The sequence below is a fragment of the Pimephales promelas genome, chromosome 24 (genome assembly GCF_988280905.1).
Source record: "Pimephales promelas chromosome 24, fPimPro1.hap1.1, whole genome shotgun sequence".
Classification (NCBI taxonomy): Eukaryota; Metazoa; Chordata; class Actinopteri; order Cypriniformes; family Leuciscidae; genus Pimephales; species Pimephales promelas.
The window spans coordinates 25,967,493-26,111,671 of NC_142792.1; the positions used below are offsets into that span (position 1 = coordinate 25,967,493).

Sequence of the window (144,179 nt, forward strand, 5' to 3'; positions counted from 1 at the left end):
GAAAGTCTGTTACAGGGCTATGTGTCTGATTTAAACTGTGTCATTTCTACAGTTGATTCTTATTTTATTTTTTTTTTATGCTCTGAGGTTGAAGTGTGCAAATATAATTACAACTATTTTGCTTCCTTCATTGTCGTCATAATGTGAAAGTGTTGACGGTTGTTGACCTTTGTTGAGAACTGCATAATTTACTGTTTAACCGTATTTACTGCATACCAAGCTGATCTAATATTGCCTACATTGAATACAATGGCCACACATGGTATGACAGATATGACTGACCTGACTTTCCCTTTTGAGTCTGTGCCTAGGAGTAGAGCACCAAAGCCAACTGTTTGCCTGGAAACACAGGTTGACTACGGCATATCACCCCCAGACAAACGCTACTGAAAGGGTGAACCGTACCTTGAAGACGGCAATTCGTGCATATGTGGGGGACAAACACACTTCATGGGACAGATACATACCTCAAATATGTTTCGCTCTTCGTACTGCACCCCATGAGAGTACAGGCCTGTCACCGTCAATGATGTTGTATGGCCGTGAACTTGAAACTCCAATTGATTTGATCACACAGCCAAATGTTGAGGGAATTGATGACCCGGATGTAACATACCCGGAGGTTTTGAGAGCTTCTTTACAGGACGCTCATGATCACGCCAGAGTAGCTCTAGAGGAAGGTCATAAACGTAGGAAACGATACTATGACCAGAAACGACGTTCAGTTTCTTATGTTGTGGATGATCTGGTTAGAGTGAAAACACACCCAAAGTCTAATGCAGCAGAAAACTTCACAGCCAAGCTGGCTCCAATATACTCGGGTCCATACAGAATCTCAAAAGTACTGTCTGACGTTAACTACAGGCTGGAAAAAGTCGATACTGGTGAGGATGTTGGGGTGTTTCATGTTGTGAACCTTCAGCCTTTTCACTCGTGGGATACTGCTTCGTCCAAACAAAAACTCCCTGATAATTGTGACAATGGACAATCATGGGACGAGGATGCCTTTGTTCAAAATGGGCCTGGAGAATCTGACGACACTGCCTTAAGTGTTGCTGGAGTCTGGTTGACTGAACTGCCCCATGACGTTTCCTCAGAAGCCTTACCTGAACAGACACTTGACGGTGCTGTTTTTACAGACACAGAGAACTCCGATATGAGACGTGACTTTAACACTCACAGATTTGACACAAATGACCCATTCCAGGGTACTGACCGTTATAACTTGAGACCGAGACAGAACCCCAGAATTACTTCTGACTGGTCAGTTAATAGGTGGACTAACCCATATCATACAGGCAAGATTGAATTTAAGTAAGGGGAGATGAAACAAGGATTTTGTTTGTCACTTGTTGTTTATTGACAAATGTTCAAGGTTTGATGTTTAAAAAAAAAAAAAGAAAAGAAACAATGTATTCCATATGTGGGTGTTGCGCACAGTTGTTCTGTTTTGTCAAACTTAAGTGCAACTTACGGATTTTGTGTTACTGTATTGGTTGTGCTTTATTTTTGTTTTTCTCACCCTGTAACAGCTTTTCAACTGTGGCATGTATGTATGGTTGTTAAGTGAAACAGTAAGGTTTCCTGGTTGTGTACGGCTGTGGTCAGCCTTTATTTGACAGGGGGGAATCTGTAACAAGTAGAATAAGGTACTGCGCCTTTAAAATAGTATGTACTCTGTGACTTCCGCTCTCATTGTGGTCAGTCGACATGTGAAGCGCGAGCTGTGAGCGCATGTATGCGTGTAAGCCGTTTCTACTGCTTTTATTTTCTTTTTGGTAACGCAGTTGTTGTTAGCGGTGTGAGTTGCGAGATGCCCATATGAGCGTGAGACGACGTTGATAATAAACCACGGTGGAATATCAGCTACGTCTTGAGTCTTTGCTTAACGTTACACCTGTCTACAACCGTTTAGGTGAGCTATCCGGTTCATTCTAAGTAAAAGCGTTACAACTTCCTGTTTCAGTTTGTAACTCCCACTCATTCTCCGCCCACCCCGGACTACTAATCATCCTCCCCTGCCTTCATCACCTGTCTTCACTTCCCATTCCAATCACCTGCAATATAAAAGACTCACTCACTCAGTCCTTCACTGTCTGGTCTCGTCTTCACTACAACTACAGACTCCATGCTCGCTGAGTATTCCACGCCATCACTTACCTGCTAAGAAGCCGTTCCTCCAGTCAGCTCCCGTTTCCAGTTCCTCTCCGGTCTCCTCGTTTCCAGCCAGCTCTCCAACTCCATCCGACCCTGCTAAGAGATAAGAGACTCCTCATCCGACTGTTCCGCTTCCATTGAGTGATCTGCATCTTCATTACTCACCTGCCTGTGATCATTGACTATCCATTTTAATAAACTCCGTTTATACTTACCCGTCTGTGTCCTTCTGGTTTGTGACACATATAGCATTATTAGCACCTCAGCTCCACCCACGTCACGCCTCTTTTCCCATTTTATTTTATTGGGATGTGACGAGAGGTGAAGCGCTGCAAAGATGGCGGCGGTCAGCCCACTTCAGGGTTCAAAAAAGCTCTTCAGAAACCTACAGGTGACGTCACAGATACTATGTCCATAAGGAACGAAGGAACGCAATCTCGGCTACTAGCCTTTTCTGGGCTCGCGCCCATTGATCGTCTCATTTTACACCCACATTTCAGTCCTGAATTAGTAGTGATATTGGTAGTATCACTACTAATTTACCGTTCATCTGTCATAATGGCGAACATATCGGATGTGTGACTAACGTTACCTCTGAGTGCAGGTGAGGACACAGTCGAGCTGTTTTTCGGTACGATTGGAGCTGGAATTCATGGAGAAGCAGATCCGTGGTCTGCTGGAGAAGCAAGCCAAGCTGCGAGATCGGCGATCAGCACTTGAAACATCATGTGCTGATGAACTGAAACTGCGCTAATTAAAAAATTACAAATGATTTACTTTTAGCTTCTGACCAAGGTTGTATCTCAATACTAGTTCTGCTTGATCTTTGCGCTGCGTTCGACACTATAGATCATAAAATACTCTTGGATTGACTACAAAACTACACTGGTGTTCAGGGACAGGCATTAAGCTACAGGAAATCACAATATATCTAAATATGTTTAGATCTTCACAGTGAAATGTAAAACTTCAGAAATCTCTGGGCAAACAATGAGTGACGTACACTCGCAAGAGATCACTTCCGGCACACCCGTGCCTTCAGATCAGTTGGATGTGGCCGTGATTACAAGAGGTAAAAACGACATAAATACTGTTCGTTTCCTCACGCAAACCGTTTCGTGTCTTAGGCCATCAATGTGTACTTACATTTACAAGTCATTAAATCATGTTTAATTTGGACTTCTGTTTGCATGCTCTTTTAGGAGATCCCCATAGACTTCCATTATATGATTGACAAACAACAACGGTTTGATCTAAAAATAGCAAAATTGAAAATACTGTGGAAACAAAGACACCTACATCTTTGATGCCCTTGAGGTAAGCTAAAACATATCAAAAATGTATTTCAAAGTGAAGTATCCCTTTTAACGCACCGGTGGGGCTTGACAGGCTTATTCAAACAGGTTGGCATGTATGGTTGGGTTGCAGAGAGATTGTGAGATTGTGGTTAGGTCTCAGCAGCAGGAGGGATGTAGTGGTCAGTAAGCTGGGCTGAGTTGAGTGGGGGATGGAGGGGGATGACTCTGGGATGCCTGAGTCCCTGTCTTCAAGTTTTTAAGATCTACTCCTGTGTAATGGAAATCATTATGAACAGCAGCTATGCTAATTATTTCCCATTTGCTTTTCTGAAAAATGGTGTTAGTCAGCTCCAGTTTGTATCCAGGAGACTTCTGAGCATGAACAGTCTAAGACCTCTCATGGAGACTTCAGATGCCCCAACACCTGCGATGAGACGACTAAACGCCTATGAAGAGACGACTCAACGCCGGCGATATGTTATGCCATAAATTATTACATGATTAACTAAATTTATTTTTCCATGTACATTTCTGAAATACACTTTTTGTAAAGCTACTTTGAAACAATATGTATTGTGAAAAGCGCAATACATATAAATTTGAATTGAATTGAATTAAGGGGCTCTGTATCTAAATTGAATATAAATTTGCCATTATTAAATCTACAAAAGTGATTCAGTCAAAATTCAGTGATTCAGGCAGCGAGTGAGCTCTGCGTGTATTTAACATTTTTAACTCATTTAAGACTGTGCTTTTGAGTTTACTCAACAACATGGGCGTTTGACAATTTTGTGTTCGCATCGTTCAACGCAAGCGTGAAAAAGAACTCTATGCAGCTCATTTAAAAACTCATACACTCAATTATTAATGACAATATTATTTTAAATTACCCATGGACCATCATCAAGTAAATAGTTGCATCATGAGCATTTTATTCTCTCCATTAAATCACATGTACAATGCCAACAACAAAAATATTTAACCCACAACCACTATTTTGGGCTGTAACACTGACACAGACATCCAATGCGAATCTAGTAACATTCATTGAAGCATTTATTTGTCATTGACATTTGCAATTAAATTTTATATCATGATGGCAGCAAAGCAGAGTTCATAGTAACTGTGCAGAGAATATTGGATTTTATTGCAAATACACAACTTATCCAGCAGGTGAAAATTAACTCCACTCACTCATCAAATTTTAATGTTTTATAGATTTTAGAACTCTTTTTAAACCTTAAAAAAAATCCCACTGCAAAACAAACGGTGTAAAACAAAAAAAAACAGGTACATGCAGGCAGAGGATACAAACACACGTAAGAAACGAGAATGGACCAGGAGTGAGGGAGAACAAAGGGTTTAAATACACATAGGGGAGATTGGGGACCCAGATAGCAAACTGACATTGAATCAACGTGGAAATATGACATCGAAACAACGTTAATCTGACATTGTTTTGCTCATCGAATTAACGTTGAACCAACGTCAGACGCGTCATTCTTTCAAAACTAACGGAAAATCAACTTGAAATCAACGTTGTTTCAACGTTATGAAAGCAAACCAATTTTCGATTTTCATTTAGCTTCGAAGAATGCCGCGTCTGACGTTGGTTCAACGTTAATTCGATGAGCAAAGTCAACGTTGTTTCAATGTCATGAGAGACGTCGTTTCCACATTGATTCAATGTCAGTTTGCTGTCTGGGGAAACAAGGCAAAGCTGGGGCAATTAACTAAACACAGGTGAATGAAATAAACAGTAACGAGGAGTGGGAAAATGGAAACCGGAATAAATCAAACCACAAAGAACGGGGGAAACACATGACACACATGTAACAACGTGTTTGTAGCACTTGAATAAATGTTTTGCGAGAGATACTTCTTTTCATCTGTGGGTTTATATTTAGTCTCTTCCGAAAGATGAATACAGCACCTCCACCAACCCAAAGGATAAAAATTAACTAAAGAAACTTAAGTACTGAAAGGTAAGAGACATGGTTGTGGAACCAGAGCATAGAAACTTCCATGTCTTGTCTCTCCATTCCTGAGAATATGGCACTGAAAACCAAATCGCGTGTTGAAAAGCTTCCCAACAAGGCCATCACTCTTCAAACTATTGGGTGAAAAAGAGCACATTAGACCACTAGCACAGATGTGCCCAATGTGACATTTATTGTAATCTCTATTAAACACATCATTTCCGAGGTGAATTAAATTATTTTTCAGTTAAAGTTTGTAAAAATAAACTTTTCATAAAGGGTTTACATTTTTTGCAAGATGAGCATTATGATTTTATTTGTATTGGTACTAACCTACAGACAAAGTATTTGACTCCTGGAAACCTCTTCGATTCGTCATACGAGACCATGTTCCCCTGTTCCCCCTCCATCCATTTCCAACCTCTTCCTCCACAGGGATCAACCAGAACCTGCAGATTATTACAGTCATTTCTCAAGAAATAGGAGAGGCGTCATCTCCTAGACTACATTGTCTGTTAACTGTCCCACATGTATTTGTTATCTGTAGTGTTTTAAATGTACAAATAAATGTACTGTACTGAGTTACCTCATAGCTATTGGCCTGATGCGCGTCCCCGTTATATTCATAATTGCAGCGCTGATCCTGCACAAATCCACTGTGCCACCCACTGTCAAGTCCAATGGCTTTGCACACCGCAAGTTGAGTTTTAGAAAGAACAGCATCTGTAAACCACAAGGATTTATGGGTTAATCAAGCCCACTGATTTAAGAAGAGCTTCTAGCTTGAAGATACAAATCTGTTGTCTTAGATTAGCGTATGAGAGTTAAAAGATAATTTCCCCCCCCTAAGATTTAGGTACTGATCAGTTCATTGCAATTCCAGTACATGCGATCAGGTATGGAATGGAACTGTAAGAAGAAGCTCAACCATAAATATCTACAAGTGCTTAAAGATGTAATGAATCGTGATACTGTAAATTGATTTAAAAAGCATGGACAAAACACATTAAAATTTAGAATCAGCCTATCTAATGTGAGTGTATGTAAAGTAAGAGTTTTCATACTGCTGGGCACATCTCTGGTCTGAACCCACTGGAGGACCTGACTCCTGCAGCTGCTGGGTTTAAATTGACACACATCACGACATGTGCCGATGGTGCCAGTGCAGACCTCATTGTCCTTACAAACGCTGTTTTGTGTGCAGTTGTTACACTGGTGTGGTATGAAGGATGGACAAGGCGGCTGTGAGCATTTGTACTCGGATGGTTCAGGGTGTGTGGCGGAGCCCCAGCCAGATGAACATGTGGCCTTGCAGACAGTGGCTCCACCTTCAGATCTGCACTCGACTCGTCCGTTAACCTGCTCCTTGTAGCACACAGGTGAGGCCCTCCACTGTCCTCCAGAGCACACCTCGATCTCAGGGAAGGGCTTGTATGATCCACCACATTTCAGTTTCACCTGCTGCTGGGCTGTGCTGTGGTAGAGCTTCTCACAGTGGCTGTTGAGAAGATCCCCGGCCTTTAGAGGGCCACATCCATTTTTATTGAAGAGTCTCCACTGCTGTGAGACATAGTCCTGAAAAAACTTCTCGAGTGAATTACTGTTCTCTGATTTTCCAGTGACTAGTAGATATTTCGACCAAGCTAAAACCGCTTCCTTTTCAAGAGCAAACATGTAGCGCACAAAATAATCAATCTGATCACTGTAGTATTTTGTGCACTCTACTGGCTCACTAGTCTGACTTTGTAAGTCCTGGACCAGTGACTTACGGAAAATATCCAGAATCCCTTCTCCAAATCCAGTGCCCATCATCATGTGGTGAAAGTTTCTGAGATAAAGTTGAAAAGAGTTTCCCCCTGTGAACTGAGCTCCAACTTCAGAAACATATTGGCGTTGGGTAATTGTATAGTTTTTAAGTTGTGTGTGCAGAGTGCTGATGTTTCGAAACTTCTCAGTCACATTACTGTATTTCACAAAGATTTGTGTCCACTGGATGTCATGTCGAACAGACTCAACTATTTCTTTAGTGAAGTCCTTTAGCTCCTTTATACTGAAATAAATTGTTGGCAGATCAGGGACTGGTTTATAGACCATATAATTGATTTTATCTTCAAGATCTGCATAGTCATTACATGATGGACCGCGGAAAATCTTGTGACACTCGCAGAACACTTGTGTGGTTTCCTGGATGGGTGTGCATTCTTCTCCCTGCTTACAATTCATGTCTGAGCCCAAACAGCAGTATTGAAGCAGATAAAGGACAGCGAGGATCGTCTTCACAGTAGCCATGACAGCTTAAAAATGAAAGCATTAAAAGTATAATTAGAAGCATTGAATATGTGGCCTGGTGTCACTTAATTCACAGTCTGCTTATAAGGTCACACACTGAGTGTTCTTTACTGTTAAAGTTGCACTACAGAAGATTTATTTTATTGAACCAGTACATTAAAAAATCTGTTCTATGACATAAATCATTATGATCATAACTTGTATAACACATTATCATATCTTGTATAACACATTATGTAGCTAGATACTATCTCAGTTAGTGTAATGTTTGCTTCCCTTGCTGAGTCTGCTTCCACTCAGTGTTTTTTTTTTCTTTACATAAATATCTTTTGATTGACTGTGCTGCATCTTTATCCAAGGAGTAATCCAAGGCAAAAACAGCCTAGACTTACTAAAACAATACCAGACATTGAACTGAGGAAACTGAAGACTATAACACAAAGGTAAAAGAGAAATTAAACAAGACTCATGTGTTACTGAGTCTTGCGGTATTAAGGCCATTGCACACTGAGTACAAAATTTTCGTGTGCGTATTTTCGTGTTTGTCAGCCTAAAAATTTGTCACGCACAAAAACCTTGCACACCGAGTCCGATGCGTATTTATTAAACCTTTGCAAAAAAAAAAAAAAAAAAAAGCAAAAATAGCAAATGAATTCGTCGAGCAGTGAGGATGATTTCGTTGCCCTCTCTCTTATTGAACAGAGAAGAATGAGAAAATATTGCGTGGGTCCATCCAATCCTGAAATTGCGCCGAGAGGAAGGAGAGAACCACCTCTTTATCAAGGAGTTGCGAATTTATCCCGAGCGATTAAAAATTTACTTCAGATTGTCAGTGGAACAGTTTGATGCTTTGCTTGCAATTCTGGAGCCACATATTAAAAACAAGACCACCAATTTCCGTGAACGAAACGATTCTGAACAGTGACTGGCAGTATGTCTAAGGGATGGACAGCACACACACACACGAAGCGCTGGGCAGACAGAACAGCTGTATAGGCTGTTATATATTGTGCCAAAATAATACATTAGTTATCGAATTGGCTGATCATTCACACCCTATGCAATCCGAAATTTCAATCTGATTGAAAGGGGAGGTTTATTCCTTTCATAAATCCAATCGAGAGAAGAGGACATAAACACTTGATCGAATTGAAAACCAAAACTGAAAGCAATGCGCATATGTGAAATGATGTGCGGAACGAGCTCCCCCGACCCTGAATTGTCAAAAAACCTCTCAAAATGCTGGCTGTGGATGCGAAAAACACATGCCTCCCAGAAACTGTGATGATTTACTGTCTCGTGTACTATTATGTATAACACTATGGTATGTTTTGATTGGTATGTGTGTGGTTGTACAACCAGCTAACGGTCAATATAACCTCACCTGTATCATGCCTCCTACCTAATTAATCCTAATTTAATGACTCACACTTTGATGTACATCACCTTCTCTTAGAATGCAGTGTGAATTTGTTAAGTCTGTTTGAGCTTGAATGAACAGTCTAAGCATGCTGGGGATAAAGACCATAACTCAAATAAGAGCCACTTTCCCTCTCAGACATCTTTTTCAGGCTTTATTAGAGGGATACTCCACTTTTTTGGAAATTGGCTCATTTTACAACTCCCTCAGGGTTAAATATTTGGGTTTTACCATTTTCGAATCCATTCAGCCGATCTTCTGATATTTAAAAGAATATCAGTAACCAGACAGTTTCTGGTCTCATTGACTTCCATAGTGGGAAAAAAAATATACGATGGAAGTCAATGAGACCAGAAATTCTCTGGTTACTGATATTCTTCTAAATATCAGAAAATCGGCTGAATGGATTCGAAAACGGTAAAAACTCAACTGTTTAGAGTATCCCTTTAAAGACAGTCCACATGTGACCATCCTCTTGGTAGTTTTTCATCCAGCTGAAAACTCTTGTTTCTGGTGATACTGGGGAACCCCCTTTCCCTTCCATGGGGGCCCAGAGGGCTCCCAGCCGGCCTGGATTCCAACCAGATCCGGCCTCATGGAGGGGAGAAAACACTCTCTCACAAAGTAACAAGGGCAATTTCAGGAGTTTGTAACCAGGACTCTAACGAACAATGACTCCTATCACCCAATCTTCTGACTTCCTCACATCTCCTGGGTGCTCGGCGTGGCCTCGACCAAACTAGCCATGTGCTCATGGAGAAAGATAACTTTCAAACAAATTCCACGTGCCACTGCCGGAACCCTCAACGACTTCAATTTTCCACAACTTCAAGAATTGTTCCCACTACAAATGCAAGTATTCAATTCAATGAAAGGTGAAAATGAAATGCTGTTGGTCCTTCTCATCTTCTCCATCGTTAAATCATTCCATCTCTCACTCCTTTTTCCTACACATGTATTTATATATGTTTGTTTAGTTTATTTATGTTCATGATTTAGTTAATAAAACTTGTGGACTTTATGTATTTTGTTCTGATTAACTGATTGCAAACAAAGTCATGTGGACATGGAAGATATCTATTATAATAAATTAGTAATCAAAAGAGTTTGTTGGACGATAATTGATTGCAATATTAATTTAGCCATGTCAAGTTACTGCAATTAACTGACCCAAATATTCAGAATTAAGCATACGTTATTATTGGTTATTTGTATTTCCTATATCTAAGTTCCTTACACCTGGAAACAAATCATGTTCAAATAGGCTATATCGACCATTCTACAGAATTGGTTAGTTAGAGTTAGAAAGTTAGATTTGGAAAGTTTTTTATACATGCAAATTGTATAATATCCAAGGTAAACATTTCAACTGCAGTTCATTCTCATACTGTATTTTCGGAAAGTTTTGGAATATATCCTCTCCCCAAATGTGTCACTAATAAAAAAACAAAACAATAATAATTTATGTAATGAGAAGGCTTATCGCTTGACCTATTAAGAAATTTTTACATCTACCTTGTAAATATTTTTTTTTGCTATTTTATTAAAAAGTGTTCAACACTTTCCTAACCCAACAACAATTACAATTTGAACAATACTTCAAATGTAATATTTCTTTTCTTAAAATATAGCCTACATTTTATCATACATAAGATGACCTAGTCAATTAATCTGATTAAATCTTGTGTGTTTTATCAAGCTTGTGTGGGTGTTCACAAGTTTGCATACATTGCCTCAGATAATTTGCGTTTGAAGAATGCACGCTCTTTGTGGGTCACATTAACAGATAACAATGACTGACATCTCTCTTTTTTATATAGATTACATAAATGGAGAAAAATTTAGTTTTGAATTAGATCATTTAAAATACACACTTAAAGGTCTATAAAGATATATTGCTCATGACTGTGTGAATAGTATTCGCTAAGTTTTGTTTAAGTTTAGAGAGGTGCTCCAGAAAAAAAGTTCCCGGAGACAGAGAGGCAGAAAGCACACCCTGTTTATTTTCTTTATTTTAGAAAAGCACATCTTTTATTTCGATTGTAAGCGGACACATAAAAAAGAGACATTTTTTATTTTTTCATTTTTGTATGACCAAAAATTTGTATTTTAAGTCTATTTTGCTGCTATGTGAAAAAAAATCACCCGAAATGTGCCGGCGCATTTGCCGACCCCAGTGGGTTAATGCACAACAGTTTAGGCAAGTCACAATTCGAGCATGTATCTAGTATCAATCATCCTTTGAAATAACCATATGAATTTTTTTCCCCATATTTCCACATTTATATGATTTTGAAAAACTATTCCATTTGAATCGAATGATTTAATCCAAGTGATTGCATTATATTCACAGATCTAATTTAGACCATTATTCATGGAGTATCGGGCCAATAGCTATGAGGTAACTCAGTACAGTACATTCATTATGATACAAATTCAGACCCTGCAATAAAAAACAACAATCTACATTAAAAAGGCCAACTTCCTTTTGAGCGCAGCTAATGACTGTAATTTTGAAAGTTGTCCGGACTCTTTCTTTTTCACAGTTTTTTCACAGTTCAAAATCTTAAATAATTAACGTAAATAAAAAAGACAGGATTATAAATCACAGTTTCTCTTACATCCCCTTGGAAACTAGGGCTATAACCTTATTTATTAAGGTTGTATGGGTCAAACACAATGCCAGTAACTATGTAGATTTATTTATTACATTTTTTTGTGTTGGAGCCAGTGAAAATTTTGGCAGTGCATGTAAAAATGTGAAACACTGGCTCAAATGGGCCAGTAAAATGTAATCCTTAGCATTAAGCCTTGCAAATACTTAGATGTCAATAAAATGAAATACACTAAAATTTCACAGGATCAGATGTAATAGCATTGACTACCAGATTGCTGCAACACACGTTACTGAAAACCTTAGAGTTAAAAAATTAAATGAATGAATGATGTTGAGATACAAGAGAAAAACAATAACTCACCAGAAAACGCGATCATACAGGTAAATAACCAGACACTAGACTAGAACCAACAGTGGGCTATTTATGCTGAAGCTAATGAATCACATGACATTAAAAAAGGAAGACAAGGTTCATTAAAACATGAATGGACACAATGACCTCTATTGGTCATAAAGAATTCATGCCAATTATACAAATTCAATATCTTGTTTTGTTGTAATTTTCCATTAGAAACTTACTTGTATGTCCTTTAATCTTTTTTTTCTGATGATATGCCTCAGTCTGCTGATTTCTGGGGCAAGATTAGTAGAGATAGAACATTTAATAAAGCTTTAAAATTTGCTCCACCTGGCCTTTCCTAACAATGATTGTGAACAAGCCTTAGCTCTTACAAATACCGAATGAACGTCTCTCTACACCAGACGCTATTGGGGTGACGTGACAAAAGCAAATCTAACACATTATAATGAATAATGCTACTTTATCTACTGGACGCGGCGTGACACGATAAATCCCTGATAGAAAACTTTTGGATGTAGCCTACTCCAGTGATGTTGACACAAAGGAGAAATGGGTTTGCAACATTTCCTTTTGTCCGTATTCAGTGTTGTGGCGTGAAAGGAAAATATGATGAGGCATATCCCGCCCTCAGATTCACCAGTACAACGCTGGGTAATGAAGAGAGACCACAATGCTCAATACAATGCCTCAATATATTAGCTTCTGACAATATGAAGCCCAAAAAGTTAAGAGGCCAAGTAGTTATGTAGTACTTTATTAATTACAATATTTCAAATAAATACTATAGAAATTGCAGCTTTATGCATGGCCTCAAGTATATATTTTAAGTTATTAAATTAATATAAAGGTGTGATTAGTGGCTTAAGTTAAGTTTCAACTAGAGAAACATTTAGTCTGGGACTAACGAATGTTCCCTTCGTTGATATGCTCAAAAATATCCTGCAGTCATGAGGATGTATGAGACTCTATACAGACATAAAAAACACTCAGCCTAGAGCCAAGAGATGTGCATGTGCTGAGGGAACACAACGATGCGGAACGGCATTATCCAGATGTATGACGTCTGCACTTCTACGAAGATGAATTAATCATCGTAGGGGTTGATCGTCTTGGTTCTAACAGAAATAAACAAACTCTGTGCCATCTACTAAACTGTTGGCAATGTAGACTTAAAATATAGGTTTTAGATAAAGCATATTCACAAGCGAATTATTTCTTTAAGCAACATTTGGACATTATTATTACTATTCTAAAACTTTTATTAACATGGTTGGTGTATTTAGCATGTCCTTTAACTCCTTAACATTTTCCTATGAATATAAATATTTACGGATATTCATTTATTACAGTACAATTAGTTTTTGAATCACTACAATTACAATGCATATTGCACTGCTCTGGCAGTGGCGACATTTGGAAAGTAGTCATTTTTTGTTTTGTTGTTAAAAAAAAGCCATTAAAGGGGTCTGAAAAGTCGCTAAATCTACCAACAATGTCATGGCAACACTGGCTGTGCTTATTCCATTCATTTATGTATCATATCGTACAAGGTTTAAATAATTTAAATACACATATCAAAACAGTAGAACATGAGTATAATGTAGTATTTAAATTGATTAACTCCTGATCAGCTCTGATTTCTGAGACACACAGAGAGGCAACAGTAACACGGATATTTGATTTGCTAATTCGCTAATTTGGTAATTCACTTCACACACATGATTGTGTAGTGATTTTATAAGTTTGCATACAATATCGTGCTTTCCGCTGGCTCACCTCTTATACAGCAAACACAAGGAGTGACTGTAGCCACTGGGGTGGTGATGGCACAGTGGATGAGACACATGCCTTTGGTGTGAGAGACCCAAGTTCGAATCCACTGTGAGACACCAATGTGTCCCTGAGCAAGACACTTAACCTCTAGTTGCTCCAGAGGTGTGCGACCTCTGACATATATAGCAATTGTAAGTCGCTTTGGATAAAAGCGTCAGCTAAATGAATAAATGTAAATGTAGCCGCATTTGCATTACAAACTTTTGCAATATGTTCTAAAGGTCGCAAATTCTAAATGCGGCATTTCCATTAACTGATATTATGCTGCTAAACTTTAATTTTTTACTCTCGAGTCATTCCAAACATCATGGCATTGTATATCAGTCACCACACTAGCCATTATTTTAAATGGAAGGAGACGTACTTGAAAGCACACATGAGGTGTTTTTCCCTTGTATCCGCTTCAAGGTCTTAATAAATTGTGGCCTTTCTTTGTTGTTTAGAATCCAGTATTCCTCTAATACTTAAGTCTTTTATGAGTTTAATGAAGAACTCTGTCTCATTTTCTGTCCAAACATACAGCGTTAACTTTAAAGAATGATCGACTTTTACATACTCTAGTTTTGCAAAATATTCCTGCTTTGAAATGCTTGAAAAACTATTTTTTTGCAATTATATAAACTGACATGTTTAGATTGGGAGTAGGGGTGTGACGTATCAGACGTATTTGTATCTGCTGGGGGGGGGGGGTATTTGAGTAAGGCCACGCCCCCTTGTGGGGTTCTGACATTGAGGGGGGGAAGTATTTGAGTAAGGCCACGCCCCCTTGTCGGGTTCTGACGTGTAATGACATAGGGCTAACTCATTGGTCGCACGTCAGAGGCCCCCGTGCCATTGGATGTGCAGTTCCTGCAGCACAGCCTATGAGTGAGCCAGATCCTCAATGTACTAGCTGTGCAGCTGCAAATGCGTTTTACATACAAGCTTCCTTTTCCTCGATTTACTGAAAAGGATGTAAAACGCATTTGCAGCTGCACAGCACATTGAGGGTCTGGCTCACTCATAGGCTGTGCTGCGGCAAGTGCACATCCAATGGCATGCGAACATGGAATAATCTCCCGAAACTCAGCTTCCCGAAAGTTATAAACTGCCTCCGGAACCCATTTAAAGGAGAACTCCGGCGCAAAATGAACCTATGGTCTAAACATCGGTACCTGCTCAACTGTTCTCTGAGACTTGTTTTCATGATAATCGAATGGTAAGAGTTTTATCTCTAAAAACTAAGATAATTGTAGTCCCCCTGTTGGCCCAGTGCTCTGGGCAAGTGCCCACTAGGCCCGTGCGCTAATCCGTGCCTTGTCGTAAAGTAAACCAACTCCAGTTTTTCAGAAATATAACTGTATTGAGAAAGAGAGAGTGCTAAAGCTACTCGGGTCCTTTTATCTTTAAATCTTTAAGTAAATCTTTAAAAAATTTCAAAAAAGATTTACGTGAAAACAAAAATGCCAACAGTCGCTTTTGTCATGTTTTGCGATCTTGCTAGTTTACAGTGATTTATTTTTAATTAGATGTCGGATAAAACTTGCATTTGTTGGTGAAATGATGGGTTTGTGCGACGTTGTTCCAAAGAGGCGTGTTACAGGAGGGTTTTAGTGGCTTGACGGTGGTAATGCTGTATGGTTTCTGTGCTAGAGGCCAGAGGCAATTAGCCCGGCACAAAGCCCTGGCGCGAGTGATTTCATTGGTAAGTCAATGCAAAGAGGCGTTACGCGCGTTCAATATTCCTGCCGCGCGAATGAGGCATAGAGCTCGGTCCGCGAATTGAGCGTCTGGCCCGTTAAGCGCTAATGATTTAGTTAGTGCTTTTTGTGCATTCACGCGTTTGACGCGAATTCCCGCCTGCCACCCGAGTTGAAAAATCTGAATCTGACACAAATATGGCGATGATGATGCCCACGCCGCTGTTCTGCTCTCCAGAGCAAATACAGAGCGATGACTCCCTCGATGAATGCTCGATCAACATAAAAAAGATGGCCGCCAACATGTTTCGAATCTGACGCGCGTAAATTTAGTTTCAAACTTTTGTTTTTAAAGGTTTTATTTTGCTGTTGACGCGCGAATGGAATCAAAGTGTTCAAGCGTATAACTAGACGTGGTAGGCGCGAATTTGACACACTATTCGCGTCTGGTGTGAACGCACAGTTAAAGTCTGATTTATAGAACGGTGTAAATGTTTTAACGGATAAGATATGGGTACCTTCATTTGTTGTGTTATGTATTTGTACTATTTGTTTGTGCTGCCTATCTTGACCAGGACTCCCTGGTATAAGAGATATTTTATCTCAATGGAACTTCCTGGTAAAATAAATGAAATAAAATATAATAAAAAGTACACTTGATCCAGTGCCAAGAGTAAAATCATCAATTTCAGAGTAAGTCAGAATAAATTCAAACCTAACAATTTGTAATTAGGGTAAAAAAAATCATGACAATTACATAATCAATTCAAAGATGATCAATACAAAACATCAAATGCTCGGAAATTAAGAGTAAAAGACATATAACACTGCAATTTCTTTCTAGAATGAGTTTGCAAAATTACTTTTTTAGATATCTTTAGTGCATTTCACGTATCAAATAAAAGTCCTCTTTTCAGTGTGTGTTCTCATGTGGGTATAACGGGTTCCTTTATGTGTGAAGCTCTTTCCACACTGAGGACAGGTGTAAGGTTTCTCTCCAGTGTGAAGTCTCATGTGACTCTTCAGACTTTCTTTTCGTGGGAAGCTCTTCCCACACTGAGGACAGGCGTATGGTTTCTCTCCGGTGTGAACTCTCATGTGATTATTGAGGTTTCCTGTGTTTGTGCAAGTTATTCCACAGTGATGGCAAATAAAAGGCTTTTGTCCAATATGAGTTTTTACATGGCGTTTAAGATGTTTCTGGTCTTTAAACCTCGTCCCACACTGATGACATGCAAAACAGTTCGCTCTTAAGTGAAGCTTCATGTGCTTAGTAAGGGTTTCTTTCCGTGCGAAACATTTTCCGCACTGACCACACGAGAAAGGCTTCTCTCCAGTGTGAACTCTCATGTGAGCCTTAAGATTTCCTTTTAGATTCAAGGCTTTTCCACACAGTTTGCAGATGTACGCACTCTCTCCAGTGTGAATGATCATGTGAGCATAAAGCGTTCCTTTATGTGTGAAACTCTTTCCACACTGATTACATGTGAACGGCTTCTCTCCAGTGTGAATCCTCATGTGGACTTTAAAGTTTCCATGTTGATAAAAACTCTTTCCACACTGTTGGCAGGTGAAAGGCTTCTCTCCAGTGTGAATTCTCATGTGGACTTTAAGGTTTCCTTTTTTTTTGAAAGACTTTCCACACTGTACGCAGATGAACTGACTTGTAGTTCCTGTGTCTTGAGCACTTTTTTCGGAGGAAGTCTTTTCAGTCTCTGAGCATGTTTCTTCAGTTAGGAAATCATGGTATTTCTCATTCAGATCTCGACCCTCCTCTTTCAGTGCTATCAGGTCTAAGGCAAATAGAGACAAATATATGTTAACCAAGCAACAGACATCAAAACATTTAGCCATTTAAAGCATAAAACCCAACAATACATGTAGCTGTAAGCATGGATAAATATAGGAGGACTGTTTAATCAGCCTGGTCTCATTGTTAATACGTAGCTATTTTACGTTTTTGCAAAGATAGAAAACGTACTTTTTAGTACGTTTGGATAGATGCTGAAACGTATAATATAGACGTATCTGCAACATTTAAACGTAACATTATTACGTTTTTACAGCTACAAAACGTAAACTATTTACGTATATTCTATATCATAAAGATATCTGGATAATTTCCCTTTTTACTATTTTATAGATAAATGTAAGATCCCGTAACCCTAATCCCAAACCTAAACATACCCATTTTATACTTAATATAAAAAAGGATAAAACGTAACAGACAGGTGTTGGGAAAGGGCAGTTTTATTAACAATATAGCATTAAAATATATTTGAGCCACCTACTCCTACCCCTAAACCTACCATAACAATTCCTTAAAACTACGTAAAAAACTACAATTATGAAGAAAAACATAACTAACAGACAAGTATAATCACAATAATTTATTTATTGCGAAAATGTCAAAACCGATACCAAAAGCCGTTCACATGATGAAGCGTTGCAGTCGCAGTCTTCTCTCTGGCAGTATTGTAATAGTTTTGTATGAAGTACAGAGCAGAAATTAAATTACTAATGAAAATGTTAATCCGGCTTGGTTCGCGCTTCTCCATTTCAAAATTCAAATGAACTAAACTAACCAACCGTCTACAGTCCTTCATGTCGCAAACTGTGACGAAGCAGGGAAGAGCCAATGAACGTTTGATATCGCTGCCGTAAAAGATGACGTATGGGCGCAATATTTGAATTTGAATTCATCACCAGCGCGGGGTTTGACTTTGACTTGTAACGTTACGGTCGCTGCTGAGAATGGAGATCTGGATAAGAGGCTGAAATCGCTGAATTAGGAGTTGTTTCTTGCAAACAACTATGGATTCTAAAGATTTGGATTACATCAAACTATTAAAATTGATGTCTTTTGTGAATTTTTGTTGTGTTTTATAGGAGAAAACGCTTTATGTGTCTCAAGGTAAATAAACTATTACAAAATGGTTGAACGAGTAACGTTAAAGAATGAATTTTTTAAGGTTTTATAGTGTATTGTTTAACACCATGCAGGCGAAACGAGCAAAATGTTAATATTTATGAGTATTATATCAATAATGCGACTGAAAACTTCATTAATAAGACAGTGGGATGCAATAGAGTCAAAACATAATGCTACGATATTAATATGCATAAATTGTGATACGTACAATACGTTGGTGGATTTGTTCATACGTAAATAAATTACGTTTTTGTGCTGTCAATACGTAAATATTTTACGTTTTAGTACTGTAAATACGTCAGTATTATACGTTTCTGCGCATATAAAACGTAATTATATATACGTATGATAGAACGACACTTTACGTACACATACATACGTATTCTCATGAGATCACGTTGGTTTAATAGTGTTATGTGCTAAACTTTCTTCAGCCAGCTTGTGGCGTTATGACCCTGAATCACAGAAGATGTGATCTTTATCAGACAAAGCACTTAGAAGATCCAAATCTCTTCCTATTTTAGTTTTATGACATTAATTTAAACCCTTGCAATGGCCACACTGTTCGAGATATTGAAGATGCTAAATGTCTTGGCTATTGGTGTGTCTCAATTAGCACTGAAGGGGTGGATCCTGGAATTCGATACTGCTTCAATGTATATCTAATGAGTGATTATAATCAGGCCATTAATTAATATTTTTGCTTCTAAATATCAAATGAGTTGAACGACTTCTCTAGGCTTGTGAGATTTTACTTAATTGATTTTACCTGAGTGCTAACTGAAATGTTTTTTCATGTATTCTCTAATTTCTGTATTTGATATCTGAATGCAGTAACAGCGCTTGCTCATTTAGCCTGGCTTCGAATAATGAAATATGGAGAGATTTTTTGTTTGAGAAAGGTCCTCAACATTTAGAAACATTCTAGCTCACCCTGACGACTATAGGTCACAGCGGTCATTGGAACCAGTAGTTTAAGTGATCATTTCTTAGTTAAAGACTTCACTGTGTTAGATTAAAGTGTAGCTTTTCTTGAAAGAAAGAACGAATTTTATTGATGTTTTGAGAAATTTTTCCTGTTTATAGTTCGAGCTTGGCCAAATCAAACCTTGAAGAAGCTGTGTGTCGGTGTTTGTGTTAGTCTTTGCGCCCAGCAACCTAAATTTGTGTGTGTCCATCTGCATAGAGAGCCTAAGTCCCTCCCCTCCCGGCTCATTTCGGAAAAATATCAAGGAAATGATTCGGATATGAAAAAAATAGTCACACTTAGCTTCCTTCCGGTCAAAAATGACTGACCATAGGAAATGAATGGTAAATACAAGAAAATAGGAAAACTCAGAGAAACTTTTGGTGGTACAAACTACAGATCAGCCACTGTGCAGAAAAAGTGTACAGCAATGAAGGGGTGACTCTCTAAAACATCAAGAGTGCAAAATTAAACTGACAAGACTGCAACAGCAATTTTTTAGAAAATGCAAAATAAAATAAATCAATGAAAAAAAAAAACAATCGCTGAAATGCACACGCACACACAGAGAGAGAAATAAAATAAATGAACTGGTAAGAATGCAACAGCAAATTTTTAGAATATGCTAAATAAAATCAATAAATGAAACAAACACATTTGTTGAAATAAAAGCAATAAATCATGAATAAATTAAAATCCAAATGATATTCTTATCCTCTCACTTACAGACAGACATATAAGCCGCTTTCCGACCGGAGGGACTTTTGCAGTTCCTAGAACCTAACGTTCCTATTTTACCCTTTTTTTCTCGTGTTCCGTCCGGGGATTTTTTTCTTGAGGAGCTGGGGAAAGCAGAGGTATATAACCCCCTTTATGCAAAGGCGACAGAGCATTCCTCGCACACCAGCCTCTGTGAGTTTCCTGAAAAAGGTCCAGGCACAGATGAGGAAGCTGGTGTGTGCACACAACCTCCCCAAAAGAGGAAAAGGTGCCAATTGTGCAGGCCGGAGGATGTGAAAACCAGAAATATCTGCACCCTATTTTGATGTGAAAATAATAATATCATAAAAATCTTAAAAAATTCTAAATAATAATAATAATAAAAATATTATTGAACGAAAATACAATTGATTGGTTTTCCTGGGGGGGAAAAGTTAAATTTTAAGGCTTCTGTCTTTTTTGACCTAAGTGTTGCTGGTGTTTATTGTTTGAATAAAAAAAATATTAAAATGAAAGTTTTTATAGAGTAACTGTTTAATAAAAGCAATAAGCCCCTTTGAAGCCGTGTTTTACAGTGAATTTAGAAGGCTTTCAGGTACTTTGATTCGTGTTGTAGCCAACAACGCCCCTTAGCTGTTTTAAATTCACTGTAAATCAGGACTTCGCGGGACTTATTGCTTTATTATACACAATGTGAACAATCATCTTATGGACATTATGTATTAAAACAAATGCCTGCAGAGGGCGCCAATGCTCTTGTGTTTTACAGCAGATCAAATCTTTGTTTAATATTGGCCAAACAACATTTAATTCAAATGTTTGTATTGTTTAAATTAAATTAAAAAATGCGTCCAAGAACATGTGGACTCAGCACAAGGGATTCAACTTTTTATTTGAAATCATAACAGTTTAACAGCATATTTAGTAACATATTGATATATTCTTCTGTGTTGGTATAGGATTATCAATGATGTATCTTACAAAATTAAACTCACTGGGCATATGTTAATTATTTGATTAACACCCTTGCGAATTCACAATAGCACTATTCGATTTTCTTTGGTTTTTCAACAAAACTCTCATGAAAACACTTTATGACAGCCACTGTGTAAATTATTACATTTCAAAAACGAGATGGAGTAAAAACAATTTTAGAATTAGCCTAGCTGTTAATGTTAAAATTTCTATTTACATGCACCCATGTAGATTATATCCAAAAATATATAGCAATTGAATTAAACATTTTTTACTTGCATTAGTGTTGGTCTGGTCATGTGATCTCATGTCCGACCGCTACATGTGAAATAAACCCACTTTATTTAAGACACTCATATGATATTCTTCAAAAATATCTTTAATTTCTATAGAGCTGCACATTTTAATAAAGATCAAATAAACCAACCCATTTGTGTCTCAGTATCTTCTTGTTTCACACTGAATGTTTCTTCAATCTTCACGTCTTCAGTCTCCTCTTTAATAAATGCCATCTTTATAACAGTGTGTCACGTGAATCTCAGTCGCTTCCTATGTGTTTGTCCTGTTTAAGATATTTAATAGAAAGAAAAATAAGCCCACACTAAATATGTGTGTCTCAATCAGATCAGTAGTTCAGTTAACTGGTGAGAGCGTCAGTCAGAATGAGAGTTAATGGACTTAAATCACTCGATTAGATTAAACACACAAGTGGTTTGTCAAAGTTGTCATTTGTCATGTTTTGTTTTTATTGGATTTACACTGTTATATCCAGCAGATGACGTCAGTGTGTGTCATCAGTTATTTCAATCAAATACTAAATACATCCGTTTCTCTCATCATTATTTACAACTGAACAAATTCGTGTTTACCATTTAATTCACGATATTAGGAGCAAAATAAGAAATTATTTTAATAAATTATTAAATAATTGTACTCAAGTGTAAAGCATTACAATGTTACATTCAGTAATAAATATTTGCCTTTTGATCGCATGCAAAAACTACAAAATACACTGAATGGTTTGCATCTAAATAAACGGTTTAAAACACTAACCTTTCTTCAGCCAAATCACAACAGTTGCAGGAGCGCGGCGCAGCCATATGACGTCACTTCGCCGAACCATAATAAAAGTCCTGTTCACATGCTAAAATGTGCATGAAAATTACATTAAAAAAGAAAGGAAAAACACATATAAATAATAATACACGAAGCAAAAACAATAGGATCCTCTCACCATCAGTGCTCTGGTCCTAATAAAACTTACCAGAAGTATTTAGAGTAATAAAGACATTTAAATACATAATTGTGTTCTGAAAATAACTGCTTATGAAAGTGTTTGTAACACATCTAATATTTGAGATTCTGTCTAAGTCATGAGGTTGGCAATTTATTTTTTAATTATTATTATCAATGGGTTTTTTTTTTCCACAAGCCATTTAGTCATTTTTGTTTGATAAATTTTCTAGTGCCATAGCAAAAACTATTACTGTCAATGTTTGTCTATAAAGTAAACAATTATTAGGGTCACATATTATTCAAAAACAAATGAATGAATCCTAAATATAATTGCAATTGTCTTTCCACATTAGCATGCACAATACAGGTAGCTGTGTAACATCTGAAAATCTGCTTTCACATTGCTTGTAGGGGTAAAGATAAATATCTGACCATTTTGAGCCCTAAACAAACTCAGCCTAATGTCAAAATCACACAAAAATCAGAGAAGGGGTTTTTAAATGACAAATGGAGGTTAATATACAACAGAGACTGACAATTAGAAAGCTATTGGTGTTTCAGTGGGACAGCATCAAAGACTCACGACAAAGCCTTAAACATTAACAATATTACATAAGATCAGTTAATGTAAGGTTTGTTTCATTTTAATGAAATGTAATATTTTGTTAATGTATAGTTGTCCACAAGTCTCCACATCTATGGAACACTTAATAATGTATATTTATAACATTTGTTGCTCAAGACTGGAATTTTGTTTCTGTAAAAGTAAGTAAAAAAGTATTTTTTGTGTGAACTATCCCTTTAAACGTGTACTTCAGTGTGCAATCTTGAAAAATCTTGTAAAATTGTAAATATGATCTAAAACATAAAAACAGTCAGAAATACAACATTTCAACATTTAAAAATACAAGTCAAGTCACCTTGATTTATATAGCGTTATACAATACACATTATTTCAAAGCAGCTTTAAAGTGATAGCAGGAAAATGATTTATTTCAGGCTTCAGTGTTGATTCAGTTGTTAAGATCATCAAATATTAAATTAGTTCATTTCATCGATAAAGCAGCTCTGTAGAAAACAGCGATGTAATTGTCCAGCTTGGATAGTTAAAACAATATTAAAATAGGATATTAACATTTTTCAACAACCTTCTGAACTTAAGTTGAAGATGAGTTGAGATAAATTGAAGATGAGTTGTCTTGTGTGTATGATACTGTGAAAGAAAAAGAGGAAACAATATCTGATGGAAATACAGTATTTATTTATTTTTTTTATCATTTGCTATATTGTATTTTTGGGACTATAACCCTTTTTACATAATCTAAAACGTGCCACGATTTATACTCCAAAGTTATTTATATAATGCATTTAATAAGTAAGCAAAAAGCAAACACTACAAAAGTGTTTTTAAAAGACGTATTTCAAACACATCACCGGCTACAGACAGAAACACTGTAAGATTGAACAGTTCTGAGAAGAATCCACTTCAACAACATGCACACACCAGGTAAGACTGATTATCTAAAATGGCTCTGTCAAAAAATTATTGCTAGCTATCTAGAGTTCAATAATAATTTTCATACATTTGATTCATATCAAACAAAACTAGGGGAAAAAATGGTTTGATATAGAAAAGTAAGCAAGAAAATAAGTAAAGAAATGGTCTATGCACTAAATCGTTAGTGTTTACCTTTTAGACAGAATCTCACGTATTAGATGTGGTTCAAACCCTTTTTTGGTAGTCATTTTCAGCACATAACTAAACATGTATTTTCTATTTCACATAAAATTTAACTCGATGCTGCTGACATGTGTTTTATTATTCATATGAATATGCACATGCGTATCGTCGCTGTCGGGCGGAATCCTCGTATCTCCAAAACCATCATTTTTCAGGAAATAAACAAAACTGCGTATTTTTTGAGTTATTAAACATTGTATCGTTAAAGTTGGTATTATACCTTATATTGCTGTTATATACAGTTGTGTACCAACATTAACACAACATTTCCCCAAAATCATGTTTAATCGGAGATCCGAGGTTTATGACTTGGGAGCAGGGAGATACGAGACTCGCTGTGGAACGACGCAGACTTGCTGCTGCCAGCAGTGTTCATGCAAGTCCGCGGTCGCGTTGAGCCTTTTGACGAGACAAGGTTTTAAGAGCTAATCTAAGCTTATGGTTGTGGTTACATATATCTTCATAAACTCTATTTTAAAAGGTTATGATCTATAAGTGATGCAATACACACAAAAAACGAGCTGACTAGGCTGTCTAATAGGCGGAAATGAGCCTAATCTGCACACAAACTTACCTTTGTGGCTTACGGGCTTCCTTCTGCATCTAAGCATTACAGCTTTCGATTTTTAACAAAACAGGCCTACTCAAATGTATCTAACCTAACTATTTTCACTCGTTATTACCTAAAAAACAGACAGAGACAGAGTTATCCAAAGATAGGCTTACTCGACGCCAGTAGACGTTTTTTTCAGTTTTTTCTCCCATAAAAACAATAGTTGGGCTATTTTACAGTGCCACGAGAGGAAACTTTGAGTCAGTATAATAATAATAAAAACAATAATTTAATGGTGGTATCCAAAACATTCAATTCAAGTATTATATTATACATTTAAAAACTTCAATGCACATTTATAATAAGCCTAGTAAAAAGTAGACATTTAAAATACATCAATAACTAATATCATAGTTTAACAATAAAATAAATATAATATTAATATAAAATAATATTTATAATATAATAAAATCACAGTTAAGGCTTGTGTATTTGTGTTTGTGAGTATGGTTAGCCCTTGTTTGTGTGCATGTATCTGTGAGACCCTGTGTGTGGTTACATTGCCATTATATTGACTGTATTAAAGGAGAACTCCTGCGTAAAATGAACCTGGGGTGTAATAACACATTGGTACCGAGTCGACTTTTCTCTGGGATTTGTTTTCATGATAATCGAGTGTAAAGAGTTTTATCTCTAAAAACTGTTTAGCTTATAATGTTATGTTGGCATATAATAAGTAAAAAGAAATCACTAGTTAATACCACTAACAATGCTCAAGATAGCCCCACACTAACACGGTAGCTTAATGAGGGTCCCTACATACAAACCGAAGCACTGAGAACTTTATAAGTGTACAGACAGTTTAATAATAATACTTTATAAAGACAGTACCATCCTGGAGCCATCTTTGGAAAACGGTCTCGACCAATCGAACCACGAACGCTGTGCTACGAGCTAAACTGTGACTTGGAACTTAGTTCAGCTCACTTAGTGTGGCGTTAGTGGTTCGATTGGTCGAGACTGTTTTCCAAAGATGGCGCCGGGATGCTACTGTCTTTATAAAGTATATTATTATTAAACTGTCTGTACACTTACAAAGTTCTCAGTGCTTCGGTTTGTATGTAGAGACCCTCATTATACTACCGTGTTAGTGTGGGGCTATTTTGAGCATTGTTAGCATTGATTTCTTTTTACTTATTATATGCCAACATATACTAGCTTTATAAGCTAAACAGTTTTTAGAGATAAAACTCGATACCAATGTGTTATTACACCCCAGGATCATTTTGCCAGTTCTCCTTTAATACTGCATCCTATATTAAGCTAGTGAAGTAAATTGTCGTAAAAGCTGTGAAAGTCCTTTGGGATGACTTCCTTCAGGTCTTGAATTTCAGCACTGTGATCTTCAGGCGGCCTGAATAGAGTGGGGGTGACTGTGTGGCTGTCTGAGGTGGAGTTTCGGAGTTGGTGACTTGGATGTGAATGCCAGTAATCAGAGTGGTTGATTTTGAAGTCCATCGTTCCATTGTTGTTGTACCTAATAGCACAAAATATAACACAACAACATAATCACTGTAACACCGTGTCCTAACTACACGCGACGCGATAAAATTCCAGCGACAGCAAGTGTGTCTGTCCACACTAGACGGGACGCGACTGTGAGATGCCACACTCAAAAATCACAGCCACGCAGAACAGCGTGTGCGTGAAAGCACACTGCTGGCCCGCACTCGCATTGGAAATGGGTAAGAAGTTACATAATCAAATCAAGAAATAACATTATTAAAAATCAAAACATTAACAAAACATACTCATTGACTAATTTTGTGATGAAGTACAGTTGTATATGTTTGCATAGAAGTCATTTTGAACGCTATATTATCTGTTTTCAAAATCTGAGGTAAATTATCCGTTATCTTGTGGCACAGTGACCAATTTTTAACTAAAAATAAATAATGTGTACTCATAACCAGTGTAATTTCTTCATTCTGTCAGCCACGACGTCGCAGAAATAGGAACCGTTTCTAAATTAGAAACTTTGCGTGTCGCCGTCGCGTCTGGTTAGGACAAAAACTCTGATTAACATGGAAAAGATACCTTTTATTACGTGACGCGGCGTCGCGTCACATCGCGTGTAGTTAGGACACGGTGTAAGATCTGTAAGCTCTCAGTCTTTTCCTTGGAGGTGCGTCTTCCTCAGCATCTGAGCATGAATGCTGTGCATCCGAGTCCTCATCGCCTGCACCATGGAAAACTTCAAAATACACACACAAACCAAACATGCATGAATGAGTTACATCTTTATAAACTGTCAACAGTAAGGGCTATAGTTGAAGGACCGTATCCAATTTAATGAGAAAATGTAGAAAAGGATCAAACCTACCCGTGTCAAACTGCACCTGCTCTGGAGCCAGCAGTGAGGCCTCCTCTTCCTCCAGACCACCAGAGAAATCTTTTCAAACACATTGTACAATTAGTGTCATTTTTATTTATTTTACATTGTGGTAACACTTTACAATAAGGTCCGTTAGTTAACATTAGTTAACTACATTAGTTAATATGAACTGCACATATACAGCATTTATTGATCTTTGTTAATGTTAATTTCAACATTTACTAATATTTTATTTAAATCTTGTTAACATTAGTTAATGCACCGTGAACTAACATGAACACACAATGAACAGCTATATTTTTATTAACTAACGTTAACAAAGATGAACAAATACAGTAACAAATGTATTGCTCATGGTTAGTTCATGTTAGTTAATACATTAACTAATGTTAACTAATGAACCTTATTGTAAAGTGTTACCTCTATGGTTGTGAAATCCATGTAGAAAAGCAGAAAGCAGAAAAGCAAAATGTAGAAAAGCATCAAACCTACCCGTGTCAAACTGCACCTGCTCTGGAGCCAGGAGTGAGGCCTCCTCTTCCTCCAGACCACCAGATAAATCTTTTCAAACACATCGTACAATTAGTGTGATTGTTTTTATTTATATTGTTGTGAAATACATCTGCATTAAAACTCATTCATTTTGGCATGTGAAATCATGATTATCTCTCAGAAATTCACTCTACCAGCATGCACCACTGTATCCTCCACCACTGTTGCTTCCTCTCTCTCTAACGTTACACTATCTCCATCAGAGCTCTCACTGTCATATTAGGGCCATTGCCTGATCATATGGCACATTGACCATCTGACAGAGCTCCTTTAAGGACACAGACATGGTTGCTGCAAAAAATAAAATAAAGGTCAAATGATCGTTTCACTAAGTTATACGGCATGTTTAAGTATGATAACAAGGCAAGAGGCCAGCTAGCTTGCTTAAAGTGATGAACATGACGGAATGCCGTGACATTGTAAGCTACAATCCTAACATAGCACATTAAATTATTATGTTGTTCCTCAAATGAGTGCCAGAACTAGCGTTAGCAGGGGTCGAGAGATTTTTATTTAAGCCCCACGAAAATCACAGCTGCCTATCTCACCTAGCAGCTAACATGATGACAAAACCAATAACGTGACATAGCGGCTAACTAAGTCAACGACAGGCAATTTTTGCGGTTTAAATTAAATTTCCTCGTCAGAAACAATACCATGGAAGATTTCAATCAACATGATAAGTTAACTTAGCTAACGTACCGTCTAATGCAAAGACATAGCAGAAAGAAAAATCTAGCATCCTCAGAAATCAACATAATTAGACTACATTACACTTGCACTACCATTACTTCGATCGAGATAAAACTGTTATATAATATATAAACTGTTATTATATAATTGATATAACTAAATCATGAATAAGGACATTTACCTCAGAGGACGTGTTGCTCAGCGACTTCCAATCTTGAGGAGAAAAAATGCCGCAAAGCTCCCAGGCAGTGCAGCGGCGCCAAGTGAAGAAGGGGTGGAGTTACGAGGTTTGACACACAGTTGAAGTGTCCAATGGAGTTAAGAGGTTTGCTCACAAGCTATTTTCAACACTTTCGATTGGGTAATAATTTGTAAAAATAACAGACCCACGTGGAGACTGACCAATAACATCGATTTGTGAAAAAATATGAAATTGACCAAATTTGGACATACGAGGTTTCCGCCCGACAGCGACGGTATGTCTTTACACAGTTATTTTAGAACAGGACTTTTATTTTGGAGTTGTGATTTGACGTCATAAGGGTGCGCCGTACTCTTGCTTCTGTTGTGATTCGGCTGAAGAAGATTAGTGTTTGTAAAGTGTTTAATTCAAAGCTATCCATTCAGGTAATTGTATAGTTTTAACAGGAATTGTAAACGTAATGCGTTATTATTCAATGTGACGTTGTGATGCATTATCTAACATCAGTGCATGTTAATTTGTTTGAGTAAAGCTCATCCACACACTCATTAACAGAAAATCGTCTCAAAATCGAGCTTTTTGAAACTCCGAGTCAATTGAATCAAATACTTTTCAAAATGATTCACTGATTCAAAGCGCTCGATTCAGCGAACGTGCAAATAGGATAAATGCAACGGAGAACAACAGTAAACACTAACATTTTTTTTCTTTTTAAAATGTTTGCATATCATTAAATACCATTTTTTAAAACCAAATATTAATCTAATTATGAGATGTTTTATATTTTGTTCTTTTATTCATTTGGTGCTAGTTTTGAGTCTTTTTATAACTTTTAGTCTAATCAAGTGATTTAAGTCCATTAACTCTCACTCTGACTGACTCCAGAACTGAACTACTGAACACACATGCTGATTGAGACACGCACAGAGATTTAGTTTAGAGTGTTTTTCTTTCATCTAATTATTCTCATCCTAAACATACTTTTATAAAGATGGCGTTTATTAAAGTGGAGAGTGAAGACATGAGGACTGAAGAAACAATTCTAGTAAAACATGAAGAAACTGAGGAACAAACAAAGATGGTGTTTATTAAAGAGGAGACTGAAGACATGAAGATTGAAGAAACAATCAAAGTTCAAAGAGTGAAAAAAGAAGATCCCGAGGAACAAACAGGTCAGTGTCATTCTATCATATGCATGCAACAACTATTTTGGTGTATAAATGACACGACAAATTAAATTTGTCGAATAGATTCCTGTTTTCATGAGATCGGGCTGGTTAGACAGACAGAGATGCACATTACCTTTCATTCACATATAAATAAGTCCTATTGATTAGCGAAACAAACCTCAACTAATGGTGACTACTGTTCTTTGGTGATACCAAACTTGGAAAGGTGATCGCTGTTCCTGCAATTCTTCACTCACATGGTGTTTTTCTCTCAGTCTTTCTTTTCGTGACCGGGATAGTCCCGCTTAATTATTTCGTCGATGTAGTAACTTTGATTGACGCGCTTTGACACGAGTGGGAGGCGGGGCCCTACGCAACTTGCGTATAGGGAGGATTGGCTCTGCCCTCATGTCGTTCCAAACCCGCAAGTCCTTTGTTCATCTCAACAAAAATAAAGACATTTTAACAAAATCCGAGAGCTTTCGGTGTGACTTTATCCTGCAACATGTAAAAGGGCATAGAAGCCCACTGAGCAAAATGATGTCCAAAAGACGTCTTTTCAACGTCTTTGTCAAAAAAGTCGGACGTTGAAAAGACGTCCACTGAGGGGCCGGAATGAAAGTTTTTATAACGTCTTTTTTTGACGTGTTCTGGACGTCTGAAAAAGATGTTAATGGATCCTTCGTACAAGGTTAAAAACTAGTTCAAATGTGGCCATTTTCAACATTATTTATGGTCTCATTTAGACAATTTATACTGTTTCTTGACCAAATAAACACTCTCAGGATGCATTAAATTAACTCAAGTTTATTTCAATGTTTACATGTTACATGTTCCTTACATTGTTTAGATGGTGATATTTATTTTATTTTGAGTCACCATTGTGGTGATCAGTGTTTGCTTTAGTTGGGCTCTTGGTCCCAATAATTCGTATTCTAGCTTTTCTTTGGTTGTTGTAACTGTGTGTTTGAATAACACCATTGTTGTGACAGAGAAAGCCAAGAAAATTGACTCTCATCAGCTCCTTGTTGTTGTTGTTGTTGATGATGATGGTGATGATGAAATCAACATAAAGGCATTTAACGTTGTGTTTAGACTTTTGTGTTTGTATCTAGAGTTTATAACCACCAATGTTGTGGAACTGCATTAGTAGCATGAAAGTTGGACAAAAAGCAAATTTACACAATGTTTTGAGAAAATCTACCATAGAGTCACACACAGACATGAAGATTTTGCATATGATTCACAAAAATGGTGACAATAAATAAAAAAATGCTTCATGCTGCAATGCATGATGGGTAGCTTTCATAGTACAAAACATCCTCGATTCCCAGGCTTTTTTGTTTTGGTTGTCACCGTCGTTGAGAATCATATGCAAAATCTTGATATCTTGTGTGTGACTATCTGATTCACTTTCTTAAAACATATTATACACAGTGGTCATTATAAAGTTACTGGTCCAAATAATGCAGTTCTAAAAGGTGAATAATTATTTCAGATATAAAAACAGAAGTTTAGATGTTGTTTAATGCTTGCATTGCGTTTGTCATCATCAACAAGCAGCTGAAGACTTTTATTTTCTTGGCTTTCTCTGCACAATCAATGGTGTTATGCAAACAGTTACAACAGCCAAAGAAAAGCTAAAGTAAGAATAATTGGGACCAAGAGCCCAACTAAAGCAAACACTCATCACCACAATGGTGACTTAAAATGAAACAAATATCAGCATCTAAACCACATCTAAACAATGTAAATAACCATGAGTTTTAATTTAATGCATCCCGAGAGTGTTTATTTGGTCCAGAAACAGTATAAATTGTCTAAATGAGGCCATAAGTTATGTTGAAAACATGTCCACAATGGCCACATTTGAACTAGTTTTTAATCTTATCCGAAGGACCCATTAACGTCTATACCGGACGTCCAGAACACGTCACAAAAAGACGTCATAAAAACTTTCATTCCGGCCCCTCAGTGGACGTCTTTTCAACGTCCGACTTTTGTGACAAAGACGTTTAAAAGACGTCTTTTGGACATCACTTTGCTCAGTGGGAGGCTGTTCTACAAACATTAGAAATGTACAGTTACATCCATCCATTGGGATCTAGATATTTGGAGATTTTTTGCCAGAATTAGAACAAATTACTAGACATCCCATATTTGCTATCCTTAAAACAGTCTGGAATGTTGTGAAGAACTAACAATGTTGTGTTAAAACTGAGTATTATTGACATAACAGTGAAATATAATGACGTTTGTCTCTTTCGGGAAGCATATGAGGAGAAAAGCAGAGAACCTAATACTGAGCCCTGTTGCACACCACACTTTCCTTGTGTTTGATAAGAAGACTCTTCATTTACTCTAGTAGCAGTCAGCTAGATGTGATGGATGTCAACATAATTGTACATGTAACCAAGAGAATGTTTTCGCCAATGTTGGCGAAAGATCTAATGACTAGATGGCAAAAGCAGTTTGTTTATTTCTTTAAAATACATAAACAATCCGGCTTACATCCTAACTTATATTGTTCTCAAATACAGTTTCTCTGCAAAACCGAACATAGTTGAGATGCCAATGTTTTTTTTATATATAATATTTTAGACTTAGATTCCAGGTTTTACTTATTGGTCAAACTGTGGGTTTTAGATAGTGGTTTTGATAACTGGGATGTGTCCCTAAAAGTCAAGTCAAGTCAAGTCACATTTATTTATATAGCGCTTTTCACAATACAGATTGTATCAAAGCAGCTTCACAGTGATAACATGTAAGTAGCATAACACAGATCAACAACATTGCTAAACACTAAATAAATAACCCCAACTGAGCAAGCTCAAAGCAAGCCAAAAGCAAGGCGACAGTGGCAAGGAACCAAACTCCATCAGATTGGATGGAGAAAAAACCTTGGGAGAACCCAGGCTCAGTCGGGGGCCAGTTCTCCTCTGGCTTACATTCATATTGTTTAAATATAAATATTAAATATAAATATTGTTTATGAATCAAACGGCGCCATAACATATCGCAGGTGTTGAGTCGTCTCATCACAGGCGTTGAGTCGTCTCATCACAGGCGTTGGGGCATCCGAAATCCCCGTGAGAGGCTGGACACAAAACTGGACCTGACGAACGCCATTTTTCTCGGGACAAGCGTCCCGAGATAACAGCAGAAAGGCAGATGGGAAATAATTAGCATAGCTGATGTTCATAATAATTTCCGTTATAACTCACAAACTCTCCGTAACCCGAACTCTCCGCAACCCAACCATACGCGCCGACCCGTTTGTCTAAGAGGCTGTCGAGCCCCACTGGTGCGTTAAGCAGTTTCAGTGGCAAACGGTTCCGTATGGCATAACAGAGGACTAGAAGGTAAGCATTATGTGAATGCTTGACTAAAGAGATGCGTCTTTAATCTAGTTTTGAACTGTGTCAGCGAGTCAGAGGTTCGGACCGTATCGGGAAGGCCATTCCAGAGTTTTGGAGCTAAATGCGAGAACGCCCTCCCTCCTTTACTGGACTTCAATATCCTAGGAATGACCAGAAGCCTTGAATTTAGTGATCTTAAGGAACGCGGTGGATTGTAGGGCGAAAGAAGGTCCGTTAAGTACATAGGTGCTAAACCATTTAGGGCTTTATAGGTCAGTAGTAGTATTTTGTAGTTGATGCGGAACTTAATAGGTAACCAGTGTAGAGATGATAAAATCGGTGTTATATGATCATATTTTCTTGACCTAGTAAGAACTCTAGCAGCTGCATTTTGTACTAACTGTAGCTTGTTTATTGAGGATGCAGGACAACCAGCTAATAAAGCATTACAGTAATCTAGTCTCGAGGTCATGAATGCGTGAACTAATTTTTCTGCATCAGAAATAGATAGCATGTTACGTAGCTTAGCAATGTTTCTAAGGTGGAAAAAGGCTGTTCTTGTAACATATGAAATATGATTTTCGAACGACAAGTTGCGGTCTAGTATAACACCCAGGTCTTTTACTGTAGTGGATAAAGTAACAGGACATCCGTCTATATTAAAGTTGTATTGTAAGAGGTTTTGTGAGTAGTTTTTTGGACCAATAAGTAATACCTCCGTTTTATCTGAATTTAATAGCAGGAAATTACGCGTCATCCAGCATTTTATATCTTTGAGACACTCTGTCATTTTAGATGAGTTAGTGTTTTCATCTGGTCGTGATGAAATATATAATTGAGTGTCGTCAGCGTAACAGTGGAAATTAATTCCATGTTTTCTTATAATATTACCAAGTGGCAGCATATATATTGAGAATAGCAGAGGGCCTAAAACTGATCCTTGCGGTACTCCATAGTCTACTGACGTTATCTTTGATTTTTTCCCATTTAAACAGACAAAATGATAACGGTCCGATAAGTACGATCTAAACCAGCTTAATGCCTGTCCCTGAACACCGGTGAAGTTTTGTAGTCGATCCAAGAGTATTTTATGATCTATAGTGTCGAACGCAGCGCTAAGATCAAGTAGGACTAGTATTGAGATACAGCCTTGGTCAGAAGCTAAAAGTAAATCATTTGTAACTTTAACTAGCGCAGTTTCTGTACTATGATGCGGTCTGAATCCTGACTGGAATTTTTCATAGATATAATTTTCTTGCAGGAAAGAGCACAGTTGAGCGGACACTACTTTTTCAAAAGTAAAGAGTAAACAATATTGTGAAGAGGTTCTGAGGTTACAGGTTACAACTCTTTCAGTTGCTTTGTGGCTACAGGATTCTGCATACATGCCTACATGTTTGGTGTGTCTGTTGTTTGGTGCCATTGTTAACTTGTCTATTTTCACCTTAGACCTGACAGCGCTGAAAGAGGAGAGTGGAGTACTGAATGAAACGGAGGAGAAGGACCAGTATAATTTCACAACTGGAGACAACTTGTTTAATTGTTCAAAGGCTAAAACGACTTCCTCACAAAAAAGAGCTAAAAAAACCCAAATTAACTTCACCTGCCAGCTGTGTGGAAGGAGTTTCAAGAAAAAAGGAAACCTGAAAACCCACATGAGAGTTCATAAGGGAGAGAAGCCTTACACCTGCCCTCAGTGTGGAAAAGCTTTTACTCAAACGGGAAGCTTTAACAGGCACATTAGACTTCACAATGGAGAAAAGCCCTTCCCCTGCAAACTCTGTGGGAAGAGTTTCACGACAGATCTAAACCTAAGGTATCACTTGAACAGTCACACTGGAGAGAAGCCTTTCACATGTGATCAGTGTGGAAAGAGTTTGGGACACAAGGTAACCCTTAAACTGCACATGAGGCTTCACTCAAAAAAGACCTGTTTTAAGTGTCATCAGTGTGGGGTGAGATATAAAGACAGTAAACACCTTGAGAATCATGTAATAAGTCACACTGGAGAGAAGCCTTTCATGTGCTATCAGTGTGGGAAGGGTTTTACACTGAAAGGAAACCTGCAGACTCACTTGAGGATTCACACTGGAGAGAAGCCTTTCACTTGTCCTCAGTGTGGGAAGAGCTTCACACTCAATGGAAACCTTCAGACTCACATGAGAATTCACACCGGAGAGAGGCCTTTCACGTGCCATCAGTGTGAAGGGAGTTTCACGTATAAAAGAGACCTGAAGCGTCATTGGAAAAAATGTTGTGGAAACACATCGCAGTGTTCCTCAGCGTAGCAAGATGCTTAGAAAAACGAGTGATTTCAAAGTCATTTGCACGCACAAAGGCAGGGGGCAATTTAATTGGGATTATTGTAATACATTTTTTTTTCACACTTTATATTAGTATTCAATTTTCACTATTCTCATTAAGGCATTAATATAAGTACTAATAAACTAAAAACATCTTAGTTATTGACAGACAATATTCTAGTAAAATGCATGCTAATAAGCAACTAGTTAATGGTGGGAATTGGACCCTAAACTAAAGTGGTACAAAAAATGATTTTGTTATAATCCCAGGGACACACCAAACCGACTTCACGGCAGGGCCGGAGTGGGGCCAATTTTCAGCCCGGGAGTTTCAGGCCCAAGACAGGCCCACTTTTTCCATGGTGGAGGAAATTGAATAAATGAAGCAACAGTTCAGCTCTTACTATTGTGTAGTTTTTATTAATACCATGGTTCAACAATAATGTAAAGGTTAAATAATAATTCACCTGCATGGGTATTTTCCTGCATGGGTATCAAATTGTGGTAATTTACTCCTTTACTACACCCACTTCTGAACAAACAATACATTTTGGTTGATCATGTACCATCATACTGCTCTTTCTTAAAATCACTGAGGGATTTATGGATATCTGCTTTTGTTATCCTGTAAATCAGAATATACTGTCAATAGCCTTAAAAAATATTTTCACCATTTTATTTTTTGGAATAAAATGTTATATAAATCAGGCTATGAATAATATATTTACATATCCCTCAGCAAATGCCTTCATAATATAACTAGGTACAAGACTGGAAAGTTTGGTGTATATAGGTGATACTGAAGTGGAGATTTCGGGCTTGGAGTATGAGAGAAAGGTCATTTTGAGAAAATTGGCTTTGCGCATTTAGAGTAAAACCCCCCTTTTTACTTTCACGCTGATAAAAAGGAAATGACCATATTTGGAGAGAGCTTTCTAACGGTGTGTGTGATGACAGGGTGCAGATTGCGATCGACGAGCAGCGAGATGATTTAGATTGACAAATTTTGATGAATTTATGAGAAATCTACACACAAACAGACAAAAGTGTAGTGGAAAAAAACAATGTTTTTGCCTGCCGTTTCTCGCCTTAATTATTATTTTGCTTGTGAATAGATTGACAACGCTACAACGGTATTTGACAAATAATTACGTTGCAACGTTGCTAATGCTAATCATTACTAGGCCTATCTCTCTTTACCTGTGGAAAATAAATCTGTAAGCTTGGCACATTTGGCAGTATCCTCCTCCAATGCCTTTCTTTTTTTCAACCTGGCTTTTTCAGCCCCTCCTGACCTCTTCCTCCCTCCTCCCTGACGCGTGCAGCAGGGCCTGTGTTGTGCCGAGTTTTGACCCCCCACCAAATTATTGTTTAGGATTAGTTGTGGGGGAGGGGTTGGGATTAGACAAGCAGCTACTGACTTCAACGTGGGCGTAATAATTTGACATGGGGTCGAAATTCAGCTATCACCAGTCCAGTTATCGGGACCGGTACTACCTGAGAAAACGTTCTGAAACAGACGGCTATGGACCCAACCAACTCTATCTTGAAGAGGAGGGGAGAATTCCCTTACATGGTACAACTCATGCATAGGCTGCGTTGCGGTGTTTGAAAGTGAAGCGGCTCACTGGGAATTCTCCTGATTACCCACCCCGTACCTGCTTCACTGTATTAGTGGCAAGTAAAGCTGACTGTGTTTCGGCCAAAAAGCTGCACTTGAACACACCAAAATAACTAAAGGCAGCTGTCATCTAGCAAATGCGTTCTTGTACAGTATATGTATAATCGTCTGAACAGATGATGCTCCTACACACGTCATTTATTTGGATCTGTTTCTTTGGCTTGATCCTGTTTATTTTCTTTTGTCAGTCATGTATATATGAATGCTTATGACCATACTTGACCATTTCATTGATAAAGTTTTAAATATTGAGCGGTTGCAGGGGAGAGTCTAATTTCTAAGGTTGTATCAAAGCGTCCTCGTATATTTTATTCAGTTTAACACCTCAAAACTTGTGTCCTTCAGTGAAATAATAATGTAAAAGAAAAATTGTCATGGGATCACTGAGCTAGAATCAAGGCTTCATCTGTGTTTTTATGGACTGTTGTTCTGAAATGTGTTTGTCCGACCAAATTAGGCGTTTTACCTCGTTAGCTTTGTGGCTATTTTCACACTAGCCGCGTTTCCATTACAGATTTGCGCAAAACTATTGCAAAATTTCAGCGTTTCCATTACAGTTTTGCTAAATATTCCTTTTTCACATTGCCTTAACCACCTCATGCAAGCTTAAAATATACTCTTTTGTGCAATATAGGAGTTTTTACCAAATCTACGAGTTTCCATTGGGCATATTTTCAATTCATCATTTTAATTTCCACAATTTGAAGGGTAATGGAAACGTGGCTACTGTCCATCCATAACTAATTATTTGCATATTGGAATGTGATCTAAATCAGCAATTCCCAAACTGTGGTCCGTGGACCACTAGTGGTCCGTGAGGGTACTGCAGGTGGTCCGTGAAAAGTTAAAATAAAATATAAAATATTTTACCAAGAAATTCCTATTAAAAAAAGTAAAAAGAATATGTACCCTATATTTATATAAAATGTCAATTAAATTGTTAAGCTATTGTGTGATTACTAAAATTGGCTAGTGGCGGTCGGCCATGACGTTCAAGCTCCGTTTCATCAGAACCACAACACTGGATCGGTGGATAGCAACAGGTTAGGCGAGCATTTATTTAGTTGTTTGTTTTTAATATAGGTCTATATTAGACAGATGATACAAACAAGGGAAAGATGTGGAGGGTGACAAAGGAGGATATTACGTTCTATTACGATATTATATATATATAACGAAGCCTGTTGTTCAAATGAACCTGATTATAATATGTAAAATATAATATAATTTTTAATATCATAATATGTGTATTATGAGGTGGTCCCTGAAAATTCTTGATTACAAATAGTGTTCCACACACACAAAAAGTTTGAAAACCCCTGATCTAAATTATTAACGGTCCACGCTGTATCAAAACTCCTCATATCTGATTTGTGTCATGTTAGTGTTTTGGAATATTTTCATTGGTTTCTATTGCAATTATGTTGCATAGATTGGCATACGCCAGTCTCAATGCACGTCTTGATTTTTATAGGCTATTGTAATTTATTGCTCAACCAGCACTTGCAGTAACTCATGCAAGTCTTGTTTCTTTTCTGTAAACATGTATTTCAAGTAGATTTGGGGCTAATGTCACTGCATTTTACTTACAACATGCTTAAAGGACAGACACAAGTATATGTGATGAGTACATGGTAAAGATAAACAGCCACATCTGTCTGGGTGAAAAGTGAAGTTGAATACTTTCTGATTTGACTGGAATTTAATTTGTTTATTTCAGTGCTATGGAGTTTTCCCCTCATGGAGTTATGCAGTCGAATTAAGGTGTATAAAACACCAAAGAGATATGTTTAGTATTATTTGAAATGTCTATCTGTAAATGAGACATTTGTACCAGTCGCACTAAGTAAAACGAAAGGTAATAAGGTTTTTAAGTTCAGATATAACATACACAGAGGGTTAAGCCCTCCTGCTCTCAGAAGCTGTGAACTCAATGCTAATTCCCACTGTTAGCAAATGGTTCCATCCATGTAAATCAACTTCTGCCCCCAGTAAGTCTAGGAGGGTGAACACAGTAAATTTCCACTGTGAACTCATGTTTACATATTAAATAAGGTCTGACTATATAATGAAATGCAACTAGAGGGTTCGTCTTCTCTTTGTTCCAGAACATTTTATATTTTGTATTGATTATCTTTGAACTGATGATAAATTTACCTGAAATAATAAGTTGTTACATTTGATTCTAACTGACTTTGATATTATTTTATTAGAGTTAAAATGGTTTAAGTCAAATATATTTAATGATGCACAGATATCATTAAAAACCTTTTCATATATGGAGTCAGATAAAATAACAAGAGAATACATATGAAAAAAACCTTGCATTGCAAAACCTTGCAAAAGACCTTGCATTAGTTTGCTTGGTTACTGATTGTGATCACACCCATTTCATTTGGTTAATCCCAGAATTCTTGGTTTGGTGTGGTCATTGTTTTACGAGGTTGTGTTTTATTGTTATGACTGTTATCTCATGCGTGTCCCTGCTGGATTTATTACAGAATGTTATGATTGACATGATTACTGCAACCACCCCAACACCTGAATATTGAACTCTTGAACTTTGCATTGCTAGCATCATGAACTACTAATTAATGTAATATTTTCCCCATTCTTTTCATGGTGTCTGATGCAAAAAAAAGAGGAAGGAAATTGTTTAATTAGAAGGAAAAAAACAGGTTATAATGATGACCTTTTTTGTGCTGTAACTTTCTGCAGTGTTATTCTTTGGCTTTTGTTGTTGCATAGCTCAGATGCCCCTTTGTGTAGTATAGTATGCCACAAAAAAAGGAAAACACTGTCACGTGTTTTCCAGTATGCAATTGCTAATTTTGAAAACGAAACCAAATGTTTAACTGCACACTATTTATGGTCAATTAAAGGTCAGTTATAGATGATAACCAGAGAGACACTTAGAGAACATGGACATCCCATAACTCACTCTAGACCAATTAGCCTTAAGGGGCTGGACCTAAAGGTGTCTAAAATAAAAAATGGGTAGAATAGAATGAAGCTACAACATAGAACTCAGATCGAGCTACTGTAAGGTAAGGTAGGGGATATTCAGTCCAGTTATACCAGTTTAAAATATGAAAATATAATACACATTTACAATTTCTTTAAAAATAGGTACATTAAGTTTCTGTGCATTGCAATATGCATCGTGGTGTGTCCGTTTCCCCCCATGTAAATGATGGATGCCGAACAAGAACCATGACTGGGAAGAGACAACGGCAGTCCGGCGATAAGAAGCCCCCCCCAAAAAAGACTCGAGATGAAGTGTCTGCACCACTTTCAGGTAGGCATATTTGCAAAATGGAAATGATTTGCAGAAGTAGAATGAAGTAGCAGTAGACTTGTAGTCAAGACCGCCTAAACTGAGACCAAGACACTACCAAGACCAGAGGGTATCGAGACCAAGACAAGACCAAGACAGACCAAGTTGAGACCAAAAAACAGACTAGTGTTGTTGAAGCTAAGCAATAACTTGTAAGATTTTGTTTTGCATTGCCTGTCTATCTCTGCCGATTTCGAAGTCTCCAAATGAATCCATTCAGCAACTTTTTAAAAACGAAATTATAAGCTTGAGTGCAGGATCCGAAAGGTGGTTGTTTTGTCGCTATGGTTACACACACACACACACACACCGTTGGCGGTGGGCTCAAAGTCATCCCAAAATCTCCTGAATGAAATTAAAACCCATCATCTCACTGATATGTGTTTTACTAAATATTAATACATCAAAAACTACATGATGCGTTTTTTAAATCAAGTGATAAAAGTGCTCATTGCCGCTGCGACGTGGCGTGGATACGGTGTTTTCTCGTGTGGCTTGCGCACACCGCACTGTCTTCACTCGGACGCGCGCTTCAATTCGTTGTGGATATCGTTGTGGATATTGTAGTATTGTATTCCTAAATCCCCCGACCACTATGTCGGTCTGAGACAGCGAGACCTAGACAAGACCGAGAGGTCCGAGACAAGACCAAAGACCGTCAAGGCAGCGACGAGACCGGTCTCGAAACATACATCACTAAGTAGGGGGTTAAGAGATCTGAAAATTGAAAGGTGTTTAACTCTATCAATCATTTTACACACAAGGGTGATCAGATTTCTGAAATGGAAACTAGGGAAATTTACTCAAGTGATCAAAATATTCTTAAAATCTCACTAGTTATCTATGAATTATTATTTTTTTATTATTATAATTTTTTTTTATTTTTTATGTAGCATTGTAGAATACTCTCCTTTTGCAAATAAAGACTATGCTTCTTGCAAATGTAAGCTGGGATCCTAAAATTGAGGAATCGGATACGGAATTCGAAGCTGCCTAAATAAAAACATTTAAATCTACAAATAAATGTTAAAATAAATGAACATTTATTACTAATAGAGCCAGTTTCGTTTGCACCATTCCTGGGTTTTAGGCTCCATGAAAGTGTCTCGCATGTTAGCGGTGTTCATTGCCATGGCATCCTCTTCATGGCTAACCTGCTCTGAGCAGATTATGTTCTGGGATAGAGATCTCAAACTGAAACAAACACATCTCGACACAATAAAGACTCCCTTGATCCAAATTTAAAAAATAAAATAAAAAAATAAACTGAAATAAAATCTCTATGGCAGAATGTATCATTACATTTTTACAACTTATCAATTCTGTATCAATTTGCATATTTACAACTTTGGTATCGACTTGGTACAAAGTACAGGTACTTTTGCCAACAGTAGGTAAAGGCAATTTTAACAGCACACCACATGGCTACGTCATGAAAATACTATTAAAAATTAAACACCTCCATGGAGTTCGCCTTGTTTCATTTCCTCTCCAACAACAAAGCAATTAAACAGGAATTATGTATACAGAAGTGGAAAGTAGGATATTTTGAATAACGTATAAAAACATCTTATCATAGCATCATACCACCAACTTTACAATATTTGGCCCGCTTGAGATGGACTAATTAGAATTTCTCAATCCACTTTAACATTTTACTTCTAGTACACTGCAATTACTTAAAGGTTTAAAATGTGTATCTGTTCAACAACTCCATTTCCAGTGGTCATGGATAAACCAGTCTGCTTGGTTGACACTGGGTCAGATGGGAAGCTGTGTATGCAGGAGTCAGCACTACAGATCCTGACGCAGATCCAGCAGCCAGTGGTGGTGGTGGCCGTGGTGGGTCTCTACCGCACTGGGAAGTCCTACCTGATGAACCGCCTCGCAGGGAAACAAACAGGTTAGAACTGTACAGCCAAAACTGAGGGCATCAAAAAGCTTAGGAGAAATATCATGCAGTTTAAATGAAGGACCTTACTTACCAAAAACCTCCCTCAATGACTTTTGTGCATGGCATTATCAGGGTTTGCATTGGGCAGCACCATTGAGTCCAAGACGAAGGGCATCTGGATGTGGTGTGTGTCTCACCCCACTAAAGCAGGAACCACTCTGGTGCTGCTGGACACGGAAGGACTCGGAGATGTACAAAAGGTGACGAAACATTTCACCCAGTTTTTGTAATTACTACAGTAAATATATAGTATGTTCATTTTTTTAAATTAAATAAATATGTCACAATTTCAGCCTTAATGAGCAATGTTGTAAACCACAGTTTTGAGTCATCTGGTGGTGGTTTCGTAAACTAATCCTATATGACTGGGTTGTATTTAACACTGTGTCTAGCGGAAGTCATACACACGCAAGTAATAGGCATTTTGGTTGAATACCTCCTGTACCTACAACATTTTGAAGATTAGCAACTTATTTCTCAACGAAACGACAGAGAGACCATATTTGTTCATTTATAATTATAAATCATTGTTGGGACCAATTTGGGAAGATTGTTGGTGGTGTTACATTTGCAAATGTACGCTATAAGCAACCCAAAATCACAGCGCTTGCTGAGTTCATGGGCAACACCATTAACTGTGAATTGAGTCGCTTTGAGACACTGAAAACAGTTATGATGAGCTTTTTTTGTGTGTAAATAAACAGTGACGTTTATTGGCCAAACAGAAAAACTTATTGGGCAATGCTGATCATTAAAAATGGCAAAAAAACAACAAACTTTTGGTCGACCCTTGTCCATAACTGTCTTTCTTATTCACAGGGCGACCCAAAGCATGACACCAACATCTTTTGTCTGGCTGTGTTGCTGAGCAGCACTTTGGTCTACAACAGTCGAGGGACGATTGACAACAAGGCTATATTGGAACTGCAGTATCCTTCTGACCATTTATAGTTACCAATATAGACCAGTACAAATAAGTACACTACAGGCCATGGGAGAGGATTTGTGAATGGCAGTGAAGCAACGCAACTGACACTGGTAAGTCATGTTAATGACAACATGGCAAATGTTGTACGTGCAGTTTACAATCATATTACACAGAATGTACTGTCTGAGCGGTCGTGTTCTCAAGTTTACTTTCTATAGTGTTATATTCATTAAATTTTTACCTAAAATTAGGTGATGTAAATAATATGGAGTGCTAAACACTCTCATCTAATGTCTGTTTCATTCATAGTGGAAGTCCACAAGTGAGACTCACAAAGACATAAATCTTATGATCTTCCAGGAAATACCTAACAAATGCAGAAATGCATTGCTGTACAAATGCATCCTGAGATTGCTGCAACTGAATAACACCCAGATAGAGACGGTTTGACTGATGAAACTTGAAGACAAACACGATTTAGATGATATTTGATTTATTTGTGAGATTTATCTTGTTTTCGTGAGAAAAATGTATATTTATAATGCAATAGCCTTTATCACATTACAGTAGGGCTGAAATTGGCAGTTAAAATCCTTTGGTCTTGGTTTAGCTTGTGTGTAAAAGAAGTTCAAGTATTTACAAGCTGTGTTAACTATGCATTTTGTGTCTAAGCAACAAGAAATTTGAAAATTGTATAGCCTCCACGTATGGATATTGCGCTAACTGTGTTGTGTTTAGGAAAAAATGGTCATAGTGATCTTGAAAACTGTAACACCATGATCTTGCAGCTGCATTAATCATTTTGGTTTATCCCCTTTTTTATTTTTACTCAATTCACATTAGCAATGCGAAGAAAATGTTAGGGATGTCCCGATACCACTTTTTCACTTCCGATACCGATACCGATGCCGCACCTTTGGCTTTTGCCGATACCGATATTAGTCCGATATTTTTTTTTCGTGGTCCGATGTGCCGTATACGGCCCACAGGGTGGTTTATAGGTTTAACTTTGTGAAAGACAAAACAAAACAAACACAAAAGTAAACATAATACATATCTTTGGAAAGCTGAGAAACTCGTGATTCGAACGACGCAAACCATTTTAAGATACAATCAACACAGCGGGCACAATCTGTCTCTTTGTCAGACCACCAACAGCCAAAACAAACCAACACAAACTGGAAGAAACTCACCAATTAGCCATCTGTTAGTCCACATTCCAACAAAAATGGTTTGGTTTCACTGTAAAGCGTCCATACAATCCAATTTGAAGAAGTTTTTAGTCCAAAACAATTGTATATATGAATAAACATCCATGGAATGTAAATAGTAGCATTTCGCGTTAGCCGACAGCGCTATCACAACTTCGACGCACTAATGCTACGTTCACACCGGACGCGAATAGGGCGTCAGGCGCGAATGATTTCAATGTTAAGTCAATGCAAGAAAAATTCCTGCGGCGCGAATGAGGCGTGGAGCGCGGCGCGGAAGACGCGAATACGCCTCATTCGCGCGTCAAGTTGGCGCGAATGGCGCGAATTGAACGTTGTGCATTCACGCGTTTGACGCGAATTCGCGTCTGCCGCCCGATTTGAAAAATCTGAACTTTGGCGTGAATTCGCGCCGCGTTAACCAATCAGGAGCCTAGCTGCTTGCTCACGTGGTGAAGTGTCTGGATGCTTCAATAAATTATTTTGTTAATATGACTAAATGCATGGTGGGATTATGCACAACAAAGCAAATGTTTCATCACTTAAAACATTATATCTATATGGAGACATGTTCATTTTGTATTGAATGTTATTCATTCCATATCTAGAAATAGTATTATGTTGTAAAGACAATCAACATATGTGCATAAATTCGTGTCTGGAGTCTGGACGTGAGAGAGAGAAAAAAATCACAGGACAGGTTAATAACTTTTGAAGGCTGGCTCTATTTATTATCAAAACAAAAATAAATGACAGCTAGATTAGATGGATGAGGGGCCGGGCGAGGGTGATCCTCGCTCAGATGCGGGACAACAGGTCATCAAACTGGGCGCGTGACAGGCGGAAGTACCGCTGACAGCGGCCGTCATCCAGCGCAGCTCCTGGAGCGAGCAAACGGTGAAACTCGCCAAACGGTTCGGCTCCGAAGGGTCCGGTGGACACAAATATACGGCGACGATGATCCCCACGCCGCTGTTCTGCTATCCAGAGTAAATACAGAGCGGTAACTCTCTTGATGAATGCTCGGTCGACATAAAAACAATGACCGCCAACGGATTTTGATTCTGACGCGCGTCACGCGCGTAAATTTCGCTTCAAACTTTACGCGCGCCAGTTTCGCTCTTGACACGCGAATTAACACTAGTGGTCAAGCGTCAAACTAGACGCGTCAGGCGCGAATTTGACGCGCGATTCGCGTCCGGTGTGAACGTAGCACAACACTATTGATCCGTCTAACTTCAGTTGAAACGTAAACATTGGAGAAAAAAGAATGTCAGAATGGCCGCTGACCCATGAACTATTGATTGACAGGTCATTTTAGCCAATCGGCGAGTGTTAGGGGTGTCTTCTAAACTCCAACAGCCAACGAGCGTGCCTGGTGAAGATCGGTACCTACCTCTCTTTGAGTGACAGTTTATCTATCCAGTTGCAATAGAGAATGAAATGACGCTATTTTCTGATAGCCAATGAATTTCTGAAAAGACTGAAATGCAGCTTTTGTGGGTGGAATCATCCGATTACATTAGAATCTGTGCGCAAAAGCGAGAGTGATTCTCTGCGCGCGTGTGCGTAAACACAACAATCATCACGTGACAGGCTGCGCCGCTAAACTGGATATCGCTCATATTTTTTTCTCCCCTCCGATCTCCGATCTAGCGTTCTGGGCCGGTATCGGCGCGATACCGATGCCGTGGATCGGATCGGGACATCCCTAGAAAATGTGTGATAACTTAATTACCTTATTCTTGCTGTTATGGTTTAATTTTGTGACCCAATCACTTCCTTTATAGCTAAGCTTGGTATTAGTGAAAAGTAATTAGCACTGTTGTTGTGAATTGGCCTAGTGACATTTAAAATGTTTAAACTATGCATCCTGAGTTTTTGGCACTTTGTGTTCATGCCTAAACAAACGGTCAGATATGTCACTGAACTAACAGAGTGCATTAAGGTCAGATCATCAGATGAGGATACCGACAATTCAAGCGAGTTTGTGAAGTTCTTCCCTAGTTTCATCTGGGCTGTGAGGGATTTCACACTGCAGCTAAAGATCGACGACAAAGACGCAACAGAGAACGAGTACCTTGAGTTTGCTTTGAAACTGAAACATGGCAAGTAAAAAAGGTTCCTCACTATCACAATGAATGTGACTAGCTTTTCAGTCTTAACGGTTTGTTAACAGATCTTTTATATTACTATTTTAAAAATCATAATTTATTGAGATAATATTTATCATTTCATAACATGTGGCTAAATCATTGTGGTAAATTGTTTGGTATTCAAGCTTACTATTTCCTATCTTTCAGCAATATATGTCCAGTCACAATTTAATACAGTAGTTCAGCCAGCTACACTGTACTCATAGAACAGACATGCTCTTCTTATCTTTTCTACAATTGAGAGCAGCTAGAGAATGTGCTCAAATTTTCTAGGAATTTCCAAAAGTGTGATGGAGCACAACTTGCCCAGGGAGTGCATCCAAAACTTCTTCCCTTCCAGGATGTGCATCACTTTCCCCTTTCCAACTGCCCCAGAGAATGTGTCTAATCTGGAGAGCTTAAATCTTGCTGACCTTTCCTCTGAGTTCTTGAAGGTCACAGATCATTTCTGCAAGATTGTCTTTGATGACAGCAATGTGAAGAAGCTGAAAGATGGAATCACAGTCACTGGCAGAGGTGATTAAGAAAAAAAATTTGAAGAGTCTGTATTTACAGATGACAATTGTTTAATAACTTTTCCGTAACTTTTCGTTTGACCTATTTTCATCTTTGAAGTTTTGGGGCATTTGGCAAAAACGTACGTGGACACCATCTCCAGTGGGGCTGTGCCGTGTCTGGAGAATGCTGTGCTCGCCATGGCAAATATTGAGAATGAGGCTGCAGTGAAGGAGGGGCTTCAAGTTTACAAGAGTGGAATGGAGAAGCTGAAAGACTCATTCCCTCTGGAACTGAAGGATGTGTCTTCAGAACACCAACGTCTCAGCAGTATGGCGACACAAACCTTCATGATGCGTTCCTTCAGGGACACTGACGGGGAGTGCCTGAAATCTCTAGAGGTAGACTGAATCTCTTCTCAGATTCCAGGTTCAGTTCATTTAGGATGATGCTGTGAACTGTTGACTCAGTAAACCTAGTGAAAAATATATATATTAAAATATATTTGAAATAGGTTTATTCTATGCTAATTATACTACAATTATATTTACATATTTATGTACTTCATAAAAATACCCTGCACTTTTATTTTTGGTATACTAAACTGTTATACTTTACCCGCTGAGGTCGAGTTTTTTTTCCACATAGCTGCAACATAGACTTAAAATACTGCATCATTAATGGCCATATAAATAAAATCAATACATGATTATAAACTATAGAGGGTCTTCTTTTTTATGTACACTCTTATTAACACCAAAACCTTGTGTTTTTGTAAAATAAATAAAATAAACAGGGTGCGTTTTCAGCTCACTCTGTCTCCGCAAAAAATCTTTCTGAAACGCATCCGAAAAATGAGCTGTAACTCAGTAAATACTTGTCACAGAGACACGAAAGATCTCTCTTTATGAAGCTGGAATTTTCTTCTTTTAAATGAAGTAATTTATATAAAAAGCAACTATTCTCAGTTGATATAATCTGTATGAAAAGAGAGAGATGTCAATCTTTTTCCTTTCACCTAATTATAGCGTATGACGTGTTAATGTGACCATGCCCACTGAGAGTGCGCGCTATTCAAACGCTAATGTTGAGGCAAGCCATGAAAACGCCCACATCAGCTGGGATAAAATATCCAGTTTATCACAAAACCTTTACCTTTTGGGGAGGAGTTATAGATCACATATCAACATGATATGGCATTGTTTCAGAAAAAAAGCTTCTTCTCGGTCTATTTGGACACAATAAATCGAAGAATAATTAGTAGAAATTTGGCAGGAGCACTCGTGTCTGTTTGACGTTTCACCTGAGCTGTACCACAACCGGGTCGAAAAAAAAAAAGTCTCATGTGAGAACTCCGGGGACCGGTCTTGCACGTGTTGTGTCGCGTTGTTTCATTTTCACATCTCACGTGTGTTTGTTGTGAAACGTAGTTTGCGTGCAGCGTGTTTAGAGGGAGTCTGTCGGCAATTTTTCCTATTGTAAAGTCATGCAGTGTGAAACCTTCTGTTGCCGATCAATCGTCCAGTGTGAACACAGCAGTGACTGAATGCTGGCCAAGATAGTCATGCAGTGTGAAAAGAACAGCGACCCGACTACTTCGAAAATCGTGCAGTCTGAACTTGGCATACATTTTTTCTTGTCTGACTCACCTGAATGAAAGGCTCATTATTATGTGGGTCTTTGTCTCTCTCAGGTAAAAATCACCTAATTATACATGATGAGGGCTGGCCTGTTCACGCCCATTCACAAACAAAAAATGTTTTTCACAATATAACCCAATTCACAGTTTTATGTGAATGATTAGGCAGGATGTTTTTCAGATCATTTTGAAGAAAGAACTCTAGGCAACAACATCCATTAGTCAAAAGTTTTGTGGACACATATTTCGTATGTGTTTTGTGGCCTTATTTCAGAAACTTTCATTTTTGTTTTTTTCAATAGCCAATTATACACAATATTCTCTCAAATATACAAACATGTACATATACATGTTGCTCATATATTATGGTAGCCCTGTTTGTGCTAAATATAGTGTAATTTTACCTGTGCCATTAATAGGTTTATAAGCAACTGAAAATAGCACAAATCTCACAGCATGTCAGAACATCTCAAGGACCCCAAAAACACCCTAGACCTCAGAGGGTTAAAGACTTAAAGGACAACTCCGGCAAAAAAAGGAACCTTTGGTCTAATTACACATTGTTACCTATTCAACCATTATCTGAGATTTGTTTTCATGATTGCTGAATGTAAATAGTTTTATCTCTAAAAACAGTGTAGCCTATAACGCTAGTATAACGCTAGTATATAGGGCATAGAGTAATGACAAATAAAAATCGCTTGTTATTACCACTAACAAGGCTCAAAATAGCCCCACAGTAACACGGTAGCATAATAAGGGTCCCTACATTCAAACCGAAGCATTGAGAACTTTGTCAGTGTCTAAACAGTTTAATAAGAAGATATTTTATACACACAGTCAACTTCGCGAATACAGGAAGAAGCCATCTTTGAAAAATAGTCTCTACCAGTCGATCTACGAACGCCGATCCAAGTGCGCTGAACTATGCAGAATCTCATATGGTCCATTGTTTCCGGAAGAAACACAAACACGAACTGTTTTCTTCTCTTAAATATGTACACGTAGCCTACTGTTCGCGCTCACCTTATCACCTTATTCACATCTCACCAGCGCACTTGGATCGGCGTTCGTAGATCGACTGGTAAAGACTAATTTTCAAAGATGGCTTCTTCCTGTATTCGCGAAGTTGACTGTGTGTATAAAATATCTTCTTATTAAACTGTTTGGACACTGACAAAGTTCTCAATGCTTGAATGTAGGGACCCTTATTATGCTGTTGTGTTAGTGTGGGGCTATTTTGAGCCTTGTCAGTGGTAATAACAAGCGATTTTTATTTGTCATTACTCTATGCCCTATATACTAGCGTTATAAGCTAAACTGTTTTTAGAGATAAAAATATTTACATTCGGCAATCATGAAAACAAATCTCAGATAACGGTTGACAAGGTAACAATGTGTAATTAGACCAAAGGTTCATTTTGCGCCGGAGTTGTCCTTTAATTAGAAGGCTTAACTGCCTCTGACATGTTTTCTCACTGTCACACACCTAACTCGGAAACTCTTAAGAAAATCCTAAGTTACCAAAACTCATAATTACATTCATGTACATTTTTTCCCTCATAAATACATTCTTTCTGACATGACTTGAAAACACCGTAACTGCAGAATCTAAACCTTGACCCCCATTGGCCTGCCCAACGTCCTACCATTTGTTGAACTAGAAGTTGACGTATCAGACCGCTATGCTCAATCTATGTTTCGAACACGTCATAAAGTAAATGCCATCACACTCACCAACAATCGGTTTTGCTTTACTTTTGCTAAGCAACCGACCTTACTAGAGTGCACCCTATTGGAATTCTGTGTTGCAGATTTGACATATTTGTCAGGAGGAAACCTTTAGAGTCTAAAAAACTAACTTGTCAGAAGGAAACCTTAGAGTCTAGAAACTCAGACATACCTGTGGTCACATAATCACTCACTCATTCAGACACACACCACTATTCACTAAAAAGAAACATGAAATCTACTCAAAAGCTCAATTTGGCTCACTACATACATGTATGTAACATGAACAATGCACAATTTGCAAATTAAATTATTTAATTTGTTTAATATTTAAGTACTACTTCAGTAATTTATTTTTGTTGAATCCTCTGTTGACCTTTTATGATTAAATATTCAATATAATGATCTGTAGTTCTACACTGTAAAATCTAATTATTTAGACTTACTTTAAAAAAGCAAAACTAATTGCCTTTATAAGAATAATATGTTGTCCTGAAAAATGCTTAATGAGTTGAAACAAAAACATTTGAGTAAAAATCAACATCACTTTAACATCACTAAGTCTGCTTATGTGATATTATCTTCATTTTTTTCAGTTTTAGTGACAAGTGATCATTTAAGATGACTTTGGGAAATGAGTGAATGCAAACAGAGAAAATAACTGCGGAAATTAGTGAAAAGTCTATTAAGAATTGACCTGCCTCAAAAACCTTTCTTTTTTTTTTTTGCTTGACAAAATGGCACTCAAACCAATCAATTCATCTGAACCAAAAAGTGTTATTTAGATTCACTGTTGGATTTTTACTTGTCGAGTATAAAAATAGTATATACAAGTTTAGAGGAAATGTATTTCAAGTTCCCCAAAAAATATATAATCATGAAGCTTAATAATTATGAGCTTTTGCTTTTCAATAATTTACACACACTTTTAATATCAGGTAGGCTATTGCTTAATTCAATTCAAATTTATTTCTATAGCACATTTCACAATTTTGCATGGTTGCAAAGCAGCTTTACACAAATAGAAAGTAGATAAATTATGTAATAATGACAAAATAACATTATAGTCAGTTTGAAATGGTTAAAAAAATTCACATACTTAATTTTTTATTTTCTTTTATGCTCTTTTATTACTTTAGTGTATTCCTAATAGACTCAAATGAACCTACTGTAACACACTTTTCCCATTAATGGTACTTTAATGCCCCATTGCACTTGTGGACTTCAGCTCTTTGGCCTGTTGAAATATGATGAATTATTAAACTAATTATTAATATTATCCTGAACAGTCCTCAAAAATGACACAAAAAGTTACAATTTCAAACAAATTCATAAACGTTAACTGCATGAAAAGTAACAACTTAACATGTATTCAAATAATTTTAATTCATGTGTCGCATTTAAATTTGCAGTGAAATACAAGACTTTTATTGCGTTTTACAAAAGGAGCAGGCCATTCTGCAGAACATCTAAGAGTTGAAGCCCGCAGAGACAATCGGCAGAGAAATGTTATGGATGGCACAAGCAGTTCTGCATGTTCACATTCTTCCAAACGAACGGAACTTGTCTGTGTTAGTGTGGCATAAGAATAAAACTTTATGCAGGTTAAAGCAATTGCTTCCTGCAGCGTTAATGAAAGATCATGTCAGATAAAAGGGCAAAATATTCTGCAGATGATATTTAATGTTGTGTCTGCTGTCTTTATTTCTTCAACAGCTTCAAATTTAACGCACTTTCATGTTCTATAGCTACAGTTTTGCTTTTATGTTCATGTACCACTTATGCGCCAATATTGAGACTTTACTCTGCGATTTACAGTCCTTAAATACATAATATTTGTGCGGTCATTGATGGAAAAATTTCTTTGCTTAAACTAGTACTTGTAACAGTATAAAAAGAACACAAAGTAACCCCCATTTTGCGTAATTTATATATCTGTGCTAATATATAAATACCATATAATGATAAGAATATAACAATATACTATACATAATGTATATCTGTGCAACTTGTAAAACTACTGAGTTTGTGTCGCAGCAACCCGTGTTCAATTCCAGTCCGAAGGGTCTCCCACAGTATATCTGTGAGTTATTGGTATACTGTGATTATATATATATATATATATATATATATATATATATATATATATATATATATAAAAGGTAGATTCTTAAACTGTGCCATTATTTATATTAAAAAAATTGTTGTATTTGAAGAACAGAATATTAGTTATAATCAGTAATGTATGTTCAACACTCTTACAGTGTTAATGGGTTGCAATTGTTATGTCACCAAAATACATTTGAAGTTTTTGCTGAGTGAATTCTGCATTTCAAAACTTAAATACAATAGTATATTTAAAGTGTACTTGGAATATTGTACTTAATTAGTTTAAAGTGTACTTAGCACAAACAAGTGTATTAAATACAACTTAAGTTGAACTTAAGCACTAGTTTTGGACAACTAAAATGCATTTAGTACAAAATTAATTGTTCCAATTTGATAGACTTAAAATATTCCAATTTATAGTGGGCCACAAATAAATGTAGTTACACTAAAGTACATGTAAATATTGTGCTTAAGTATACTAATAATATATTTTATACTATGAAATATATTATATTATATATATATATATATATATATATATATATATATATATATATATATATTTTTTTTTTTTTTACCAAGGAACACTCTGCAAACCAACTTAAAAATGAAATGTTTTTATGGTTGTTGATTCTGAATACTTGTTGCAAATGCAGTATTGCAATGTGATTATTTTGCCCCCCTCTTCTGGGGTTCAGTGGTACGAAGAGATGTTAAAGTGTACACTACAGATTGCTGAAAGGTCCACTGATCCAATGGAGAACTGCTACTGACAAGCTTTATGTTATGTTTTTAGGAAAACATTAATAAACTATTTGATGGATACCTGTGCCAAAACGAGCAAGCTTCAAAGAGACAATGTGAGGATCTCTTGTCATCCCTCTCAGCACCAATGATAAAAAATCTGAAGCAGGGCTTCTATGCTAAAACTGGTGGCTATGATCTCTTCTGCAAGGATCTGGAGGACATTGTGAAGAAATATAACAGCCAGGCCAATAAAGAAGTCAAGGTTGTGCCCATATACGACAACATCACAGGAACATGACCTCTCTCATCATCATCATCTTCTTCATAATCACAATTTCTTTCCTGTATTTCAATAGGCTGAAGAGGTCCTACAGGAGTTTCTCAAGCAGAAGTCCGTGGATTCTAAAGCCATTCTGCAGGCTGACAGGAAACTGAGTGCGAAGGAAAAAAAGATTATGGGTGAGGATTTTTAAGTCATAAAATCCCAGTTTCCTTGTTAGGTGTTCAAAGGTTCAGGTACTTGTGAGAGTGCTGCTGCACACTGAAGGACACATGGACAGGTGGGCCAAGGGTCCAAGAACAGTTATGCTTTCAGAGCACAGATAATCTTATTCAGACAACATCTGCAGTTTAGATTATAGAGGGGCTGCTTATGCCATTTTCATTGTTAATAGAGATCAGTGGGATCAATATCCATGCAATCTATATCCATCAATACCATCAGGCTCTAATTTATTGTTTACTGTAATTTATTAGCCTGGATGCCAGCCCGAACCCCACCCACAACATTTTTTGGTCGGGAGTTCGGTCTGGACTCGATCCATTGAGGAGTAATTATGATCAGTCAAAAAATAAACGGGCCAATCAAATTGCCAGGGCGGGCTTTATACGATGATGGACAGATGATCTGCAAGGATGTAATCATCACGCTATCAAAGAGCGTTTAACTGGTTTCCCTCAGAGATGACTGCAGCTGGAGAATTGAGATGTATAGATTCCTCTGTCGCGTCTGTTGTAAAATAAATCGACAGCGCATTCATTTTAATAGACAAACAGAGAACTGCAATCAAGGCATTTGTCGATCGGAAAGTCCTTCCTACATGATTCGGGAAAAGTGTAACTTATCAGCTGGCTCCGATGGTTGCTAAGAAGATGGGACTTAATGAAAAGCCTGCGCTATGCAAAGTAGTTGACTTACTGCGTTGCTCTGATTGGATGTAGGTCTACCGACTATCCAATTGAGTGCAGAGTTTGTTTTTTTCCTGGTTCGGTTAAGACACGCCTCATAATCAAAGCCCTATGGAGCAGTATCAGACTCATATTCTCACTGGAATATGAGTATGACGAAGTCAGGCTAGTAATTTATTGTTTATTATACCATGGTCTGGGTGAATACTCGATTCTGATTGGCTGCAGGGTGTCCGTTAAAAAGTGATAGAGGACACCTAGTAAAGTAGTTCTGGTGAAACTGCCTGTTTACCATTCGAAATGAATAAATAAATGCGCTGCCCACAACAGCTGTGAGTAACCATAGCAACAGGCAGTCAAAGTATCCGTTAACAATTTGCTCTATCAAAACAAACATCTAACGTTATTCTACAAAAGAACCAATCATATGCCATAGACATAATATCTTGTGTTCTTATTGGCCATGTCACATGTGAGTAATACGATATAGCTCTGGAGAGTTCAGAGTTCAGTATGCATCCAGCGAGATAAGAGTGAGCACTTTGCCTGTGTGATTTTGAGTTAATAAATCCTCATGATAAAACGAATTCAGCGTGCACCTCCTTCCATCGTAATATGAACAAAAGCTTTACAAGTTAGATATTACATAGCCTACTAATACAACAATGAGTGACTTTTTCGTCAGTCTCTCACGGACTGACAGAGCCCAGTAAGCCCACAGACTGCTCTCGCATCGATGTCACCGACATTATTTGACGGATCTCCAGTCCAGCATCGGAGAGTCGATCTACAGCAGTGGTTAGTGTAGACTAGTGTAACACATAGTGTTTTATGTGTAATAAAAAATAACTATGCCTAACGTTACCTTTGTGTTTCATGAAAAAAAGCATTTTTGAACCTGAAGGGTTCTAGGCTGAGCGGACTATATCTCAAGTTACTAAATAGGCAAGTTATTATTTAAAAAAAAACTAGATTTAGCCTAATTAAAATATAAACTAATGTTTTAAAAATGTTTTATTTGGCAAGTGACCATGGTATAAGCGGGTTAATGCCCTCCGAGGTGTCCATTGTCAGGTTTTAATGGACTTGGGGGAAGATAAAGGGGAACAAGAGGAAGATAAAGTTCGGTGTAAACCATTAGTGGATAGAAGTGGTTTACGCACAAGTAAGCTAACATGATCACAAAACAGAGGCTCTTTCTCTGCATCCAGAGAGACTCTTTCTTTTGATATATTCACTGTTTAAATAATAATCTAAAAAAATATTCTGGAGGTCAGAAATGTTGGTGGTGGCTAGCAAATTAAAAATGCTCTGGTTAAATTGTGTATTAGTATGTTTAGAATCATTAGCATATTTCATATAGCATATATAGCATATAAAGCAATTAATCATATTATTTATCATATTAAAACAAATATTACCATGCATAATCTATCTGCCTTGATAGTGTCACACTCCAAACGAGAAGTGTGGTGCCATGTCAGCATACGCATGAACGCATCCAGCTACGACTCAACATCCTTCCACGCCACTCACATAGTTCCCTTTCAGTCGAGAACGTCAGACGTAGTCACCGACGACTGAATGGGGATCAAGCCAGGGAGCCAATCGTCTTCGAGTACTATTGAACGAGCCAATGGGAATTGCGTGCGTGATGACATCACACACTCCGCCCCTTTACGCGGCTATAAATACTGAAGTGGATGCCGGCACTAGTTGCTTTTCGCTTTGGAGCCGATTTTTCTGATGTCTCTGAAGAGTGCTGTTGTTATTCAACAAGAGAGTGTGTCGGCACTAGTTTTATGAGTGAATCCCAAGGTGACCGTGGCAGAGCGTTGCGCCCTGTGTGAACAAAAGATCACCCCGGCCTGCCGCCAAACCCTCAGCCCGTGTTCAGACCTTCAGGTCCACTAACACCGACTGAGGGGGAATATACAGAGGGCATGCTTTAATAGAGGCCTGGGCGACCTCCGACTGCATTAGTATTCGTTACCTCAAGTTGGCAGTGCACCTCGCTTTGAGCCATCGCCGCTCAGCGAGCTGGTACTGGTCTGCTTTATCCTCTGGGGCCTATGTCTGGTGCTACTGCACTGCAGATACCACCCCTGAGCCACTGCAGGCAGTGAGTTAAAAATTCTGTGTTTCCAGTTCTTCTGCTCACATGGTCTCTAATAGAGAGTAGGGACTTGCTCACTTTTGGTCAAAGACTTGTGCCTGGAATTCGGTCCGTCGACCTGTTCCAGTTGCGGTGTGTATACAGCAGTGCAGAGATCGTTTCCGTACCGAGTCTATTTCTGCTGTGCTGCAAACGCAGAAATAAAGTGACAGCGCATGGTTCGAGGTCAAAATGAACTCAGATTGACCTCGAAATGTAGTAGTTTCACATAAATGCATTTAATTCAATAAAATGTAGTAATCTCTCCATAAATGTATTTAATTGTTTCATCTTTTTACTTTAAGACATTACTTCTTAATATATACAGAAGTAATGCATGGAATTGTATGCATTCGTTGTTTAAATTGTGTTTACACGTGCATGCGTCCATTGAAGTTTGTAAAAGTGTACAAAGAGAATCGCATAGGGTGAACATTTTGATTGCCAAAAACCAGGACACATGGCCCAGCAAACAAATGATACTTGAAGTTTACTCAAAAATGCCTTGTTAATTTCAATACATTTAAAATATCCCCTCTGTGGATAGAAAATTGTTATATTAAGACACATATTCAGATAGGCTTCTTAGAGGTTACTCAACATGTTTTATAATGACAGGTTAAAAAAATAATGAAAGAAATAATGATAAAAAAATAATGTCTCTTCTGTATTAGAAAAAATAAATATATAAATATTAATTAACTAAAAGAAATACCTTCAAATTGAACAAAAATACCTCTCACAAACTTAAATAAACTAACTAGTTTTCTTCCTCTTTATCCTGTTTTTCATCCTCATCCTCCTTGTTTGCCCATCTCCTATATTTTGCTGTAAAGCTGATCTTTCCCAGCGTTTTTTTTTTTTTTTTTTTTTGGAAAACCAGGACATCACTTTTTAAAAAATGGCCAGGATGTGAAAAGAGAACATGTCCTGGGATAACACTGTTGGTCACTGGTCACCCCATTGCTCCATAACTTCTGAATTTGAAATAAAAATAGTGATTGTTTGTGGTACAGCTTACACACTGCAAACGCAGCATCTGTGAAAGCACTTTAGCGCGTGCTGCTCCTGTACCGGATACGCACCGCATACGCACTGCAAACGGAGTATGTGTGAAACGGGCGTGAGACCCCGGCCTGGATATGTGCCCAAGGTTCCTACCTCTCCCTAAGAGGGACCAGGTGTTGAACCTGCAAGCGCTGCCTGGAGGCAGACCCAGCCCTGGCTTTTCTCTGTTCATCTGCTCCATTGCAGTTTTACATGCACAGAATGCAAATCCTGGACCTCAGACTGGATTTTGTCTGTTACAGAAACCAGCAGAAGGGAAGGCTGTTTCCAAGCAGAGGTTGGCCCACTATGGTGGTTGCCTTCCTCTTGGTCACTGTGAAGCTGCTTTGATACAATCTGTATTGTGAAAAGTGCTATATAAATAAATGTGACTTGACTTGGTGAGAAAGTTTCTCAAGGTGCACATGCTCAAAGGGTGGTGAGCTCCTCCTAAGTGAGAGTATTGCTCCCTCCTTGGTGTTGACACAGAGTGCCTTGCTAACAGATCTTAAATAGAGTTGGGGGCTGAGGGACATCCATCATGTTCGCTAGAAAACTACTTCCCGTGGGCTCCCTTCATATGAAGCCAGTTTGTGTCGGCTTGCGGCACCAATCCCCTTTTTAGTCGAACCCTGTTGAGTTCCTCCATACCCTTCGGCAATGGACGTGGCGGGACATCCAAAGCCAGGCCTATCACTTGTATGCACTAGTGGAACCTGTGTTAGGCTGGGTCTATTTGCTGTGATCCCAGCAGTGACTTCCCTGGCCTAAGCCCTGTCCCTTTCCCGCCTTAAATTGCAGGGGGATCTGGAGGCTTTTGTCTAGGCACTGGAAAGTTGCAGCTTTAGTAGAGTTTTCAATGGTTATCCCCATTCAGTCGATATCGACTACGTCTGACGTTCTCAACTGAAAGGGAACGTCCTGGTTGCATATGCAACCCACCCTTCTCTGAAAGAGGGAACGGAGGACATAGTCCCCTTGACACTACCGCTGAACCACCGCTGACTCCGAGTTACACTTGGCTCCACAGCGAAAAAGCAACTAGTGCGTGCATCCACTTCTGCGTTTATAACCGTGCCGTGGGGGCACACATGCCAATTCCCATTGGCTCGTTCAATAGTACTAGAAGACAATTGGCTCCCTGGCGTGATCCCCATTCAGTCGACTACGTCCTCCGTTCCCTCTTTCAAGGAATGGTGGGTGGACATTTTTCATTTTTTATTACAATTTTCCCAAATTAGCTCTAAAGAAATATTAATGATCAATCATAACTTGTCATAATTGATTATTAATATTTGGATCAATTAATAGAAATAACTTATTGTTGTAAAATTAATATTACAATCAATCCACCTGTTCGTCCCGTGAGCACTCAGGCCTCTATTTTAATGATCTGAAACGTAAGTATCAAGCGCGAAGCTCAAGTAACTTTGTGGGGGGGGGTCCTGGGGACTGTTGCTATTTTACCGGCGGGATAAATAACTCTTGCGCCTGACGCAAGTTTAAAAGGGGTTGGTCTGAAATAGCTTCATTATTCATAGGTGTGAGCGTCATTCAATCAGAGCGTCATTCAACATACCCTTTAAGAGCAGGTGCGCATGTTGCATGGTGGATTGTTATTATTATGGCGAATTTACGAGGCGTGCGCCAGGAGCGTTCACAGCCGAGGAGACCGACGTTCTTGTCAAGGCAGTGAGAGACAAAGAAGTAACGTTGTATGGGGATGGGAAAAACCCACCCAAATCAGCGTCAGTTAAACAGGCGTGGAAGGAAAAAACTGCATTTTTACATCTTCATGGACACCACAATGATTTCCCTCATGTGTTAACATTTTCCTTGTAATAATGTATGATTTCCAAAAATACAAATGGTGTTACAAATACAAAATGTTCATATCCGGGGGAGGGAAAAGTCTTTCTTACTGTATAGTACTAATAAGAGCCTAGTCAAAATCTAAATTGTAAAACAAACTTTATTGCAAGCAGAGAATCAGATACATGCATAAGTTAAATGATAAGTGACAGAATGAAACTGGAAGCAGGAAATGGAACTATTTAACAGCAATAAAACCAACTTATCTAATCATAGTCATGGTAACCAAGACCCTTCCTGTCCTTGTTGGGAGGATGAACCATAGATCCCAGAATGAGTTTTAACCCTCACTAAAAAAAGTTAACGGAGATGGAGAAGCAGAATGCGCAGCCTGTTTATTTTCTTTTTTACAAAAGCACAATGTTTTGTTTCGATTGTAAGTGGCCACATGTTACGACCTCTCATAAATAAGCTTCAGCTCTGAGAAAAGGGAGACTAGGTAACATAAATAGCCAAATCCATTAAATTGGTTTATTTACTCACAACAGACGTCATAATAACGAACATACCAAACACTGGACAAACTGAAATTAACAGACAACAACTAATAGCAGAAAAAGAAACGAAACAAAAACTAAAGAAACACTTGTTTGCTGGCTAGCCCACAAGATCTGTCGCCGGTTTCTTTCTCCTCCTCGTTGGCGCTTATATAACTCAGCTCTGTCAATCAGCTGCTCAAATCAAGAACAGGTGCGTCCACCTAAGAGAGAAAGAGAGAGAGAGCGCACACGCTCCAAAGAGAGAGCAACGCCAAGAACAAAAACGGAGGGACCAAACAAAGAAAACGTAGAAAGTAGACATTTTATAATTTATTTTGTCTTATTTCATAAGTATGTATGACCATAATTTATGTATTTTAAGGCTATTTTGCTGCTATGTGAAAAAAAAAATCGAGCAAAACATGCCGGTGCGTTTGTCAACCCCAGAGGGTTAAAGATTTTTTGTTAATTATAACAAATAATTGTGACTGATTTGTCTCAGTCGTTACAGTACCTACTAGGGGTGGCACGGTACATGAAAAAACACCCGAACCGTTCGGTTCGCTTGTCTCGGTTCGGAGCGTGTGTGCGTCTCACGGTTCGACGCATGCGCAATGTAACCTCGTGCCCGTATGTGACGTGTGTTTTCTTTTCGCGCGACATAAACTTGTTCGACGTGGACCGGCGCTGCACAGCCACAGAGCGACCGGTGAATAACATCAGTCTAGCGCGAGTCGGCTCCGTATGCATTCATCACTTTCGCGGTATTTGATGTCATTACCGATCGCTCTGTGCAGCGCCGGTTCAAGTTAGTAAACAAGCCAGTAAAAGTGGAGTATGGAGCGCTGCAGGTCACGGCACGCGGAGAAATGGCAAGTGGGAGAGATGAGGGAGTTGGAGGATGCGCCAGCGTCGTATAAGTCTATGGTATAAGTCCGGTGTGTGGGAACATTTTGGATTTCATGTTATGATATTTTAATTTAACTACAGTGGCACTTTATGTATAGATAAGAGCTTCAGTCATACGTTTCCAAACCCTGCACTTTAATTTTAAGTTGAAAAAAGTACCCTCACATTTTGGGAATAGAAGCATTGTTGATAGTACTGTTTTTGTGTTGAGGTTGAACTTAAATTTCACTTTATGTTTATGGCCTTTGCTATTGCTATAGCTAAATTATCTGTAGGCAATGAGGTTTCATGTATATTGACATTTAAAAGACAGTGTTTTAAGAGTTCCTCTCTTTTTCTTTTAAAAGATAGAATTTTGGTAAGAGCTACAAAAGTTAGCAGTTGATACATGAAAGTTAATTTCTTTGTGTAAATAAGATTTATGTGATAAAAATGCACAAGTTCTTGTAGAGATAGTGATACACATTCTCCTTTTTTTGCCAAATAAACAAAAAGCATGTCAATTTCTTCTCTCTTGCTGTATCTAAATCTCACCTAGCTTTCCTCTGAGATAGTCCAAAAATGTGCTTAAAGTCAAAGAGTCAAATTCAGTTTGTGCATGATTGCATGAATATAATATATATATATATATATATATATATATATATATATATATATATATATTTTAATACTGTATCCTAAAGTGTGGATAATTAAGCTATATATCACATGCTGAAGTACATTTCTGGAGTGTTAAAGATTAAAAGAAAAAAATAACAAGAACCGTACAGAACCGAAAACCGTGACCCTAAAACCGTGATAGAAACCGAACCGTGGGTTTTGTGAACCGTGCCACCCCTAGTACCTACTGGCATCATCGGCTGTAAAATAGATTGCGTATAGACATTTGTTCTGTAACAAGTTTGCTATTTTGTTAGAGGCTTGAAAAAGGTTTTTTTTTAAAGTATGACCAATTTTAAAGTAAAATAGAGCCCTTAAACATCATGGTTTGAGTTTATTCTCTCATCTGTTTTCTTCCTTCTTTTTTGCCAATGAATGACCAGAGGAAAAAGAGAAAGCAGCCCTCCTGATGCAGGAAATCAAAGCAAAAGAGGAGAAGCAGCGACAACTGGAAGAGAAGATGGAAGCAGAGAGACAGAGTAACGAAGAGAGGATGAGACAGATCAAGGAGAAGATGGATGAGGAGCTTAAACTCCAGAGAGAGGAGAGTGAGCGTGCCATGAACTGCAAACTGAAGGAACAGGCTGATCTGTTGGAGAAGGGCTTTAAGGAGAAGGCAGACAAGATGAGTCAGGAGATAGAAGAGTTCAAGAAACGAAACACTGAAGCTGAGATTAAAAGAGCTAAAGAGTCTGCAGCAATTCGAGACAACATCAACAGGAGACATGAGGAGACTTTGGCTATGATGATGAACCACCACGAACAACGGATGGAGGCCATACTGCATAAAAAAGATGACTGTTGTATTATCTGAAATGCTTTAATTCCTTGATAATCATTGAACAGGAAATGATAGATTTCACTTCAAATGCTTGTTTGTCTAGTCTAAATGGCCTATAGTTATGATCCGTCATAATCAAGTTTATTTGATCTTGCTTATTATAAAATAATATATAGTTACATTATGAAATGGATACATGTATATCCACAAAATCTTGAAAAAAATATGGGATTGTGCTCACCAAAGGAATACATGTGAAAGAACAGGTAATAAGTGATAATTAAATACTAGAAATAAATCTGGAGGTTGTTTAAAAAGAAAGAAAGAAAATACATGCTCAAGATGCGACTTGAAATTCTACATGTGTCATTATTCATTTATTACATTGCTCTCTGGAATGCTTAATTCTGATTGGTCAATCATGCCATCTAGTGGTTTGTTATCCACTGATAACAACAGGTAACTCTGATACCATAGGTTTGACGGCCCCCATTTATTACACATATACATTGCTTCCATGAACAAATTTAGAAAGCTGTCATTTAAAGTGATTCTGTTTCTTCTTGGATTAAACTGCTTAATTCATGATTCTTAATGAAGGTTTTGAAGCGTCAGAGTTAAGGGTGAATAGACTTTCAATGGAGGGACAGAAATCTCCCCGATTTCATTAAAATAGGCTATTTTTGTCACCATCCTTGGACTGTCTGTGTTTTGATTCACCACGTGTCCCCCTCGTCTGAGTTCTCCGCCTTCATCTGTTACCATGGACACTCATCACCTCCCGCACAGCTGCCTGTCATTTTGTAATCACCGTCACTGTGTATTCAAGTTCCTGCCTGTCTTCACTCCCTTGTCCGGTATTGTTCGTGTTATGTGTTACACGCTGTCTCCTGCCCGCTTTATCTACCTGTTCATGAGTTTTTTGTAACATTAAAAGGATTTAGTGATACTTCAGCCTTCTTCATCGTCTTCCTTAATCAACCCCGTGACAATCTTCATAGCCTGGCAAGCCAGACCCATATCTATATGTTGGGTCTGGGAATTCACCAATGGCAAGGCTCAGTCCAAGGGCTGGGATAAACGGTTGTCTTTCAAATTCCCTCTGCACGCTATAGAATAGCGTTTTAACCAACCAGTGGAGCTAATTGATATTAAACTTATCTGGTCGGCAAAACTCTGAACACATCGTCCTTTTTTAAGAATGAATTAAGTGCTATTCTTTGTTATTTTCTCAACAACAAAAAAAAAAGCTTAACTCCAAGAAGTCCTCCAGAGTCACGGCTGAGGCCCTGTTTACAAGAGAACGTTCACGGGTGAAAACGTAAAAATATTTTATCGGATGTGCCTTTTGTTTACACGGCGACGGTGGTTTTGGGGCTTAAAAACGCAAACCAGTGAAACCACCCTACAGAGTGGAAATCTTTGTAACGCTCCACCGCCGCGTTCCTGTGTAAATGGTAAAAACACAAAGGTCTGCTTGACAGTGAAGGTTGTACGCAGACACGCAGACTTGGTGTTGTTGTAGTATGCACTCTTAGTGCAGAATTATAAATTCTGGATATTTATGCAGAATCTCAGTTATGCTGTAACCAACAAAATAAATCACAAATAATAAATTCAAATGACGATTGTCACATTATAACCAAAACTATTAGTTTGTATGTGTTTTTCTTTGTTCATCTGACTGTTTTAACTCAGATACAACAGCCAAACAAAACTTAAAGTTAATGTAAAGCTCAAGAGCCCAACTAAAGACTGATCTCTGATCTCTACACTGATCTCTATAATGGTAACCAATTACGATTTTCTCCTTCAGAGATTCTGATGGTATGGTGACTTCAAATGAAACACAGAGTAAACCTCTGTTAATTCTCAATAAAATCTTCTGTAGAAGTCTGACAGAAATAAAGTCAGTCTGGTTAGTAATAAGTGAAGCTGGTAATGCTGTTTGTGGAGTTGTTTAATCCTCCTCTGCGGAGATCTTCAGATTTAATGTCTTCTCTTCAGGTGATTTCATTTAAGACTGTGTCATCTCCTTTTCTATTCTCTTCAGAAGAGTAAAGTCCAGGTTCAGAAAGTAAAAGTCCGCCTCAGTATTTTGTTCCAATCACCTGGATTTGCTTATTAGCAGTTTTTCAGCCAGGAGACAGAAATCAGGCCTAATCAACTGTCAATCAGTTCGTGGCTGGAATAAACACATGGCAGGACTTCTACTTTCTACTTCTACTTTATACAACACTGAATAATAGTATAGTATAGGGTGACTAATAGTCCTGTTTTCCCGGGACATGTGTAAAACGGTCACTTTGTGCTTTATAGAAATCTGAGTTGAGATGAGAACTGCGCATATGTGCGTGTGTCAGTTAGATTTTTGACAAGTCAGGAGAGGAGATACACAGCAAAAACTCCAGTGTTAAATTAACTCTCCTGGGAGTTTATTTGACTCCAGACTCAAGAGTGTTAAAGTGTTAAAATATGAGTGTTAAATTAACACTCAAGAGTGTTAAAGTTAATGAGCTAATTAAGTGATTAATTTAGTGATAATTGACCATCATTGAAGACACCTGATGATCACAGGCAGAATTGCTGAAGAAGAAAAATCTCATTTTCGAAGTCACCATAATGGTGATCATTATTTGCTTAGAGAAAAGGTGATCAGGTGCTGCTGATTATGGTTTGACATAACTCACTAAGCAAAATGATGTCCAAAAGATGTTTTTCAATGTCTTTGTCACAAAAGGCAGAGTTTGAAAAGACTTCCACTAAGGGGCCAGAATGAAAGTTTTTATGACGTCTTTTTTGACATGTTCTGGACATCTGAAAAAGACGTTAATGGATCCTTCGTGCAAGGTTAAAAACTAGTTCAAATGTGGCCATTCTCAACATTATTTATGGTCTATACTGGTTTATACTGTTTCTGGACCAAATAAAAACTCTCAGGATGCATTAAATTAAAACTTATGTTTATTTTTTTTCCTTACATTGTTTAGATGGTGATATTTATTTCATTTTGAGTCACCATTGTGGTGATCAGTGTTTGCTTTAGTTGGGCTCTTGGTCCCAATAATTAGTATTCTAGCTTTTCTTTGGCTGTTGTAACTGTGTGTTTGAATAACACCATTGTTGTGACAGAGAAAGCCAAGAAAATTGGCTCTCATCAGCTCCTTGTCGGTTGTTGACGATGATGATGATGATGATGATGAAATCAATATAAAGTGGGCATTTAACGTTGTGTTTAGACTTTTGTGTTTGTATCTGGAGTTTATAACCACCAATCTTGTGGAACTGCATTATTTGGCCTAGTAGTTGGACAAAAAGCAAATTTACACAATGTTTTGAGAAAATGTTCCATCTAGTCACACACAGACATCAAGATTTTGCATATGATTCACAAAAATGGTGACAATAAATAAAAAAAATGCTTCATGCCGCAATGCATGATGGGTAGCTTTCATAGTACAAAACATCCTCGATTCCCAGGCTTTTTTGTTTTGGTTGTCACCGTCGTTGAGAATCATATGCAAAATCTTGATATCTGTGTGTGACTATGTGTTTTAATTTCTTAAAACATATTGTATGCAGTGGTCATTATAAAGTTACTGGTCCAAATAATGCAGTTCTACGAGATGAATAATTATAAATTTCAGATATAAAAACATAAGTTTAGATGAAGCAAACATCTGAAGACATCTAATTTTTAATTTTCTTGGCTTTCTCTGCACAATCAATGGTGTTATGCAAACAGTTACAACAGCCAAAGAAAAGCTAAAGTAAGAAGAATTGGGACCAAGAGCCCAACTAAAGCAAACACTCATCACCACAATGGTGACTTAAAATGAAACAAATATCACCATCTGAACCACATCTAAACAATGTAAATAAACTAATTTATTTCAAATTGTAAATTTAATGCATCCTGAGAGTGTTTCTTCAGTCCAGAAACAGTTTAAATTGTCTAAATAAGACCATGAGTTATGTTGAAAACATGTTGAACTTGTTTTTAACCTTGTACGAAGGATCCATTAATGTCTATATCGGACGTGCAGAACACATCACAAAAAGATGTCATGAAAACTTTCATTCCAGCCCCTCAGTGGATCAGCCCCATCAGACTTTTGTGACAAAAACAATATCTAAAGTATAAAATGTAAGGGTTGACAGACTGCCGCACTGAAGCAAACACTGATCTCCATAATGGTGACTTATATTTTTGATTTTTCACTTTCAGTGATTCTACTTGTTAACATCAGGTGTCTTCAATGTTGGTCAATCATTGCTCAATTAATCCCTTAATTATCTCATTAACTTTAACACTGCTTCAGAGTTAATTTAACACTCTTGAGTGTGGAGTCATATAAACTCCCAGGAGAGTTAATTTAACACTGGAGTTTTTGCTGTGTAGATAACCTCTGCCGACTCTTTGTATTCTTTCTTTTATTTTATTTTTCTATTGTGACCAGATGTTTGTGTTTTTTTCTCTCGCTCGATCCCCATGTATGAGGAGGACGAGTGTAACGTTTGAGTGGTTTTATTAAACGTGGGGAAATATGACAACTCTCGTCTCTCGTGCATCTGTTCATCCGACAACTGGTATGTTTTTATCTCTGGGCAACATCCACTTTGCGTTACACATGTTTCCACGTCCTGTCCTGACTGTTTTTAAGTGATGAAAATGTCCTGGTTTTAAAAAAAAAACTGCTGGGAAAGATCAGTTCTACAGCAAAATATAGATGGGCAAAAAAGGTGGACGAGGAAGAAAAACAAGATAAAGCGGATGAAAACTAAAGATATAAATAGATTTTGTTAGTTCGCTTTAAGTTTGTGAGAGCTATTTTTTGTTACATTTGGAGGCATTTCTTTTAGTTATTTATTATTTATATATTTATTTTTCTAATGCAGAAGACATTATTTCTATCATTATTTCATTCGTTTTTTCTATCTGTCATAATAAAACATTACATTGAGACATGAATATGATCACCCTAGTATAGTATTCTATTATTATTTCTGTTTTACATTAAGCGCCATCTAATGTCAGGGAATGAATTTGCATGTTCACTCAGCTCATCGTCAGTGAAAAACGCTTGGGTGTGAACACAAAAAACGCGTTGAAAACGCTGACGAATAACGCGCGCTGATATTCGTCCCGGTGTGTACGGGCCTTTAGAGCCCGTAAACCACCAACCAGACTTGATCTGTAAAATGGGTAAATGTTCTATACACTGTTGAATGTGTGTAAGGTGTTAGTTACTTGTGAGTGAGTAGTTGAGTTAACACGTTGAGTTCATTGCTTGAGGGTGAACTACAAATTGTGGACTCCTAACTGTTAGTTATTTCTTACGAATGAGGTTATTATGTTAAAGAAAAAAAAAAATAACGGGGTAACTGAAATAAGGAGGGAGAGATGTAATGTATTTGAGTTGTTACAATATCTGATGGCCACTAGAGGGCACCCCCGTGCTGTTGGTTGTTATTGTTGCTGTATGCCGAATAAACGTGTGCAAACAATGCAGTCAGATCTCTGGTGTTCCTCGTGGAGTATCCTGAAACATAAATGAAGTATTTGAAGTTATTATAGCATATTGATGCATATATAACACATCCCAGACAGCAAACTGACATTGAATCAACGTGGAAACGACGTCTCTCATGACATTGAAACAACGTTGATTTTGCTCATCGAATTAACGTTGAACCAACGTCAGACGCGGCATTCTTCAAAGCTAAATGAAAATCGAAAATTGGTTTGCTTTCATAACGTTGAAACAACGCGTTGATTTCAAGTTGATTTTCCGTTAGTTTTGAAAGAATGACGCGTCTGACGTTGGTTCAACGTTAATTCGATGAGCAAAACAATGTCAGATCAACGTTGTTTCGATGTCATATTTCCACGTTGATTCAATGTCAGTTTGCTATCTGGGATGGTACCAACACCAAATTAAAGCGATCCGTCTCTGTGTTATTATTTACCCTCTCAATACCTCCCTGAGACGAACTCTAATCTTCTGTAGCCCAATCATTATTTCTATAGCCATAGCTAACTGCTATATAACACATATATCCTTCCTAGTATATGTTACACTTTGCTGATATTCTCTGCATCTCCAACTGTGTACAAAAATGTTCTGCTGGCAAAAAAGCGAAGTGTAATGCACTCAGTCTGTGGGACTGTGAGTGCTTTATTGCGTCGTGTGGGCACAGTAATCTACAAATATATGCTATCCCTTCCCTCGAGAATCTATACCGCTTATGCAGGTAGTAGTGAGAAAAAGCCAACGGGTCTGCCCTGTTTCTGAAAGTACGTTCTCTTTGAAACGCCCTGCGTATGATTATAATCGCTCCCTCATCCACCACCTCAATGAAAGGACATGCCATGCCAGTGGTTAAAGTGGGATTTGTCAGGTGGGGGAACCCTCAAATTTTGTGTAGGTGCAACAGAGAAAAATGACTCACCGTGGGACAAAATATTGAGTATCGTGGTATAGCAATACTTTTTGGGTGTCGCTGTGGCACCAAGTAGCCTGTCACTTATTTACTTGATATTTTAATGGTTTTATTTTGGCCCATATACACTGATTTAATGACAATACTATGTTATAATTGCTTAACACTGGGACAAAAAGTGGGGTTCGGGGCCTCCCCCAAGAAAATTTAGATTTCTCTGACCAAATTATGTGCAATTTAAGACTTTTTAAAGGCCAAAAAAAGGATAATAAATAGCTTTAAAACCATGTCAGTGGGCATTCGATTATTTTGTCAATAGCCTACCTGCTCTCTTCTCATCTACATCTTTCTTTTTCTCAGTCTCCTTTTCCTGCCCTATTTCTTCCCCTCCTAAACTCCTAAACCCCCTGAACTTTGACTGATAGTCTTTCATTTTTATCTGTCAGTGAAGTAAATAGGCTTAACTGATAATTATATGTTTTATGAATCTTTATCTTAAACAAGCAAGTTAATTTACTCAAGGCTAAGTTACCAGGTCAGTATTGCCACCTTCTACAAGCTTTTGAATTTAAAAAGTAATTTTAAATAACACAAATTATAGGCTACGTTTAACGCAGTTGGTGGAATTGGCAGACGTTCCCTCATCATGCTCTGTGCAAACGCGTCAAAGCATTCTCTGGATTTTATGCAGCATTAAATGCACGCAGGTGATTTTTGAATATTAATGAACGAATATTAATGTCAATATTCAATGGTTTGTTAAAACTAATCCTGCTATTGATCTCTTTGTAAGACCCTAGAACAGTGGCTATAGGGAAAACAAATGTCAGGCGAAATATTTCGGACCTAAAACTAACTTTACCGCGCTCAACCACCGCAAGTGCATTTCAAGCATTTGTAAAGCCTTGTGTGTAACTCAACGTGTCCGCATGCGCGCGAGGCTCCGCGCGCACCTCTCCAAACGGCGGATGGCGTTTATACTTTATATAGTTTATACTTTATGCATTTATACTTTATACAGTTTATACTTTATATAGTTTATATTTTATGTGTTTATCGCTCGTGTTCAGCGGGAAGGAAGGGAAGTTGGTCCATATCGGTAGAAGCAAGATTCGTTTAGATTAATTAATCTATTTATTTATTAATTTATCTGAGGGGACCGTTCCGGCCCACTTTAACCCCTGGCCATGACTATGCGTCCTCCTATGGGTGGAGCTGCCTATTTATAGACATTTAATTAATTCATTACAAAAATCACACCAGCTGAACAAATAGGCCTAAATTTATTTCTTTACATTTGTTTCATTTTTTGAATATTCAAATGTATTACATTTATTTTTAAAGTGGATTTGTTTTCATTGTTGGACTGATAGTGGTTACATGAAATAAAATGGCAGCATGCCAGAGAGTCTGATGTAATATCATCAAATTCCCAGTGGGTCAGTGTTAAAACGGTATTTGGTTAAGCAGCATTTCAGGGTTAGCCCGACAGTTACCCTGCCCTGGACCAGGCTAGTTTCCCAGCATAAGTTTCCAGGGTAACTGAGTTTGAACTATTTTAAGTTTAATTTATGAAACGGAATTCACCGACAATAAATCTGACAAACCAAAATAAGCCTGGTTTATTTTCTAATCTTGTTTTATGGAACAACCCTCTGAAAATAACAAAAGTCCACACAAGACAAGGGAAACACAAGACAGGAATCACAACATAGTGCATCAAAACAAGCGGTGTTTGGGAAATATACATGAAAATATGAGGAAAAGAAAATGCCAGTCTCTTTATTCTTAAAGAAAAAATAGTCTCTTTATTCTCTTATTTAGGGTGAAGAGATACAGTTTAAGGATCAACAACAAACTATACTTTTAGTAATAAAGATATTATTTAACATTATTGGATTTACTGCTTTAACAAAACACTTTTGAGTCACGTGATATTCATGGGTCTGTCTCAGTGCTGAAACTCTTTATACAAAGTTACATGTATGGACAGCTCAGAGTATTATACAGTAATCTATTGCAAATTTCAAACATATTAGTCCTCATTAATATTGCTTAATCATGTTAATTATTCTTTATGATTTCCATCTTAAATCATACGCTGAAGGTTCAGTATTATTGGAATCACATTCTGCAAAGCTCCTGTTATTTTAAGGGGAACAGTAGGAAACCACTGAAAGTGCAGTGGTTATTCTGAGTATCATATATCCACCTGCCAGACCAAAGTCTCACATAGACAACATCTCCAACCTCCAGGATCAACACAACTCCATTAGAGGAGTTTAAACCATCCTGAGGCTGATAAGCATCTGCTATAACCACATGTTGTCCATTCTTAACAATGCCTGCAGTTGTTGCAGTTGGGCCATGACCATATATAGAGAATCTGAACATGTACGCTCCTTTCATCGGCGCTGTGAAAACACCTAAATCAAATAACAAGACATACAGAATCAGATGTTTCCTGTATGATCGCTTAATCAGCAAACAAAACATAACACTGTTTAATAGTTTTAAAAGATGGCAGATAATTTAATTCTCTCATACACATTACACAACTGCAGAGAGGTCTGAATGGAGCAGAAGGGTTTTCATTACTATAAACTGAGTTTTATGACTCATTTCATTGATCATTACCTGTGATTGGGTTGTAGGCGTTCCCTATGTTTGTGAAGACGTTCCTGTAGGTTAGTGTGATTTCATTGGTAAAAGGACCAATATCTCCACCGCCAGATTGCACCAGTGAAGCTGAAAAAGCTATTTCTCTGTCTGTTGTTGAAAAACATAAGCAAAATTATGATATATTACACTCTATTACACTGATGATGTTTACACTTAATTTAATATCATTCAAGCACACTTTCACCTCTATTTTCCTTTCTCAACTCCACTTGACCCAGAGTAAGATTTGATATTTCTGTGAAAGAATTAAGATTCTGTTAAATGACATTTACACTGATTATTGTAATAACACATTTTACACAGTATGTACTCAACTTTTACACTAACGTTTACACTATGCAATTTATTTAATTGGTGTTTTACTTGGAGGATCATTGATAAAAGAGTAAATGTTTTGGTGAGGTACCATAATTTTTCTTGTTCAATTCTTCTAGAATAACATCATTTTTCTTGTTCATCTCTTCCAGGATAAACGTCTGTTTTTCACTCAGTCTCGTCTCTAAAGCTCTGATGTTTGTTTTCTGCTTTATAACTGTGGCGGTCAGTTCTCTGATGTTTGTTTTCTGCTCTGTAACTGTGGCGGTCAGTTCTCTGATGTTTGTTTTCTGCTCTGTAACTGTGGTGGTCAGTTCTCTGATGTTTGTTTTCTGCTCTGTAACTGTGGCGGTCAGTTCTCTGATGATGGTTTTCTGCTCTGTAACTGAGGCGGTCAGTTCTCTCAGCGCTGCATGGATGTCAGTGAAGCACAGATGGTAGTTTTGTTGGTTGTCAGTTGAAGCTTCATCTCTCAAAGTGTCTGTTTGAGGTGGATTCTGTCCTCCGTCCTCAGATCTGAGCTGTTGACTGATCTCATTATCATTGAGTCCTCCATCTACCTGAAGCTGTACGACACACACAAAGGTTTCCAACAGCAGCAGTAAACACACTAAACCCTTCATTCTTCACTGGTGTTTGTTTCCAGCTCTTGCTCTTCATCCTCACAGCCTCTCATGTTCCTTTTATAGTGTCCTGATTTACTGTTTTTGAACTTTATCTATATTGCTTCAGATAAAGAAGTAGTTCAAGTTAATTGTTAATCACAATCAAAGGATGTTCAGGGTTCAGTAAATGTTTATCTCTGAGTCAAATTTATTTTCTATTTCACAAATATTGTGACTAAAGTTCAAGATCAGCTGTCCTTATGGGAAGCGGAGGGATAATCACAGAAGCACACACCTCTGATCATACGAATCAGTTGTCATGAATGGTTAAAATCTCACACTTAATAGTATTTATTAGTGTCAAAAACACCCCCTCTACACTCTAATGGAATCCAAGGAACTAGAGCCAAACAGATATTTTAGAAAGCTTAAAACCAATTTATTTATTTATATAGGCAGTTCTTCCCACAATAAATAGGTAATTTACAAAATAATAAAATCAGTTTCCCCAACAACAAAACAACAGCTGTCCAAATTGCTCCTTCAGCTGGCTGTACCAGTCCACTTGGGCAGGGAGCATGGCGATCGATAGGCACCGGGGTTCCCTGGGGACGTGGCCAAGTATCGACGCGTCAAAGCAGGGATCCCGGAAATAGCGTCTTCGCCACCGGCAGTGTAGCTCCTCTGACCCAAACAAAAAAAGATTTGTGGAAATCAATATAAGACAAACAGGAGCAGAGCTTAAAGGGTTAGTTCACCCAAAAATGAAAATTAAGTCATTAATTACTCACCCCCATGCTGTACCAACCCCGTAAGACCTTTGTTCATCTTCGGAACACAAATAAAGATATTTTTGATTGAATCTGAGAGCTAGATCAGTCCTACATAGACTGCCTAAGGGACTGGCTCTTGACGGCCCATAAAGTCATTAAAGAAAAGGTTTAAATATTCCATGTGCCTACAGTGGCTCAATTATAAGTTTATCAAGCGACGAGACTACTTTTTGTGCGAAAAAAACATAAATAACGACTTTATTAGACTATTCTATTACTTCCTTATGGGCGTATGCGCAAGAACTGAGACGAGGACGTTCTCCTTCGACTACTTTTTGTTACCGGCTGCTCACCGCTTAGGAGTATTACCGCCACCTACCGTATAAAATGATGATCAATATATAAGGCGCTCCGGATTATAAGGAACACTGTCGTTTTTTGAGAAGATTAAAGGCTTTTAAGTGCACCTTATAGTTCGACCGTTTGACCGCTATAAATTAATAACATCAGACCAACAAAATTTAAAGTGATAATATAAGTGTCAAGAGCCCAACTAAAGCAGACACTGATCTCCATAACGGTGACTTACAATTTGTGATTTTCTTCTTCAGCGATTCTGCTTGTTATCATCAGGTGTCTTCAATAGTGCTCAATCATCACTAAATTAATCACTTAATTATCTCATTAACTTTAACACTCTTGAGTGTTAATTTAACACTCATATCGTCCATCTGAAAGCAGGTGAAGGTGATTTACTACTAATCAAGGAACCGGCTTTACTGATTATGCGCATAACAATATCGTGCGATATATCGGCCAGCCCTATTTCAAGCGAGAATGTGGTTGTTTAAATCTCAAATCTGTAGTTTATTTATAAAGATAGCGCCTATTTGAAAAATGCATCTGACATTTTCGGAGTTCTGACATCCAAGCCTTTAGCGGATACTCAGCGAGATCAAACCCAACTGGAACAGCTTATCCTCGGCTAGTGCTTCCGACGTTTCCCTCTAGTCTAGTGGATATGATCAACTCGATGTATAATTCATCTTGTGTATACTGTAAGTCTATCTTTGATCTCATTAAACTATAGTTTGTTCCATGGCAAAAAAAATAATATATTTTTTGAGGTTTCATAACTTTAAGGCTATTTAACTTTAACAAATATTTTTTTTATATTATCTTCACTATATGAACAATAAAATAAAATTACATAACCCTGTTTCTGTTTGATAAATGTCAATAAAAATCAATGTTTCAGATTTTTAAAATGAAAACAAAAAGATCAAGCTCATTTTGTTATATGCAGTGAAGAGAATCGCGTTGCCTGCACCACATGGCCATTAGGCTAATATGTTGATTTTTTTTTTTTTTTTTAGTGAAAAGAGGCATTGTTGTGTTTTATAACATGTTTTGTTTTATTGTTGACGGAAAGAGGCTGAGTTATAGCATATTTCGTTTTATTGTTGCCTAAAATATATATAAAGAGATAACCGGAGTAGCCAGAGCGTGCTGATCATGCTGAGTGCTCTGTTCCATTTGCAGAAGAACCGGACTTGCGTCCTCTCGTCCTCGGGAGTTCGTTCTCCTGAGTCGAACTTGGCAAGTCTGAACTACCAAGGACACATGTCCGAACTTTGCGTACTTGGTATTGAGAAACGGCTAAAGTCCTGGTTGGGAAACTTTCTGTTTAATGCTCAACTAAGGACTTTTCAGTATCTGCTGAATAAATATTTGTGCCAACTTTGTGGTCCTGTTTGGGATTGACCCACATTTGAGTACTACTACAAGGCTCATGGTTGGAAATAGCTTCATTTGACTGTTGGATTACCATTATGGACTTCCTTTCCTGACGGGAGGGCTATATGTTGGACTACGGTCATTTACCATCAAGCCTCCACATCATTTTGACTCCTTAAAGACAGTTAAGGCTTGCATCTAACTTTCACACTTTAACCTTAACTTTCCACAACAGTGAAAGTTATAAAGGCTGAAAGTATATATTACTGGAACTTCATCTCATATACACAGCAAAAACTCCAGTGTTAAATTAACTCTCCTGGGAGTTTATTTGACTCCAGACTCAAGAGTGTTAAAGTGTTAAAATATGAGTGTTAAATTAACACTCAAGAGTGTTAAAGTTAATGAGCTAATTAAGTGATTAATTTAGTGATAATTGACCATCATTGAAGACACCTGATGATCACAGGCAGAATTGCTGAAGAAGAAAAATCTCATTTTCGAAGTCACCATAATGGTGATCATTATTTGCTTAGAGAAAAGGTGATCAGGTGCTGCTGATTATGGTTTGACATAACTCACTAAGCAAAATGATGTCCAAAAGATGTTTTTCAATGTCTTTGTCACAAAAGGCAGAGTTTGAAAAGACTTCCACTAAGGGGCCAGAATGAAAGTTTTTATGACGTCTTTTTTGACATGTTCTGGACATCTGAAAAAGACGTTAATGGATCCTTCGTGCAAGGTTAAAAACTAGTTCAAATGTGGCCATTCTCAACATTATTTATGGTCTATACTGGTTTATACTGTTTCTGGACCAAATAAAAACTCTCAGGATGCATTAAATTAAAACTTATGTTTATTTTTTTTCCTTACATTGTTTAGATGGTGATATTTATTTCATTTTGAGTCACCATTGTGGTGATCAGTGTTTGCTTTAGTTGGGCTCTTGGTCCCAATAATTAGTATTCTAGCTTTTCTTTGGCTGTTGTAACTGTGTGTTTGAATAACACCATTGTTGTGACAGAGAAAGCCAAGAAAATTGGCTCTCATCAGCTCCTTGTCGGTTGTTGACGATGATGATGATGATGATGATGAAATCAATATAAAGTGGGCATTTAACGTTGTGTTTAGACTTTTGTGTTTGTATCTGGAGTTTATAACCACCAATCTTGTGGAACTGCATTATTTGGCCTAGTAGTTGGACAAAAAGCAAATTTACACAATGTTTTGAGAAAATGTTCCATCTAGTCACACACAGACATCAAGATTTTGCATATGATTCACAAAAATGGTGACAATAAATAAAAAAAATGCTTCATGCCGCAATGCATGATGGGTAGCTTTCATAGTACAAAACATCCTCGATTCCCAGGCTTTTTTGTTTTGGTTGTCACCGTCGTTGAGAATCATATGCAAAATCTTGATATCTGTGTGTGACTATGTGTTTTAATTTCTTAAAACATATTGTATGCAGTGGTCATTATAAAGTTACTGGTCCAAATAATGCAGTTCTACGAGATGAATAATTATAAATTTCAGATATAAAAACATAAGTTTAGATGAAGCAAACATCTGAAGACATCTAATTTTTAATTTTCTTGGCTTTCTCTGCACAATCAATGGTGTTATGCAAATAGTTACAACAGCCAAAGAAAAGCTAAAGTAAGAAGAATTGGGACCAAGAGCCCAACTAAAGCAAACACTCATCACCACAATGGTGACTTAAAATGAAACAAATATCACCATCTGAACCACATCTAAACAATGTAAATAAACTAATTTATTTCAAATTGTAAATTTAATGCATCCTGAGAGTGTTTCTTCAGTCCAGAAACAGTTTAAATTGTCTAAATAAGACCATGAGTTATGTTGAAAACATGTTGAACTTGTTTTTAACCTTGTACGAAGGATCCATTAATGTCTATATCGGACGTGCAGAACACATCACAAAAAGATGTCATGAAAACTTTCATTCCAGCCCCTCAGTGGATCAGCCCCATCAGACTTTTGTGACAAAAACAATATCTAAAGTATAAAATGTAAGGGTTGACAGACTGCCGCACTGAAGCAAACACTGATCTCCATAATGGTGACTTATAATTTTGATTTTTCACTTTCAGTGATTCTACTTGTTAACATCAGGTGTCTTCAATGTTGGTCAATCATTGCTCAATTAATCCCTTAATTATCTCATTAACTTTAACACTGCTTCAGAGTTAATTTAACACTCTTGAGTGTGGAGTCATATAAACTCCCAGGAGAGTTAATTTAACACTGGAGTTTTTGCTGTGTACATCTTGGTGTGCTGGGTGTTTTTGTAACACTGTTGAATATTGTTTATGTTTGTGATTATATAAAGTCAAATAAGAGGATGTCAAAAGTTTATGTAGGCCTTTATTTGTTGTTTGCATAAACCTTGCACTACAAAAAATTACTTATTATAATTATTTTTATAGTGGTTTACACAACAGTGAACATACCTCAGTCAATTTATACAGTCCTACAATGGGTTAAATTATTAGATAAAACATTATTTCCTGACCACGATAAATTGTTTGATTTATCCAACCATTCTTTTTGTGTTCATTCATTATTTGCCTCTGTCCACTCATCTTAATGCATATATGGTTTCCACATTTTGCAGTGTTTACTAAGTGCAAAAGCCTTATTGTCAGAGCTATTCCCCTTAACAAATCTCTGCCTGGGAAAGTCAACAGGCATAGGATGTTGTTTGGGTTTTTTAAAAAAACGAGGTGATGCCTTTATGTGGCATTTATACAGTCGATTTTTTTTTTTCAGTTCAAAAAATCACTGATCAGCTCAGTCATAGATTGTATATGACATGATGACATATCGGGTATGCTCTTCAACTCCACATCCTCTCCCTCTGCCTCCTTGTCCTCTTCTTGCTCCTTCCTCCAACTTCTTCACCTCCACGTCCTCTCCCTCGGCCTCCTCTGATTCTCACTCTTCTCACTCTTACTGCTCCTTCCATTGTACTCCACACAGACAGCTTACCTATGGCTTATTTATAGTGCTTAGGCTGATTGCAAAGTGAACTAATTTTCTAAAACAGTTTTCACATGTGAAAGTGAGTCAGACAGTTGGCAAAATAGCGTTAATGATAGCCATACATGTGTATAATTTTGCTAGAAGTGTGTTGGAAATTTGGTAATTGAGTGTAAGCAGTGAGTTGTGTTTAAAGTTCTGCAAAAAGAGTGTTGTGCAGTGAATTGAGCCTACAGTTGCAAAGTGTGTGTTACAAAATTGCAAACTGAGTGCAAAGCAGTTTTTGTGCTTTTACACAGCAAAATCCCCACTGTTAAATTAACACTGAGACTATGAATTATATAAACTCTGAGCAGAGTGTTAAATGAACACTGAAGCAGTGTTAAAGTTAATGAGATAATTAAGTGAATAATTGAGTGATGATTGAGCATCATTGAAGACACCTGATGATAACAAGCAGAATCACTGAAGAAGAAAAACAGAAATTGTAAGTCACCATTATGGAGATAAGTGTTTGCTTTAGCTGGGCTCTTGACCCTTAAATCATTAACTTTACATTTTGTTTGGCTGCTGCACATGAGTTATAACAGCCAGATGAACAAATGGAAAAGGAGATCTGATGGTGATGGTTGTGTTTTAACATAATCATTAATTCACAATCATTTGATCTGAATCACTGAATTCATATATATTCTAATTTCTGAGTAAGGTTTACTTTATTAATTATAGCAGCAGTGACCTTGTGCTGCATAATATTCTCAATGTCTACAGAATACTAAAAATAATTTCTTAAAATCTTTTCTTATACAATTTTTTAATTCTCTACAATGTTAAGACACACAGACATCAATAATTAGCCTGTGAATCTCAACAATGGTAACAGTTACAAAGCATGTTGCATTGCATTCTTGGTGCCACCAATCAAAACTCATTCATGGCTCCCATCATGCATTGCTGCATGAATAAATAATGAGCTTATGTTCAGAGGTGATCTGTTTGTCACCATTGCTGAGAATAGTGTGTGAATTATTGATGTCTGTGTGTGCCTATATAAAATATTTTTAGGATATTTTTTTGATTTTTTTTTATCATTTTTTTAATTGAAAAGGCTAAAAATGTTATATCCTAAAATGACCATGCTGCTAAAATCCTTAAGATAAATTTAACTCAGAATTTATGCTCTTGATGAGTTCAGCGATTCAGGTCAATTAATGATTGTGTTGAAACACAACCAACACCAATCAGATCGCCTTTTTTTCATCTGGCTGTTATAACTCATATACAGCATCCAAACAAAATGTAAAGTTAATGATTTAAAAGTCAAGAGCCCAGCTAAAGCAAACACTAATCTCCATAATGGTGACTTAAAATTTCTGTTTTTCTCCTTCAGTGATTCTGCTTGTTAACATCAGGTGTCTTCAATGATGCCTAATCATCACTCAATTATTCAATTAATTATCTCATTAACTTTAACACTGCTTCAGTGTTCATTTAACACTCTGCTCAGAGTTTATATAATTCTCACTTCTCGATGTTTATTTAACACTCTCAGTGTATAATTTAACACTGGGGATTTTGCTGTGTAGTTTTGCAAACTCAGTGAGTGGTTTTTCTATACGTATTAATAGTTTTAGAAATTGTGCTACAAGAATCACGATTAGCACTTAAGCATTCAGAAAAAACTGTAATAGTTTTAGAAATTGTGCTACAAGAATCACGATTAGCGCTTAAGCATTCAGAAAAAACTGTAAACAAACTGTCAACACAGGCTTTTGCAATGCACAGAGAGACGCCGCGCTGTCTATTACTTTGAACGTGAGTTGAGAACATACATTTGCACCACGTGCCTGTCTTTTAGCAAAAAGATACCCTTCACTAAATATCTACAGTGGCGTAGGGGGAGGGCGTGAGGTGATTCAAAGCAGTTTTCACGAGTTCACACTTACATCAATTAAACAGAGAAAAGATTATGCGTATTTGGCGTGCTGTCCGGGGGGAGGGCTCCGAGCTCGGATTTCTGCCCGAACCCAGAGTACTCCCCCCGTTGTTGTAAGAGTATTTAGGACAAGAAGTGAGGAGATGGGGTGGTGGAGGGATGCTGTTAAACTGTCAATGAATTGAGGTAAGTTTGTTGTGTATATATACACCTCTAACTTGTTGATTGGGTTGATTAACAGAGTGTGCTCCACTCATGTCTAATTAGGCTTGATAACCTGAATGTGCTCCACATGTGTTTAATTATCTGAACGTGCTCCTCCCGAACTTTGTTAATAAAACATCATTTCACGAGTTCACACTTACATCAATTAAACAGAGAAAAGATTATGCGTATTTGGCGTGCTGTCCGGGGGGAGGGCTCCGAGCTCGGATTTCTGCCCGAACCCAGAGTGCTCCCCCAAAAGCAAAAGAGCAAAGGACAGCCGCCACACTAAAGACCCCCCAAAATGCAGAAATTTGGCGGGCTGGCGTTTTGAGAGAGAGGTGGGGGCTCGTACCGTTCTTGTCGAAAGCAGCTCACTGCGTCGGATGGGCGAGCCCTACCGGCCTATGAATGAGGAACAGCGTGATTTATATTGCCTGACCAGGAGGGCCCGTGTAGCTTCCGACGGGAGCAGCTCACGACGTCGGGCTGGTGGGCCCTTCTGGCCTACGGCAGAGTGGTGCGTTTTTTGAAAACCCAGACTGGAGATTTCTTTATGTGTCCGCTGGCAAATCGATACATGTTGGATGGGATGAGGAAATAGATGAATGCTAGGTCCGCTGGGAGACCAATGCTTGCTGGACAGAGAAAGAGGAAACAGATGCATGCAACGTCCGCTGGGAGACCAATGCTCGCTGGACAGAGAAAGAAGAAACATAGATGCATGCAACGTCCACTGGGAGACCAATGCTCGCTGGACAGAGAAAGAAGAAACAGATGCATGAAACGTCCGCTGGGAGACCAATGCTCGCTGGACAGAGAAAGAAGAAACAGCATGGGGGTGAGTAATTAATGACTTAATTTTCATTTTTGGGTGAACTAACCCTTTAAGTGTGAGATTTTAACCATTCATGAAAACTGATTTGTATCATCAGAGGTGTGTGCTTCTGTGATTATCCCTCCGCTTCCCATAAGGACACCGACCACTGATCATGAACTTTAGTCAAAACATTTGTGCAATAGAAAATAACTTTGACTCAGAGATAAACATCTACTAAACCCTGAACATCCCTGAACATTGTAATTAACAATTAACTTGAACTAATTATTTATCTGAAGAAATATAGATATAGTACAAAAGGCAGTAAATCAGGACACTATAAAAGGAACATGAGAGGCTGTGAGGATGAAGAGCAAGAGCTGGAAACAAACATCAGTGAAGAATGAAGGGTTTAGTGTGTTTACTGCTGCTGTTGGAAACCTTTGTGTGTGTCGTACAGCATCAGGTAGATGGAGGACTCAATGAGAATGGGATCAGTCAACAGCTCAGATCTGAGGACGGAGGACAGAATCCACCTCAAACAGACACTTTGAGAGATGAAGCTTCAACTGACAACCAACAAAACTACCATCTGAGCTTCATTGACATCCATGCAGCACTGAGAGAACTGACCGCTACAGTTACAGAGCAGAAAACCATCATCAGAGAACTGACCGCCACAGTTACAGAGCAGAAAACAAACATCAGAGAACTGACCGCCACAGTTACAGAGCAGAAAACAAACATCAGAGAACTGACCGCCTCAGTTACAGAGCAGAAAACCATCATCAGAGAACTGACCGCCACAGTTACAGAGCAGAAAACAAACATCAGAGAACTGACCGCCACAGTTACAGAGCAGAAAACAAACATCAGAGAACTGACCGCCACAGTTACAGAGCAGAAAACAAACATCAGAGAACTGACCGCCACAGTTACAGAGCAGAAAACAAACATCAGAGAACTGACCGCCACAGTTACAGAGCAGAAAACCATCATCAGAGAACTGACCGCCACAGTTACAGAGCAGAAAACCATCATCAGAGAACTGACCGCCACAGTTACAGAGCAGAAAACCATCATCAGAGAACTGACCGCCACAGTTACAGAGCAGAAAACCATCATCAGAGAACTGACCGCCACAGTTACAGAGCAGAAAACAAACATCAGAGAACTGACCGCCACAGTTACAGAGCAGAAAACAAACATCAGAGAACTGACCGCCACAGTTACAGAGCAGAAAACCATCATCAGAGAACTGACCGCCACAGTTACAGAGCAGAAAACAAACATCAGAGAACTGACCGCCACAGCTACAGAGCAGAAAACAAACATCAGAGAACTGACCGCCACAGTTACAGAGCAGAAAACAAACATCAGAGAACTGACCGCCACAGTTACAGAGCAGAAAACACACATCAGAGAACTGACCGCCTCAGTTACAGAGCAGAAAACCAACATCAGAGAACTGACCGCCACAGTTACAGAGCAGAAAACAAACATCAGAGAACTGACCGCCTCAGTTACAGAGCAGAAAACAAACATCAGAGAACTGACCGCCTCAGTTACAGAGCAGAAAACCAACATCAGAGAACTGACCACCACAGTTACAGAGCAGAAAACCAACATCAGAGAACTGACCACCACAGTTACAAAGCAGAAAACAAACATCAGCGAACTGACCGCCACAGATAAAGAGCAGAAAACCAACATCAGAGAACTGACCGGCACAGTTACAGAGCAGAAAACAAACATCAGAGAACTGACCACCACAGTTACAGAGCAGAAAACAAACATCAGCGAACTGACCGCCACAGATAAAGAGCAGAAAACCATCATCAGAGCTTTAGAGACGAGACTGAGGGAACAACAGACATTTATTCTGGAAGAGATGAACAAGAAAAATGATGGTACCTCACCAAAACATTTACTCTTTTATCAATGGATCTTTTTTATCTTTTATCCTCCAAGTAAAACACCAATGAAATAAATTGCATGGTGTAAATGTTAGTGTAAAAGTTGAGTACATACTGTGTAAAATGTGTTAATACAATAATAATTGTAAATGTCATTTAACAGAATCTTAATTCTTTCGCAGAAATATCAAATCTTACTCTGGGTCAAGTGGAGTTGAGAAAGGAAAATAGAGGTGAAAGTGTGCTTGAATGATGTTAAATTTAGTAGTATACCTTCTCAGTGTAATAGAGTGTAACATATCACATGTAATATATGTAATATATCACAATATAGTTTATGTTTTTCAAAAACAGACAGAGAAATAGCTTTTTCAGCTTCACTGATGCAATATGGCAGTGGACACATTGGTCCTTTTACCACTGAAATCACACTAACTTACAGGAACGTCTTCACAAACATAGGGAACGCCTACAACCCAAATACAGGTAATGATCAATGAAATGAGTCATAAAACTCAGTTTACAGTAATGAAAACCCTTCTGCTCCATTCAGACCTCTCTGCAGTTGTGTAATCCCAGACAGCAAACTGACATTGAATCAACGTGGAAACGACGTCTCTCATGACATTGAAACAACGTTGATTTTGCTCAACGAATTAACATTGAACCAACGTCAGACGCGGCATTCTTCAAAGCTAAATGAAAATCGAAAATTGGTTTGCTTTCATAACGTTGAAACAACGCGTTGATTTCAAGTTGATTTTCCGTTAGTTTTGAAAGAATGATGCGTCTGACGTTGGTTCAACGTTAATTCGATGAGCAAAACAATGTCAGATCAACGTTGTTTCAATGTCATATTTCCACGTTGATTCAATGTCAGTTTGCTATCTGGGATGTGTGTAAGAGAATTAAATGATCTGCCATCTTTCAAAACTTTTAAACAGTGTGTTTGCTGATTAAGCGATCATGCATGAAACATCTGATTCTGTATCTCTTGTTGTTTGATTTAGGTATTTTCACAGCCCCGCTGAAAGGAGCGTACATGTTCAGATTCTCTGTATTTGGTTATAGCCCAACTCAAGGTACTGCAACCATTGTTAAGAATGGACAGCATGTGGTTATAGCAGATGCTGATAATGCTAAGGATCGGTTAAACTCTTCTAATGGAGTTGTGTTGATCCTGGAGGTTGGAGATGTTGTTTATGTGAGACTTTGGTCGGGCAGGATTATATATGATAACCAGAATAACCACAACACTTTCACTGGTTTCCTACTGTTTCCCCTTTAGAGAACAGGAGCTTTGCAGAATGTGATTCAGCGTATGATTTAAGATGGAAATCATGAAGAATCATTAACATTATTAAGCAATATTAATGAGGACTAATGTGTTTGAAATTTGCAATAGATTACTCTATAAAAGTCTGAGCTGTCTATACCAGGGTTGCCAACTTGTGAGTTTTGCTTGGAGTGAGATTTGTTGGGTTGGGAGGGGGGTCACAATGTCTTGTAGGGCACAATGTCCCCTGGGCACAATGTCTTGTAGACCAAATTTATAGTTTGTCCAATTTTAATTTGGCTTTAAATGTTAATTAAGAGCTTTAATCGGCTTCAACCAATGAACTGTGACATTGAACAAAGGAAAAGCCTTGACTTGTACCTGGACATTAAAGAGGGATCAAACATCTTTTTATTTATGATATAATCCTCTGTTTTAGGATGCCAAATGATTATTATAATAATGTAATAATGATTTATATAATTATTCCTTTTTACGAAAAATCCATATAGGCCTAGCCTATAAATGTAATGTATAAATGAAAATTAATATTTCAAAAGTATATTTTACTTACACTATTGTATAGGAAAATTACAATAGTTTTGTCCTTATTTCTTCACTTGCAGGAAATAAACCCTTGAGCTTTTATTTTGGAGAAAACACCAGATCACCATGCTCACGCAGCACAACAAAATGACTGCGTGAGGAAAGTGCGCACTTTACGCAGCACAAACAGAATGGCTATATAGGCTACTTAATTACAGTCTTGTGCTGTTTTATAAAGGCACAATGTCATATCACGGTTTCGGTGTTGGGAAAAGTGAAAAGGGAGAAGAGAGAGTTCGGCAAAAGGCGGATTCGAACTCGGGTCCAAACGCGTCAAAATGATGTTTTATTAACAAAGTTCGGGAGGAGCACGTTCAGATAATTAAACACATGTGGAGCACATTCAGGTTATCAAGCCTAATTAGACATGAGTGGAGCACACTCTGTTAATCAACCCAATCAACAAGTTAGAGGTGTATACACAACAAACTTACCTCAATTCATTGACAGTTTAACAGCATTTGGCGCCACAGTACCTTCCTAACATGACCGAATCTAGCTCTTCCCGTTTGATGAAGAATCTTTTTTCCTTCTGAATTAGGAATCTTTGCTGTAATCCTCTGCTATTATCTTGTGAGCGTCAGGCCAAACAAACGGGTCCTCACTACCCAGGGGCGAAATATTTGCAATCTGCTTCCGAGAATTTCTTTAAACCGGACCATTAAATAATTCCTGCCATAGAGAAATGGACGACAAGGCTATGCTGTCCCTTGACGCGAAGGAACAGGCCTTTCTCCAGCGCCAGGCCTCCGCAGCAGGCCCTAAGTAAGCCGCGCTGCAGATTCAGTCCCGGCCAGTCAACACTCTCAACTGCTGCCGGGTCAGCTCTGAGCTCTTTCTCTGGCAAATTTCCTGCACTGCCCCAACAGTGACGTCTCCTCTGCTCCCACAAGAGCTCTATTTCTCTGGCTAATTTTCTCCACTGCCACAGCAGTGATGTCTCCTCTGCTCCTGCAGGAGCTCCGTTTCTCCAGGTAAGTTTCTCAACTGCTGCAGCAGTGATGTCTTCTCTCCAGTACCTCACTTTTCAAAATTAATATATGCCTGTTAAAACCCCTAATTGATGATTTTCACTGTCCAGCGAGCATTGGTCTCCCAGCGGATGTTTCATGCATCTGTTTCCTCTTTCTCTGTCCAGCGAGCATTGGTCTCCCAGCGGACGTTTCAGGCATCTGTTTCTTCTTTCTCTGTCCAGCGAGCATTGGTCTCCCAGCGGACGTTGCATGCATCTATGTTTCTTCTTTCTCTGTCCAGCGAGCATTGGTCTCCCAGCGGACGTTTCATGCATCTATGTTTCCTCTTTCTCTGTCCATCGAGCATTGGTCTCCCAGCGGACGTTTCATGCATCTATGTTTCCTCTTTCTCTGTCCAGCGAGCATTGGTCTCCCAGCGGACGTTGCATGCATCTATGTTTCCTCTTTCTCTGTCCAGCGAGCATTGGTCTCCCAGCGGACGTTTCATGCATCTGTTTCTTCTTTCTCTGTCCAGCGAGCATTGGTCTCCCAGCGGACGTTGCATGCATCTATGTTTCCTCTTTCTCTGTCCATCGAGCATTGGTCTCCCAGCGGACGTTTCATGCATCTATGTTTCCTCTTTCTCTGTCCAGCGAGCATTGGTCTCCCAGCGGACGTTTCATGCATCTGTTTCTTCTTTCTCTGTCCAGCGAGCATTGGTCTCCCAGCGGACGTTGCATGCATCTATGTTTCTTCTTTCTCTGTCCAGCGAGCATTGGTCTCCCAGCGGACGTTGCATGCATCTATGTTTCCTCTTTCTCTGTCCATCGAGCATTGGTCTCCCAGCGGACGTTTCATGCATCTATGTTTCTTCTTTCTCTGTCCATCGAGCATTGGTCTCCCAGCGGACGTTGCATGCATCTATGTTTCTTCTTTCTCTGTCCAGCGAGCATTGGTCTCCCAGCGGACGTTGCATGCATCTATGTTTCCTCTTTCTCTGTCCATCGAGCATTGGTCTCCCAGCGGACGTTTCATGCATCTATGTTTCCTCTTTCTCTGTCCATCGAGCATTGGTCTCCCAGCGGATGTTGCATGCATCTATGTTTCTTCTTTCTCTGTCCAGCGAGCATTGGTCTCCCAGCGGACGTTGCATGCATCTGTTTCTTCTTTCTCTGTCCAGCGAGCATTGGTCTCCCAGCGGACGTTGCATGCATCTATGTTTCCTCTTTCTCTGTCCATCGAGCATTGGTCTCCCAGCGGACGTTGCATGCATCTATGTTTCTTCTTTCTCTGTCCAGCGAGCATTGGTCTCCCAGCGGACGTTGCATGCATCTGTTTCTTCTTTCTCTGTCCAGCGAGCATTGGTCTCCCAGCGGACGTTGCATGCATCTATGTTTCCTCTTTCTCTGTCCATCGAGCATTGGTCTCCCAGCGGACGTTGCATGCATCTATGTTTCTTCTTTCTCTGTCCAGCGAGCATTGGTCTCCCAGCGGACGTTGCATGCATCTATGTTTCCTCTTTCTCTGTCCATCGAGCATTGGTCTCCCAGCGGACGTTTCATGCATCTGTTTCTTCTTTCTCTGTCCAGCGAGCATTGGTCTCCCAGCGGACGTTGCATGCATCTATGTTTCTTCTTTCTCTGTCCAGCGAGCATTGGTCTCCCAGCGGACGTTTCATGCATCTGTTTCTTCTTTCTCTGTCCAGCGAGCATTGGTCTCCCAGCGGACGTTGCATGCATCTATGTTTCCTCTTTCTCTGTCCATCGAGCATTGGTCTCCCAGCGGACGTTGCATGCATCTATGTTTCTTCTTTCTCTGTCCAGCGAGCATTGGTCTCCCAGCGGACGTTGCATGCATCTATGTTTCCTCTTTCTCTGTCCAGCGAGCATTGGTCTCCCAGCGGACGTTTCATGCATCTATGTTTCCTCTTTCTCTGTCCATCGAGCATTGGTCTCCCAGCGGACGTTTCATGCATCTATGTTTCCTCTTTCTCTGTCCATCGAGCATTGGTCTCCCAGCGGACGTTGCATGCATCTATGTTTCTTCTTTCTCTGTCCAGCGAGCATTGGTCTCCCAGCGGACGTTGCATGCATCTATGTTTCCTCTTTCTCTGTCCATCGAGCATTGGTCTCCCACACAGCAAAAACTCCAGTGTTAAATTAACTCTCCTGGGAGTTTATTTGACTCCAGACTCAAGAGTGTTAAAGTGTTAAAATATGAGTGTTAAATTAACACTCAAGAGTGTTAAAGTTAATGAGCTAATTAAGTGATTAATTTAGTGATAATTGACCATCATTGAAGACACCTGATGATCACAGGCAGAATTGCTGAAGAAGAAAAATCTCATTTTCGAAGTCACCATAATGGTGATCATTATTTGCTTAGAGAAAAGGTGATCAGGTGCTGCTGATTATGGTTTGACATAACTCACTAAGCAAAATGATGTCCAAAAGATGTTTTTCAATGTCTTTGTCACAAAAGGCAGAGTTTGAAAAGACTTCCACTAAGGGGCCAGAATGAAAGTTTTTATGACGTCTTTTTTGACATGTTCTGGACATCTGAAAAAGACGTTAATGGATCCTTCGTGCAAGGTTAAAAACTAGTTCAAATGTGGCCATTCTCAACATTATTTATGGTCTATACTGGTTTATACTGTTTCTGGACCAAATAAAAACTCTCAGGATGCATTAAATTAAAACTTATGTTTATTTTTTTTCCTTACATTGTTTAGATGGTGATATTTATTTCATTTTGAGTCACCATTGTGGTGATCAGTGTTTGCTTTAGTTGGGCTCTTGGTCCCAATAATTAGTATTCTAGCTTTTCTTTGGCTGTTGTAACTGTGTGTTTGAATAACACCATTGTTGTGACAGAGAAAGCCAAGAAAATTGGCTCTCATCAGCTCCTTGTCGGTTGTTGACGATGATGATGATGATGATGATGAAATCAATATAAAGTGGGCATTTAACGTTGTGTTTAGACTTTTGTGTTTGTATCTGGAGTTTATAACCACCAATCTTGTGGAACTGCATTATTTGGCCTAGTAGTTGGACAAAAAGCAAATTTACACAATGTTTTGAGAAAATGTTCCATCTAGTCACACACAGACATCAAGATTTTGCATATGATTCACAAAAATGGTGACAATAAATAAAAAAAATGCTTCATGCCGCAATGCATGATGGGTAGCTTTCATAGTACAAAACATCCTCGATTCCCAGGCTTTTTTGTTTTGGTTGTCACCGTCGTTGAGAATCATATGCAAAATCTTGATATCTGTGTGTGACTATGTGTTTTAATTTCTTAAAACATATTGTATGCAGTGGTCATTATAAAGTTACTGGTCCAAATAATGCAGTTCTACGAGATGAATAATTATAAATTTCAGATATAAAAACATAAGTTTAGATGAAGCAAACATCTGAAGACATCTAATTTTTAATTTTCTTGGCTTTCTCTGCACAATCAATGGTGTTATGCAAACAGTTACAACAGCCAAAGAAAAGCTAAAGTAAGAAGAATTGGGACCAAGAGCCCAACTAAAGCAAACACTCATCACCACAATGGTGACTTAAAATGAAACAAATATCACCATCTGAACCACATCTAAACAATGTAAATAAACTAATTTATTTCAAATTGTAAATTTAATGCATCCTGAGAGTGTTTCTTCAGTCCAGAAACAGTTTAAATTGTCTAAATAAGACCATGAGTTATGTTGAAAACATGTTGAACTTGTTTTTAACCTTGTACGAAGGATCCATTAATGTCTATATCGGACGTGCAGAACACATCACAAAAAGATGTCATGAAAACTTTCATTCCAGCCCCTCAGTGGATCAGCCCCATCAGACTTTTGTGACAAAAACAATATCTAAAGTATAAAATGTAAGGGTTGACAGACTGCCGCACTGAAGCAAACACTGATCTCCATAATGGTGACTTATATTTTTGATTTTTCACTTTCAGTGATTCTACTTGTTAACATCAGGTGTCTTCAATGTTGGTCAATCATTGCTCAATTAATCCCTTAATTATCTCATTAACTTTAACACTGCTTCAGAGTTAATTTAACACTCTTGAGTGTGGAGTCATATAAACTCCCAGGAGAGTTAATTTAACACTGGAGTTTTTGCTGTGTACCAACCCCGTAAGACCTCCGTTCATCTTCGGAACACAAATGAAGATATTTTTGATTAAATTTGAGAGCTGTATAACTACCACATTGGCTCCTAAGGGACTGCCTCTTGACGGCCCAGAAAATCAATGAATAAAATGTTTAATGTCTTCTTCAGATCGCAATTCTCACGCATGCGTCGTGGAAATCTAAGGAAATCTCGTTTCTGGCCTACAAGGAAGAAAAGAAATAGTCGAATAAACTCGTTATTTTTGTTTGTTTTTTCGCACAAAAAGTATTCGCGTCGCTTGATAAACATATAGTTGAGCCACGGTAGTCACTTGGGATATTTAAACATTTTCAATGACTTAATTTTCATTTTTGGGTGAACTAACCCTTTAATAGTATTTATTAGCACCTAACATAATAAAACAGGCTCTCCATTGACTTGTTTTACAGTACCATAATGTGAGTTGTGTTTTTATCTTCATTAATTATTACTTACTCATAGGGTGCTTTCACACTAGCAGTTTGTGAAAAATGAAAAATTGCTACTGTGAACACTGGCCGTTTCTCAATACCAAGTACGCAGACTTCGGACTTGCGTCCTTGGTAGTTCAGACTTGCAAGTTCGACTCCGGAGAACGAACTCCCGAGGATGCGAGGACGCAAGTCCGGTTCTTCTGCAAATGGAACAGAGCGTACTTGATCGCATCACTCAGCACGCTCTACTCTATATTTTAGGCAACAATAAAACGAAATTTGCTACAACTCTGCATCTTTTCGTCAACAATAAGACGAAATATGTTATAAAACACCCCTCTGACTCTTCATTAACAAAAAACAACATAGCCTATAATAGCCTAATGCAGGGTTGCCAACTTTTGAGTTTTGCTTGGAGTGAGATTTTTTTTTTTTTGGTTGGGGGGGGTTGGGGGGTTATTTTAATTTGGCATTAGGCTAACAGTTGTACTGATTAAAAAAACAGTTTTGGGAGTAAAGTTTATAAATTATTGTTCTTTCCCATATGATTTAGTAAAACTATATTGAGACCTCTGTCCTTCTAGGGGGGTTCGGGGGCATGCTCCCCCGTAAGAAAATTTTGTACATTTTTAGGTTAAATGCATCAATCTGGTGCACTTTGAGAGCTTAAAATTAAGAGTTTTAACCGGCTTCAAATCATGAACTGTGACATTCAACAAAGCAAAAGCCTCGACTTGTACCTGGACATTAAAGAGGGATCAAACATCTTTTTAGTTATGATATAAAGTCTATGATATAAAGATATAATATAAATTATAATATAATATAAAAAAGATATGATATAAAGTCTCAGTCTCTTTTAGGATGCCAAACGATTATTATAATAATGTAATAATGATTTATATAATTATTCCTATTACGTAAAATCCATAGGCCTAGTCTATAAATGTAGGCTGCTGTATAAATGAAAATGAATATTTCAAAACAAAGTATATTTTACTTACACTATTGTATAGGAAAATTACAATAGTTTTGTCCTAATTTCTTCACTTGCAAGAAATAAACCCTTGAGCTTTTATTTTGGAGAAAACACCAGATGAGAAGAGAGAGTTATAGGCAAAAGCCGGATTCGAACTCGGGTCGAACACGTCAAAGTTTGCTATCAGCACCTCACGACCTCGCCCTATACGCCACTGTAGATATTTAGTGAAAGATATCTTTTTTGCTAAAAAGACAGACACGTAGTGCAAATGTACGCTCTCAACTCACGTTCAAGGTCATAGGCAGCGCAGCGTCTCTCTGTGCATCGCAAAAGCCCGTGTTGACAGTTTGTTAATATAAAGCGGGAGATTACCAGATACAGTATTTTGCTCGTGCCCTGTGGGTGTTGTAGCCTAGGCAACTGTATCACGTGCCGTTTGAACTCATGCGCTACTGCGTTCTGTCACATTTAAAAGCGCCAAAACGCTCCATATCAGGAGTAAACTTCTCTGTAGTCTGTCGATGTCAGTGTCATCTTTTTCCGCGATTTTTTTCTGCGTCCAATCAGTAGTTAAGAGCCTGAACTTGCTTATAGTAATACAAAAAAAATACAGCCCAGAAGAATGTCTAATTTAGCGTGAGATTTCTATGTTGAGCGTGAGACCGTGAGATTGAGGCTGAATGCGTGAGTGTCACGCCAGATGCGTGAGAGTTGGCAACCCTGCTAATGGCCATGTGGTTCAGGCAACGCGATTCTCTTCACTGCATATATTATAACAAAATGAACATGATCTTTTTGTTTTCATTTTAAAAATATGAAACATTGGATTTTTATTGACATTTATCAAACAGAGACAGGGTTATGTCATTTTATTTTATTGTTCATATAGTGAAGACAATATAAAAAAAATAGCCATGAAACCTTAAAAACTATTTTTTTTTTTTTGCGCCATGGAACAAATTATAGTTTAATGAGACCAAAGATAGACATACACAAGACGAGTTATACGTCAAGGTTTATCCACTAGACTAGAGAGGTCAGAGCCGGCGGCAAACGTCAGAAGCACTAGCCGAGGATAAGCTGTTCCAGTCGGGGTTGATCTCGCTGAGTGTCCGCTGAAGGCTTGGATGTCAGAACTCCGAAAACGTCAGATGCATTTTACAATATAGGCGCTATCTTTATAAATAAACTACAGATTTGAGATTTAAACAACCACATTCTCGCCTGAAACACTCTTAAAATTACATTTCATGACTCAGTAACAGTAGTATTTTGATATTTCGCGGATTTTCTCCTCTCCCATTGACGCTTGCTGGTTGGTGCGAGGTGCATTCTGGGTTACCTGGCTATCTCAAGTCCACACAAGTCACCTCTCGATGCATCCTCGGTAAACGGGCGAATCAAGAACACATCCGGGGATTTGAAGTAGACTTGGCTAGATGCGAACTTTGAATTGGAACAGTACTTCGGCAGCGACTGATGACGTTTCACAAGTCCACAAGAACACAAGTACAGACAAGTACGCATATTGAGAAACGGCCTCTGTCATGCGGACCCGGGTGTGCACTAGAGTACCGAACCCGAGACTACCTGGAGGAGGTGGTCTGAGTTTGGTTACTCTCGAACCGTGCTGTGGTTCGCGTGAATGTGAAAGCAACACGGACTCAAATGCACACTTGTTCAGGAAGTAAAATAACCTCCACATGCAATTTAGGGGTCTTTCACACTGGCAGTTTAGTTCGGAACGGGGCACAGTTCGCATGAAAAATCACTAATGTGAACGCTGTCATGCAGAACCGGGTGCGCACTGGGGTGTCGAACCCGAGACTGCCTGGAGGAGGCAAAAGCAACACGGACTTGGGTGCGCACTTGTTCAGGAAGTAAAGGAACCTGTGCATGCGTTTTAGCTTGCTCCCAAAAAGCTTGATCGATTATCATCAACAGTGTTGCCAACTTAGCAATTTTGTCGCTATAGCGTATTCAGACCCCTGTAGTGACAAATTTTCAAAAAAGCGACTAGCAACAAATCTAACGACTTTTTCTGGTGTTATTAGAGACTGTTGGAGACTCTGACGTGAAAGCACGTATCGTTTTTACTCGTCTCAACGAGCAGCGGGTGCTACCGTGGGTCCCAAATCACTCACAGGTGGCCCAGTCCTCGCGCAGCAGCCCCTCCCAGCTGTAGACAGACAGAACAGGGAGATGTTCTCCTCCGCGTACAAACTGCAAAAAAATCGCGCAAATGAGTCGCTATTTTTAGCGACTTTTCAGACCCAGACTTTTTGCTTTCTCCCTGCCGTCACTCACTCTATGTCTACCATGTTCAGTGAATGGCTGAGAGGAGGAGATCATCTGTTGAACGCATGTCTACTGACAGACATGAATGAGCAGTGTTTTTCAACGGACTTATCACTTTTCTGCTTTCTTTAAATAATAATGTTTTTTATTTAAACAATTTAGTTTCTTTCCTTGTGCTTACAGTATTACTTTTTTTGTCATTCACTAGGCCTATATATGATATATCAACTCGTTCTGTGTGAAAAAATATAGGAAATGAGAACAGCTTGATTTTACATTCAGCTATATAATATTATAATGTATTAAATACAATATTTCAGCTGAGCATTAATTTATAGAGAAAACAAACACATTAGGCAAGCGGAACGCAAGTACGACGTGATGACGTCAGAATATGCTAATTAACGTATGACATCATCTAGGGACATTTAGCGACTTTTAGGGAAGGCGTTAGCTACTTTTGTTTGAAAATAGTTGGCGACACTGATCATCAATTGATTAGCTTGATCAATTGCTCCTGTCTGCCTCTCTGCCTGCTGTAAGTTTGTTTGCTTCGAATATGGCGGTAAATCAATGCCAATACCTTACGTTACCTGGAACATAACCTGCCCCGGACCAGGTTAGCCGCGGAGTGTAAGTTACTATGGCGATGAACACTGCTGAAAGCCAAACCACTTTCATGGTGCCTAAAATCCAGGGTTGGCGTAAACTAAACTGAAGCATACCTGGCTAGCCACCTAAACCGGCTTCATGGTGTAGGCCCCTGGACACACATGTAACACCCTCAGGCATTATTTTTGTCATAATTTTTTGAGACAATGCAAGACACACATAAACACATGCCTATCTCCATAATTCTAGTTTTGACTTCTAAAGTTTTAAAAATTTAACTTGCATTGCATATACACTGCAAATAATTCTGCACTTTCTAAGATTTAAAATCTTAGATTTACACATGTTAGATGGATTGTCTTGTTTTAAAAATATTTTTAGTTGTTTTTAACCTTTGCCTTTATGGGATAGTCTTAAATTGATCATGGACACGTTGTTTTTTGTCTCAACTAGTCTGGGAATCTTAAATTGAGTGTTAAAGGTTCTCTGAGCGATCCTGGGTGTTGACGTTCGGAATATTTTCAAACAAATCGGAGGCTAGCTATACCCTCCCTCCTCCGCATCTCATCTCCTCCCCCTCCCTTCCGTGCTTCTTGAAATAATTGTGAACGTGCATTTCTAGCAAATTATATCCTTGTGTGGGTTTGGCGAACATAAGCGTCAATTTAGAAGAAAAAAACGAAAGAAAGAAATTTAACGTTACCCACCTGTCCAGCAAAAACAGAGCAACCTGACGTCGGACTGGAAGCCCTTCTGCCGCCGGAGTTCTCGCCATCGTTCAAAAGCTTTGCTACCGATGTAAATTCGAAACTTCGCACGTTCTTTATCCGACTCCTTCTTCTTTTTAATTTGTTCCTCAGAACGACGTCTATTTGGTCGTGTGTCGGCCATTTTTCAAACTTCCCTCTGATGCTTCTATCTCCTTCACACACACACCCCCTTCATGTGCACGCGCACTAACCCCCCAGACCCACCCTCAAATACTTCTTGCCAGTGATTGGCTGCAACACTGTTTGTTAGGTTTCGTGGTCCGGGTAAGACATGATTGTTTTTGTTGCCGTTTGTGGAGCCTGTGGTGTCTACAGAGACCGCGTTTTTTTTACAGTGTGTTTAGGGGACAGGCAGCTAGCCGATAGTGAGGAGACGTTTGATGTATGTGACAAAAAATGTTTTGGCCCCACATCGCTTAGAGAACCTTTAAAGTAAGTTACTTTAGTTCGAGCTCTGGCTCTCACCAAAAATACCCTTGTTTTTAGAATCAGAAACAACCTCAAGTTACTTGATTTAAGAATTACACAAAGCATCTGTTGAAAATATTATTTATTAAACAGAATGCCTCAGGCTTCTACTGTACAAACACGTACAAACAGCATGGAAGAGATACCTCTACTACATCAACCACAACTCATGATACAATTACACATCCTCACGCCCATTTCTATGGGCAATAATATCACAAAGACTATATTTAATGGGCGCAAACACACTTTCTTTAAAACTAATAGAGAAATATGATGTGTGATCAATGAGCTCATGTACTAATTCTGTAGCATGGGCAAGAGGGCACTTCATATGCCAAAGTCAAAAGTCGGGATTCAAATTTAAAGTTTCATAACTCTGGTACTCAAAAGCAACAAAAGAAGAATCAATCAAAAAGATATCCTTTATCAATCCAAATTCTGGGAAAGCATCATTTACATCTATGATAATCATAGACTTCCCACTGATGTATTTAAATAGTTCTTTATTTCAGAATCTGGATTTATTCAGATTGGGAACCACAGAACTAGAATATATATAGAAAGTAGTTGATTCTCCTCTAAATAGAGCATAATGTTCCTTTGACGAGGAGTTTCCTCCTGGGGATGAAAAAAGATGAACAAATACTATGGCTTATGTTACAAATATTATGGCTTCATGTTATTTTATGCACTAACTAATGTTAACAATTTAAACCTTATTCGATAAACTATTTTTTTTTATAAATTTGTCTCCTGCTTTCTACTTTTTTTCTCTGCCCCTTTTTCTGATGGTAAAGTTAGTAAATGTGTTAGTAAATGTGCATAACAAACAGCTGTTTTCTCCTTTCAGGATCTGGGGAAGGATCTCAGGTACGAGTATATGTGCTGATAACATGCATCTTCCTCAGGACATTTCCCCTCATAAAAACAGGGAGTCATTTGAGAGCTGTAGTCTTTCAATGAGCAATGACATAAGAGGTTTGAAAGACAGAAAAACAAATGCAGAACAAATGATATACATTTTATATCAAACCAGAAGCAGAAATAAAGTTAGGGACTACAAATGAAGTTTCAGGAAGCAGTTTTCTGTTGGTGAGGTCAACTAACTTTGATGTGGACTTTGCGGATCGATTGCGTGCAAAAATACCTACATTACACACACACGAAGAAGAGGGTAAAATCCAAAAAAATCATAATAGGTCACTTTAACCAAAGACATATGGCTAAATAATTACTTGATTATCAAGTTGGTCTAGGAGGGTCTTCATTTCCTCTCTATATGCTCCACCACTGGCTCTGTACGGCTTGATCGTTGGTGATCCATATTCATCAACAGCTGAAAAAAGGTACTCAATAGGTTAGTTTGAGTAATCTGGTAAAACTCAGCAGATATTGGACATGGGGCTGGGCTCAGCAAGTTCAGCTGCTGACTGTAGACTCAGCAACAATCCCTTCAAGCCATGGCTGGAAAACAAAGTAATCACAGCAATGTTATCCAAGCTGGCATAAATATGCAATTATATGGCTAACTTAATTAACCATATTTAATGTTATCAATTACGGCTTGTTGTTGGAAGAAAAAGGCAATGCAACTGGTCTAATTAAAAGAGGTTTGTTATTTGAAATATATATATTAAACATACTGCATTTTGGAGGGAGCCATCCCTGTCAGGCGATATAGCCAAATTATCAGCATCTTAAATATGTAAATCACACTCAGGCTCTCTTGTATTTGTAAAAAGGTTGACAGCTATCCACATTCAAACTGGCATCAGCCCAGAGATATAGCCATAAGCTTCTACACACACTCTGAACTTTATGAACTTTTGGCTTCATAAAGCTATACAGTGAAAAAAAGAAAGCACTACTAACAAACACATACAATAAGTAGAGAGAGGGCATTAAATTATGGTTATAATGTTAATAATAATAAAAAATAAAAATGGTGGATGCTGACATAACACTGTTGACTGTGGAGGCTGTAAACACCACATAGGCAGAGGAAACTGTTGAGGTGTCTGAAGCTGCTTCAGCTGACCTCAAACGTGCAGGTGCTACATTGTCATAAGACTCCTGTTTAAAGCACAATGAAAGCATTGTCTTACTCTTATGCTGGCAATTGCCTGTACGGAGTGTGACAAACACATGTGACGTGTTTGTGTATATATAAAATAAATATATATATACTATACAGAAAAAATTATACTTATTTATTACACAAAAGATGAACCTACCAAGAGAATCAAGAGCAAGGCTCTTGCAGTTCTGGGGCCCCACAAAGTACTGTGACTCCACAACTGCTTTCATGAGGAGCCTTATGAATTCCCTGTTAGATCCACCACCATCGACTGAGCCCTCCCCAGATCCACAAGCATCAACAAAAACGGCATCCAACCGTTTTAATGGATTAAAGGCCCGCCTCCTGGAGGTCCTCATAGCACTCTCCAGAACATTGGACCTCACTATACATATCTAACAAGAATACATTTACACAATGTAAAAAAAAAAAAACTCTCAAGTTAAATCATCTTTAAAAACTCACATGATCTTCCAAAAACAAATGCTGGCCATTGTTTTAGAACATCAGTCACAAGAGGGTCTTTGTTGACTATCTCCTTTCTTCTCAGTGGGAATGTCAGTTCCATTTACGAGTCAACAAATGCCATGTTGAGATTCTTCTTCAATTCTTCCTATAGTGTATCTCTTTCGTATTCTCTTTTGTGGAGAATAGTCTCTGCCCAATTGGGATGTCCGGGAGGAAGTTTATATCCTTGTTCGATTTTCTCTGATTTACAGCGACTTCATATTTGGCAAACTGATATTTGATGCTCATAGTCCAGGTGTCATAACCTGTTTCTGGGCCTGGATCCTTGAGATATGGATGCTTTTCAAACAATGCAGCAGACACTCCAACTCTTCATTATTTGGATAAGCTTTGAATGAAAAAAAAATATACTTGAGTTATGGCATCCAAGCACAATTAATTTCTCCTGGGGCCTTGTGTATCAACACTGCGTACGTACAAAAACATGGCGTACGCCAGTTTCCACGTTCACAGCCAGATGTACTAACAGTGAAATTAATGTAAGAATGTGCATTCCTCCAAGTAAACTTCATGTCTGGCATACGTACATTTGCCTTGATTTTTGTCCGTTGGCGACTCCTAGAGGCAATAAAGTGAAGTGGCAAACATTACACTACGAATTGTTCTTTCGCACCACCAGCTGTCCGATATTTCTTAATAATATGCCAAATAATGTATCAATTACAAATTATGTCACACAAGTCTTATTAACATATTCTATTATGCAATTGAGTAAGAACATAAAGCATGTGCAAACCCGTCTAGCAATGGCAGCTTTGGCTTAACAAGGATTAAAAAATAAACTTCATTAATTCGGTCAGTAAAGGTAAAAAAGAAAGTAATATTTTTATTCAGCAAGGACACAATGAATTTGTTTAAAAGTGCCAGTAAATGCATTTATAATGTTACAAAAGATTATAAGATTTCTATATGTGTTTGGTTTAAGTTTTTATTCATTAAAGAATCCTGAAAAAACTATATCACGGTTTCTATGAAAATATGAAGCAGAAGCACAGCAGTTTTCAACACTGATAATAATCATGAATGTTTCTTGATCATCAAATCATCATATTAGAGTGATTTCTAAAGGATCATGTGACACTGAAGACGAGTAATGATGCTGAAAATTCAGCTTTGATCACAGGAATATATTACACTTTCACATATATTCACATAGACATTTTCAGTAAAATTTTGTTTCTTGCTTAAATTAGTTTAATTGAGGGAGGAGACTGGGTGGGGCGTTGTGCTTGTGCATGTGCGCTCAATTTTACTTTAATTCGGATGTACAAAGAAAAATATGCGTGGCATCCTTCATACGCAGACATTAATACATCTGTTGTTTTTTTGTGCGTATGCACATTTACAGCTTTGATCGTACGCAATGTTTTAGTTTGAATTCAATGCAAGTCTTTGTATATGAGCCCCCTGGAGTTCATTTGCGAACTCTGGACCCTCAAATTTTATAAAAAAATCAAAAAAAAACATCCTTGATTTAGAGCTTTTCTTGAAGGATCCTTTTCAAGTGTTCAACTGAAGTAAGATTTTCCAAAATAAACACAACACATAGTCGCATATTTTGTAAAAATAATTAAAAGTTAAGAGTACCTCAAGTAGAGGGCAAAGGCAAGGTATTTATATAGCACATTTTATACACCGTGGCAATTCAAAGTGCTTTACATGGAAGAAATTAAAGTCAGAATAATTAAAACAGTTTAGAATAAAAAAAAATCATAATAATAAAAATAAAATACAGTGTCGAAAATAAAATGTACAAAGCTTAACAATATGTGCCAACACGTTATATGAATTAAAAGGATAGTTCTATGATGAAAACTTTCACAATTTAGCCTCATATACTTCACAAGAAACATTGAGTATTTGTTATTTGTTAAATAACAAGTTTATTTGTTAAAACACATGCTTTTGTCTTCTGCTTTAGGAGGTCATACAGGTTTAGAATGTCATGAGGGCAAGCAACTTATGTCAAATAGCTTTTTAGGGAACTATCCGTTTAACCCATAACAAAAACTCCCATCACGTAAAAGTTCAATGTTATGAATTGGCACTTTTCCACTGCATGGTACGGTACGGCACAGTTTGGTACAGCACACGTTGGCGCTTTTCCACTGCATGGTACACTACGGCTCGGCTCGGTACGGCTCACTTGTGACGCTTTTCTACTACATGGTACGGTACGGTACGGCTCGCTTTAAATGATACCACCTTTGTTGAGGTTCCAAGTGTACTGTACCGATACTAAAATGTGACGTGAACACACTACAGATCACTGATTGGTCAGAGTCAGACAGAATCGTCACTACCCGCTAGATTTAAATAGCCAGTAACTACCACCGCTGTAGCACCTGCTTTAAAACTACTTGCTTGAAGACAAAATAAAGGAAGAAAACTTCCAAAAAAGAAATGGCTGAATCGTGATCAGTGGACGAAGTGCAGACGTTGCTGAGGAGCGGATAAACTATAACGGTCAGACTATAACCACACCCACTTTTAAGCGGTAATAACTGTAGTGGAAAAGCAAACCGAGCTAAAGCGAACCGAGCCGTGCCGTGCTGAGTCGTACCGCGCAGTGCAAAATCAAACCGAGCCGTGCTGAGCCGAGTCGTACCGCGCAGTGGAAAAGCGAAGCGAGCTGAGTCGAACCGTACTGAACCGTACCAGCAGCAACACTGTTCTCCATTTTGTAGGCCTAGTCAAGTAATTTGTGACAAATGTCGATGTGGATTGATGTAAAATTCGCATCAAAACTGCCTGGGTTGTTCACACTGCAGCCACACTGAAAAAAATCAGACCTGGGTCTGATACACGACCACATATGGAAGTAGTCTGAATCTGATTTGAGTGTTCACACTACTTCCGACGAAGTCTGACCTTGTCTGCCTGCAGTCTGAACGGGGTCTGAGTGATCTGTAAGGTTTATATTCAGTGAGCATATCTGGACCTGGACCATTGAGGGATTTATTAACAAGTAACGGTATTTTAAAATCAATGTTCATATGCTCTGGTTCTGATCATAATTCTCCAGTACTTTAACATTCTCATATTTACAAATAATATTATGCTGTTAAGAGCACTGCATCAGAATGTTACATTGAATGGTTTTGATATATCTAACATATAAATCTGAGAAACAGGGTTGTGTTAAAGATTTATAACATTAGTGTTTAATTTATTTGCAACATCTCTGTTCTTGCTCAAATCTTTTCAAACTAAAACAGAGACACTGAGGAGTTCAAGCGATAAACCCAAAATCCAGCATAGAGAGACTCAGTAAACGTGGAGGTAAAAGTGTGCAAGTGTATGAGTGTATGTGTGTCAGTGAGGCTGTAGAAGGACAGAGTACCGGCTGACACATCCACATACACTCCAACTCTTTTTAAGGAGCCTGCAGGGACACGTATGTCAGTTGACTTTTTGTCATGCCAGACTGTGAATCTGTTATCAGAGCAGTTCAGACTCCAGGAAAATTCATTGAGTCCAAACTGACAGTCACTCCATCCTTTCCTGTTGATTCCTTTATATGTCACTGATATATCCGCCTCTCCTCTCCACTCAGCCTCCCAGTAACAACGTCCAGAAATACTCTCTCTACACAGAACCTGAGGACACTCATCAAATCTCTCTGGATGGTCAGGATAAGACTGTTTCTCTTCCAAACATGTCGCTTTTCTTTTCTCATCAGAAAGAATAAGTTCAGTGTTTACTGTGTTTGGATCCAGTGTGAGATTGCAGGCATCTGAACACAAGAAGAGAAAACGTTTACAACAACAACAGTCACTTAATATGTGCGTGTTTGTGTGTGAGAGTGTGTGATTGTTGACATACATTTTTGTAGTCCTGCTGCAATCCTGAATTCTCCTCCATGATCCACACTATGAAAGACACAGTGTCACATTCTGCACATCCAATGCAATCAATAAACACACACACACACACACACACAAATACACACACACACACACACACACACACATACTTGAGTTTGTCCAGTGTGCAGTTTGGATTGTTCATTGTATCAGAGAGCAGCTTAACTCCTGAATCCCCTGGGTGATTGTAGCTCAGATCCAGCTCTCTCAGGTGAGAGGGGTTTGAACTCAGAGCTGAAGACACATAACCACAGCCTTCCTCTGTCACCATACATCCAGACAATCTACAAACACACATCAATAGTCCACATGACATTGGTTTGTCAATCAGACATTACTATCACAGTGACCTGTTTGGTTAATTTATTCCAGAGGGAGCTACATTTTCCTGGAATCCATGTGATTTTAGCTTATTTACTGAAATTAATCAAGCAGTATAAAAACAGTTAAACAGTTTCTAAACTCAAATTTAGTATAAGAGCAAGGAAAAAGAGAGTTTGATATAATCTCTCTATTTCTCCGCTTTAAGACTGTGCTCTGAATGTGCAAAAATGGACTGCAGTGTAATTGCAGTATTATTACAAGAGGCCCAAAAAGTTTGTGCCTATATTGTTGATGTTTTTTTTAACGAGACTCATTGTCCTGCATAATCACAGCCTGTTATGTACTTGCAATAAACTTTAACTGCAGTACTATAGTGCAGTCTTCAGTGCTTGTTGAAGTCACAGATAAAAAATTATAATACAACCATGTATGGCTGTTTAATAGCATTTACAAATGTATAATGTGAAGAGAGCTTACAGAATTGGGAATAGACTGTGTGGCCATCAGATAGCCACAAACTTTTGATACACTAAATGATAGTGAATGCATTGAGTAAAAGTGAATTTAAAACCATCTAATGTATATGAAATATCATGACCTTTTAAAAACTGATTTTAAAACAATCATATCAAAAAATATTTTTATGTGGTTGTCATACATTTCAAAATGTTAATTCTGATTATTATCATGTATTCTGATTTTATGTCTCCAACTCATTCAGTTGTTTACGTCCTCATTTTTAGTGTAGAGATGTTATGGTGAAATTAGTGCATCCCAGATTAAAAATCAGATTTTTTTATTTAAAAATCAATTTTAAATTCATTAAAAACAAGACCAGATGTTTTCCCTAAAAGATTAGAGCAAATAAAGCAACTGGGTTCTGATCTGATAGTACAGGCTCCCATGGAATTAAGTGCATCAAGTTACATACTTAATTTGATCAGGGTATTCATCTTTCTTCTTAATTACCTAAGTATGTTCAGGAGACAGTGCAGATTCTTCAGTCCAACACAGAGCAGCTTCACTCCTGAATCCATCAAGGCATTGTTACTCAGGTCCAGCTCCCTCAGACAAGAGTTTATTAATTGTAGAACTGAAGACAAACTTTCACAACACTGACCAGTGAGATTACAGATGGCCAATCTAAACAAAAACAAATCAGGAACTTATCAAAACCAATGTCAGAAAGATATGATACAGTGTATTTTCACATGACAGCAATGTATTAAAATAGCATATGTGTACTGAACATTGTGTGTGTGAACAGTTTGAAAGAAAGAAATTGTATTGTACTAGAAATCACAAATCTTACCCACAACCAGAATAATACTTTTACCGCCAATGTTCCCGCGGCGGTAAATTGGTGTATTTGCTGTCTTTTACCGCTAAGAGGTGCTACAATCACTGACTTTGAAAAGTGTCTGTTTATTCTCTCTATTGCTTAATCTGCCGCCACGCCACGGCTCATTCAGTTCTCATTCGTTCTGTGACAGATTGGATTGATTTTGATTCCACTGACATTCAGACATACATCAGTCTGCTGATTCTGGCCGGCGTGTAAAGGTCATGAAATGAATCGAAAAGAAGACTGTGGGATGTGGAAAATGGACATTCTATTTTCCAGGCCACCATGTCCCACAAAAATTCAACCTCCTAAGCTCCACCCTGAGGATAGATCACTGGATGACATGTCCTGCATGCACGATAAGCTAGCTGCATTTCGGACCCTCAAGAGAAGTGGACACATAACCTTCCAATGCTGTTCAACCCAGGCCAGGATGCTGGGTTGTTGGTGAACTTATTGGTGACTCAGAACTTATTGGTGACTCTGAGATGACGTTGGTCGGCGAGTTAGAAACTTCTCGATCAGTTGACAAGTGGAGTTAAGAGAAGAACGCGCATTATATCTTCCTGTATCTCAACCTTCAGTGTTTATCTTCTGTGTGTGCGTTCATGAGAAAATGTACGTTTATTTACTTAATCGTGATTTAGGAATAGTTAACTGCCACATTACTGTTTGATTGATGTAAATTAACGAGCTGTTTATTGTTTAGTGATACTGGCCTCATGTCAAAGTCGGGACTGTCATAAATATAATAGATAAGAAGTTATTTAAGTTACTGAAGTTATTTATTTCTGTATACTCTGTGGTTACTTGCTGCAATGTTAACACTTTAATGAGTGTCAAGTTAATTGTATTCAACCTATTTGATTCGATATGATGATTCAGTGTTTTCTCAGATTCAGTGGAATTTGCGATCCGCATTATATGCGCTTTATACGATATCTAGTGGTTAATTTCGGTAGTGCATGTCAAACCCTGATAATTGTATTGGATGTAGAATGACATGTACATTCTTATTATGTTTGAATACTGTAATTGCTTATTGTAATGTTATTCATTTGTTTATTTCAGACCACACACATACATACGCACTAACACCAAGTAAAAAGAAGATTCTGAATCCTGTGATTATGTGTTTTGATTGACACCCTGGGGCGAGCACAATCACCTAATCAGCACATATGTACATGAGTTGTATTTTTTTATGTGACACTGCACAAAATATATGAATGCAATCAAAGAAAAAACTTGGCATTTAGTAAACTGAAAAAAATTACTAATTTTCCCTTTTTTTATAAAAAAAACCATCTGTGGCATTATGTAAACAAACCAGCATTTAAAGGGTTACAATTATGAAAATTAATGAATGTTTGATAATTATGATTAGAACTGATGCTGGTAAAATAAAATTATGCAGAAAGGGTTAATTTATTTATTTATTTATTTATTTTTTACAATTAGTCCATTCGTCAGTTATCAGATGCAGCTGATTTAAAATAAAATTTGATCACTTCAAAACACCTATTCATACATATAGTGAAGAAGTGAAAGTCACACCTCAGTATGTTCAGATGACAGTATGAACTCTTCAGTCCAGTAGAGAGCAGCTTCACTCCTGAATCCTGCAGGTCATTGTTACTCAGATCCAACTCTCTCAGAGGGGAGTTTGATGATTGTAGAGCTGATGACAAACTTTCACAGCACTGAGCAGTCAATCGACAACCTGCCAGTCTGAACAAAATAAAGGATTCAGTAATTAAAATGTCAGAATTAATTGACATATGTCATTAACCATTTACATGCCTTCTTTGTTAAATGTCTTATCCTATCAATAAGCCACCAATCCTATTGTATTTGAATCTTTATATCCATAGTAACCAAGCATTCATAACCAAGCGTTCATAACAATTTATATCTGACTTATAAGGGATACTGTTTTTTTCAGACAAAATAGATTTTCTACAACACGATAGGCCACACAATTAACTATATAGGTCACACGTTGTAGAAACGCTTGAAACCACCTGAAAAATTTGATAATCTGTAGGTAGTGAGCATTCAAATACACCAGAGCAGTTAAAATACAGTGAAATAACTCCATTATTGACATATAATAATAAAATTATACCCAATTATCAGCCAGTAATACATTGACTGTTTATTGGTTGTGCATGTCTAATAGTGAGTTTGAAGGTTAAACCTTAGTATGTTCAGTTGACAGTGTGAACTCATCAGTCCAACTGAGAGCAGCTTCACTCCTGAATCTTGGATGTCATTGTTACTCAGGTCCAGCACTCTCAAATAGGAATTTGATGATTGCAGAGCTGAAGACAAACTTTCACAGCACTGATCAGAGAGACCACATCCAACAAGCCTATTACAAAGAATAACAATGAGGAGGAGAGGGATGTTAAAATGTTTTCAATATTTTGTGCATGACATTGTCTTTTAATGAACACAAAGCTTTCAATCCTGGTACTGGGGGCCCATAGAATTGCATTTTTTGGACGCTTCTCAAGTTTAAGACTGCATCCCCATCAACTGAATCCTTCATGTTCTCCAATAATACACAATCCTTTGCACAAATTCCAATTATTAGTGGAAAATTAAATTTGCAATGTCTAAAAATTTTGAGTATATATAAACAGAAATGCAATATGACATCCATAACTATGTTTTCAATGGTGTATAAAGAACTTAATAAACCGTAATGTTTTTATTACCTAAGGCTGTTTACACGGAAACGATTCTGAAGAGAAAACACAAAAGTGGCGTTGCGTTATCACTTTTTATTCTGCGTTTAGACGAGCGTTTTGGGTGGGAAATCCACCTGCAAATGCCGACGCAAAAGTGTATGAAATTCAATGTAGTATGCACTCCAGGCGACAAGGAGTGCATACTACAACAACACCACGCACCTGCGTACAACCTTTACTGTCAAGCAGACTTTTGCGTTTTTACCCTTTACACAGGAACGCGTCGGTGGAGCGTTTTTAAGATTTCCACTCTGGAGGGCGGTTTCACTTTTTTGTGTTTTTAAGCCTCAAAAACGCCGTCGCCGTGTAAACGAAAGGCACATCCGATAAAATATTTTACGTTTTCACCCGCGAGCGTTCTTGTGTAAACAGGGCCTTAGAATGAGACATTTATAGCTACATAACCGCGTACACCCCCTTCTATGAAGGTCGACATATTGTGACGTCATGTTTCTACCATAGCCGAACGTGAACAAACAGTGCTACAGAGCACATTTCGTTCATACTTTGAAAGAGAAGCCGCAGAAACCTAGAAGCTAGCCATAGACACAGTGAGTAGTGACTTTTCCCTTGTCAGTGGTGTAAAATATGTAGTTGGATTGTTTCATGTAACTTAGTTCTTCTCCCTCGATGTGTTATGGGTTTGCTATGTGGGGATAAATGTGCTGTTACGTTCGTGAGACAGCTGATTAGTACTCTCGTCGTTGACCGTAAAACAGTACATTACAGGAATCACCAACATGTCGATCACGGTCGACAAGTCGATCTTGGAAGCATTTTAAGTCGATCAAGAAGAGTTTTCAATATCAGAGAAAAAGCCTATTGTGTGTAGTAAATGGTGTCTATGTGATGCGGATGTGCACACCCTGTTACAATCATGTAATTTTTGTCGCGCGCACCTTTGGGCTCATGCGGACGCGTCAAGTTTAAACAAGGCTTTACACTTTAACCAGCTCAGCCACAGTAACAGCTCATATTACCAGCTAAACTTTTACTACGCTGTTTGAAAACATATATAGTTGCATAGTTTCATGTGGTTCTTCTCCCTCGCTGTATTGTGGGTTTGAAATGTACTGAATACGTTTGTGAGATAATCGGCTGATTACTATTATTATATTATTTATTATATAGTAAGACCCTTGATCGTCACCTGACTCTGGCTTTTTTAAACTTTATCTATGATGTGGTTTATAATTGACTGTGGTTCAGAAACAGTGACAATGTTACACACTCTTGGCTCTTACTCTGGCTATTCTCTGCTGTCTCGACGAAATATTTGTCCCGTTTGAGCCACCGTAGCATCTTTTAAAGGGAGGAGTGAGCAGTGGGCTGAGGCTTTAGTGCAAACTTGCAACCAAACCGCTAGATGTCGCTACACTCACACGCACCTTTAAATGACAATGAGCTCACCCAATTCTATTATGTAATGCAAGGAAAAATGATTTTGGAGATAAAGGTATGTTAAAAAGTAAATAATGTAAACCACCGGGATACCATAAATGTTGAATAATATTTTTATGCCATGATCATGGGGGTGAAAACATGTATTAGGCAGTCTCATTAGTCACATTCTGCATAGCCTCCTATGGACAAGTGTTGTAAATTATCAGTTTTGCTATAACACTAAAAAACAATGTATCTGATATGTCCAATGCTGTTGTTATGTCCATGTCAAATAAATATATTTTTTTTATTTTAAATTTTTTATCCCTAACTAAGGGTATGTTGACACAGAAACGATTCTGAAGAGAAAACGCAAAAGTGGAGTTGCGTTATCACTTTTTATTCAGCGTTCAGACGAGCGTTTTGGGTGGGAAATCCGCGTGCAAATGGTGATGCAAAAGTGTGTAATATTCAATGTAGTATGCACTCCAGGTGGCTAGGTGGCAATATGGAGCACTGCCACACAACAACATCAAGTCCACGCCTGCGTACAACCTTCAAAGTTCATTCAAAGTTCAGGCCTAGCCCTGATCAAACACAACTAAAGCAGACTTTTGTGTTTTTACATGGGAACGCTGCGGTGGAGTGTTTTTAAGATTTCCACTCTGGAGGGTGGTTTCACTTTTTAGCGATTCTAAGCCCCCAAAACACCGTCGCAGTGTAAACGAAAGGCACATCCGAAAATATTTTTACATTTTCACCCACGAACGTTCTCGTGTAAACAGGCCCTAAATTACATGAGATATGGAGTCAGAATATGGAGGTGAGTTGAAAGTATGTGATGAAGAACAGCTGGAGACTTGTCATTCTCATCACTGTTGCAATTAAACTTAAATTATACTTGTGTGCCTCCAGAAACAGGTTTGGGAAACAAATGTACTAAGTAATACTTTGAGTTTAAAACATGGTGTGCTTTAAATTCTGACTATGAGATACTACAAATTTCCACATGGCTGTGCTTCTACTGCATACATCCTTTCCGCTTCAATACAAATAGACATAATTTAATTATTTCCACACTTGTGTTCTATAAATAAAAATAGGGTTATGGCTCCATAGATTATTAAGGTTGAATCACAACTACATAGAAATATGTATATTTTGTGATGCCATGAATGAATACTCACAGAGCTTTTCTGCAGTTCATCACTGCTGGTATGAGTCTCCATCTACCCTCATCTGATGTGTTGTATTTCATGAGGTCGAACTCATCCAGCACCTCTTCTAACATCTGAAGCATGTAGGCTATTGCTGAGCAGTGAGCAGGAGAAAGTTTATTTTCTGAGTGTTTGTCTGATTTCACAAATCCCTGAATCTCTCTGTACAGCGTCTGATCATTCACCTCCAGCAGACAGAGGAACAGATTGATGGATCTGTCAGCCGAGAGACCATAACTTCCTTTGATTTCATTTTTAATGTACTGTGTGATTTCTCTAGTGCTTTTTGAACTGGTCTCTGTGTGTGTCAGCAGATCCTGCAATAGTTTCTGATTGGAGTCTAGTGAGACACCCAGCAGGAACCGCAGAAAAAGATCCAAGTGTCCATTTTCAGTCTGAAGGGTTTTATCGACTGCTGAGGATAGCAGTGCACACATGTTTTTCGTAGATCTGTACTCATGTTTGTCACTCAGAAACACCTCCAATGGCTCCATGTTCTTCAACAGATGGCAGTAAAACACATAGAATGCAGAGAGAAACTCCTGAACACTCAGGTGTATGAAGCAGTAGACTTTCCTCTGATGAATCGCAGACTCCTCCTTAAAGATCTCAGTGCAAATCCCAGAATATACTGAGGCATCAGTGACGTCTATACCGCTCTCTCTCAGGTCGTCCTCATAGAATATGATATTGCCCTTCATCAATTGTTTGAAAGCCAGTTCAGAAAGTTTTATAATCACTTCTCTGTTGGACTGCAGGAGTTTCTCGGGATCACTTTGTTCATACTTCTGATTCTTCTTGTTGATCTGAATGAGCAAGAAGTGAATGTACATTTCAGTTAGAGTTTTAGGGATTTCTTCACTTTGTTCTCCTTTCAAGAGCTTCTGAAGCACAGTGGATGAGATCCAGCAGAAGACGGGTATGTGGCACATGATGTGGAGGCTTCTTGCTCTTCTAATGTGTGTAATGATTCTGGTGGCTTGAAGCTCGTCACTGATTCTCTTCCTGAAATATTCCTCCTTCTGACGATCATTGAATCCCTGAATTTCAGTCAGACGGTTGATATAATTGGAGGGGATCTGATTGGCTGCTGCTGGTCTAGAGGTGATCCAGATGAAAGCAGAGGAAATCAGCTCTCCTTTAATGAGGTTTGACATCAACAGACTCACTGAGCAAGGCTTAGTCACATCAGAAACTTTCTCACTGTCAGAAAACATCAGTGTCATTCTGTTTTCATCAAGACCATCAAAAATGAACACAACTTTACACTCCTCATAAATCTTTGAGTCCAGATCTTTAAGTTCAGGATGAAAGTCCACCAGAAGATTGTGAAGACTGTACTTATCATCTCGAATCAAGTTCAGATCTCGAAAGGGAAGCACAAACATGAAATCTACATCCTGATTGGCTTTTCCCTCAGCCCAGTCCAAAACAAACTTCTGCACAGAAACGGTTTTTCCAATTCCAGCAATGCCTTTAGTAAGAACAACCCTTATTTTGTCGTTCTCATCACATTCTCGTTCAGGTATGGATTTAAAAATGTCATTGCAGACGATTTGAGTGTTATGTGATTTCTTGAATCTAGGTGTTTTCTCCATCTGTAAAACCTCATGTTCTTTGTTCGGTCCTTCACATTCTCCCTCTATGATATACAGCTGTGTGTAGATCCTGTTTAGGAGGGTTTGATTCTCTTCAAGTTTGATTCCCTCAAATAAGATCTCAAACTTGTTCTTCATGGTGGTTTTGTGTAGATCTTTGACTTTTTGTAGTTCATCATTTACTGGTTGGTGAGAATCCTCCTGCAGGTCTCCAATCTGATCATCTCTATTAACACAGCAGAAACAAGAACAACAACACAAATAATTACTGAGAGGAAGATCTTCTAGCAAAGCCATGTGTCATTTACAAAACCAGCTGACCAGCTTTCTCCTGTCTGCTTCTGATTGCATTTAGAGTTAAACCTGCCAATAAATGCTGGTCTAGTGTCAGTTCCCTTTTAAGGGAACTCTGCGCTGTGTCTGACATAAACACTGTGGGGAAAGCCTCAGTGACACGTGTGCAACGGTCCCAATCCTGATTGGTGCTTTAAAACCCTGGGATCAGCTATTGCGGTGGCGCGACAAGCTCACTTTTTATCTTATCAGTGCAAAAAAGACTGAAAAATGCTCAAAAATAATATTAAATTTGATCTTACATATAAGTGTTGTACATCATTAGATCCTCTTAAGTGTCTATTTTTTGTGTATACTCACAATAAAAACAAAAGGTTGTGCTTTTCGCCAAATAAAGAAAAAAAAGTGGTAACACTTTACAATAAGGTTCATTAGTTAACATTAGTTAACTACATTAGTTAACATGTACAATATGTGAACAATACTTCTTCAGCATTTATTAATCTTAGTGAATATTAATTCCAACATTTACTAATACGTTATTAAAATCAAAGGTTGTATTAGTTAACATTAGTTAATGGACTGTGAACTAACATGAACGCACAATGAAGAGCTGTATTTGTATTAACTAACATTAACAAAGATTAATAAACACTGTAACTAATGCATTGCTCATCGTTAGTTCATGTTAGTTAATGCATTTACTAATGTTAACTAATGAACCTTATTGTAAAGCGTTACCAAAAAAATAAACATGATTCGAGTTCTCCGTTCCTTCTGTCAGTGAAGTCCATTCTGAAACACGTGCAAAAATGAACTGTAACTCAGCAAATACTCAGTCACGCAGGAATACAGGCACACAAGCATGAAGCTTGAATTCTTGTCTTTTAAATGAATTTATATAAAAAAACAAATATTCTCAGTTTATGTAATCTGTATGAAAAGAGAGAAGTCAGTCAATTTCTTTTCAGCTCATTATAGCTCATTGAGTGTTAATCTGAGAGCGTGCACTATTCAAACAATAATCTGAGGCAAGCCATGCAAACGTGTCAATGCCCATTTCAGCTGGATAAAACACATAGGCTGCATTTACACTGCAGGTCTTGATGCCCAAATCCGATTTTCTGACTATATCCGATTTTTTTGACGACCTGCTTACATTATCTTTTAAAGGTGACCCATATCCGATTTTTGCATTTACACTATACACTGCTGAAACTATTATCTGACCCGGAAAATGAAGTAAAACAGCACGAAATGCAATGGATGCAGATGCGAATAAAATTATGCAGTGTTTTTCTTTCCACAATATTTTGAAAAGTCATCAAAACATTGGTCTCATACTGTGGAGAAAAAAAGAGGAGAGGCACTGTTGCCACGAGCGCTTAAAACGATGCCTCTCGTGAAATGTCTTCAAAAACGGATTTATTTCTGTAACAACCCTGCATTTTAGCCTGCACTCTTCACCCCAAACACTCAAAAGACATGAAACCTCCGTATTGCTCCACTGTTTGTATCCTTTCTTCCATCGCGCCTATAATCGCGCACCTTTTCATCTCTCTCACCTTTCACATCAGCTTGATCCATTGCTCCTAGAAATGAACTGTTTTTTTCTCACCTGGGGTTAAAGGTCACTGTTTCGTCACCGAGGTTATGGGGTGCTCCCATGGATTCATCACTGAGGTTATGGGGTGCTCCCATGGATTCATCACTGAGGTTATGGGGTGCTCCCATGGATTCGTCACTCTTCATAGACACAAGGCTGGGCTCTGGAGATGCTGCTCTCTGGTTCTGGAAGTGAACAACATCCTGCTCCTCTTTCTCCTCAGAGGAACTCATTCTCCTGTGATTTAAATGTGTTTTCAAGTCAAACCTTTACAAACACAGACTACATAAGTGATGCATAACAGGGGCATAAACAATTCTAATAAACAATATCATTCTGTAATGCAGAATTGCGCAAGTCTCACACATTTTCCATGAGAAATGCTTTCAGGTTTCATTCTCTCCCGCACAACAAGACAAGGCTAAATTAATCAGGAAATCTGCTCATAGATCACTTATGAAAACCACTAGAATATATTTCTAGAAGTAAAGAGTTATGTACTTTCATGTCATATTATTTTGGCTCCTAAATCAGAACTATAGTGTAAATGGAAATGTGTTTAAAGACAATGTGCGCATAAACGATTTCAAGAGAACTCAACTTAGTTGGATGACGACATCACTGCATTATGGCTGAATGTAATTATTATCATAATTCAATTTACTTTTCTCTATTATTGAAATTAAATGAATGAACACTAAACTGTTTTCAACTGAATGGTGTCTTCGTCTTCACTACACTTCCCAGAATCCCTTCAGGTGTCTTCACACCTGAACTCACTCCCTCATTACACACCTGTTTATCGTCATCATTATCCGTGTCACCTGACCTCACCTCATTAGTGTTCATTTGCCTCTGTATTTAGTTTCCCTCTGTTCAGTCAGTCCTGGTCAGTTCTCGTTTATGTGAGGTGTGTTTATGTTGTGTGTGTCCTCTGCCTGTACCAGTTTAGTGTTTAGTAAATGTTGGAATTGGAGCCTATTTCCTATTGTCCTTTAAGAGCTTCTTAACAGCAGAATTGAGTTTTGTTTGATTCAGTGGATTGTCATTTTTCTGTTTATCACAGTAAAGTTACTTTCTAACAATCTGTATAGTATAAAGCGCTATCTAACTTACAGTGACTTACCAAAACTTTGATTGCTAAGTACATATGTACAATGTGATAATGATATTAAGTTAGATTTTCTTTATTTTTATTGGTTTATAAGACCCTGATTTGAGCTGGGAGACCTTAATAATAAAATCAGTTAATTTGTCATATTAAAACATTAACTAAAAAAATAAAAAATAATGTTTTATCATGATTCTTGACCAAGTGCACCTGAAAGTGTGACATCTGCAGCAAACAATCATAGTTATGTTTTATTAGTTATGCGTTCGGTTACGGCAGTCAACGTGATGAAACTTTCTCCAAGATGATTCAATGTTCCTATTATTGTACTTGATCTGTAGATAAAGGTCTAAGGTTTCGCATAAAATAACATTATCTATCTGGAGTTTATGTAACTTTCTAGTAACACTTGGATTAGAGAGCACTGTAATTGTTCTTCATGCACACAGTAACTGAAATTTTTTAACTTAACTTTTAGGCGGCAAGGTTTTTTTTTAAAAATGCTGGATTTTGACATCAAAATTTCAAAAGCTTGATAGCAGGGCTTAAAGATGGAGATCTACTGTGAATTAGAAAATTTTGGGGGTGACTGAAAGTTTATGTGGGGTATAAATATACTCATCTAATTTGCATACTATGACATTATCAGGGGGCAGCCCTCTTGAATTTCATAATATTTAGGAAATTAGTAGCAGTAAAACGCATGTGAACAGTAGCCTACTTTTGTATCAGTTCATCAGTAATATTCGGGAGAAGCGCGCAGCAAAGATGTACCGGAAGAGGCGCGGGCGGCACCATTGCATGGCAAAGATGTACCCGGAGAAGAGCGACGGCCGATCGTCATTTACAAAAGGTAAATATGCCCCTTCAGAGTCAGGATCGGCGAATAACATTTGCAACACATCGATGGTACAAGTTTTTATTAGCCATTTGATGGCTTGTTGCAATTTTGCGACTTTGGTGCTTAAAGGGTTAAACTATTATAACTATTATATTATAACATTGTTATAATACCGCAACTATGCATCAATATCTCTTCCTTTTTGCTTTGAACTTTTAAATGCGAAGCGCTGTGACTCCATGTTGCTTCAAGTGCATCATTCAGCACATAGGATCCGAATAAGCACTTTGTGCCACTCTGTAGGAGCCTTTCATATTATAATACTTTTGGGCAAAGAACGATTATGAATAGCCTTTATTTTTCTCTCCTATCTATAAAATGCTGCTGCCTCATTAAACAGCTGCACTACATATTAAAATTTCTTTCAATTTTATAGTATATTTACTTATTTTTCATAATTTTACAACAATACAAAGAGCAATGGGTAACATTTTACCAGATTTAGTTCTACACTTATTAATTTTGTTTGTTCACCATCTTTACTAAATAATGTTTTTTTTTCTCTAAATGTTTAGATTTGGTAAAATTACTATGCTCTCATGATTTTTCGAGAGTAACTTTTGCTGCAGCTGATTTTTCATTTAATCTAGTTTTTAATAATATTTTGACATAGGTTATGATCATATTTTTTTCCATTTCTTGTTTTTCTTTATAATGATGTTTAACACACAAAAGTAATTATTACTTCAACAAACAGATGTATAAAAATTCTACATTGATCAAAAAAAAAACTGCTGATATTGGATCGGTATCAGCCGATACTCAGCATTTTTTTTTTCAGATTTTATCAGATCACTATTTCTAATACTCTGTCATCTACTCTAACAACTTGATGGAAATGCACCTAATTCGCATTTGTTTTTGTAACTTGTTTTTTTCGAACGCTGAAAATATTTGCTTCACGTTTAGATGGAAACTCGACTATTTAAACAAAACATGGAGAGTATTAGTTTGATTCAGTTCTTGTGAGAGGGTGGAAAAAAGAGAGAAAAAATCTGAAAATTCTATATTTATGCAAGTGTATTAACTAAATTTATTTAATAATTGAAATGTTAACAAAAAGGAAAAGAAAACCTAAGTTTAGCAGTTAAGTTTTTTTTTATGTATTCTAAAGCTTGAATATAGTTTTAAATTAAAAGTTGAATATTAACTGCTTATGTCTACTGTGCTAATTATTTATGATATATTAAATATACTATAATATATATAAAATATACTATATAATTATAATAACACAGCATCAGATACATGTCGTTTTGGCTTGCAATCTCTTACAGAGCATGTTAGCCATGTAACGCAAGTCAAAATGTCAGTGAACAGCAATAATAAGTAAAAACCTTGAAACCAAACACCAGATTTTCTCAGACTAAACTCGAACTTATAGTCATTGCCACAGCTGAATTTGATCAAAGTGCCCATAGTATATTGTGCAGGTCTTTTCAGGGTTGTAAAGAAAGAAGCCAGCAGAGCTGTCATTGAGGATCATTACAGTAGCATATCCTTAAAAAGTTATCCTTTAAAATTTAAGAGCATAAAAAAGTCTTACTTTTACTTATGAGATGCCTAAAGTTTTGGATAAGACTTTGTTTGACTTTGAATGTGACTTTATGTAAAAAATATGTTTATTTAAAAAATGCCGTAATGGTAAAATGCCCTCTGAAATCAATTTAAGGTGGCAAATATTTGACCTTGTTTATTTCAAAAAGTTGATTTCTGTCACTGCTGTGAACTGACCATCGCATAGAAGTTGAATAAACAATAAACATCTTCATGAGTTAGCTGTCAACAGCAGGCCTAAACCAGCCATGGTACCAGCACAAAAACACATTATTATCAACAAATTTAGAAAATATCAAGATATCATTTTTTGTCAATATTGTACATCCTGTATGCAGTATTAATTTGTATTTCTTACCGTCTTAAAAAGCCTTTACTTTGACTTTAAAGTGTGCGGTAACCCTGATTAACCTCCACCTCTAATAACCTCTAATCTGTTGACTACTAAGCAAACAAAATGGTGGATCGGTAACAGAGATTGGGATTGTATCTAAGCCACCGTTTCCTTGGAAGGACCCAACATACCCGTGGGAGAAATGGTTGATAAATAACTGTTGACCTCGATATGAATGTTGAGAAAACCTTATTAAAACCTGTAGGTACCAATTAAAATTTCACAGAAATGTATACAATACATTATATGATAAGCATTATCTATTAATTTATTGTGCCTGATTCCACAAGTATACCTTGCATTAATTCATTAATCGAGTTTGACTGTAACTATGACATGTAAACGTTTGTTTAACTTTATTAAAGGGCGTGTCATAGGCTTCTGTTGTGTTTACATCAGGTTAAGATGTATTTATTTCCTTGGCTGACCTTTTATGAACTGGAATCCGCAAGAAAAGAAGAAGTTGTCCTCACTCGACCCGAAAAATAACCCTTACAGAAACCTGTGCGAAACACTAAATGTTAATAGAACTAGATTTGGTATTTTTAACTAGTGCGTTTCGGCTAGTCGGTGTTAAACAGCTTTCACTATATTAGTGAGGTAATGTTTGAATAGTGAGGACAGTCATTTTGGTATCGTATAGTCATAGCTGAACACACATCTCTAATGTCAAGACATTTCTATGGCAGTGTTATAAGAAAGAAATTTACTGAACTTACCAATAAATTTGACCTTGTAAGTTTTGTTTTACAGCAACCTTAAATGGCGTCTTATCAAGCGAATTCAAACTTTTGGTTTCTATTTCTTTTAGTGTGAAGGATCAAATTACAACCTAATGTGACTGGTCTATCCTGACAGCAGACAGCTGTGATTGGCCCAAACCAGTTACTCAAGTGCATTACTCAACCTCAAGTCACCTTTTTTTTTCTCTTCATGCATGCATTCATCAAAACCAGTCAGACACTGGGCATTTGATTGTTTGGAGAGATAAGTTTTGATAGAATCTGGAATGCCTAATGTTCAAAGTAAAAACAATACCAGCCAAAAGCGTATGGGTCATATTTTCTTTTACAGGAAGGAAAAAAAAAATGTCACGAAACATCACTGCTCTAGAAGAGATCTGCATGGAGGAATGGGCCAAAATACCAGATACAGTGTGTGCAAACCTGGTGATGACTTACAGGAAAAGTTTGACCTCTGTCACTGCCAACAAAGGTTATGTTACAAAGTTTTGAGTTGAACTTTAGTTATTGATCAAATACTTATTTTTCCACCATAATTTACAAATAATGATTTCCTGGATTTTTTCCCCCTCATTTTGTCTCTCATAGTTGAAGTGTATCTATGATGAAAATTAGACCTCTCTCATCATACTAAGTAGGAGAACTTGCACAATCAGTGGCTGACTAAATGCTTTTTGGCCCCACTGTATATGTCATTTCAGGTTTGTATGTGTTTAAAAGGTTCACAGACATAAACACATTTGCTTTGCTTAACCTATTATGTAGCCTACAATTTAATTCTAAAACGAATTTTAAGGTCACACAAAAAGTCACATTACACACAAACCATAGTTCAAAACAACATCATTTATCTGAAATAGAAAGCTTTTGTAACATTATACAATTTTAAAGAAATTAAAGAAAGTAATAGCCTACTTTAATTCAGCAAGGATGCATTAAATTCATCAAAAGTGACAGTAAAGACATTAATAATGTTATGTTAATGTTACATTAACATAATGTCACAAAAGCTTTTTTTATTTTAGATAAATCTACTTAGAAACTTCCGTTCATCAATTATTATTATTATTTTTAACATTAGGCCTAATCAGAAATGTTTCTTGGGCAGGAAATCACATCAGCAGATTATTCCCTCAGGAAGATTTCATGTTTTCTTGCGTGGCTGGATGTTGGACTCATGAACAATAATCACGTTGTTTTGAATTCGCCAAAACTGATTTGACGAAATCAAAACTCGGCCGGACAGTGGATTAACCTGAGAGACGTAAATCTCTCTGCCGGTTTAATGTTTCTGTCAGAGCATCCACTGTAGATGTGAGTCTAAATGGAAGGATAATTAATAAGAAGTACTTCATTAAGACACACACACACACACGCACGCACGCACACACACACACACACACACACACACACACACACACACACACACACACACACAATAATTAAGTGACTTCATTGTGTAATAGCTTTCATTTTAAATTTTTTAACTCTCAATGTGAACTGTATTACTAGCCTTACCTTTGTGTTACATTATACGATACATTCAGCTCTGAATTGTCATCTTTTCTTTATGTAAACTTGTGTATATGTATACATATATTATTATTATTATTTTTTTTTTTATAAGTAAATGTTTATGCGCTTTTATGATTTCAGACCGTTCAGACACAGTACGTTCTTACGTGAACAGGACTTTTATTTTGGTCTTGATGTACGACGTCATAAGGCTGCGTCGCGCTCCTGCTTCGGCTGTGATTCGGCTGGAGAAAGGTTTTTGTTTTAAGCGTTTGTAGCGATAGAAACTATTTAAAACGACCCAGAATGGATTATGTTTTATTAAATGTAACATTGCATTGCTTTATCTAACATTTATTAAAGTCGTGTGAGCAAAGTAAAGGAACACACGTGCGTAAGAACACAAGTTGCGTGAATCAGTGTCAGAAACACTGAGCTTTTATCAATCGAATGCACGACTTGCACGTTGCTTTTTTTTTTTAATTATTTGTCATCTTAAACAGGACAAACAAATAAAAACTCCTGGTGAAGCGACTGAGACCCACGTCACTATTATAAAGATGCCGTTTATTAAAGAAGAGAGTAAAGACTTGAAGATTGAAGAAACATTCAGAGTCAAACATGAAGATACTGAGGAACACACAAAGATGCCGTTTATCAAAGAGGAGAGTAAAAACCTGAAGATTGAAGAAACATTCAGTGTGAAACAAGAAGAAACTGAGGAACAAACACAGATGGCGTTAATTAAAGAGGAGAGTAAAGACATGAAGATTGAAGAAACATTTAGTGTGAACCAAGAAACTGAGGAACAAACAGGTTAGTTTCATTCTCAAAGTTGAACTCATGTCATCCTTGCTCTGTCCAGCTCTACAGAAATAAATGATAGTTTAAAATACTAAATATTTATAAATTATGCACACTTTATCATCTGCAATACCAATGTGTAACCACCAGGGGCCTGTTTCAGAAAGGAGGTTAAGTGAAAACTCTGAGTATGTTAACCCTGAAATGAGGGAAACTCTGGGTTTTCCGTTTCAGAAAGGGAGGTAAGTTAAACCTGAGACAGCAGAGTAAGTCAAGCCCATTTCTGAAAGAGAGGTAACTTATACTCAGAGTCAGTTACCATGGTAACTTACTCCGTGAACCTAACCTGGTCGGGAGCAGGTTTTCTTCAGTAAACTCAGAGTTTCTTGCGGTCTCCTCCCCTTTTTTAAAGAGGAAGTGCTGTTTAAACACCAACAATAATACTAAAATGTATTTACACATTCTTTAAGGAATATATATTGTTTGTCAATGGTTTAATTGACTAAATCTGTTTTGTAGCACTTTTCCCAAAAAATAAAAGGATTTAAAACGTTTGCTAAACTTTTATTTGATTACCACCGTTTTTGATAATATATTTCTATTAAATCATTAAAAAAAAATAGGAATAAAAAACATTTAATAGAACTCACTTATTTTTCAAACATAATTTAATAAGTTATTAATGATAAAAAATAAGATGTTAATCTTATTCATAATCAATTATTGAAGTTAGTTGATATGTTTTATTGAAAAAATGTTTAATTTATTTAACTGTCATTTTAACTGATGATAATAATAACCATAATTTAAGAATGCAGTTTATATATTTAATAATTGTTTAATACCATAAACCGTGATCTGAGATGTTTCTCAACTCTCCCCACATGGGGGAGTCCCCCACCCCACCCCCACAAGTTACTCAGCAACTTTTACTCATGTTTTAATTTAAATTAACTACTTTTTACTTGAGTGGATTTTTAGACTGGTATTTTTACTTTTACTTAGGTAAAATTTTATCAAAGTAATAGTAGCCTACTTTAGGTTGAATAACATTCTTCCAGTTTCACCTCTATATTATAACAGTAAGTTACTCTAAAATAGTTATGAATTATTAACTGACATCTTCAACGGTGTAGTTAGATTAATGTAATAATCAGGCTACTATCTCTAGAAAGTATTGGTCTACATATTAGTAATTGCTAAATCTCAACCTCAACCACTTGATTAATACAAAGAGGAGAGACAAGAAATTGCACTTTTAATTCTTTCAAATTCACAATATACAATTGCATGAATTATTCTTGAATTCATCAAAGTGTGTAGAGGGAGAAGGTTACATAAAAAATATACCTTTTAAAAATGTATGTTAAATCCACTATTGTTTTATACTTAATTGGTTTATGTAGTAGCCTATTTAATGTAATTGCATCATATTTTATTTTAAATTACAGAAGAATTAAGAGTAATCCCTTTAATTAAATTACAATATTTAGATTACTTGGTAATTAATTACACCAAACACCTCTTTTTGTCTGGCGCTGTTGCCATGGTGACTCATAATATCTGTGCTCCATTGATAATGGCTTTTTATAGTTGTGGTGCAAGCGCTTAACTCAGAGTCAGTCAACTCAGAGTTGATTGAACTAACTCATTTCAGCTGTTCTGTAACCGAAAACTCAGAGTTTCCCATCTCAGGGTAAGTCAACTCTGAGTTCAAGCTTTAACTCAGAGTTGGTTGAACCTCCTTATTGAAACGGGCCCCTGATCGCTGTATGGTCTTATATATAAATATAAACATTTGTTACTGAGTGACAGTATAAGACAAAGTACATGTTTTATGTTATTCATCTGGATACATGTAACCTGTCCCACTCGACCCGCTCCGATCGAGATTTGAACCGGTGTGGTGAAGTGCTGAGTCTGATATAAGCTGTTCTCGCGATTCTAAATGTAATTAATCAAACTTGAATTCATGTTATAATCTTTTATTTTTATCCTGATTAGTTATTCAGTAAAATTATGTTGTTATTACTTGTTCATCATTGTGTCAGTGTATTATTCGCTGACTTTAGCTAGCTTCTTTGCATGAAGGACAGCATAGTGACGAAACGTGCAGACAATTTTGTCTGTTTAGGGTTCCTGTAGAAACATGTAGGAGCAAAATGGCTATTTCAATGTAAGGTGACCCACGTGTATTTAGATAAAAATAGGCAATAACGGTTCATTAAAGGTGCTATAACGTAAAACTTCAAATAATAGCCGAGTCCCAAATAGACGCCTGTCTCTTTTACATGCCTGGTGTGGCGACAGGTTTGGGTATATAGAGCATCACAGTCCCGCCCACAGCCGGTGCCGGAAGTAAAAATTCAATACAATTTCTCCATTGACATTTGAGATATAAGCCATAAAAACGTAACCATACATGGGTCAGTGACGTGCCGCACTGATTTGCACTTCCAGGAGCAATACATATTATATAATAATATAAAATAGGTTTAAAATTATATACATGTTTTAATCTCACATCATCTGTCCTCCTCACTGTTCTTAATTGTGTGAAATTTCAAAAATAGGTAATTTTTAGACTATTAATGTGGTCAAATGTCATACGGACAAACGGAATTCACTTAAAGTTATTTAAGACAATTTCAAGTCTTAAGATAAGCATAGTAAAGTATCAGTAAGATAGTCCTTTCAGAAATGTCATTTGTATCTAAAACAAATTGTTCCGCAAAAACACATTTTCCCTATGTCATACGGTAAAACAAAGTTTAGAAGCCATTTTGGAACTGGATATTAATGACTTAAGTCATGTGAAATATGATGACATTACTCAGAGGACCCCTGAAGACCAGCCAAGTTAAGGGCAAGTTTAAGATTTTGCTCCTACATTTGGGGTAATTTCACCTTTTCCAAGTGAGTTACATGTGTCACAGATTTGGGTGTCATATGGTCAAACGTCAAAAAAGGGTTTAAAACATTTAAAATGTGAAAAAATATTTATTTACAGGTGAAATATAAAGTTTAAAAGTCAAGGTAAAGGGTAAAGATGGAAGGAGGTGGCCAAGCAACTGCCTGTTATAAATGACACAGCACAAAATTGTCATAAGGGCAAACAAAAAATGTCATACAGACAAATGGTTTTACCGTATGACATGTTGTTATACCATATGACACAGAGCATTTAACTGTTATTTCTTAATAGTTATATAACATATATAGTTTGTATGACTACTATGAATTAATATTAACATATATAATATATTTCTGCCTATTTTAAGCATTTTTTCACATTATTACAGATGCCTCTTTCTAGTAAGGAGAGGGGTGCACATTTCTGTGCAAAGCTAAGGGCAGATCCTGCAGCTAGAGAGGAGAACCTAGCCAAGAGGAGGGAAAGGGTATATGATGTGAGAGTATATGATGCCAGTAATGTTAGGATGTGCCAGTTTAGTCAGTATAGGCAATATCTTATCTATAGGCCTGAGTTGAAGTCAGCATCACAATGTTTCTGGAAAGTGGCTTCATATACAGTGGGGCCAAAAAGTATTTAGTCAGCCACTGATTGTGCAAGCTCTCCAACTTAGAATGTTGAGAGAGGTCTGTAATTTTCATCATAGGAACACTTCAAATATGAGCGACAAAGTAAACACTGTAAACACCAGCTACACTGTACAAACCTGGTGAAAACTTACAGGAAACGTTTGACCTCTGTCATTGCCAACAAAGGTTATGTTACAAAGTATTGAGTTGAACTTTTGTTATTGACCAAATACTTATTTTCCACCATAATTTACAAATAAATTCTTTAAAAATCCTAATGTGATTTCCTGGATTTTTTTTTCTCATTTTGTCTCTCATATTTGAAGTGTACCTATGATGAAAATAACAGACCTCTCTCATTATTCTAAGTTGGAGAACTTGCACAATCAGTGGCTGACTAAATACTTTTTGGCCCCACTGTAGATATGTTATTCACGTGTGTGTGTGTGTGTGTGTATCTCACTGTTGTAAATCTAACTGATATTGTCATGTTTTACATATAGCACGTCCCATGTGTTCCTTGTACTGAAAGAGAGTTGAGTTGACTAAAAGAAATGTTTGTGTTGGGAAATATATTCTACTGTTAAAAAAAGGTTCACTTGAGATGCCTGTTTCTTTGAAATCATTTTGAATTGGCCTACATCAATTTATTACATTAAAAATGCAATGAAACATTGAAATTGTACTATGTCATACGGTAAAACAAAATATGTCATATGGTAAAACATTGAATTTTAAAAGAAATAAAAATAGATACTTTGTTTGTTTACAAGGTTCATGAAAATAATGGAGGAGAGCTAGTATGATATACACATATATATAACTTCAAGGCATTTTTGACTAATTTCTTGCAAAAAAATAGAACAAATGTCCATAGATGACATGCTGTGGTTTAAAAAACAAAATATCTAGTATTTGTGGTGTAGGTGGTTATATTTTGCAACTTGTTATATAATACTTACAGATCAACTATTACATTCATGGTTGTTTTTAACTGTGTCATGAATATTAAATTTAATTTATTCCTAAAAATCACTTCGTTTTACCGTATGACATTTTCAAGGACTGTATACAAAGAAACACATTAAAATGTCATATATTGTTATTTTTTATAAAGGGCACTAATAAAAACAAAAAATATACACATAGATGTACACAAAAAATGCTATATTTACTTTGTCCTTTAATTTTTATTTTTTTACCGTTTTGAAATTCTAAAACGTCACTGACCCACATGGTAGATTTAAAACCAGCTACGGCTGTACTAAGTGATTGTATGTGCTCATATAAACGCCAAAAGTTCATGGGGCACTAACCTTGTTTTAAGATAAATGCCTTTTATTCGCAATGTATTGGATAAGTACTTCATTACCCACAATCCAGAACAATCCCACAATCCAACAGTGATGCATCTGATTGGTGGAAGTCGTGTCACGTCTCTGAAACCCCGCGAAGGTACGTGAAGATTGAAGATCGCGTGATGACGTAGGGCTAAGTTCATTGGTCGCACCTCTGAGACGCCCGCGCGCCATTGGATGTGCAGTTGTCACAGCTTAGCTAATGAGCGAGCCTGATACTCAATGTTTTTGCATGTTGAGCTGCAAATGCGTTTGCTTCAGTAAATCGAGGAAAAGAGGTTTCCCTGTACATTCACTATATAAAATTCACTGGAGAAAAAGTTCACGTGCCCGTCGTCAGATTTGGAAGTCACTCATAAGGCTCTTTCACGGTGGCTTTCAGACGACTTCATTGAGGCGCGGTGGTTTATGGGAGGAGTAGTTCCTTTGCTCGGAAATGAAAATACGTACACAGGCTTGTACCCTCGACTTTTTTTTATTTTCTCTTAGTTTTTTCACTCGAAATGATGTGTTGTATGCTTATGAGTTCAGCCGTAGCTGATTATCCTCAGACATGCTCTAATACTCTTTGGATTTTACAAAATGTCAATGGGAGAAATGAATGGGAAATTTACTTCCGGCACCAGCGCTCTCTCGGGCTGTGGGCGGGACTGTGATGCTCTATAAAAGCCGGTCTCAAATAGAGGCCGGGTCAGTTTTTTGGTTTCGGTTTGTATTTAATCTTCTAAAACCCGTCAGATCGTCTGTGTAGCCCTCAAACCGTATTCACTTCATAGCCCTTAATCCTGTAATTGTAGACAAATGTGGGCACAGAGGACTCTGTTACTATATCACTGTTTTGTCTATCCATTTATGGTGTTTTTTTTTTTGTTTTTTTTTGGTGGTATTTTTGAATTTATTTACTTAAAAAAGTACCATATTTTCTATGTAAATTATGCTTATTTTTATTATTTTTTTAAATTTAATTTTTTTAACTACATTAAAATATCATTCTAATAAGTTCTTAGAGCTAAAACCTAAAGATGAAGTGACTTTACTGTCACCTGGTGTCTTATTTTGGTTTATTTTAGAATGCTCTAAATTACAATTGTTCCCATTCATTTCAATGGGTGCCCATTTTTGACCCAAATACAAGATTAAGGTATCCTTCACCCAATTAAAGGAGAACTCCGGTGAACAATGAGCCTTTGGTCTAATAAAACCTCGGTACCTAGTCAACCGTTCTCTGAGATTTGTTTTCATGATTATTGAATGTAAAGAGTTTTATCTCTAAAAGCTCTTTAGCGTATAATGCTACTACTGGGGTAGGGGTGTAACGGTACATGTATTCGTATTGAACCGTTTCGGTTCGAGGCTTCCGGTTCGGTACGCATACAAACCGAACGATTGCTTGGACCATTTTTCCTGCCGGCAAAATTCGTGCTGATGCGGCCAACACAACATCAAATGGCAAGCGTAATTAAGGCAGAATGAAACTGCGCTACTCGTTATGTGCTTTACGGATCGTTTATCAGTTCGGACTAGCAACATCTGTGCAGCGCGAGCCGATCTCCATCAAGCGACACTGCTACTACACAGCGCTAAGAGATCCGGTAAAGAAAACATTTGAATTCGCCACTGAGGTAATAACATCGCTGCGATGTTATCACATTTCTCCGTTTAACCGTTGATCTCTATTAGATCGTACAGCGCTGTCGTGGAAACCAGGAGAAACATTGTGAATGAACTAGTGTTACTTTGCGTCCACAGACAAGCAACATTCACCATGGATTTAATATAGTAACACTAACTGGAACCAGTTTGGCTGGAATGGTGAAATGCTTTCAAGTACTTCACACATCTTTTTCCAGCACTTCAAATTTCAAATATTATATAAATAAATATATATTTAAAAGTTATTTTTAATGTGATGACCAAAACATTATTTGTTCATCCTTCAAAGATGACCCCTATTTATAAACCTGAAAGTTTCAAGATCTAGGAAAACTCACACTTATTTAAAAATATTTTTTCTTTAAACAAATAGGAAATTTCTCTGGCATTTCTTTCTTTTTGCTGTATCGAAAACGTACCGAACCGTGACTTTAAAACCGAGGTACGTACCGAACCGTGATTTTTGTGTACCGTTACACCCCTATACTGGGGGCATTTACTAAGTAAAAATAAATCGCTAGATTAGGCTATACCACTAACAAGGCTCAAAATAGCCCCACACTAACGCAGTAACATAATGAGGCTCCATACATGCAAAACGAAGCATTGAGAACTTTGTAAGTGTACAGACTGTTTAATAAGATTCTTTATAAAGACAGTTCACTTCGCGTATACAGACAGGAGCCATCTTAAAAAATAGTCTTGATAAGTCGATCCCCGAACGCCATTCATACAGTTCAGAAGTTTGCTGAACTTCATACAGTTCAGATCACTCAGCACGACGTTCGTGGTTTGACTTATCATGACTGTTTTCCAAGATGGCTCCTGTCTGTATACACAAAGTGGACTGTCTGTATAAAATATCTTCTTATTAAACGGTCTGTACACTTACAATGTTCTCAATGCTTTGTTTTGCATATGGAGCCTCATTGTGTTACTGTGTTAGTGTGGGGCTATTTTGAGCCTTGTTAATGGTATAAACTAGCGATTTCTTTTTACTTACTCAATGCACAATATACTAGCATTATACTCTAAACAGTTTTTAGAGATAAAACTCTTTACATTCGATTATCATGAAAACAAATCTCAGAACGGTTGACTATGTACCGATGTTTTATTAGACCAAATGTTCATTTTGTGCCGGAGTTCTCCTTTTAACATTTTAGAATTGAGTCAAAAAAAAAATTGTGTGTGTTCAGGAGGCAAACTTAGGAAAAGTAGACAAGTCTTGTACCGCTCAGATCAAGGGAAGTATTTTTTAAAAATAAATCAAAACTATTTTGCCCTCATTTGTCCATAATACGGTTTTAGGGTTAAGCCAGTTATATGGTGCAGATTGTGAGAACTTTTTTCGATATTAACTAGGCCCTGAATGGTTTAATCAATCCCATTTTCTTCCAAATTTGCGTGTTAGACAAAATATTTGATCATGTCTTGACAGTTGATAGGTCAGCTGTCTACTTGTTTGTATTACTGTTCTCTTGGAAACAACAAAAAGTATAACGGACTTTCTTTGTTTAGTTTTCAGTTTTTCTAAACGCGTTTCTCTCAATTCCATGGCGACAAAGAGAAAGCAGTACGATTTGACCTTTAAGCTGACAGTTGTCAAATTTGCCGAACAAAATTCGGGAGAAGCAGCGGCAAGACATTTCTCGGTTGATCCAAAGAGGGTGCGAGAATGGCGTAAAAATAAAGCTGAACTGCAACGTCTGTCCAGTGAAGGCGGTAAAAGGGCCAGATTGCGAGGTGGAGGGAGGAAGAAAGCCAGTGAAGAGCTGGAGGTGATCGTGTGCGAGTGGATCCACAGCATGCGGGCAAAGCATCTCAGAGTCTCACGTAGAATGATCAGGACTAAGGCAAAAGAAGTGTATGAAACCGTGAGTGACAGCCGCAATCGTTTTACTGCGAGCGCTGGCTGGCTGGACAGATTCCTGCAACGCAACGACTTTTCCGTCAGAAGACGCACAACTGTGGCCCAGAAAGACGCCAGGCACTTGACTGAGAAACTGGTGAATTTTGTCACTTATACAACCCGGATTATTAAAGCAAAGAAAATACAGCCGAAAAACATCATAGCCATGGACGAAACAGTGGTGTGGTTTGATATGGTGGGCTCTACAACGGTGGATGCAAAAGGTGTTTCATTGAAAACCACATTACATGAGAAGAGCCACTTAACTGTGGTGTTGTCTGCGAAAGCAGACGGGACCAAATTGAAACCTTACGTTGTTTTCAAAGGCGGGATCAAGGAGGTGAAATTAATGCAAAATATCAGTGGGGTTGTGGTGGCCACGTCCAAACATGGATGGATGAACGAGAAGCTGACTGCAGACTGGCTTCAGAGAGTGGTGGGAAAGCGCAACTTCGCCCCTCGTCTCCTTGCCTGGGATTCATATCGCTGTCATATCAGCGCAGCAACCAAAGCTGAGCTCAAAAAGGGCTACAACATAACCACGGCTGTGATACCCGGTGGCTGTACGAAGTACATTCATGCTCCTGACGTTGAATGGAACCAACCATTTAAAGCCAGCCTGCAGGAGTCCTACGACAACTGGATGGCAGGGGATGTGGACAAGGAGTACACCGTTGGAGGAGATATGAGGGCCCCGGCTCGACGCTTGTTGCTTGACTGGGTGCTTAAAGCGTGGGAAAAGCTGGATACAGAGCGGCTGAAAAATTCCTTTAAGGTTGTGTGTGTGTGTGAGAGAGAGAGAGTAGAGATATATCGTAATATATTTCTGGTAACACTTTACAATAAGGTTCATTAGTTAACATTAGTTAATGTGTATAAACCAATTCATCTGTGTTAATGTTAGTAAATAAAAATACAGCTGTTCATTGTTTGTTCATGTTATTTCACAGTGCATTCACTAATGTTAACAAACACAACCTTTGGTTTTAAAGGGATAGTTCACTTTGAAATTATTTTTTGGTTAATTATGTTTTAGCTTACCTCAAGGGCATCCAAGATGTAGGTGTCTTTGTTTCCACAGTATTTTCAATTTTGACATTTTTAGGTCACACCATTCTTGTCTGCCAGTCATATAATGGAGATCTATGGTCACTACCTTAAAGAGCATGCACAGAGAAGTCCAAATTAAACATGATTTAATGACTCGTAAATGTAAGTACACATTGATGGCCTAAGACACGAAACGAGCGGTTTGTGTGAGAAAACGAACAGTATTTATATCGATTTTACCTCGTGTAACCACAACCACGTCCAAGTGATCTGAATCAGTTGTGTAATGTCCAACTGAACCGTGTCCAACGTTCCGCCGGAAGTGATCTCTCGCGTGTGTACGTCACTCATTGTTTACACAGAGATTTCGGAAGTTCTACCTTTCACTATGAAGATCTAAACATATATTTAGATATACAGGAGATCGCAATGGAAGACGATTTCGATACATCTAAATATGTTTAGTGAAAGGTAAAACTTTCGAAATCTCTGTATAAACAATGAGTGACGTACACACGCACAAGCGATCACTTCCGCCGCATGCGCAGACCGAAGCGCCCGTGCCGTCAGATCAGTTGTATGTGGCTGTGATTACACGAGGTAAAACGATATAAATACTGTTCGTTTTCTCACACAAACCGCTTAGGCCATCAGTGTGTACTTACATTTACGAATCATTTAATCATGTTTAATTTGGACTTCTCTGTGCATGCTCTTTGACGTGGACCCCCATACCTGCATTATATGACTGACAGACAACAACCGAAAAATGACCGAAAAATATCAAAATTGAAAATACTGTGGAAACAAAGACGCCTACATCTTGGATGCCCTTGAGGTAAGCTAAAACATATCAAAAATTAATTTCAAAGTGAACTATCCCTTTAATAATGTATTAGTAAATGCTGAATATAATAATAACTTGGATTAATAAATGCTGAAGAAGTATTGTTCATTGTTAGTTCATGTTAACTAATGTTAACTAATAAACCTTATTGTAAAGTGTTACCATATTTCTTTAACTCCGTGATGTTGTCCTTAGGTATGTGGCCTGACAGTAGCTTCTGATGGAAGCGAGGATCATCTTATCCATTGTTTCAAAGAGGGAGAGCCCTGCGCATCTGGGCGGGAGCTGTTAGCGCAAGCAAGGCAGGCAGAGTTAGCAGAGGCCTCAGAGGAAGAAGACGAAATGGAGGAGAGCGACGAGGAGGAGGAATTCTCCAATGAACTTGTCGTTGAGGATCGCGGTGATGAGGATAGTGATGAATAGGGTCATTTTTTTATCACATGATTGCGGTTGTTTTACTGGGTAGCCTTCATTCTTTTTTGTTGATGTGTTTCGGGCAACAACTTCATATTGTATTCGTATTGTTCAGCCCATGGCTGTCACATCGTTTAGTGTTTTTTCATGCTGCCAATTCCAAAACCGGTAAGACAAAGGCCTACGACAATATAACGGTAGTAGGCTATTTCTTATACTGAATTGTTAAACGCATATGAGTTATAAATAAATCGTAAAATAATGTGGTAACCTCCTACTGTACTGTCATGCTTTCCATCTATCAGCCTATGCTATTTGGATCGTTAGGGGCTAGAAGTGCTTCAGCACCCCCAAGAAAGACCAAAGCACCCTTATAGCACCTCCAAAATAATCTGGAATCAATCTAATATCTCATTATTTGACTTAATAACAGGTTTTTGTGCATTTAATTAATTTATTTTTTTCTCTCAATGAAAAACATCTCAACCCTAAATTATAAAGGCCTGTCTCATATAGACGCCTGTCTCAAATACAATACCGGTACAGTTCGACGAATTTGGAAAATAAAAGCCTGGGCTATTATTTGAAGTTTTACGGTATGTATTTTTTGCGGCCTCTATCGGTGAGATTGCAACCAATTTTTACAAGAGCGTTCCTGCTCTTGCGCGTGTTCGAACACAAGAGCGAGCACTCATGGTACACTGCCACACTGAGACTTTCAACAATCCGGAGAAAAGCATCACACAACATGCTGGAAACTCGTAAACTCCCACTGCAACGTTACAATAATAGGCTACTTTTATCAGCTTGACTGAACTAATGCTCCATGCTCGTATCATGATTACGTTACATTTGTGGTGTTATTTAGCATAAGGCATTTCACTAACTATTCGTGTATCTTTCACAATCAGCAATGTCAACAGGTGAATGTATAGTATGATAACGAAAACGGTTAGTGAACCAGGGATCCCGCTGATCCTTAAAAAGTATACTAGATTTAAATGGCCATAAAATTGTCTGATTAAGTCTTATTTTTACTCGGGTCTTAAATTCTAGATGACACTTCGACTTAGTCATATCTAAATGTTTTCCAAATTAAAACTATCTAAATCTAATTTGCGTACGTGTAATTTAATTTATTATTCTATCTATGTGGATTTGCTTGTTCACGCGACAATTCGCATCACATTCGCGGCAGAATAACGTCCCAGATAGCAAACTGACGTTGAATCAACGTGGAAATATGACATCGAAACAACGTTGATCTGACATTGTTTTGCTCATCGAATTAACGTTGAACCAACGTCAGACGCGTCATTCTTTCAAAACTAACGGAAAATCAACTTGAAATCAACGCGTTGTTTCAACGTTATGAAAGCAAACCAATTTTCTATTTCATTTAGCTTTGAAGAATGCCGCGTCTGACGTTGGTTGAACGTTAATTCGATGAGCAAATCAACGTTGTTTCAATGTCATGAGAGACGTCGTTTCCACGTTGATTCAATGTCAGTTTGCTGTCTGGGGTGTGTCCTACGCGATAGAAGAAAGTTGGCAAATATCAGTTCAGTCGTAAGTTAATTCTTCACTGTGAGCTGACACCGCATTTGTCTCTCGTGATGTGTGCAGTTATAGGCATAGACATGTATTTATTATGTCTATGGTTATAGGTCCCCAAATTAGTTTTTGTCTTATATTTATATGATATTATGTTGATGCACAAGTGTGATATTTATGTTATACAATGGTTAAATTAAAAATAAATTAACATTGTGAGTTACATTTTCGACAGTATTATCAAAATTGTTTGTTTCAAAATTTCAAAATGAAACCGTAGCAGTCAGAGTCTCAATGCAACAGACAGCGATGATTTCTTGAATGAAATCCACGTTTTGAACAAATCATTTTAACGATCCAATGAAAAATAACTTGCGTCTTCCCGAATGAATCAACCGTTTGAACGAATCGGTTGAATGAATGACTCCCTCAACTCGCTTTAGAGTGACTTGCCGCCACCTACTGGCGGTTTTAGTTTCATATTTAAAGTAAAACGTTAAAATTAGAAATCATACCATACCATACCATCTTCTTCCGCTAAATTAGAAATCATTTAATATTTAAATATTGATTAAAAAAAAAAATCTAATAGGTTTATTTATGTAATTGTAAATGGAGTGTAAATGTATTTGCCACTTCTGATGCTTGTGTCACCTCTGCACTACAAAGATAGATTTTGATTGAATGCTTTAATTTGACTGCTAACAACGGTACTGTTTAATATTTGTGTAATTAAGTTTTATTGTATTTATTTATTACAATTTATTGTAAATATGATTTATTTTGAATGTTGACAAAACGTGATGCCTAACTCTAAATAAGTTTAGAAAAAATGTCCATATATAGGTGAAAACGCCCCTGGAAATCAATTTAAGGTGGTAAATATTGCACATTAATTAATCATATCTGTCACTGCTGTGAACTAACCACTGCATAGAATATGAAAATATGAATATCTTTGTGAGTCTGCTGTCAACAACAGGCCTAAACTAGCCATGGCACCAGCATAAAAACACAATCAGTAAAATATCATCTAATTATTATAAAGAAAACATTGAAAATAACGATATTTATGTCAATATTGCACACCACTAATGTATGGTATTAATTTTTGATTGTTCAGTCTGGTTCCTGCACACTTTTTAGTGTAACAGTAAGATCGTAGGAAGTAACATTACTGTACTGAACGTGTCTGGAAATGTGTATTATAAACAATATGATAGTCATGGAATGAGTGATGTTAGACAGTAGATCTAGTACATCAAATAAAAGTTACATCCTAAAGCACCGACTTTTTGTTATCCTGGAAAAGTATTTTGTGTTCATTTCATGTCTCATATTTGTTGTAGTTTACCTTGCTATTTCATTACAGTTTACCATTATTTCAGTATATCTGAAAACGTGTAATTTATCACAATAAAAAAAGCGGAGATCTCTCCATAATTCAAACGCTCTGTTGATGTTGAACCGTGTTTTCGTCCGTCGATCCGATTCACATTTAGGCTGACGAGCTTCAGCAGATAAATTTCTGTTGTTTTTTTTTTTATATTTATGTGGAGTTGTGTTGGAGTGTGTGTTGTGCTGGAGGCAGGAGTGTTTGGTGTTATCGGACTCATGTTGTTTGGTTCGGTGCAGTGCCGTCGCATAGACTGTATATAAAGGAGAGAGGCTCGGGAGCGCGCCACATCAGATGGATTTCCCAGAAAATCCGACCCAGAAACTTCACATAGAAATATGAATACTGGCCTTCAGAGGTAATAGCAAAACCCGACAAGTGGATCATTGTAATGTGTGATTACAATACCTTCACACACTGGAAATTAAAAAAAAGGATTCATTTTAGAAGAAAAGTTACGTATAGCACCTTTTAACCTGTTAACTGTCACCCCCCCCCTTTTTTGAATAGACATGAAAATGCACATTTCGAACTTAAATGGTTGTAATTCAAGATTGCTTTGGAATATAGACATATGATTGGTCTTGTTTTAAAGAAGACATTTAGCAGATTTTTGTAGAAGTGAAATAAATTAAGAAAGTGAAACAGAAAAAAAGTTATAGAAGTTTGAGTTTATGGAAATGTACAATGTAAAAATATTAATTATTCATATTTTACATAAAATATATATTTTCAAAACCTGGGCTACTCTAAAATGGCAGAAAGATCAAAGCCAAAAATCTGAACAAGTTGTGTTTCAAATTTTAGGTTGATATCTCAAAAAATTAGCTTTCAGTGAGATTTTGTTTGAGCGCAGTACCAAACTTTTTCACTAGGGCACAATCAGACTCCATTACTGCCCATATAAGGGCGCCTGCATTTCCATTCCTGTTTTGAGTAATATGAACGATTATTTTCACAATTTTCATACAATTTCTGAAGTAGAGAGCCTATTCAGGAGTAGCATGGGAAGTTTGGCAGATTTTGATATGAATTGAACCTCTAAGAAACACATACAAAGAACACGCATGTAAGTCATAGCTAGCTGCCACGTCACAAATGGTGAATTTATTATTTTTTTCTTGATATTTTAAACTTTTCAGACCTTTTTTTCCAAAATAATTGAATGGATTCTATCTTTTGAACTTTTGGCATGAAAACAAACTGAGGTATCTACCATTTTTTCATGATTTTTCATGTTTACTGCTATTTTAAAATAAAGGTCTGAACACGCCTTATGAGTATGAAAATATTCTTGTTTTATATTTATGGCTCCTCTGTAATATATTTTGAAAATCAGTCACCAAATATGGAAACTAGAGATTGTAAGCTTTAAAATGATATATAGTTTGTCAATATTATTTAAGGTATTTACTAAGATATTATTGTTTTAAAAATATAGTGGCAAACGTCCCACCTGTGGGACGGTGACAGTTAAGTGGTAAGTAAGGATTTATACACCATTTAAAATGTAGTTGTGTATATGATATTGCATTTCTGTCAACAGATCCAACTAAATATTACACAATGCACTTTTAAATGTTGATTTGAAGAATTGTCAGTTGTTGCATTCTGATTGCTATCAAATCTGGCTCAGATAGCATTTTGTTATTCATACTAACTCCATATAATGGCATGATCAGTCACATTAAAATAATCAGAAATATAGCTGCAAGCAGCAATTATTGGGGCCAAGCACAAATAAAGCCTCACCAAGACGACGACCGTGTGGTTTTTGAGCGTCGATCGGCTTTAGTTTTACCGTCAGTCTGTTTTGCATGTCGAAAACCTGAGTAAAGTGGGAACTCACTCACTTGTCACTCTTGTCATCTCATCTGACCAGAGGATTATTTTAATAACATGGCTTCGTGGAATCAAGGCGCCGAAGACCAGCTCGTCACCATGATCCAGGAAAGGTCACCTCTGTATGACATTACAGATAAACTGTATTCAAACCGGGTGGCGAAAACTGAACTCTGGCATGAGATCGAAGAAAAACTTGATATATCAGGTATGATATTCTTTTTGCCTATTGATAGTTGTTAGCTAAAACTGCTCGTTATTGTTTGCTAGTCATGAACAGTTGTATTGTTAACTTCTTTAATCCGTACCGTAGCAGGAGGAAAACATTACGCTTGCTGGCACCAGTGTTGGGTGTAATGCATTACTTAAGGACAACTCCGGTGCACAATGACCCTTTGGTCTAATTACACATTGGTACATAGTCAACCGTTATCTGAGATTTGTTTTCATGATTATTGAATGTAAAGAGTTTTATCTCTAAAAACTGTTTAGCTTATAATGCTAGTAAATGGGGCATAGAGTAATGAAAATAAAAATCTCTAGTTAAAACCACTAACAAGGCTCAAAATAGCCCCACACTAACACTGTTGCATAATCAGGGTCCATACATGCAAACCGAAGCATTGAGAATGTTGTAAGTGTACAGACCATTTAATAATAAGATATTTTTGAAAGACAGCCCACTTCACGAAAACAGGCAGGAGCCATCTTTGGAAAACAGTCACGAGCAGTCGAACCACGAACGCCGAGCTGAGCCACATCTCACCAGTGCACTTGGCTCGGCGTTCATGGTTCGACTGCTCGAGACTATTTTCTAAGATGGTTTTTGCCTGTATTTGCGAAGTGGTCTGTCTTTATAAAATATCTTCTTATTAAACGGTCTGTACACTTACAACGTTCTCAACTTCGGTTTGCATGTAGGGACCCTCATTATGCAACAGTGTGGGGCTATTTTGAGCCTTGTTAGTGGTATTAACTAGCGATTTTTATTTTCATTACTCTATGCCCCATATACTAGCATTATAAGCTAAACAGTTTTAGAGATAAAACTCTTTACATTTGATAATCATGAAAATAAATCTCAGAGAACGGTTGACTAGGTACCAATGTTTTATTAGACCAAAGGTTCATTTTGTGCCGGACTTTTTTTTACATTTAGATCATGCTTTTCTATTTTTTAATCAATTTCTTTGGAGTTTTTTTTCCTTTGAATTAATAGATTTAATCAATTAATAATAAATGTATAGTTAAATTTAGTAATTTAAGCACATTCCTCACATTCTTTCAACTTGGGTTTATTCATGAAATTGTGAGTTGTTTTGAATTTAAAACAATGGGTGTCTTTGCGGACCTTTTGTGGAATAATAATATTACATGAAATAGCTCTGTTTGTGGCAAATGAGCAGTTTCCCCAGGGTCCTACAGTCAGTTTTTCTTCAGTATCCATTCAGATACAGACATTTATAATATCATTTTTTGTGAAGTTTGCATTTTTGGTTTAAATGTTTAGGTTTTTCTATGTCTACTGAAGTATTTAAGTATGCACATTGCTTACAAAAGTGAACTTTGTCTTGCAGCAAAACAGTTAAAGAAGCGTTGGGAATCTCTGAGAACACAATACACACGCTACAAGAAGAGTTCAGGCGCGCAGAGGACGGGCAGACAACACTGGATCCTGACCCGGCTGCAGTTTTTGGAGCCCCACAGCAAAAGAAAGGAAACCACGTCCAAGCAAGCTATCAGGGTAATATATATATATATATATATATATATATTCTTTTGATTTAAATGGAAATGATTGCATTAGCATATCTAATTTACTTACTGTAATTAGCTTTGGATCAAAGCATCAACTAAATGTCAGCAATGTAAATACAAATTGGCAAAAAAGGGCCACTGATTAGTGGTGATGGGTAATACCACTTTATTTACATGCAGCTTTTCATGTTAACGTGGTTTAGTTCTTACATTGTCATCCAGAATGTGCATCTGAATAAAGCCATATTAGTTTGAATAGTTTACTCATTTAAAAAACAACTTGTTTTACACTAAATACTTCTTATTTTTTTCACTACTTATGGGCCACAAGAAAAAATATTAAGAGAATAAATGAAAACAGTTATCAGCACGTTGAAGTAGATTCAGGTCAGATTTCATTGTCTCGGAGAGAGTATGTAGCCTACCGTTAATGCAGCGTCAGATGTTTTTACTTTCACTTTCACTTCATTTCAAAGACGGGAGGACAGTAAATTTTGAAGACTCTGCCATAATCCTGCTTTCCTCGGTTTTCCTCCGCTTTAATCAACACAACTGGAAATGGACGAGCATCCTTGCGTCAAATGCGGAACTTATGCGTGCATACAGCCCATAGTACTGTTAGTAGGCTACTAAAACAATATTTTGCCACCTAAAAGTTAAAGATGTTTTGTGTCATGTCCGTAACTCATGTGTATTACCCTCATTTTAAATGTAAAATGCATGTGTAGACTTATATTTTTCTAATGACTCGTTTATTAAGGGAGTATGGATAATTGGATATATAAGCAGAAGTTTCAATATATTGGTGTTAAATGCTTTTTATATTTATATTTCAAGTTTTGACTGCAACTGTCACGTCCATAACGCTGAAATTGGACAATTTTAATTTATCCTCAACTTTTTTTCAACAACTACGTATGTTATGTTAACTTCAAATAATACTAATATTAATTTAAAGATGTGGTAGCATTGGGTCTGGACGGGAAGGATAACTCTGGGAGTTGGAAGGGGTGTGTTGTGCATTTGAGTATCGCGACTTCGGTTTTATATCACGTTTCTTTACAGCCCTATTAAAATAGATTTTAAAATATGCAAACTGGCAATATTAAAGCGGTTTAAAACATTTCCCCTTAAAACGCTATTGGTCTCAGCTATTTAAATAAAGATAAAGGAATATAACTTGGCCTGAATTTTTTTTCTAATGCGCTAAAAGAAATGCCCCGTTATTGTTATGATTGCTTATTGTTTATTTCTATAGTGCATGTTGTGGCAGATTTCCAGTCCCAATTCAAATTATCAAAGTCTGGTTCAGGTCTTGAAGAAATTGCTCAGAGTCGAGGTTTTGGGTCTCAGAAAAACAATTTTATTTAGCAGTTCAACAAACTGAGATGCCAGCTGGCCATCTAATCTTACAATGGTCTGCACTCTTCTTATACCTTTTGGTATCCAATTAGCGCTCAAATCGTTATATTTTCTCTCTTTGCTCCTCCTTATTACTCCTCCCAGATTAAAAACACCTGCATCATTATTTTATTTTTAATTGGGGCAACCTTCTTGGCGCATGCGTATCTTTTTAAAAATGGCTTTATACATGATTTTCAGGTACTTTTCCATGCCCCTTTCACCCAGTTTCTTCTCCTGTCCTCACTTGACTTGCCTTTTGGCCTAGTTTTTTCTGTTTGGCACAGACTTGCATGCACACTTCTTTCACATGTACATAGGACAACCAGAATTCTCCAACATACTACACCCCTCTCTAATTGTGGATATTTTGTGTTTTTTTGTGTGTTTTTAGGAAACTTTATGTGCTAGTGATTCCAGTTCACCTTCAGATCATAGCCCACACAATGGCATGTGTACTAGCACACCTGAAGAGCCGTTCTTGGAGTCTGAGCAAAGGTCCCGCAGTCCTCTGGCAGAATGCAGCATCTTTGGAGCAGAATCCACATCGATTATAGACGACCCTGTGCCAAGCACATTCAGTAGGATAAGCGCTCAGAGGCCTCGCAAGAAGCGTATTAAGCGGTCCATAGATGACTCTGCCAGTGACGAGTCATCCAAATTACTTTGCACTATAGGCAACATTTTGAAAGGGATAGTGCATCAGGAGGACCACAATGATGCCATTGCAGCATATTGCAAAAACGTTGAGCACAGAATGCGCAGTCTACCACCACATTTACTGCCATATTTTCAACATGAGGTGGACAACTGTCTCTTTAAGTATTCTGTGGGACCAGAACAGTTTTCCGGCAATCATAAACATCTGTAATGTTTGTGGCAACTAAGATGCGTATCATATATTTAACATGTATAAGACTAATTCTTGCCCACTTACATTTTGTATTCTTTTGTACCTAATTGTACTAAATTTTTCATTTTAAGCTTTCGGCATTCTGTACATTACACTGCAGATTTTTATAAAACACTTTGACTTACACACTCACTTGTTAATCAAGATTGAATTGATCGAGATTATGTAATGCAACAGTTTTTACAAGTTTAGGATGACTTAGGGCTGACACTGTAGGGAGACCAAGGTTGCCAAGAAGTGCAGGGTAATCATCAAACGTTCCCCAAAAGGAGATGCAATCTCGATAGTTTGTATTTTGCCTCTGTATGAGTGGAGTGAGAAGTTCTTTCAACACGTGGAACTGAACAGGAAAAAGCTGAGCGAATTTTTTTTTCTGAGGTTTCGGTTGTCTCCAGCTCTCGGCAAAGGTTCGGAAAAGCCCCTTGTGTCTGTTGATGCAGTATCCATGATTTTACCCGTTTAGTGCGGTTTCTCCTTATCAGTTTCTTTCCATCTCTACAAAAAGGCCTAGGGTTGACAATGCCAGTGTCATTTACATAATTGAAAAAGCCACATGAATCCGTCTGTAATGAGCGCGGCTGATGTAAACAAAGGTAAGCCCTGCTTGCTTTGTTTTAGCTCTTTCGGTTTCCCTTTTGTCCTCTCACGCAAGTGCAGAACAGAACTGCTGTACAAAGCCAAATCGCAGTAACCACATATTTGGTCAAAACTGAGTTTAGATTGGAAATGGACTTTGTAACATCTCCTACATCTTGTGACAAAATCTCCTGGTTCAACTGTATCCCGTTTCAGAGAAAATCACTGTCAAATATGCAGTACCAAGATAGTACCAAGGCAAACCACAGTAAGTGAAGCCACTGCGTTCTGCCTTTGTTTACCCGGCTTTGACGCGGTAGATATTGCGGTCTGCCTTTGTAGCCACATTCGAATCTACCAATCTGACCGCCTCACGCACAGCATCCTTATCACAGAATCTGATAGGGAGCGAGGTGACACAGACCACCAAGCCAAAAACATATATCATCATTAACCCAGGGAAACATGGCACAATCCCAAGGAGAACATATATCATTAAAATGTAACTTTAAAACGCAAGTATCCACATAGCGGTAAGGAACATGGTAAAATATGAACCTTGCAAATAACACCTGAATCAATAAATTGCCTAATAAACTGTATGGACACCAACAACGTTCTCAATGCTTCGGTTTGAATGTAGGGACCCTTGTTATGCTGTTGTGTTAGTGTGGGGCTATTTTGAGCCTTGTTAGTGGTAATAACAAGCGATTTTTATTTGTCATTACTCTATGCCCTATATACTAGCATTATACTAGCGTTATAGGCTAAATTGTTTTTAGAGAAAAAACTATTTACATTCGGCAATCATGAAAACAAATCTCAGATAAGGGTTGACTAGGTAGCAATGTGTAATTAGACCAAAGGTTAATTTTGCGCCGGAGTTGTCCTTTAACTAAGACGAGTTGATGCATACCTCTCTCGTCTCAGTGTGTGCGCTCAATCTCTCTGGCGCGCGGCGACACTTGATCGCACTTAACTTTGCCCAGTTCAATATGGGCCAAGCAGAGAAGTGACCAAACACCTCCACATTTTCCCTATTCAAATACAGTTACACGAGTAGAGTAACTCGACCAAGAATGTTGACACAAAATAAAACGTTGCACTTTTCTAAGCGTGTAAAGTGGATAACTATATTGTATGGTGGAATACCACAGCAAGTGATTGGAAGCACTTCGAAAAGGTCATAATGCTCCCCCCACCCCCCGTATGCCAGGAGGGAAGTCTGCAGTCTTCACTCGAAGAATCATTGCCTTTCATGAGACTTTTGTCAGTGTTGGCAAGAAGTCACCCTTTAAAAAGAACACTGTGGTATGGCATAAAGGCATTGCGGGGAGAACAGCAGCATCTGCATGTCATTGCCCTCCATCAGGAGTGGGATGTGCGACGTGACATACTGGGTGGACAACTGCTCTGCTCAGAACAAAAATTGGGTCCTTCTCACCTCGTTGGTTAAGCTGGTGAACAACACAACTAGCAACATCCAAGACATCACACAGAAATACTTTGAACCAGGGCACACCTTCACGAGCGCTGATCGCATTCACCATGGGGTGGAGAAAGCCATGAGGAATCAACCTGAAGGTCTTGTCTTGAACTTTCAGGACTACAAAAATGTGAATGTGATAAGCAGTAAAAAAGTAAATGTGATGAGCTTCAGTGCAACAACATCCTTGCATGGAGCAATGGTCGCTCATTGACCAAAGTTGAGAATGCGCCAAATTTAGCCAGAATGACAGTCATTCAGATGGGGAGGGGCTCCAAGTGCATGTCTTCATGCCTTCTGAGGCTTATTCCTCACAGTACGCCTCCCCAAAACAATGAAAAGCAAAGGAATCTGATTAAGATTGATGCTTTGTTTGATGGTTTACACGATTGCTGTATGAATAGCCTATGCTGCAAATGTCAGGGTTGTCTGTTTTTGTGTTCGATATTGAAAAGTTCTGAGATTATGCAACACTTCTTTAAGTAGTTTAGTATGTACAGTAGGGCTGAAAATCTTATGGTGTGTTATTACTGCAGAAGCAATGGACTAATTAGCTCCTAATTTAGAGTAGGGTGTAACCCTGCACAATAGGAACTACCAGTGATGCAAATGTATGCTGATTGGCAAAACACAAGGCTCTCATTCACTAATTTTTAAAAAGCCATGTAAACACAGTTGATTGCGTATAGGATTTAGCTTGCATACCTTTTGATGTCTGTTGCTTTGTGGCATTAAATTGAATTATTTTTCTTTTTTCATCTTAGGCCTGATGTCATTAAAAGAGGAGAATCAAGATCTGAATGAAATGGAAGAGAAAGATCACAAGGCACATCGTGATTTTAAAACTGAAGAAAAATCTTTTAGTTGCTCCAAGGCTGAAGAAACGTTCTTGCGAAAAAGGGCTCGAAACTCAAGGAATATAGGAAATTTAACCTGCCATCTGTGTGGACTAACTTTAAAACAACAAGGAAACCTTAAAGTCCATATGAGAATTCACACGGGAGAGAAGCCTTACACCTGCCCTCAGTGTGGAAAGAGTTTCAATGTACATGGAAACCTTAAAGTCCACATGAGAGTTCACACAGGAGAAAACCATTTCACCTGCCAACAGTGTGGAATAAGTTTCAATCAAAAAGAAGTCCTTAAAGTCCACATGAGAATTCACACTGGAGAGAAGCCTTTCACCTGCTCTCAGTGTGGAAAGAGTTTCAGACAAAAAGGAAACCTTAAAAACCACATGAGAGTTCACAGTGGAGAGAAGCCTTTCACCTGCCAACTGTGCGGAAAAAATTTCAGCCGAAAAGGAATTCTAGACAAGCACTTGAGAATTCACACTGGAGAGAAGCCGTAAGGCCCCGATATAAGTTCTATCTGTTCTTTGTTTAGGGGAAAAAATGAAGTTTGTAGAGCATGATCAGTGATATGCTGTTAGAGAACATCCGCTGATGCCCACACTGCTGAGAGTGGCATTTAGATTAATATGTTAATAGGTGCTGTGTGCTATCCTCTCAAAATAAATAGATGCACAACAAAATTGCAAAAACGGCAAGCATTTTTTATAAAGCATAAGACAAGCATCGGATCATAGCAATTTGGATATGGTATATTAACTGTAAGGTCCTCGGGTTCAGGTCGGGGGGGGCCGTTCCTCCCAACGGTGTTCAGTTATTGGACTTCTGTGCTAGTTACAGTTTGTCCATAACGAACACCATGTTCAAACATAAGGGTGTCCACCAGTGCACGTGGCACCAGGACACCCTAGGTCGTAGGTCGATGATCAACTTTGTGGTCGTTTCATCTGACCTGCGGCCGTATATCTTGGACACTCGGGTGTAGAGAGGGGCGGAGCTGTCAAGTGATCACCACCTAGTGGTGAGTTGGATCCGATGGCGGGGGGAGGAGGCTGGACAGGCTCGGCAGACTCAAGCGTACTGTAAGGGTTTGCTGGGAACGTTTGGCCGAATCTCCTGTCAGAAAGATCTTCAACTCTTACCTCCGGCAGAGCTACGACCAGATCCCGAGGGAGGCTGGAGATATTGAGTCTGAGTGGCCCATGTTCTCCACCTCCATTGTCGAAGTGGCTGCTCGGAGCTGTGGCCGTAAGATCTCCGGTGCCTGTCGAGGCGGCAATCCTCGAACCCGGTGGTGGACACCGGAAGTAAAGGATGCCGTCAAGCTGAAGAAGGAGTCCTATCGGGCCTGGTTGGCTCGTGGGACTCCGGAGGCAGCTGACAGGTACCGGCAGGCCTAGCGGACTGTGGCCTCGAAGAGATTCTGGCAAACTGTCCGGCGCCTCAGGAGAGGGAAACAGTCCCCTACCAATGCTGTTTACAGTAGGGGTGGGCGGCTGTTGACCTCAACTGGGGATGTCGTCGGTCGGTGGAAGGAATACTTCGAGGACCTCCTCAATCCCGCCGTCACGTCTTCCATTGAGGAAGCAGAGGCTGAGGGCTCAGGGGTGGACTCGTACATCACCCTAGCTGAGGTCACCGAGGTAGTCAAGAAACTCCTCGGTGGCAAGGCACCGGGGGTGGATGAGATCCGCCCCGAATACCTCAAGTCTCTGGATGCTGTGGGGCTGTCTTGGTTGACACGCCGCTGCAGCATCACGTGGCGGACGGGGACAGTGCCTCTGGGATGGCAGACCGGGGTGGTGGTTCCTCTTTTTAAGAAGGGGGACTGGAGGGTGTGTTCCAACTATAGGGGGATCACACTTCTCAGCCTCCCTGAGAAAGTCTATGCCAGGGTACTGGAGAGGAGAATACGGCCGATAGTGGAACCTCGGATTCAGCAGGAAGAGTGCGGTTTTCGTCCGGTCCGTGGAACACTGGACCAACTCCATACTCTTTACAGGGTGCTGGAGGGTTAATGGGAGTTTGCCCAACCAGTCCACATGTGTTTTGTGGATTTGGAGAAGGCATTCGACTGTGTCCCCCGAG

The 144,179-nt window shown here is 37.9% G+C and overlaps 6 protein-coding genes, 1 long non-coding RNA gene and 2 pseudogenes across 14 annotated transcripts; 3 read left to right on the plus strand and 6 right to left on the minus strand.

The window, feature by feature from the left end:
- LOC120489209 (sphingolipid delta(4)-desaturase DES1-like) overlaps positions 1-465 on the minus strand; it is a 9,528-nt pseudogene extending 9,063 nt beyond the window's left edge.
- A 3,893-nt stretch (positions 466-4,358) lies between these two features.
- On the minus strand, positions 4,359-12,197 carry LOC120489822 (uncharacterized). Of its 2 annotated transcripts, none has more exons than XM_039686967.2 (5): positions 12,122-12,197; positions 6,499-7,728; positions 6,021-6,157; positions 5,768-5,883; positions 4,359-5,568 (listed from the first exon to the last, which is right to left on the minus strand). In XM_039686967.2, exons 1-5 carry the CDS (start codon positions 12,135-12,137, stop codon positions 5,427-5,429), a joined length of 1,641 nt encoding a protein of 546 aa, XP_039542901.2. In that variant the 5' UTR covers positions 12,138-12,197; the 3' UTR covers positions 4,359-5,426. The 2 variants fall into 2 exon arrangements, with proteins under 2 accessions (XP_039542901.2, XP_039542902.2); XM_039686968.2 differs by having other exon boundaries at positions 5,479-5,568; positions 5,772-5,883.
- A 4,105-nt stretch (positions 12,198-16,302) lies between these two features.
- Positions 16,303-22,343, minus strand: LOC120489830 (uncharacterized). The gene is made up of 3 exons (XM_039686983.2): positions 22,281-22,343; positions 21,655-21,789; positions 16,303-17,426 (listed from the first exon to the last, which is right to left on the minus strand). The coding sequence occupies exons 2-3, from the start codon at positions 21,737-21,739 to the stop codon at positions 16,528-16,530; spliced, it is 984 nt and encodes a 327-aa protein (XP_039542917.2). The 5' UTR covers positions 21,740-21,789; positions 22,281-22,343; the 3' UTR covers positions 16,303-16,527.
- Positions 22,344-25,682: 3,339 nt separating this feature from the next.
- Positions 25,683-28,867, minus strand: LOC148969299 (uncharacterized). 3 transcript variants are annotated; one of them, XR_016149940.1, is made up of 5 exons: positions 28,579-28,867; positions 27,645-27,713; positions 27,141-27,209; positions 26,855-27,011; positions 25,683-26,294 (listed from the first exon to the last, which is right to left on the minus strand). It is a non-coding gene; the product is annotated as an uncharacterized LOC148969299 (long non-coding RNA). The 3 variants fall into 3 exon arrangements; XR_016149939.1 differs by lacking the exon at positions 28,579-28,867 and adding an exon at positions 27,839-28,032; XR_016149938.1 differs by lacking the exon at positions 28,579-28,867 and having other exon boundaries at positions 27,645-28,032.
- A 63-nt stretch (positions 28,868-28,930) lies between these two features.
- Positions 28,931-37,363, plus strand: LOC120489827 (uncharacterized). Its single transcript, XM_039686975.2, has 3 exons — positions 28,931-29,024; positions 29,591-29,771; positions 34,577-37,363. The coding sequence occupies exons 2-3, from the start codon at positions 29,591-29,593 to the stop codon at positions 35,413-35,415; spliced, it is 1,020 nt and encodes a 339-aa protein (XP_039542909.2). The 5' UTR covers positions 28,931-29,024; the 3' UTR covers positions 35,416-37,363.
- Positions 37,364-40,018: 2,655 nt separating this feature from the next.
- Positions 40,019-63,166, plus strand: LOC148969300 (guanylate-binding protein 4-like). Of its 4 annotated transcripts, none has more exons than XM_089126896.1 (11): positions 40,019-40,163; positions 40,321-40,409; positions 42,172-42,351; positions 42,475-42,602; positions 43,222-43,331; positions 46,459-46,649; positions 46,971-47,213; positions 47,313-47,593; positions 53,468-53,680; positions 53,775-53,877; positions 62,112-63,166. In XM_089126896.1, the coding sequence occupies exons 2-11, from the start codon at positions 40,325-40,327 to the stop codon at positions 62,540-62,542; spliced, it is 1,965 nt and encodes a 654-aa protein (XP_088983022.1). In that variant the 5' UTR covers positions 40,019-40,163; positions 40,321-40,324; the 3' UTR covers positions 62,543-63,166. The 4 variants fall into 4 exon arrangements, with proteins under 4 accessions (XP_088983022.1, XP_088983020.1, XP_088983021.1 ...); XM_089126894.1 differs by having other exon boundaries at positions 40,019-40,158; positions 40,241-40,409; XM_089126895.1 differs by having other exon boundaries at positions 40,019-40,158.
- A 7,568-nt stretch (positions 63,167-70,734) lies between these two features.
- LOC120489816 (uncharacterized) lies at positions 70,735-72,628 on the minus strand. The gene is made up of 4 exons (XM_089126948.1): positions 72,042-72,628; positions 71,820-71,870; positions 71,591-71,722; positions 70,735-71,379 (listed from the first exon to the last, which is right to left on the minus strand). Exons 1-4 carry the CDS (start codon positions 72,571-72,573, stop codon positions 71,099-71,101), a joined length of 996 nt encoding a protein of 331 aa, XP_088983074.1. The 5' UTR covers positions 72,574-72,628; the 3' UTR covers positions 70,735-71,098.
- An 8,697-nt stretch (positions 72,629-81,325) lies between these two features.
- Positions 81,326-84,386, plus strand: LOC148969301 (uncharacterized; annotated as a pseudogene). Its single transcript, XR_016149895.1, has 4 exons — positions 81,326-82,944; positions 83,133-83,183; positions 83,305-83,436; positions 83,961-84,386. The product of XR_016149895.1 is annotated as an uncharacterized LOC148969301 (transcript).
- A 14,537-nt stretch (positions 84,387-98,923) lies between these two features.
- On the minus strand, positions 98,924-117,289 carry LOC120489814 (NACHT, LRR and PYD domains-containing protein 3). The gene is made up of 10 exons (XM_089126842.1): positions 117,195-117,289; positions 116,904-116,977; positions 112,525-112,749; positions 108,985-110,838; positions 105,859-106,032; positions 105,216-105,389; positions 103,283-103,456; positions 102,100-102,273; positions 101,949-101,995; positions 98,924-101,859 (listed from the first exon to the last, which is right to left on the minus strand). Exons 3-10 carry the CDS (start codon positions 112,743-112,745, stop codon positions 101,333-101,335), a joined length of 3,345 nt encoding a protein of 1,114 aa, XP_088982968.1. The 5' UTR covers positions 112,746-112,749; positions 116,904-116,977; positions 117,195-117,289; the 3' UTR covers positions 98,924-101,332.
- Positions 117,290-144,179: the final 26,890 nt, after the last annotated feature.

What these genes read in the sequence shown, in the direction of transcription:
- LOC120489822 (XM_039686967.2), bottom strand. An exon ending in GACCAGAGATGTGCCCAGCA is followed by an intron (nt 6,158 to 6,498) that starts GTATGAAAACTC and finishes TGTGGTTTACAG; the next exon opens with ATGCTGTTCTTTCTAAAACT. An exon ending in GTCAAATACTTTGTCTGTAG is followed by an intron (nt 5,569 to 5,767) that starts GTTAGTACCAAT and finishes TTCACCCAATAG; the next exon opens with TTTGAAGAGTGATGGCCTTG.
- LOC120489830 (XM_039686983.2), bottom strand. Translation starts at nt 21,739, where the DNA reads ATGGCATTTATTAAAGAGGAGACTGAAGACGTGAAGATTGAAGAAACA. An exon ending in AGATACTGAGACACAAATGG is followed by an intron (nt 17,427 to 21,654) that starts GTTGGTTTATTT and finishes TATTTGCCTTAG; the next exon opens with ACCTGATAGCACTGAAAGAG.
- LOC120489827 (XM_039686975.2), top strand. Translation starts at nt 29,591, where the DNA reads ATGGCGTTTATTAAAGTGGAGAGTGAAGACATGAGGACTGAAGAAACA. An exon ending in AGATCCCGAGGAACAAACAG is followed by an intron (nt 29,772 to 34,576) that starts GTCAGTGTCATT and finishes TTTTCACCTTAG; the next exon opens with ACCTGACAGCGCTGAAAGAG.
- LOC148969300 (XM_089126894.1), top strand. Translation starts at nt 40,268, where the DNA reads ATGCATCGTGGTGTGTCCGTTTCCCCCCATGTAAATGATGGATGCCGA. An exon ending in AGTGTCTGCACCACTTTCAG is followed by an intron (nt 40,410 to 42,171) that starts GTAGGCATATTT and finishes CTCCATTTCCAG; the next exon opens with TGGTCATGGATAAACCAGTC. An exon ending in CCTCGCAGGGAAACAAACAG is followed by an intron (nt 42,352 to 42,474) that starts GTTAGAACTGTA and finishes TGGCATTATCAG; the next exon opens with GGTTTGCATTGGGCAGCACC.
- LOC120489816 (XM_089126948.1), bottom strand. Translation starts at nt 72,573, where the DNA reads ATGAAGGGTTTAGTGTGTTTACTGCTGCTGTTGGAAACCTTTGTGTGT. An exon ending in ATTGAACAAGAAAAATTATG is followed by an intron (nt 71,871 to 72,041) that starts GTACCTCACCAA and finishes ATTCTTTCACAG; the next exon opens with AAATATCAAATCTTACTCTG. An exon ending in GTTGAGAAAGGAAAATAGAG is followed by an intron (nt 71,723 to 71,819) that starts GTGAAAGTGTGC and finishes TTTCAACAACAG; the next exon opens with ACAGAGAAATAGCTTTTTCA.
- LOC120489814 (XM_089126842.1), bottom strand. Translation starts at nt 112,745, where the DNA reads ATGAGTTCCTCTGAGGAGAAAGAGGAGCAGGATGTTGTTCACTTCCAG. An exon ending in ATGAACTGCAGAAAAGCTCT is followed by an intron (nt 106,033 to 108,984) that starts GTGAGTATTCAT and finishes TCTTTGTAATAG; the next exon opens with GCTTGTTGGATGTGGTCTCT. An exon ending in TGCACACTGGACAAACTCAA is followed by an intron (nt 101,996 to 102,099) that starts GTATGTGTGTGT and finishes TGTCTTTCATAG; the next exon opens with TGTGGATCATGGAGGAGAAT.